The 121,896-nt window shown below is 37.9% G+C and overlaps 24 protein-coding genes, 1 non-coding gene and 1 pseudogene across 37 annotated transcripts in view; 10 read left to right on the plus strand and 16 right to left on the minus strand.

The window, feature by feature from the left end:
• Positions 1-448, minus strand: part of LOC140772643 (uncharacterized) — a 2,757-nt gene extending 2,309 nt beyond the window's left edge. For both annotated transcript variants that reach the window (XM_073114807.1, XM_073114806.1), the window contains exon 1: positions 142-448. The gene's annotated coding sequence lies outside the window, so the exon portion shown is untranslated. The remainder of the gene's footprint in view (positions 1-141) is intronic.
• Positions 449-1,530: 1,082 nt separating this feature from the next.
• LOC140771746 (putative glucose-6-phosphate 1-epimerase) lies at positions 1,531-5,994 on the minus strand. The gene is made up of 9 exons (XM_073113399.1): positions 5,765-5,994; positions 4,471-4,545; positions 4,138-4,194; positions 3,888-4,048; positions 3,584-3,724; positions 3,044-3,146; positions 2,858-2,957; positions 2,452-2,688; positions 1,531-1,998 (listed from the first exon to the last, which is right to left on the minus strand). Exons 1-8 carry the CDS (start codon positions 5,855-5,857, stop codon positions 2,477-2,479), a joined length of 942 nt encoding a protein of 313 aa, XP_072969500.1. The 5' UTR covers positions 5,858-5,994; the 3' UTR covers positions 1,531-1,998; positions 2,452-2,476.
• Positions 5,995-7,896: 1,902 nt separating this feature from the next.
• On the minus strand, positions 7,897-9,770 carry LOC140772355 (uncharacterized). Of its 2 annotated transcripts, none has more exons than XM_073114390.1 (4): positions 8,986-9,770; positions 8,619-8,725; positions 8,260-8,514; positions 7,897-8,093 (listed from the first exon to the last, which is right to left on the minus strand). In XM_073114390.1, exons 1-4 carry the CDS (start codon positions 9,558-9,560, stop codon positions 8,044-8,046), a joined length of 987 nt encoding a protein of 328 aa, XP_072970491.1. In that variant the 5' UTR covers positions 9,561-9,770; the 3' UTR covers positions 7,897-8,043. The 2 variants fall into 2 exon arrangements, with proteins under 2 accessions (XP_072970491.1, XP_072970490.1); XM_073114389.1 differs by having other exon boundaries at positions 7,903-8,093; positions 8,619-8,770.
• An 891-nt stretch (positions 9,771-10,661) lies between these two features.
• LOC140771745 (plasma membrane ATPase-like) lies at positions 10,662-18,498 on the minus strand. Its single transcript, XM_073113397.1, has 16 exons — positions 18,240-18,498; positions 15,424-15,543; positions 15,095-15,331; positions 14,241-15,002; positions 13,937-14,059; positions 13,741-13,845; positions 13,511-13,655; positions 13,260-13,424; positions 12,953-13,191; positions 12,838-12,870; positions 12,673-12,754; positions 12,420-12,580; positions 12,084-12,257; positions 11,450-11,632; positions 11,173-11,354; positions 10,662-11,058 (listed from the first exon to the last, which is right to left on the minus strand). Exons 1-16 carry the CDS (start codon positions 18,294-18,296, stop codon positions 10,962-10,964), a joined length of 2,865 nt encoding a protein of 954 aa, XP_072969498.1. The 5' UTR covers positions 18,297-18,498; the 3' UTR covers positions 10,662-10,961.
• A 3,205-nt stretch (positions 18,499-21,703) lies between these two features.
• LOC140772622 (probable homogentisate phytyltransferase 1, chloroplastic) lies at positions 21,704-27,421 on the minus strand. 2 transcript variants are annotated; one of them, XM_073114781.1, is made up of 13 exons: positions 27,143-27,421; positions 25,937-26,214; positions 25,703-25,786; positions 25,546-25,620; positions 25,307-25,390; positions 25,084-25,173; positions 24,616-24,717; positions 24,331-24,426; positions 23,143-23,214; positions 22,974-23,069; positions 22,428-22,532; positions 22,125-22,193; positions 21,704-21,992 (listed from the first exon to the last, which is right to left on the minus strand). In XM_073114781.1, the coding sequence occupies exons 1-12, from the start codon at positions 27,207-27,209 to the stop codon at positions 22,152-22,154; spliced, it is 1,191 nt and encodes a 396-aa protein (XP_072970882.1). In that variant the 5' UTR covers positions 27,210-27,421; the 3' UTR covers positions 21,704-21,992; positions 22,125-22,151. The 2 variants fall into 2 exon arrangements, with proteins under 2 accessions (XP_072970882.1, XP_072970881.1); XM_073114780.1 differs by having other exon boundaries at positions 21,704-22,193; positions 27,143-27,420.
• A 1,916-nt stretch (positions 27,422-29,337) lies between these two features.
• On the minus strand, positions 29,338-34,424 carry LOC140772659 (uncharacterized). Of its 4 annotated transcripts, none has more exons than XR_012106322.1 (10): positions 34,125-34,424; positions 33,689-33,741; positions 33,438-33,553; positions 32,922-33,273; positions 32,548-32,718; positions 31,089-31,610; positions 30,836-30,929; positions 30,672-30,744; positions 29,668-29,998; positions 29,338-29,540 (listed from the first exon to the last, which is right to left on the minus strand). XR_012106322.1 is itself a non-coding variant. In XM_073114831.1 (9 exons), exons 1-9 carry the CDS (start codon positions 34,336-34,338, stop codon positions 29,740-29,742), a joined length of 1,851 nt encoding a protein of 616 aa, XP_072970932.1. In that variant the 5' UTR covers positions 34,339-34,424; the 3' UTR covers positions 29,547-29,739. The 4 variants fall into 4 exon arrangements, 2 of the variants coding, with proteins under 2 accessions (XP_072970932.1, XP_072970931.1); XR_012106321.1 differs by having other exon boundaries at positions 29,664-29,998; XM_073114831.1 differs by lacking the exon at positions 29,338-29,540 and having other exon boundaries at positions 29,547-29,998; positions 30,672-30,741.
• Positions 34,425-35,344: 920 nt separating this feature from the next.
• On the plus strand, positions 35,345-36,595 carry LOC140772591 (PR5-like receptor kinase; annotated as a pseudogene).
• Positions 36,596-36,981: 386 nt separating this feature from the next.
• On the minus strand, positions 36,982-41,640 carry LOC140772590 (uncharacterized). Its single transcript, XM_073114734.1, has 16 exons — positions 41,417-41,640; positions 41,281-41,309; positions 41,082-41,193; positions 40,912-41,009; positions 40,459-40,555; positions 40,276-40,365; positions 40,098-40,160; positions 39,921-39,995; positions 39,622-39,687; positions 39,464-39,541; positions 39,055-39,165; positions 38,761-38,838; positions 38,553-38,672; positions 37,892-37,935; positions 37,749-37,806; positions 36,982-37,359 (listed from the first exon to the last, which is right to left on the minus strand). Exons 1-16 carry the CDS (start codon positions 41,447-41,449, stop codon positions 37,351-37,353), a joined length of 1,161 nt encoding a protein of 386 aa, XP_072970835.1. The 5' UTR covers positions 41,450-41,640; the 3' UTR covers positions 36,982-37,350.
• A 451-nt stretch (positions 41,641-42,091) lies between these two features.
• On the plus strand, positions 42,092-44,978 carry LOC140772703 (uncharacterized). Of its 3 annotated transcripts, none has more exons than XR_012106325.1 (8): positions 42,092-42,343; positions 42,584-42,759; positions 43,231-43,295; positions 43,418-43,519; positions 43,646-43,801; positions 44,020-44,118; positions 44,203-44,373; positions 44,477-44,978. XR_012106325.1 is itself a non-coding variant. In XM_073114901.1 (8 exons), the coding sequence occupies exons 1-8, from the start codon at positions 42,246-42,248 to the stop codon at positions 44,584-44,586; spliced, it is 936 nt and encodes a 311-aa protein (XP_072971002.1). In that variant the 5' UTR covers positions 42,099-42,245; the 3' UTR covers positions 44,587-44,978. The 3 variants fall into 3 exon arrangements, 2 of the variants coding, with proteins under 2 accessions (XP_072971002.1, XP_072971003.1); XM_073114901.1 differs by having other exon boundaries at positions 42,099-42,343; positions 44,244-44,373; XM_073114902.1 differs by having other exon boundaries at positions 42,128-42,343; positions 43,226-43,295; positions 44,244-44,373.
• A 4,045-nt stretch (positions 44,979-49,023) lies between these two features.
• Positions 49,024-54,147, plus strand: LOC140772581 (NADPH--cytochrome P450 reductase 3-like). Its single transcript, XM_073114723.1, has 18 exons — positions 49,024-49,514; positions 49,616-49,675; positions 49,755-49,831; positions 49,919-49,976; positions 50,072-50,155; positions 50,250-50,286; positions 50,384-50,453; positions 50,552-50,746; positions 50,872-50,964; positions 51,140-51,368; positions 51,466-51,549; positions 51,625-51,776; positions 51,859-51,955; positions 52,499-52,648; positions 52,736-52,813; positions 52,919-53,041; positions 53,154-53,267; positions 53,747-54,147. The coding sequence occupies exons 1-18, from the start codon at positions 49,161-49,163 to the stop codon at positions 53,825-53,827; spliced, it is 2,136 nt and encodes a 711-aa protein (XP_072970824.1). The 5' UTR covers positions 49,024-49,160; the 3' UTR covers positions 53,828-54,147.
• Positions 54,148-54,514: 367 nt separating this feature from the next.
• Positions 54,515-57,142, minus strand: LOC140772583 ((DL)-glycerol-3-phosphatase 2). Its single transcript, XM_073114724.1, has 6 exons — positions 56,902-57,142; positions 56,572-56,796; positions 55,990-56,050; positions 55,653-55,800; positions 55,468-55,544; positions 54,515-55,001 (listed from the first exon to the last, which is right to left on the minus strand). The coding sequence occupies exons 1-6, from the start codon at positions 56,990-56,992 to the stop codon at positions 54,872-54,874; spliced, it is 732 nt and encodes a 243-aa protein (XP_072970825.1). The 5' UTR covers positions 56,993-57,142; the 3' UTR covers positions 54,515-54,871.
• A 317-nt stretch (positions 57,143-57,459) lies between these two features.
• LOC140772584 (histone H4) lies at positions 57,460-58,155 on the plus strand. Its single transcript, XM_073114725.1, has one exon. The coding sequence runs from the start codon at positions 57,664-57,666 to the stop codon at positions 57,973-57,975; it is 312 nt and encodes a 103-aa protein (XP_072970826.1). The 5' UTR covers positions 57,460-57,663; the 3' UTR covers positions 57,976-58,155.
• A 3,587-nt stretch (positions 58,156-61,742) lies between these two features.
• On the minus strand, positions 61,743-64,023 carry LOC140772310 (uncharacterized). The gene has a single exon (XM_073114313.1). It carries the CDS (start codon positions 63,824-63,826, stop codon positions 61,868-61,870), a length of 1,959 nt encoding a protein of 652 aa, XP_072970414.1. The 5' UTR covers positions 63,827-64,023; the 3' UTR covers positions 61,743-61,867.
• A 1,210-nt stretch (positions 64,024-65,233) lies between these two features.
• On the minus strand, positions 65,234-65,757 carry LOC140772237 (histone H4). Its single transcript, XM_073114211.1, has one exon. The coding sequence runs from the start codon at positions 65,705-65,707 to the stop codon at positions 65,396-65,398; it is 312 nt and encodes a 103-aa protein (XP_072970312.1). The 5' UTR covers positions 65,708-65,757; the 3' UTR covers positions 65,234-65,395.
• Positions 65,758-66,322: 565 nt separating this feature from the next.
• Positions 66,323-69,186, minus strand: LOC140772326 (uncharacterized). Its single transcript, XM_073114346.1, has 5 exons — positions 69,051-69,186; positions 68,782-68,896; positions 68,034-68,705; positions 67,463-67,661; positions 66,323-66,674 (listed from the first exon to the last, which is right to left on the minus strand). Exons 1-5 carry the CDS (start codon positions 69,134-69,136, stop codon positions 66,649-66,651), a joined length of 1,098 nt encoding a protein of 365 aa, XP_072970447.1. The 5' UTR covers positions 69,137-69,186; the 3' UTR covers positions 66,323-66,648.
• Positions 69,187-70,579: 1,393 nt separating this feature from the next.
• On the minus strand, positions 70,580-75,300 carry LOC140772325 (uncharacterized). Of its 2 annotated transcripts, XR_012106284.1 has the most exons (13): positions 75,207-75,300; positions 74,995-75,111; positions 74,584-74,706; positions 74,184-74,472; positions 73,285-73,403; positions 72,829-72,961; positions 72,643-72,719; positions 72,357-72,554; positions 72,083-72,272; positions 71,747-71,952; positions 71,492-71,583; positions 70,794-70,958; positions 70,580-70,719 (listed from the first exon to the last, which is right to left on the minus strand). XR_012106284.1 is itself a non-coding variant. In XM_073114344.1 (12 exons), exons 1-12 carry the CDS (start codon positions 75,240-75,242, stop codon positions 70,844-70,846), a joined length of 1,695 nt encoding a protein of 564 aa, XP_072970445.1. In that variant the 5' UTR covers positions 75,243-75,300; the 3' UTR covers positions 70,726-70,843. The 2 variants fall into 2 exon arrangements, 1 of the variants encoding a protein (XP_072970445.1); XM_073114344.1 differs by lacking the exon at positions 70,580-70,719 and having other exon boundaries at positions 70,726-70,958.
• A 4,541-nt stretch (positions 75,301-79,841) lies between these two features.
• On the plus strand, positions 79,842-85,614 carry LOC140772028 (4-coumarate--CoA ligase 3-like). Its single transcript, XM_073113909.1, has 5 exons — positions 79,842-81,030; positions 82,011-82,209; positions 84,680-84,893; positions 85,003-85,105; positions 85,214-85,614. The coding sequence occupies exons 1-5, from the start codon at positions 80,032-80,034 to the stop codon at positions 85,319-85,321; spliced, it is 1,623 nt and encodes a 540-aa protein (XP_072970010.1). The 5' UTR covers positions 79,842-80,031; the 3' UTR covers positions 85,322-85,614.
• Positions 85,615-85,811: 197 nt separating this feature from the next.
• On the plus strand, positions 85,812-85,884 carry TRNAR-UCU (transfer RNA arginine (anticodon UCU)). The gene has a single exon. It is a non-coding gene; the product is annotated as a tRNA-Arg (tRNA).
• A 202-nt stretch (positions 85,885-86,086) lies between these two features.
• Positions 86,087-89,680, minus strand: LOC140772214 (26S proteasome regulatory subunit 4 homolog). The gene is made up of 6 exons (XM_073114164.1): positions 89,117-89,680; positions 87,897-88,142; positions 87,502-87,671; positions 87,123-87,339; positions 86,906-87,046; positions 86,087-86,455 (listed from the first exon to the last, which is right to left on the minus strand). The coding sequence occupies exons 1-6, from the start codon at positions 89,591-89,593 to the stop codon at positions 86,372-86,374; spliced, it is 1,335 nt and encodes a 444-aa protein (XP_072970265.1). The 5' UTR covers positions 89,594-89,680; the 3' UTR covers positions 86,087-86,371.
• Positions 89,681-90,714: 1,034 nt separating this feature from the next.
• LOC140772690 (transcription factor MYB36-like) lies at positions 90,715-94,071 on the plus strand. The gene is made up of 4 exons (XM_073114879.1): positions 90,715-90,797; positions 92,565-92,762; positions 92,875-93,004; positions 93,084-94,071. Exons 2-4 carry the CDS (start codon positions 92,627-92,629, stop codon positions 93,715-93,717), a joined length of 900 nt encoding a protein of 299 aa, XP_072970980.1. The 5' UTR covers positions 90,715-90,797; positions 92,565-92,626; the 3' UTR covers positions 93,718-94,071.
• Positions 94,072-94,135: 64 nt separating this feature from the next.
• Positions 94,136-96,539, minus strand: LOC140772689 (aspartate carbamoyltransferase, chloroplastic). Its single transcript, XM_073114878.1, has 5 exons — positions 96,030-96,539; positions 95,800-95,939; positions 95,069-95,242; positions 94,677-94,913; positions 94,136-94,428 (listed from the first exon to the last, which is right to left on the minus strand). The coding sequence occupies exons 1-5, from the start codon at positions 96,460-96,462 to the stop codon at positions 94,321-94,323; spliced, it is 1,092 nt and encodes a 363-aa protein (XP_072970979.1). The 5' UTR covers positions 96,463-96,539; the 3' UTR covers positions 94,136-94,320.
• Positions 96,540-98,091: 1,552 nt separating this feature from the next.
• On the plus strand, positions 98,092-100,806 carry LOC140772568 (uncharacterized). The gene is made up of 4 exons (XM_073114698.1): positions 98,092-98,858; positions 99,593-99,663; positions 99,757-99,985; positions 100,066-100,806. The coding sequence occupies exons 1-4, from the start codon at positions 98,733-98,735 to the stop codon at positions 100,258-100,260; spliced, it is 621 nt and encodes a 206-aa protein (XP_072970799.1). The 5' UTR covers positions 98,092-98,732; the 3' UTR covers positions 100,261-100,806.
• Positions 100,807-101,065: 259 nt separating this feature from the next.
• Positions 101,066-104,880, minus strand: LOC140772644 (uncharacterized). Its single transcript, XM_073114808.1, has 3 exons — positions 104,149-104,880; positions 103,700-104,067; positions 101,066-101,871 (listed from the first exon to the last, which is right to left on the minus strand). Exons 1-3 carry the CDS (start codon positions 104,249-104,251, stop codon positions 101,206-101,208), a joined length of 1,137 nt encoding a protein of 378 aa, XP_072970909.1. The 5' UTR covers positions 104,252-104,880; the 3' UTR covers positions 101,066-101,205.
• Positions 104,881-105,131: 251 nt separating this feature from the next.
• LOC140772647 (probable protein phosphatase 2C 11) lies at positions 105,132-113,272 on the minus strand. 3 transcript variants are annotated; one of them, XM_073114814.1, is made up of 13 exons: positions 113,024-113,272; positions 110,658-110,725; positions 110,439-110,570; positions 110,288-110,351; positions 109,752-109,860; positions 109,488-109,641; positions 106,960-107,085; positions 106,751-106,874; positions 106,580-106,656; positions 106,389-106,441; positions 105,903-105,957; positions 105,501-105,703; positions 105,132-105,416 (listed from the first exon to the last, which is right to left on the minus strand). In XM_073114814.1, the coding sequence occupies exons 3-12, from the start codon at positions 110,553-110,555 to the stop codon at positions 105,518-105,520; spliced, it is 1,065 nt and encodes a 354-aa protein (XP_072970915.1). In that variant the 5' UTR covers positions 110,556-110,570; positions 110,658-110,725; positions 113,024-113,272; the 3' UTR covers positions 105,132-105,416; positions 105,501-105,517. The 3 variants fall into 3 exon arrangements, with proteins under 3 accessions (XP_072970915.1, XP_072970913.1, XP_072970912.1); XM_073114812.1 differs by having other exon boundaries at positions 105,522-105,703; positions 110,658-110,721; positions 113,024-113,270; XM_073114811.1 differs by having other exon boundaries at positions 105,522-105,703; positions 113,024-113,270.
• Positions 113,273-114,282: 1,010 nt separating this feature from the next.
• LOC140772580 (F-box protein SKIP1) lies at positions 114,283-116,854 on the plus strand. Its single transcript, XM_073114722.1, has 2 exons — positions 114,283-114,762; positions 116,146-116,854. Exons 1-2 carry the CDS (start codon positions 114,362-114,364, stop codon positions 116,717-116,719), a joined length of 975 nt encoding a protein of 324 aa, XP_072970823.1. The 5' UTR covers positions 114,283-114,361; the 3' UTR covers positions 116,720-116,854.
• A 278-nt stretch (positions 116,855-117,132) lies between these two features.
• Positions 117,133-121,544, plus strand: LOC140772646 (protein MULTIPOLAR SPINDLE 1). 2 transcript variants are annotated; one of them, XM_073114809.1, is made up of 10 exons: positions 117,133-117,336; positions 117,415-117,472; positions 117,588-117,719; positions 117,810-117,872; positions 118,871-118,953; positions 119,042-119,099; positions 119,523-119,651; positions 119,929-120,121; positions 120,260-120,333; positions 121,177-121,544. In XM_073114809.1, exons 1-10 carry the CDS (start codon positions 117,205-117,207, stop codon positions 121,359-121,361), a joined length of 1,107 nt encoding a protein of 368 aa, XP_072970910.1. In that variant the 5' UTR covers positions 117,133-117,204; the 3' UTR covers positions 121,362-121,544. The 2 variants fall into 2 exon arrangements, with proteins under 2 accessions (XP_072970910.1, XP_072970911.1); XM_073114810.1 differs by having other exon boundaries at positions 117,136-117,336; positions 120,263-120,333.
• Positions 121,545-121,896: the final 352 nt, after the last annotated feature.

A 121,896-nucleotide genomic window follows, 5' to 3' on the forward strand; every position in this document is an offset into this window, starting at 1 on the left:
TGAAACGAAACGGATCACGTCGGAGTTATAAGTGGGTTGCCAGAGATCGGGTTGGAGATGGCTAAAGCGAGAGAGGAGCAGAAACCAGGAAAATACTTGAACTTTGGGAAGGATAAGAGAAGAAGCAAGGCTGAAGCTAACCTTTGGGAGTTCAAAGTAGGTGGAGAGCTGGATTCGAAGCGCATCACCGAGATAGAGGGAGAGAGAGAGAGAGAGCTCGAATTCTCTCTCTCTATCTCGTCTTCTTTGCTCTTCGCTTCTCGTGGGGTTTTGGCTCTTCGCGTTCTCTCTATCTTCGCTTACTTCCTTCTCCCAATCCCAATCTCGTTCTCCTGGAATTGGATTAGATTGCTCTTTCTTTCTCTCTCTCTGCCGATCGCGGCAGAGCAAGAAAAATAAAATAAAATAAAATACTTTTCGCTCTCTCTCTCCCTCCCTCTTTTGGCTCCACCTCTCTCTCTCTCTCTCTCTCTCTCTCTCTCTCTCTCTCTCTCTCTCTCTCTCTCTCTCTCTCTCTCTTTGTGGAAATTAATTATATTTTTTTAATTACATTTTTTCTTTTTCTTTTTTATTTTTATTTTTTTATCTCTATTAGGATTTATATGATACGCATATATTTTAGATTAACAAGGTTTGAGGATAAGAGAAATTGAGACGTTTGATTCACTATCAAATCAGGAGAGACAATATCAGTTAGGTAAGCTAACTTCTGACTTGAGTCTAACATAAAAGTAATAAATGAAGTTTAAGATGGTAATTACCATAGGATAGTGCATTTATTAATCAAGATTATAGTAAACATGATTAGTATCATTATCATGATTAAATAAATAAATAAATAAAAGTAAATTTCAGTAGATATGGAAGGAATTGGAGGGGATGACGCATTATCTGGACTGGATCAAAGCAAATATTATAGAGGGGGATGTTGACTTACATTAATATTCGCCCCTTGCGGTTGGTTGGTTCTCTTGTGATACAAAAATCTTTTACCTCCTCTCTCTTTTCTCCAAGAAAAACATAACCAAGAAGAATCGCGTGGTTAGGAAAGCACCTATTAGCATTTTGCAAAAGACTTTTTGTCCCAAGTAACGACTGTTGTTAAGTACTCGGGGAAAACCGAAAGGATCTGTTAAAATGTTCCGATACCAGGCAACGGATATGATATTAAGGAATTTATATATGATATTATTATAACAGTACGTAAGTAGCAGAATTCAAGCTACGCTTGGTTTGACTTGCCTACTTCTCTAATTTGTTTCGCCATTGTCCTATGGACTTAGTATTGTAAGCAATAAAGTTCCAACTTTTATGGAGTACGTACTCAATAAATTGCTATTCATTTTAACTTAAAATACCGTTTTAAGTTTTTTTACTTCTCTCACAAAAATATTAAAATAATCAGACCTGCAGGCTGCTGCTTCTTTTTTTTTTTCTTTTTTTTTTGTTGACAAAATCTAAATAACTGAAATGCAAAAATAAAGTGAATGTAGCAGTATTAGTGGTAGCGTAAATTATAACTCGCAAGGATTACAAAGATATCACTGGTATTATTATCAAGCAATTATGCAGACAGCAGAGTGAAACAGAACAAGATCCAGGTATCTCTGTATCATTCCCAACATCAACAAGAGATTGATAGAGGCACTGATAAATTGGAAACACACAACACTTTGAAAGGGTTAACCGAAAAGTCATAAAACCCACAGATGGATTACAAAGGCCAGTAGAGACCTTTATATGCCGCTTTCTCTTCCTCAGGGACTTCAGTCTTATGACAAAATATTGCTACAAAAAAGAAACAAGATAAAAGCAGGAGGTGGCCCCAAGTTCCAGATGACAATTCATATGTACGAACCACATAGGAACATCTATTATTCTACTGACAATCTGCTTCTACATACAAACAGGGTAGGGGTGATGAAAATTGAGAATGACAAGTTGAGAGACCATCGATGTCTGGTCTAACACCAATTCTATACTGCGCACTGGTTGGGCCTGCAAAAAGAGAAGTCACCGGCAAGTTTTGCAAATCAGAAATATAAATTGGACATAAAAATCAGAATGAGAGTATGCGACTCGATAAGCACCTTACTATATAGTATCTCTTAAATTCTATTCTAAAAGGGCATACTACAGTATCATCATCCACACTTGAAATTTGAGAAAAAGGATTTTACAAGATTTCAAACAATCCCTAATTCAGTGACAAACATCGAATACATAAAAAGCCAATTTTCCCTCGATGCGACAATCTCATTACACAAACAACAGATCAGTTAATTGTTTGACAAACTGATGGCTTTCAACTTTGAATACTTCAAACGATAAGCTAAAGTATCTCATCATGAGCACTTAGTTCAAAGCTTTTCAGCCAGAGAATATCATATAACAAAGGTGAGCAGAATCAAAATAAGGAAAGTTATGTCAACAAAGAAATGTCCAGTTTACCTGTACAGGATGCACCAAATAACACTCAACCCTCAAGAACCTTTTGAGGATCCAACTGCCCACTACAGTAACTGGAAGGCACAGCAGATAGCTCCTGCTTTCCTCTCCATTCTTCACCAGGCTTCAGAGTAATGGCCTTCTCGATAGCTGCAGCTTCCACACAGAGCATATGCTTATACTCTTCATCCCCAAAATCTGACATGGCCTTGGCCTTCTTGTCCCATGGATTCCATACAACTACAGGGGACAAATAAGGGGAGCAGAAGATCACAATCATATGCCGGCACAGATGATGAACATAATTATTTAAGCATGACTAAAATCGATGTCTCCCGCATAACAGTCATGACCTTTGGAAAGTTTATTTAACCCTAGTTTTGCTATTATACTAGGTCATCAAGCTCACCAGCGTCAGGGAGTCCATCTTTCCGCAAGACAAATGTTCTTTTCTTTTCATGGTCAATAACTGCAATCTTGGTCGGTGTGCTCAGATATACTTTATCAACCTTTACAGTCAACAAGTTTGTATTAATTGGTAATCAACGAATAATTTTAAATTTTTAATCATATCCCACCGAGTTAATTTCCTTACTTCAGATTCAAATACAATTGCATCTCCTTGCTCAGTAAAGCGCTGCTTCCCCTTCATATTGTCAAGGTAGTCCAATGTCTCCAGTCCTTCAACTCGCACTTCACTGCAATATAACTAGCCACTGAGGTCCAAAAGAGAAGAAAGCTTATTTCATGATTATTGAAATATCAGGTTTGCATAAAATAAGTACTCTAGTGATTCATAAACATTACTTGGTTTTGAATATGCACCTTCATTGCTATGTTATTGAATAAGAAATGGTGTCCAAAGTTTGAAACAAAAGTTACAGAGGGACCAGAACATGTTACTTTCTCTCTACTATTGCATACCCTAGTAATCACCAGCTTAGAAGTACAATTTAGAAGAAAATCTTCCAACTCCGAAAGTACTATGTATCAATCTCAAAGCAAACATATATTAATCTACTTCAATGACGGGAACCTTGTCTACCACGTAGTTCTCCATACTTCTCTTACAGTTTCTTGAAGACAGAATTTATCAAGCCACAAATAACAAATAAGAAGCAGGCTCGTCACTGACCTGATATCTGAGACAGAAAAGTATGTATGATATGCGAAAGTAAATGAGAATGTTCTTCCATCAGTGTTGGTGTTTCTTATGCGGGAAGTGAGCATCAAATCTCCTCCAGGTCCAAGAGCAACTCTTAAGCGAAATTCGAAACTGCAACCAAATCGAATTGATAACAAATTCAGCCCCGAGGAAGGACGTAAGTTATGAAAAGATGACAAAGTGCAGCAAATATTCTCTTAAAAGAATATATTTGAAAGCTTGCTAGAAGCACAAAGAAAAACAGGCCTTAGAATTCATTCACAAGAAAACAGACCTATGAGGCCAAATCTTGAAATCTTCTTCCGTTGGCTTCAGGATCAAGTCAACAAAAGTCTTACTAGAAGCGCTTGATGGAAAAGGTGGCGGATTATCGTCAACACTCCAAAACCGGTTCCTCACAAACCCATGTTGTTCAAGATTACCAAGGGTTCCAAACTGCATTTATTGAGGGACTTTTGCTTTCAAGATAGACAAGATTCATTAAGATAATTGGACATAAATTCATATATTTTAAGATGCCATACTTGAGGAAAGCATATCGGTATACCCCCACGGATTGCCCTTGAGGGTTTAAAAGTAGCCTACAAAGGGAGAAAAGTATAGAAAATTAGACATCGTTTTGATGTGAATGAGACAAAAGCTTAGCACAAATAATGCAAGAAACATCCAACAAGAAAATGCCTAAACATTTTTGAACAAATACACAATCTGTAAGGAACAAAATTGCTTAGGTTAACATAATCTACATGTGAAAAAAAGGTACAATTGGTACCAAAAGTATCTCGAGTTATATCTATAAATGAGATCTGCAGAATACATGTACAAACAATAAGATCACATGGGAAAAAAAAATGTACCTTACTACTGACAAAAAGCAGCTCCTCCCCATGATCATTTTTCCAGGAGGTTACTTGACCGCCATACAGATACACCTGGCAGAAGGAAAAAGACATAACTGGCAATTGCTTTCCCATTTTAAGTTTACAAGAAAGATGACTGCTTTATTTTATAGCAGAAAACAAAGTCAATTCTCACCAACCAGTCCTTTGGACAACAACAGTAAAAAAGAAAATCATAAGTGATACTAGTGCAAAATGAGAGGCTGAAGAACCCAAGCGCTAACGCAAAATTATGAGAAAGAGAGACACATAATACTCTATCTACATCCATTTAACTATCATGTAACAGTTATCCATGAAAATTTACAGTTGACATGCACAGGATTAAGCAAACAACCATCAATTTCAGATACATGAGTTGTGTTCTTTTGATATGAGAGACTTGAGAAACATACAAAAAAGAGAAAAAATAAAGAAGGCAGCACTTGGCAGCAGACAACTCATTAAACCAGATATTATAGTGTATGTTCATACAATCCTGTGTTTATAAGACATAGCAGGTAGAAATTATCACAACATTACAAGATATTCAGCTAAGAAACAAGTGAAATGAGGTTTCTCGCCAGACCATTATTACACTTGTACATTGTTCCTCTGAATGAAATGATTTCATAGGCTTCTTTTCTTTCTCCTTATATTCCTACATATTAAAGCTTAACTCGCATGCCAGAAGGGTAACTACCAAAACCCTATATTTGAATAGAGCTTGCAGATATGGTAAACATTACAAGCTTAAGATCAACTCTATCTTAATAACCTAATATAATGCAAAGATTTTAACTCCGCATACTGCATTTTCCTCTAGGAAATGCATGCCACAAGAAGATAAACAACCAACAAGTGTCTCCTCCTCTAACAATTTCACCGGAGGATCCAAGTAACAGACATTCAAAAGATCACATCCAGACATCATAACACTGAAATAATTACCCTACCAAACAATTACCTGCATAAAATAGGACAAGATCAAAGAATTATCCAAACTTAGAAACCCTAGAGAGGATTATCCAGTCAAAGAACCTTAGCCACTCAAGAATCAAGAAGCTCTTGATCACAGAAATGACAGGAGTTTCTATACCAATTCGACGCATTTAATCAGATCAAGAAACTCACGAGACACCAAATCTAGGAATCTGCGAAAGAATCCGGCTCTACGGAACCGAGACGTGATAAAACTGAAGCAAGATATAGATTACAAGCGGAACGGAGGTCATTACATTAAGAAACAGATCCAGGGGAGAAGGAAGCGGACCTCGACGGAGCTGCCCCTGACCTCCTTCAACACGAACTTGTCGAGGCCGTTGACGCCCTTGCGGAGCTCCACGGACGGCTTCCTCTCCGCCATCGCCGCAATCCCATATAACCCCAGAGAAACCCTAACCCTAACCTTCCTCCCCTCTCGCTCGCTAACAGAGCTTGGAACCAAAGTGGGGAAGACGACGAAAGGAGGAAATGAGGGAAAACAAAGAAAAAAAAAGGAAACAAACTGTGACGCCGAGCTTCTCTCGCGTATTTATAGACCTCCAAGACACGGGCCGTTACAATGCGGTCTCTGGGGTCGGAATTCGGAAGCGGACTCGCCTACCTGTGCGTATTAAGCATAATAATAATAATAATAATAATTTATGGGGTAGTTAGAAAAGTACCCAAAACATTCTTAGACTAGGTATTAAAATAACAAATTAAAATAATTTATAAAAAACACCCTATATTTTCCTTTTATTATATATTCACACACCACCATATTGATATTTTCTTTCAACCTGGCCCTATTCTCTTAAGAATAAAAATATATAAATACTCATATTTGATTCTTAAATTATATTCCCTTTTTAACTAAAGGATATTAAGATTATTTTCAGTTATTTAACTCGTAAGTACAAAAGCAGGGACTTGAATCACAATAAAGACATAATGTAGGGTATTTTATTATAAGTTTTCTAAATAAATAAAAAATATATATATATACTGAAAAATTAAAACCCATTAATTGGTAAAGAGACTGTGACAAGCCTTAGCTTTGGATGCTCGATTTAAAAAGGCCCACCAAATAATACCCATACAAAAAGCGAGCGAGCTTTGGACGGCATCCAAGATGAGAAGCCCTACAACCGTACGGCGGAGATCTTACGCCGTGGGCCTGTGAATAATGACCGTTAATTAAATGGGCCTTATCCATGATTGGTGCGTGGAACTTAAAAGGGAGGCGGGCCCTGCGCCGAAAGGTGTAGTAGATGTTCAACTGTACGAGGAGGGTGATTGATAGGATAAGCTGTTCCATTGTGACAACCATTAGGTTTGGATGCACAACAAACTAGAATATATATATATATATATATATATATATATGATAATTTTCTAAAAGTTTTACCCACTTTATAGTGGGAGTTTTTCTTCTTCTTTTTTTAATTATTAAGTGAAGAGCTCTCCAGTTCTTTCATTCAAACACTATTAAGATAATAATCTTTTAAAATATAACCACGTTTTTCTGCTTCTGAGTAACCACCAAACACCGTAAAGTGATGTTCAAAAAGTATAGATCAAAATTGGTCGGTACTAATAGACGTGTTAGGCATGGTTCCAAGTCAAATTAAAGTGTAATTAACCTTCTGGAAGCAAAACAGAACAAAAATAAAAAAAGTCGAGCAGCATTAATCACGAGGCACTTCTACAATGGACGGCCCAAACTAGCCCGGCCCAAGAATGAGGCCCAACTTATGATGGTCGGTTCGGATTAAGTGCATTATCCAAAAACAACCCCAGCTGTTTCCGTAATTACCGAGACGCACCTTCTGGTCAAACTCGGTTCACAGCTTTGACTACAAGATTTGTTATCTTAACCGCCTCTGACCGTCCTGTCGCCTCCCCCAACCGCAATTTAACTTTTACTATACAATCGAGGTCACACCGCATCCCAACCAATCTGGAGCAAGTCTCGGGAGGAGATCGCGGCGGTCCACGTGGCAATCCGGGCCATCAGCCAGGAGATCGAACGGCTCGGGTGCCGTCGCAAGGACAGTGAAGCAGTAGGATAGGCTGCAAGGCTAACGTGACCCCTAAAAAAGAGGTGGCAGAGCCTGAGAGGCATGTACGTGTGTCAGTGTGGGTCGTACCAAGAGTTGAGACAACCGTCCCTGTGTTCCGTACACCACCATACTATGTGGTAGCAGTAACAATATCTCCACATGCTTCTAAATGGATTTATAGTGGAGTAATTTTTCAGTATGGTCAAAATAATTAATTAACATATTTCTTAGAAATAATGTGAATGTTGGAGTTGATACTTGATGATTGTCTAGCTTATATCAAGAAAAGTGCTGATATATATATATATATATGATTTAAAATGTATATAGGTGTATGTGAACATCCAAGTTGAGATAGCTCATAGCTGACATTTTTGGTTATCAAAATACATACTTTTCAATTTGGCAACAATTCTTTCCTTCCTGCATACATATATCTGTATGTGTATCTAAAATGCATAAAATTGTTTAAAAAAGAATATATTCCAAAGAAGAAAGATGCTAGCTAGAGCCACAAAATTCCAAAATATGATCCTGTATAATGCACTGGTTGTTCTGAAAAAGAAGAAAACATTAGTCCCACTAAATGGGCAAGCAGGAAAGAAAGAGAAAGAGACCACAAAAGAAAAAGGACTGATACATACAAGAGCCATCCCTCATCCAACTAACAGAACAAAGAGTTTCACCTCAAACATACTGGAAGAGAGCTAGTAGTACTGACCCAGATGGAGGAGATTGAGATTGCTGCTGTTGTTGTTGTTGTGGTTGTGGTTGTGTTCTGATCCACCTCCAGTGGAGTACATGGATCCTTCATTGGAGCTGGAGCACAAGAGACCACTGGATAATGAGGAGGAGAAGAAGAATGGTACTCCTTGGTATTCAGAGCTCATACTTGCATTCAGACATAAAGCTGGCAGACTCCTCAAATGGGTTGTCTTCTTCTGGTAATCACTGGCTGTAGAAGTTGCTGCTGCTGCTGCTCATGTACAATAAAATAACGAAGAGAGTAGTATAGATAAGAAGAGTACAAAAAAGAATAGGATAATAGCAAAGAAAGTAATACGCCTTTTAGCTCATTACTAGTGCTTTTGGTGGTGTATATTTTTGGAGCTTGTTTGCTCTTCTCCTTGCAGTTGTCTGAGGATTGAGGCTTCCTTCTTCTCCGGTTGTGATCAGCCAACCGTTTCCTGCAACTCCTCTTGGACTCATCAAACTCTGATAGCAAATGGAACCTACATAAGAAGGAAAAAGAAAAGAGTGGAAAAGATAATGAAGGATCATGGAAAATATATCCCGACTGCGCCAGTAGTAATACTATTAGCGAAGGATCTTTTTTATATTTTATTTTTGGCAAGTAATGTACATTAATATAGTAAGCTCTATGTGGAGGAATGAGGATGAGTGAATTAAAATCTACTGGCGTAGAATTAGGACAAAGTGGTGGTACCTGCTGCATTGCTGGCAAAACCTCTGCTGCAATCCCCCGGCGGCGGCGACGAAGACGACGGCGGCCTTGGAGTGGAACTCGCACACCTTGTGCCGGCGGTGGTAGTGCTTCGCGCCGGAGAGGTCGGCCTTGCACCCCTCCGCCTGGCACCGTGGCGGGCGGTGGTGGTTCATCGGGCAAGCCACGCGGGACTTGGCGAGCAGCCGGTCGATGGCGATGGCGTCGCCCGCCGAGAAGTAAGTCCGGCGGCCTAGGTTGAGGCCGAGGTCCTCGTTCTTGATTGGGCCGGAGGGGTAGTCTTGTTGGAGTAGTTGGGGGGAGTACAAGGGGTAGTAGTTGGTGGCGGTGATGGGGAGAAGAGGAGAAGGGCAATCTTGGAAGTTGGCATCGGGGAAGATTAATGGCATGGTGGTATTGGGGTTATGGGAGGAGGAGGTGGTGGTGGTGGTGGTCTCCCAATCCCAAAGATGATTCCTTTGGATGTCACCTTCTTCTACTAAACCAGAAAGGGACATCATGGAATTAGAAGGGACATAGGAGGACTCATCGCATTCGTTTGATCTATTCATCATCATCTTCCCATCAAAGGAGGAGGACGAAGAAGGACTGAAGGAGAGAGGAGTTTGCTTGCTAGTTATCACTGCTGCTGGTGGCTAGGGGAAAGGAAGTCCAAAAAAGCTTCCTCCTTTGGAGGGAGTGGTGGGAAAGTGAAAGCTAGGCATAGACTTGGAGCTTTCTCACCCTGTGGGGAAATAGTTTCTGTGGTGCTTTTGTTGTAGAGAGAGAGAGAGAGAGAGAGAGAGAGAGAGAGAGATAGTTAATTAATAAATGATGGGGAGAGTTTGGATTAATGGTTGGATAATCTCTCGTTTGTGCAATCTTTTGGCTTTTTGCATGCATTCCAATGTCAGTTGGGTTGATGGTGATGGGTGTACGATGTAGCCTATTTATAAGCTCGGATGGGCCTACCCAATGGTGAGTTTACCCTCAACTCTTCTTCCCATTGCATATTAAAATTAAATGATAGGAAGGAAGTGATCCCGACGCCTAATTCCCCTCAAGTACGTCTTCATTGAATGGAGATGTGGACTTAAAATAGAGATGGAGTTTCTAAATGGAATGCCTCTACCAGCTAATTCTCGACTTTGCGTGACCACCTGCTTGTATTATTACTTTACTATGTGGACTAGACTAGTAGTTGTAGTTGAAGTAGTAGTAAGATAAGTATTTAATTTTTTAAAAAAAGTACTTTGTATAAACGTTTGTTTATGACTGACTTGTGTGTGATACCTTCTTTCTGGAATTATGACTGCTGTTATGGCCATCGATCTCTCTAAATGTGAAGCTCATGCAGTAGTAGTAGTAGTAGTAAAAAGAGTCATCTGGAAGTGGACAGCTTTAGATAGAGTATCTACTTCATTTGCATCAAATAAGCTTGTATAGTTGCTACCGAGCCCATGTAACGTCTGCACTCATATGTAAAGCAATTGTCAATCCAGGATGGAAGCGAAAAGAGAATAATATTCGGATTGAGAAGTGTTCATTTAGCTCGTATAGCCTGACCTGGCCAGATCGGGCTCGAGTTAGGACTCGAACTAACACTCGTAGCTCAACTAGATCATCTGGGCATCATCATATGTAAAGCAATCGTCAATCCAGGGTGACAAAAAGAAAGAAGCTTAAAGGAAATAATAGTTACTAATTAGAGTTTCATAACAGCAACAATCCCCAGAGCTCAATGGAAAAAAAGGAAGGAGCAAAGGGAAGCAGAATTACGAGTATCAAGCATAAGAGATAGGTGTCCATTCCCACAGAGCTCAATGGAAAAAGAAAGAAGCTTAAGGGAAACAGGAGTTACAAGGATTAAGGCATAATGCAGGCCTAAAGGGCTCTAAACTAAATAGAAACCAGCAGAGGGTTATCCTTCTTATCATCCACCAATAATTAACAATATCTCATCCAGAAAATTGTGGATATTATACTGTATAATGCTGCTGGATGGTATCAATGTCCAGCCCTTTCAGCTTTACAACTGATTCCACATGACCCTTCAAAGTGTGCAGCTCACGGAGCCTGCAGATTAGTAAGAAGGTTGAAATTATTCAGTTGAGAAAGTAGTGATATTGTACATTTAATTACCAGTATCTAAATTACTTAAATATGAAGAAAGTTTTCATGATAGATTACCTTGCAACCTCCGCTCGCCTTTTAGCCTGCTCAGCAATCTCTGAAAGTTCTCTGTAACTGCTTTTCTCAGCAAAGAGGTTAGCTGTTTCAGGCGGTTGGAGTCCATGAAGGGTTCTCTGAGCCATAGCCCATTGAGCTTCCCTTTCTTCTCTGCCATAGTCTTTCTTGGTAGTGAAGGCAGTCTGTAATTTTATGAAGCAAGGACGAGAGTGTTCAGAGTTAAGGAATGAGGAATCGTCTAGTATAAGGTCACATTGGATAATGAGAATACTCTTACCTTATTTTCCAGGAGATTATCCCAGGCCTTTCCACTTAACGCATAGCGGATAGCAAATTTGAACAAGTCAAGAGGGAAGAAGAAGACTATACTATAAAGCCAGATAGCCCCAGCCCATCCCCATCCTATACCTTTAATTCGCGCAAAGGCCCAGTCAGCATATACAGCTATAACAGTTGCAACCTGCGAAATAAATGCATCAACCAGTGTAGATGATCTCATCAAAACCAGACCATGACTGCATTCCTAATCAGATGGTAAGACTAGGAATTCCTATTCAATAAGGTATGAAGGAGATGATGATTTGGGATCATGGATTCCTCTGTCAATCTGTCCAACCAAATTTATCCAAGTCCAAGCTCTACCTTTTCAGACCAACTCATGATAATGGGCATGATTTTCGCATTGCAGCACTACCTTAAGCTTCCTAGTCCGACATCTCAAAGTATGTTCAACAAAAGAAATGCTGAGGTGCAATTTTGATAGATTCTCAATCCTGAGTAGTTACTGCCAGCAACTTCACCTGTGGTCTTGATGGTTATCCTTCCATCTTGACGCTCAAAAATTAAACATAGGCACCTAAAAACAGAAAAAACATATTCCGATATATAGAGCTGAGGAAAGAGGATCTTACAAGTTGAGCAATGATAAATGCACTGACTAAGAGAAGCCCAGGGCGTTCGACAAAGCACCAGCTGCGTGATCGAGTGACAAAGATAAGAGCCTGACTGACAATGCTAACTTGCAGGTATAGAGCAGCCATCATTTCATCATTGTTATGCCTCAATGATCTAACATTAAATTTATCCTGCAAAGGCATAAGAAAATATTAAGCTGCAATTAATTCTAGGGAAATATCAAAGACTAAGGATACTGGGAAGTCCATAATCGCCAATAACTGCAAAGAGGATCATCTCTCTGACAACTAATCAGAACTCAATGCACAGAAGGGATAAAGTAAAATGCCTACCGAGAAAAAATCAGTATCTCTCATGGCCCAGAAAAATATGACAGTCATTAGGGCTAAATAACTGCCAAAAACTATTCCAGTTGCAAAAATTTCTTTCAACTTCCAACTGTCAGGCATTGGAGATGGCTTCACTCGATCCTTTGAGATTGTCATTATGGTTCCTGAATTAGAAAATCAGAGAAGAAAGGAAATCAATACGAAAGTAATGGACATGGCAATAACTAAAAATTAGACCGAGATTTTGACAACCCACCGTCATTTAAAATGGCAATGATCAAAACCATGAAGGGTGAGAAGTCGAACTTCCATATAAGTGCAATAAGCATGAACCCAAGCTACAGATACAGAAAAGCATAAATGGACAGTACTATTCATAAATGAAGATTGGAAGATTCATAAGTCATAACTAAGCACTTACAACTATACGGATGGTGATGGAGACTGCATAAATCTAAGAGAGAAATAAAAAAGAAAAGGAATGTCAGGAACAACAGAAGAAAGCCAGACTAATAACGGCTAGATAAAATACTTACTGTGTAGTTCTTCATCCTCTGGAAAATGGCTCTGCTGGTAAGAACAGCACTGATGATGACGCTAAGCCCAGGCTCAGTAAGGACAATGTCAGAAGCACTTCGAGCTGCATCTGTGGCATCAGCAACGGCAATTCCAATATCGGCCTTCTTTAAAGCAGGAGCATCATTCACTCCATCTCCCGTCATTCCACATATGTGTTTCATCTCCTGCAATCTCTTCACAATTTCGTACTTGTGTTCTGCTCCACAGAGAAAAGTATTTCAGAAAAGAGATTGCATTTTTAGAACATGTATTGATCAAATTCACCTGGAAATACTCCAGCAAACCCGTCGGCCTTCTCAATCAACTCGTCCACAGGAAGTGCAGCAATAGATGCATCCTTATGTTGGCCAAGCAATGAGGATGATGGATACATGTTTGTTCCCATTCCAAGCCTTCTGCCAGTCTCCTTAGCAATGGCAAGTTGATCACCTGAATTGGGCAACATTCTTAAATTAACATCCTGTTAGGGTAGTATTTATTCAGTGAAGAGAAAGAGAATACTTGAAATTTTTTACCAGTTATCATTTTCACATTCACACCAAGGTTAAGAGCCCTACGGATGGTTTCTGCACTATCATGCCTTGGGGGATCGAAGAGAGGCAACAAACCTACAAATTGCCATGGGCTCCCTGGACTCTCCTTGGACTTTTCTGGAACTTCCTGTGGCACAAGTTGAAAGAATAGTTGAATGATGCAATGCCATTATTCAGAACAAAAGAAATTGGAAGAACCATGAAAGGCAAACCTGTCTAGCAACAGCCAGGGAACGAAGGCCACGTTCAGCAAACTTATCAATTACAGCATGAACCTTATTCCTCACATCTTCTTTACAGTTACAGAGGTTCAAAATCTAAGACAAGAAAAAAGAAACTAGTTAGGCAGATCTTAGTGATCTAGATTGAGATAGAAAAAGTAATTCAGCAAAGATTTGGTAAAAGAACCTGCTCAGGAGCACCTTTGCTCACACGATGCCACTTTCCTTCAGCATCAATGTAGGTAAGAGCAGTTCTCTTGTCAACTGGGTTGAAAGGAAGAAAATGTACCTCCGTAATGCCAGCTCTTGCCTACATAACACATACAAAATATAATGAAAAAAAGGGAAAACTAAGGCTCCTTACATTAAGTAAAATTCACTTATTTGGCCTATCAAAACGTTTCAAGCCTAAAATATAAAAAGAAATGCATGGTATCAGAACATAGATATATGAGCATGCACAATCTTGGACAAACAGAGATCTCAAATACCTCTTTAGGGTCTGCAAGCATTCCAACCATGGCAGCGTCGATAGCATCCTGATTCTCAATTCTTGATGCTCTAGCTGCCAACAGAATCACATGCTCCTTATCCACACCCTTGGCGAAAACTTCAATCAGGTTTTTGTCGATACTTAGTTTGTTAAGGGTCAGTGTCCCAGTCTTGTCACTGCATAGAACATCCATTCCAGCCATTTCCTCTATGGCAGTCATTCTCTTAGTAATTGCACCTTGCTGGGATAGCCTGTGTGAACCAATAGCCATAGTCACTGAGAGTACAGTAGGCATAGCAATCGGTATTCCTCCAATCAAGAGGACCAGCAGATTGTCAATTCCATCTCTATACTTCCGGTGTTGGATCGGGTACATGACAATGATCTCGACGACAATTCCGACAGCAATGGAGCAGATGCAGAAATTACCGATGGCGGTAAGAACCTTCTGGAAGTGCCCAACTTGGTTTGTGCTATCGACAAGATGAGCTGCCTTGCCGAAGAAAGTGTGAACACCTGTGGCAATGACAACAGCCTCAATCTCACCTTGTTTGCAGGTGGAGCCAGAGAAGACTTCGTCTCCTGGATTCTTTGTTACAGGGAGGGATTCTCCAGTCAAGGCAGATTGGTCTATCTTTAAAGGATCTCCATCAAGAAGTCGGGCATCGGCAGGGACGATGTCTCCTAGTTTGATACTGATGATATCTCCAGGAACCAAAATTGCTGCGTCCTGTTCAGTCCATTGGCCATCTCTCAGCACCTGCGATTATTACCACAGTATGCATAAGCAGAGAGGACGTAGCAGTAAGAACGTTGAACTACGACTAAATTTCCGAACCAATTCAAACCAACCTTTGTTTTAGGTGCGAGACCAGCCATAAGAGCAGCAGCAGCATTACCGGCATTATTCTCTTCTACAAAACTGATGGTAGAATTTATAAAAAGAAGTACAACAATGCCAACAAAGTCTTGCCAGTCTGGGGGCTTCCCATCTCCATTGGCTAATGCAATCGCCATAATGGCAGCCATTTCCATGACCCACGAGAGGGGGTTCCACATAAAGCCCAAGAACTTGAGAATTTTGCTCTCCTATATTTAACACCTCAACAACTCGTTAACGCAAGGATTAACGAAGAGAAGGAAAAGAAGAAGAGATGTAAGAGTTTGGTCTCGAAAAGTACCTTCTTCTCTTCGAGCTTGTTGGGCCCGAAGATTTGAAGCCGATTGGCTCCTTCCTCCGACGAGAGACCTTCGATGGTACATTTCAGCTGCTCGAATACCTCCTCCATTGGAATTCGTTCCTGGGAGCAAAAAGACAAACTCCGATCATGCTCGGCGGTTACCAAAATGATTCTATCAACTTCCCCGATTCAAGAAATGGAAATTTGCATATAACACAACTACAACAGTTTAACTCAGTAGCACTGTTAAATTTCATCGAAAAACCAGAAGGTGTTTCTTTTCACTTTTCAATTTGTAAATAGTGAAAATTCGTGATCGAACTGAACATTAGTTTTTTCTTCCCCTTGTAAAATTTGACGTGAAGAAGAAACGAAAAGCTCTCTCCTTTTTTTCTTCTGGCAAATGATGTGGTAGTCAAAAAATTGTGAAAAGTACTTCTCATATCACTGCTAGTTTTCGTACGTACTAAACTTTTGACTTAATTACACTGACCCTCAATTATAAGTTATTTTCACGTTCACTGACTGTTTTTAAATTATTTTTATCTACATCCTGAAACTCCTTAATTATTCTCATCAAATCTCCTTACGGCGTTACAGAAAAAAATAAATAATTTTTATAACCCCAGAAAATTCACATCTCGCAAAAGTAATATGTTGAAATAGACCTTTCACATACCATAAAAATACTTACTCTAATGACAAATTGTTCAGTGCCATCGAGAACCATTAAGAACACCATGGTTTAGAAGATGATGTGACAGTGGTGCTGTAAATTTAGTATATAAAATTTATGCAAGTAAATATAATTTTTGTGTTTAAGAAAAATAAAAAATAAACAGTACTTAGTACAAATATTATATTAAAGTTAAAAATCTTAGCCTGTGAGACATGAAGAAGTGTAGCTGCTCTAAATAAATAGTGACACTGTGCAAGACTATCTACTTATATTTCCTCTAAAATAAATCTTGTAGCCACTTTCCTTTTCTATATTGCTAATTTGGTCCTTTGAAGGTTCTTTTTTAAAACAACAATCTAAGAGAAGAAAAATAAGCTAATCACTTCAAAAACTATTAAAATTTTATAATGATTGTGTTTCAATTCCTTTTCCTTTTTTGAGTTCTTAAATGAATTTAATATGACACTTGGAAAAAAAATGTTAAGGAAAAAATAAGAAAAAAAAAAGAAGATTAAAAATATTTACTATTATCAATTAAAAAATGTAAAACAATTTAAGATATTTAAATCACAAACGTTATAGAATCTTAATAGCTTTTGAAGCGGTCACAATAATTTTTTTTATTGATGGACTGAATTAATATGTAAGTTATAAGGGTTTAGAGTTTAAAGGCCTCCAAACACAACATCAGAGCATATTTTATATTTCTCTTAGATTTTCCTCTCTTCTTGTATATTTTATTTTTAATTAGATTAAAAGAGTATGGTTCTTGTATAGAAACGTTAACAAAGTATGCTAACTAACAACGCAAAAATAAAATTCTAAGTTACACCTTAAAAGAAAGATAAGTAAGGGGTCACTGTATACAATGTGTTATAAGTCCGGTTAAAAAACATTTTTTAATTTATTTATAAAAAACAATATTTATTTATTTCTATTTTATATTACAAAAATTAGATTTATTCTATTGCCTAATATTATATATTAAATTTTAGAATAAAATCAGAATGGGATACATTTAGTTCTAAATGTTGAGAGGAGAAAAAAACGGAGGATTGAAGAAAAGAGAAAACAACAGCAAGGGTCTATAGTCCATGGCATAACGAAGAGGGGTGACTGTGATGAATGGTCTGGGTAGTGACGACGAGATTTATGTTTAAGATTAAGATTTGAGAAAAATAGGAAGCAGATACGAGATTGAAGAAGAAATTTTCGTCAATAAACTAAGTCATGTGCACATCTTTTTATCAAAAACAAAACAGCAGATTAACAAAAGAATTTATTTGATAATTCTAAATAAGTGAGAGTGTCAAAGTTGTGTAGAAAAATCTTTCTTTCATCTTTTCTCTGTTGTCCGGGAGAGTAAAAGGTCAAAAGCCAGTATCGATTCCATGGACCCCCCGTGGGAAAAGAACGGTTCACGAGACGACAAGGAGAAGAAGCCAACAACATATGACTTCCGTTCTCACTAAAATTTATCCAATCGGAGCCGTCCGAAAAGCCCGCAATTTGACGGCCCACTAGGCAGCTACCATCGGCCCTTTCACCGTCCGATGCTAATCGGACGGATCAGCAAGGGCCATCCTTCAAATATCCTGTCGGCTTGCAGAATAATGAAATTTTTAAAGATTTTTTTTCTCGCAATTGTAAATTGTTTTCTGAATCTCGAGGAAGGAGGTGGGGCAGAGGACGTTTTCCGGACGGATGAGTACAACGGATGTACTCGCAATCTCGAAATGGTAACTTTTTAAATCTAGAAAAAGAAGAATAATAGTAATAATACGAGAGAGAGAGAGAGTGAGAGTGAGTGAGAGAGAGAGAGAGTGAGAGTGAGTGAGAGAGAGAACCTTTCAGATTAATTATTCTACTGAAAGACGGGAATTTCTTTTCTTATAAAAGTAAAGTTTTCTTTTTCTCGTCGCTTCCCTTACTTGTATAGCACACGAATGACCGAGATCCGATTACTCTAAACAAAAGGAAAACTTAGCAAAAATAATGCATGAAAAAGAGGAAGTGATTAAATCCGGCATTTAATGGAACTGGATCCTTCTAGTCTTGTGATTCGAACAAAGAGAAACGAAATCACTAGAAAAAGTCGAAAAAAGGATCGGAAAAAGTTAAGGCTGACTTTTCTCACCAGATCAACAGCCTCATTCTTGATCTCCTCGAGGCTGATCGCCTTCTCGCCGCCCATCTCTTCTCACCGTCGCCGAGATGAGCAAACCGAGCCCTAAAAAAGAAGTAGAGAAAACCCTAGAAGAAGAAGAAGACGAAGAGATCAAGCCTAGTAAAGAGAAGAAGAAGAATCTCCGAGTCCTCTCTCTCTCCTCTCTCTCTCTCTCTCTCTCTCTCTTCTCTCTAGACGGTCTCGAGAGAACAGAATGAGGCGGAGGAGAGCGATGGAGGACGACTACAAGTGGAGAGGCGGTTTTATACCGAAACACCCGTGCGTTAGGCGGCGGGGCCCACTGGGAGTAGCCGGTAGACTGTATGACGTGTCGGTCGCTCCCGCAGGGGCTTCCTTTGAGACGCGCACCCGTGAAGCATGAGAATTGCTTTCCTTTCTTTTCCTTCTCTCATTCATGACTGGTTATTTAAAAGGTCCCCCAAAAAGAAATGTTGATGACTAGGATTATAATTAACTAATTTATTTATTTTTATTATAACACAAAGTGATTCGATTTATGAGACTATACATTAAAGAAACTCACGCTAGTTGTTTACGTCTACTATCCATATTATTCAAGTTGATTTTAATGATCCCCATCATCTTTGAAGGGAAGGACTTCAGAGAATTATATTCAATTTGGTAGGTAGCAGATTGATTCAGCTATTATGCTTCAGAGAAGTAGTACTTCTCTTAACAGTATCAAACTGGTGATGTAGGAATTTAAACTAGAGAGCACTTATACAATATGAGCTCCTTCAATTATTTGAACACTATCAGTTGATGATAGTGTAGATTAAGCTTTAAACATTAGTGTTTCACTTAGCATAGGAGTTTCATTCATGTACAATGTTGGAGTATCATGCACAGTAATCTCGAAAGCACTTTATTCATTCTTTCGTCTCCATATAACACAAACTGAAAGAAAGTGTAGGTAGAACAGAGTCAGATAATAAAAGGAGAATAAAAGTTGGCTAGGGAAGAGAGGGGAGATCTAACCATCTAAGCCATTCTTTTAGGAAATCACCTACCTTACTAAAAGACAAGGATCCCTAACTTGAGAATATAATTTTGATCTTGTAGAAGTACATCTAATATGCTAGCATAACAATTTTTTTAATTGCAATAAATATCTAAGATTGTATGCTAAAAAATGGAGGTTATAAAATGACTGTCAAAAAAAGAATTTATTTCGATAGATAAAAAATTACTTTTTTAGTTTATTTTTTATAACAAAATATAAAAATAAAAAGGTTTCTTAAAGTAATTATTTTCTTCCCTCACTTTCTAACAAACCAAACAATAAACTAATTTTCATTATATTCTAATACAACTCTCTTCCAAGAAAGGGATTCTACCTCCTCATCCATTACCAAAGCAAGGATTTTCTCTTCCCCATCAAAGTTATCCCATATGTATTAGTAGAGTGACAAGTGAGATACTAGAAGAGACCCCTAGAAAACCAAACAGATGAAAAAAAAAAATTGGGGTAATTGGTAGTGGAGAGCTACAGAATTATCAAGAAGGAACTTTAGAAAGTTGTGACTTTAGATACTATAAACTTCAAGGCAAAGCCTCAAAGATCAGGGATGAACAAATAAATACTATAAACTTTAGATACAGGACACCCACTTCCAATCCCTGCTTCATTTCCTATCAACCAAGCTTTGAGAGCTGCAAGTCTACAAAGGCATGATTTGAGGTAGTGACCAGATACACCCACTAGAGAAAAAAGAGAAAAAGGTGGAGATAATGGTAGGATCTGCCATCCCTTTCTCTTTTATTCATATTCCACTAGTGAGGAATCTAGAAATAGACAAGCATTTGGCATACATATCAACAAATGGTATGTGTTCTTTGATGCCAAGATCTATCAGCAGCACAAGGAAGAGGTCATTGAGTTACCTGCATGTGAAGAGAGAGGAGCAAGTTGGGAGGTGGTCTCCATCTCACACAACATGCCACTGTAGTGGGGGCAATGCTAACTCCTTAAAACTGTGGATAGGCCATATGGTAATTCAGCATTAATCATCATCATTATCAATAACTTCAGGGACAAATCTTTTTATTTTACAGAGAACAACCAAAGACCCAACTGGTGTCCTTCATATGCTTCCTATGAATAAATAGCAGTCCTTGAAGCCATTCATCTGGTTTTCAGCCATTGCCAGTTACCCAAACAATCTCCCATTGTACAGCAGGAAAAGTATGGACCAATCTTTATTGCATACATAGTTCAATGGTAGTGCTTTATTTCATACATCTCATAAATGGAACTCAAATAAACAAAACAACGTGAGGATCAATGTGAAACTCAGGATTTCCAGAAACTTAGTATAAGGTCATAAAGAATCAGAAAATCCAGTGTGTTTGCTAAACAAAGATGGAGAAAAATGCTTCAGATGAAAAGAAAATACAGTAAAATCAAGTTACAAATACGGGCAACAGAAGTTACGGCAGAAAAATGGAGAAGTAACTATAATTTATGAAGGTCATTGTCGTGTTAGGAGGTAATTCCAGAATGCTTGAAGCAACTCTCAGCGTCTCTCAAACAATAAAAAAGTAAATACTCTATAAAAAGGAGAAAAGAAGAATTGCCATTTTCTAAGCACAATACTACATTAGTGTGTACTGTATATGATCAAATAAGATGATATTATAGGACTAAAATATATGTGCGAGTTGACACTATCTCCCAATTGGTTCGATCATGTCAAATTATCAACGAAGGGTTTGTTTGATTGAGATTGTTTTACGTGCTGTATTAACAGATACAGTATCTAATCCAAAAATTATTGTTTAGTTTTGTGCACCAAATCCGAAAAATAATATTTTAAAAAACTAATTAAACTCAGATACAGTTTTTTGGCATCTACTTGGTTCAAATTAATACCAAAAGACTACATCTAACCATCCTAACCTGACCTATCTTTCTCCTCTTATTTCATCCCAATCCAATCTCAACCTATCTCTCCTCTCAGTTCATCCCAACCCGACCCCAACTCATCTCGCTCCTCTCCTCTCATTTCCACCATCAACCTTAATCTATCTTCCCTCTTCTCTCTTCTATTATCCTCTAATTAAACATTTATTTATTAAATACGTCATTATGAAATATAACTAACTAAACATGTGCTTAACAAAAACGGTGTTATGAAATACAATCAACTAAATAAGCCATTTATTTATCGAAATACAACATTTAGATAAACATATATTTCTTAATACACACGAATTTCTAAGCACAAGAAACCAAACAACTCCCAAGTGATAATCCTTTTACCAACAGTTAATTGAATTAATATTCAGCAACGAGAACGAAAGTTCAGTATTATACCTTAACATTCTGATTTGTGTATCCTTTTATTAATCAGAAATATTTATTCACCATTAGTTACTAGTTCCTGATCTTCATTTTGACATACTGAAGGAGGTAGTAAAGCAAGCAGCAAAGCATTGCAAGTTTCACTTATTGCAGTTGTAGTTTGCACCATAATTTGCCACCAGGTTCTACATTGTTCTGCCCAATTTTAGTCAGAATATAAAACAGAAATCAAGAAGGCATTTGTCATCTCATCAAGTAGACTTGTTACAATTTATTCACTAGTAGAAGAAGATATTAGATTACATATGCAAGAAGACACATTGAGAGTTGAGACTAGTCTTCTGATGTTAAAACCTCCCCTCTAAATGAACCAGACTGTTGACAGCTTACCTCTTATTCTGCCAAGTGGATAGATAAAGTTGAAGCTAGTGGTCAATATTAGGAGGAAGTTAAGGTTTAAGCAGACTTGAGGAACTTCAGAAGTTAAGAACTGGCAATTCATTTAAAAGAACATCATTCACTGAATAAACCTGCAGCTTTTGTGACACTTGTAGTCCTCATCTCACCAGAGGAATGAGCAAGTATTCAGCATAAAAGAGCTACAAAAAAAAAATGGAAAAGAAAAAAGGGTCATTTAGCTGCAGAAACCCAAATCCTTCTTCATAAAGCATTATCTTAAAAAATATATATATAAAAGTGACAAAGGAATTTCCTTTTCAGATTTCGCCAGATTTCACTCGTCAAACTAAATTCTCCAAAGTAATAGAAAGCCTCTATGAGGGTCTAACTCTACCAAAACTGAATTCTAGTATTTGTTAGCAGTCACTAATTACCTTCCAGATAAACATATAAAAGGATGTTATTGTAGAATTGTTCATCACGTCGAGTGACTTTGCACGATTCCAGAGGATTGAAGCAAGGACAGCATGGCCTAAAACCTACAAAATCAAAGATGACAGAATTATCATAATAATCAACATTTCAATCACATAGAATATTATTCTCCAGAATAAGCATTGAAACTCAAAATTGAATTTGGCTCTTAATATAGCAATATCTCTGTAGGAAACCTAATATGAGGAATTGTGCATAAAAAATTCAAGCCTGGCCCATTGTGACTATTGTCAAAACAATTTTATGGCATAAGTATTTTAAATCCACAGAACATTGTACCACAGTCACTGATTAACATGACTTTAGCCAAAATAAAGGATGCAAATTTATACTGATTTCTATTTTTGCATAACAGATGCACTCAAGGTTGATCAGCAACACAAACAATTTCAGCAAATTCCTCAGAAACAAAGAAAATAAAAGCCACAGGCAAAGATATTCATACAAATTGACTAAACAATATAGATAGAGACTTTGCAGCATACAGTTACGAATTTGCTCCAAAGGCATGGAGAAATAGCTCCAATCACCATGGCAACGGTGTATGCCATCTCAAGAAGAAAAACACAAATCCAAAATACCTGCTCAAAGATATATTAGCAAAATCAATGAGAATTTGTAGCATAATGATGTAAAATCTGCATCTTGACTCACCCGCTTTTGACCCAGCCGAACACTGAAGGACTGAATACCAAATATACGGTCTCCTTCTATATCAGGTATATCCTGCATAGGAGTTGAAGTTATGATTACCCTATTCTGAACCAGGGAATAAGGCTGACGACATTAGAAGGCTAGAAGCTCTAATAGTTGATATCAACAGATGATATAGGACTAGTACAATTATGATATGAGGAAACCAAATAGAAGTCATCATTATGGCAAAGTTTGGCCTAGTATCAGATATTCATCTCATCTTGCCTCACTAGAAGCATTACTGCCAATAGAATACAAATCTAAGGATAAGAAAAGCAAATCAGACAACCTCAGAATCCGCTTAACAACTGAAATAATTTTTGCCCTTCACTTCAGGATCCAAAGATTGCAAGGAAAAGAAAAGGATAAGTAATGAAACAATGTTTTGAAACTCTTGACATCAACAAAGGTCTCCAACAAGAGATCGACAAATCCAAAACTTTCAGTGGACTTGTCCCTATTGCAACACATGAGATGCTAGCAAGCAGTGATTAGATCACATCATAAAATCAGTATACAAGCATGTCATTAGATTCAACTTAGGCACCAAGTGACTCCTTTAATACATACATAATTCTTTCCTTTACTATTAAAAGTTTGATACATGATAAAAACGCAAATGTTGGCTGCTATATGATAAGCACAGCTAGATGTAAGTGCAATACAATTGGTATAGAATTATAGATGTAACATCGTTACTATTTGGAGCTAGATATGCATGTAAAAGTAGATAAAGCTGCTAGCTGTTGATAATAGAGTTATCTGGTTGTATAATGGTTCTTGCTCATCATCTGATGTATGAGGTTGTTAAGGCAAATGGTGACAAGTTAGTATGACCATAAGAACAGCAGCAAAGATAGCTGCTATTACTGTGATAAGCACACGAATTAAACCAACTATTACAACAGAAGTGGAAAACTGTATTGGTAAAAACTTCAAGACAAGGATGACCAAAGTACTTGATTCAGATCCTCAAAATTTGGTAAAAGAAGCTAAACAGAGGAGCCTCTTGTAAGTACTTCATCATCATCAACAGCATAAATTGGCTGCATTTCAATTGCAAACATTCCTCTTTACTCTCAATTGGAGCTGGTAGCACTAATAACTCCTACAAAATAAATATTTTCATGGAATTGACATAGTTACCTTGAATAATGCTATGACGACAGAGAAGAAGCTCATGAATGCAGTCGCAAATATCAGTGGCCTTGAGAAAGTGGTTGGTCTTCTTAAAACAAAGGTCTGAAAAATGTAGTGATGCAAAGTCATCTGGTGCTAATAAAAAGATGACACAACAATTTAAGTACACCAACATATTTTACTCTCACAATACTGAAAAGGACTAAAAAAATTAACAGAACTACAATATTTATGCCTGGATGGATAATGGTAGAATCTGCTTATGGGCATTCTTTAAGTATAAAAAAGTACCTGCATGTGCAGGAAAAATGCCAGTTGAACAATCACTGCACGCACTGCCAATATGCACATTGCTGCAACAACAGCAGACCTCTTCCATCTTAGAAATGGTAGCTGAAACAATAAGATTCATAAACCATCAACCAGCAAATTGAAAATCTACCAGAAGATACTAAAAATCTCTCATAAGCTTAGTTTTTATGGCCTTTTCTGCTAAGTTACACCATGCAACTCCACGCCATCATTCGAGTGAAGATACTAAGAATATACCCAGAAGTAAAAAATATATAAATAAATAACAAACAAGGAATTATCTTCTTTCTACATACTACCTACTTATCTCTCGTCGGACAACTATTAGAAATGTCTAGGCTGTGTGTGCTTCAGGAATTGAAATTATATTGCATTTCTGAGGTACTTTCAACAAATCTAAATTGCAAAGGAAGGAACCGTTCATTTAGCAGAAAAGATCAGACTTACATTGGTTGAATATGCAGTTCCAAGAATAAAGCTAATGAAAAGAGCCCAAAATAATGGCCAAGATCCAACAAGCCAACCACCGGCAAAGCTCTGAAACATAAAACTTGTGATTCAACAGTATTTTGTAACTGATCAAAAGATCTATTCATGTAAACTGGTGAAGAGGATAATAAGAGAATAATGATTTTCCAAGTAATCTTCAAATAGTAAGGATCTTAATTACCAGAACAGCAAAAGTTGATACAATTGCAATGCCAGTTCTGAGAGAATATTCCCCAGAAGCTAGTGGGAGAGTTGGCTTATTGACCTGAAAGAAAGATTGTTAAGCTTCACAAGTTAGATTTTAAAGGATACGAGAACAACAGCATATGCTCTAAATCAAAATTATTAAAAAAAAAAAAAATCAGGTAACACTAAGATTCATGCAATCATTTCACTCCAAGATTGGTTTCAGATGAATACCTTGTCAATTTCTATGTCAAATACTTGATTTAGACCAACAATATAAATATTCATGAAAAGTGCTGGTACAATTGCCTGAGAAAGAGTAAATACTTAGTATCAAGAAAATACAGTAAATTTTTCTAACTTCAAAGCTATTCAGATTTCAGAATAGTACCTGCAATAACCCCGTAAGAAACAATGGAGAGATATCAGACAAGTTTTGAACAGCCAATAAGGAGACAGATACTATGCTCAGAGCCTGCTCAGACATGAACAATTTCTTAGATCTGAGAGATGGATGGGGAAGTAACAGACTATAAATATCTAGTGATTTAACTTTCTGATCCGCAAAGAATACAGTACACTTGCAATGCATTGCCAAATATATCCTAAAGGAATATGACTCAACTGTTCCAATAATTGTGTGAGGCCGTGAAAACCTGTAGAAAGCATTTAGCAAAGACAAAATTGGCTTCCAGAAGCTTGAGGAATCATACTCTTGAGGTTCTCCTAAAGAATGCTCTGAGGCATTCACACGAATTAACTCAAGACCCCTCCCGTGTTTTGCAGACCTTCCACTAACATGTCTAAGATTGGAGTTAATGAGGCTCCGGTGAAATATTCCACTGGTGCAAATACATGAGCCACTGGATGTTTTGCCAAAGTAATTGAGTCGTATAGAAGAACCTGTAAAACATTAATAAAGATTGTGATGATTAGTTATTAAGACCACCAATCAAAGAAGAGTGAGCATCATGTGAAACTAAATAACTGTGATAGCAGCTTCCATAGAGAAGAGATAACAGATCCAGACAAGCAACCTATCCATGTTTAATGAAATCAAAAACTTAAATTTCTGCCAACAACTCCCTTCAAAGTTTCTCATTAGAAGTTGGCCTCCACCTGCTGTTACAATCAATCTGTGACTCAGTTTCTCAAGAGAGCCTTTGCAAGAGTTGAATTGCATTATGCACTTTAACTGATCCCAAGCTTGATGATGCTTTAAGTTGATGTATTATATTATTATCTTTTATAGCATCCATCCCTTTAACTCTCATATCAAACTAAGTCCTCCACTCCAGAAGAAATTTCTGAAACTACAAATACTGCACAGTCTTTTTGTTTCCCCTGATTAATTTTTAGTTTTTTTCTTTTCTTTCCAGGAGCACTACTTTGCACTGTCAAGGCCTGAAATCTCAATCAAACAATTTTGGAACCTAACGAAGGCTACCGTGCATTACTGTTACTTCCTAAATCCAGTCAGTAACTATAGATCAATTTCAGAAATTTTTACTGAAAAATAAGCAACAGCTCAACAAATTCGCACATAAAAATTGCCTCGTACGGTACTACTAACAGCCACTCCCAGAAATGCAAAATAAACTTACTAATCCTTCGCCTGCCGTCATTTACCTTTTATCTAATCCATCTAACCGAACCAAAATAAAGAAATAAATAACCACCGGAAGCCTAGCAAAATCGACGAAATCTCTCTCTCTCTCTCTCTCTCTCAAACTCTTCTTGGAAACAACTATTTTGATCGACAACATGAGAATACTCCAGGGTTTATCAAGTGCCGTTCCTGAGCTGGCTCCGGTCACTTCGGCACGCGTACCTCGCAAGAGAGCTGCCGAGAAGGGTCGCGACGGCAGAGGGCCCGGTCGGAGAAGAAGGGAATCCATGGATCTCGCAATGAATCCGAGGGAAAGGAGAAGGGATCTCGGAGCTTGGAGCTAGGAGTAGAAGGGCTTTGCCATCAATTAATGAGCGAGGAGGGAGGGAGCGAGGGAGCGAAGGGGCGACGGAGGGGGCGAAGAGAAGCGGGCGAATCTTTCCAAGTGCAAGAGAGCGCGATTTAGGAATTGCTACTTGAGTGTATTCTTTTTCTTTTTTATAATTTGGAGCCCGGCAACCTTTTAGATACCGAAAGCTTTTAGCTGTCTAATCTAAACTTTAAATTATATACGTCACTGAATAATTACTTTAAACCAAACACCATCGAAACCTGTTCCAAGCTGTTACATAGATCATATTATTGAGTCATCAATCGAATCGAATCAAACCATCAAACCACCAAATTATTAAATAACCTTTTCACAATATTATTTAAGATCGGACCACCAAATTATTAAATAACCTTTTCACAATATTATTTAAGATCGGAGTTAGATTGCGTACTAACTCTCGATCACGAAAAAAAAGTAACCAATAGCATAGTTAGAAAATGAAAATTCAAAATTTCCTTTTCGGAATAATTTATTTTTTCTGGCAATGAAATACTCACGGATAATTTGTTTTTCTTATTTTTGGAATAATTTGTTTTTCTTATTTTTTTAAAACAATCCCATCAAAATGAAGAGTATTTTTTTATCGCAATTTTAAAAAAAAAATGAAAATATTTCTTTCGTTTTTTATATATAACATTAAAAATAATTTTTAATTATTACACTTTTTTTGTTTTCAAATACGAATGAACATATAAATATTTTATTTGGTTTCTAAAATAATACTCATTTTGATAATAATAAATATAAATTATTATTTTTATTTCAATTATATTTAGCATATAAACTAGGCTTAAGATTCATTTATTATCGGGTTTGAGATTCTTCGGCATAAAGTTTAATAATATTAACACTCTTATTTTTTTAAAAAAAATATAAAAAAGCTTTTCGACAATGAAATACTCACGGACAACTAGAAATTTATTATTATGACAAGATAAAAAAGTAAAAGAGTATGAAAAGGACAGATTAGAAACAGCGCACCATTTCATCAAGTGTGTGTACCAGAGATCACAATTACGTCCGTTTTAGTGTTGCGTCTATTTTAATTTACTAAAGCTCTTTGTATCATATTTCGAACGTAAGAAAATAAAAGAGTATGAAAGGGATAGATTAGAGACAGCATACCACTTCATCAACTACTTGTATCGGAGATTACAATTATGTTCGTTTTTAGTGTTGCGTTTATTTTAATATACTGGAGCTCTTTGTATTTTATTTGAAACATAATTTGTGGCTATAGAGTATGCATAATTAATACGCTTAATGACGTGGTCCGGATGGACAAGGATATGTTTGTCTCCACTTAAAACGGCACTCAATTTGAAAGAATGTAAAGTTTAAAATGAGAAATCATATGCTCAAATCCTAGGACCACTATGAGTCATTCTATCTCATAGTTGAGCTAAACTACAATATTGGTTGGTTGGTTGCTTGCTTTTCTCCTCCAAACCGAGCTTAATGCTAGAGGGTCGGATTCATGTGTGAGATTGCGTACCGTTTGTATCTTTTGTTACTAATACTCTCCCAGTTAGATTTAACTTTTCCCCTCTCAATTTCTCTTAGTAGTATTTAAATTAAATCACTCTTTCGACTCGGTGCATCAGACGTTGACCTGAGGCTCATATAATTGTAGTTTTTGTAAGGAAAACGCCTTACACTTCTTTGAAAGTAACTTCAACATCTACCATTAAATCCTTTTTTTTCTTTAACATTTTGTTCATTTTAATGCAAGGTTGAGTGAGTTTTGGGAGCATTGCAGCCGTGCTGGTATATTCCATCGAGTTGGCGGTGTTAAAGTCCACGTGTGCGGGGCCCAGTTGATACATTAAATGATCGATGTGCAAGGAATGCTGAGGCTGTCGAGGACGGTACAAGCAGTACGACAAAATTATGGAAAGTATCTGTCAGCAACGTGTCGGCTTCCCAGTTTGTACAACGGGATGGTTGGGTGGTCCCCAAACGATCCGTATCGGAACTGAGAACAACTCGATGGATCCACTCTTTATTCTCTTGTAGATTTGGTGAGAATAGTACCTTTATTATATATTATTTGCGCATTGGCTCTTGCTTAACATGCACTGAACTTGAGTTCATGACAGACACCCTTAAGGGCAATAAAGGTGAGAAGAAGTATAACTGATATAAACCTCACTTGATATAAACTGGCATAAGGTAGGTAATGAGAGAATCCTCGATGAGAATTACTGAGAGAAACTTTAGAGCTCACTGCAAAATGGTGTATAAAACAATAGGATTAGTAGCTCCCCTTATACACGAACGAAATACTATGGTGATCATTCACCAAAAATCGCTATACTAAATCAATATAAAGTGTTACACATACAATACCTACTGCTGGCAGCTGCCCCCAGTTTGATTTATCCCACTGGAGTGCAGAATATGCTGCAGCAAATTAAGTTTGATCTCAGCTTGATTTTCCCCGTCCTCTCCCCGTCCTACTTGTTGCTTTTCTCCCCTGTGTACTGCTTGAATTGGCGAGTGTACCATCCTCTAGCTTGTCCTCAGTGCTCTTTGTTCGGCGACGGGGAACTTTAGCAGTAGGCTGACCTAGAGTCCGACGAGCTCGTTTTGAGATTCCCATGTCAGGCTCCTCCTTGCAGGTGGTTGACTGCATGTTTCTCTTGAGACTAGCAGATTTTCGTGAATACAATATCGCTGGAGAACTGGACAAGAGGAATACTTTCATTTTTAGTGCATAATAACTTTGTGAATGCCTATAGATGATTAGCCAAATTGACTCATTAGAAGAAAGAGTTAAAATTTGGCACTCTTTGTTTGTTCTAAAGTAACTATAGCCCATGCAAAACGTGAAACTTGACAAACCTTCAAGACTTTCTGCTGCATGACATGGGCCCAACAGAAGATAAAAATCACATTTGGTAATTCAAGTGGCACACCAATGAACAGCATACAGGACTCCTATAGGGGGGGGGGGCAAGCAATTTTATGGAAAAAAAATACTACTCATTCTCTCTCTTATTTCAATTGGCTCTTCAATGGATCATGGAATTCTTTTATTTACTAGCCTCTAATCATAAAACGAGAAACTTTCATGCCAAAATGTACTCAAGATTAAGCCATTCAAACTCAAGGGGATCCTGACCTTATCCTGAGACAATAACTAAGTAAGCCATTCAAACTCAAGGATATCCAAGATCTGATGATCGTGAGAATATTTCATCCAGATATATACATCATTCAAGAACTTTCAAGTGATGGCACAGTTTACACCAATTAACCAAAGGAAATTTTTCAGTGAATGAAGCATAGTAGATTTTTCTTGTTTCTTTTATGAATTAACAGTAATGCAAGTACTGTATCAAAATGACTTAATACCTTAATGCAATGGTGACACCCTCCTTTATCATTATTTTTGGTGCAGACCTTGAATCTTTCGGTACAGAACCTGCTACAGGAGGAGGACAACATATCATATGTGACCACATGCATATGAGAACAATGAACATATAAATGAAGCAGCTTCAGAAGGGAATAAATACCATCGTGCTCTTCTTTGGTTACCATTGCAAGCGAGTCACTATCAAAGGAAGCATTCTCAACTTGCCCAATCACCGGGGGATGTTGTTTGGTATCCTTAAAAAAAAGAAAAATGAACAGCTCAATAATTTGAAATATAACAAGTGAACAATGACCTCAACCATAATTAGTTGAACCTGAACGAAGAGAAACCACAAGTAATAAGCAGAAGCCAAATAGGGTTCTATAAATTTCATCGGTACAGTAAATAAATACCTGATTGCCGTCTAGCAAGAGAGCAGCAGAATCACAAAATGCAGGGTAATCACCAATTTGAGAAAGTCTAGGTACCAAAGGCAAAGCAGTTAATATTGGCGTTTCATGGTTTGACAGTGCTGCATTTATAACTGCTTCAGAATCTGAAATTATATCAGTAGAAGTGGTTCTGGCTGTTCCAAGTGGAAGAATTTCATCATATGCTCTCTGACAGAACAAGGTAAAGGATCCAAGTGCACCATGATCCTTTGCATGCAAACGTTCAGGCAAGCTTACAGATGTATCTCTTCCTTTTAGAGATGGTAAAAAGTTTGGAGCATCATTCATGCCTATAGCTTCTATTACCCCTTGATCAGCTGTTGACAAAGTACTTGAAGCTTCATGACCAGTAAATTCTCTAGATAAATTGGCTTGCTTTATCTTTGAAATGTTAAGAAAACTTCCAGTTGACTTGGTTTGGATTCTTTGAGAATTATCAAACACATCCCCTGATACAGATCTATGATAATTTCTATTGAGGACCTGTATATATATATATTTTGATAAAATGATCATCACAAGCATAGTCTTAGTTCCATGTTTATTAACAAAACATTATAGCCAAAAAAAAAATCCTTGTACCAAATGATGATGTAAAAAACCAAGGATGAATAATCTAATGAAAGCACATTAGCATGATGAAAATTAAAATTCTCAAATAATAGTGAGTCTGATCTATACTATTAATGTAGGGATGCAAGTGCATAGCCAAGAAAATAAATGGTTCAAATTGGATGTCCCTGATATATACGGGTGTAAATGAGCCGGGCGTGAGTTAGCCAGCTCTAATTCAAGCTCGGCTCATTTAATAAATGAACCATACATTTAGATTAGGCTCAACTTAATTTAAACTGAGCCGAGCTTAAGCCTTAATTGAGCCAATTTTTAAAACGAGCCCAAAAGCCTTAAACGAGCCATTATATCAAAGATCTAATAATTATGAATATACATATACATAATATATATTAATATATAAATTTTGAGCCTATCGAGCCAAGCTTGAGCTAGCCGACTCAGGCTCGCTCATTTAATAAGAAAGCCTTGTCTTTTACTTAGGTTCGGCTTAGCCCAAAACAAGCTTGAGTTGAGCTCGAGCCGCTCGTTTATTTTGACAACCCTACTGACATGGAGGTTCCATTCTTCCTGTGTAGCTTCAGATAGGAATATAAGATGAGTCTAAGAAGAGTAGTATATTGGACCTTTGAAGTTTGAACAACTTGGGGAAGGTTTCTCTTGCCATTTCAAAATTAGTCCAAACCTAGTTTGATCACATATGTGGATATGAATCATAAGTAACAGAGATTATGGTTCTGGACTTTCTGGATTTTAGTACCTTACTTCATGTAAGAAATCAAACAAAAATAATGGAGAACCTTTTTTCATGGTCATTGTTGTATTTCTCACTGGCTACAGTAAGTACCTTGGATGGCGGCACCAAATAACAAGCATTTGCAGCTTCATCCTTTTGAAGAGGCACCCGAGTAGGCGACTTATACCTGGCACTGCTCAAGGATGGAGACTGAACTGGGGGAACAGATTGCATGTATGATTTAGCAATCTCCGCAGGTGAACTTGCTTGACATTCAAAATCCTGGAAGGAACATAAGAATCAGACATTCAGAAATTTTAAAATGGAAAAATGAACCCTCAAGATGGAACTGGAAATTCAGAAACTGATATTTCCAAAGAAACTGAAATTTCCAAAGACATAGTTCAGGTTACAAAAGATTAAAAAAGTCCAGAAGATGGAAAATTAAAGAGAGAAGCAAGAATCGCAAAGAAAGAAGCACTCACAGAATTAAACACATCAGAATTCAGAGAGCAAGGTCCACAATCAAAACAAAATTTTGAACTTGATGTTGGTTTTTTTGTCTCTAACCATTTCTTCGCCTCCATAACAGCTGTATCTTGGACATCAGGTGAAACCGCCAGATAAGAAGGCCCAGGAGATAGAATATTTGGACGACAGGATGGAAGAGAAACCTTTTCCGGTACTTTTCTGTTCTGCCAATCTACAGGCAAAGTAGTATCAATGCCAGTGGCCGTGATGGATAATTCCTTTTCCACTTGATCCTGTCCTAATTCCATTGGTCCAGAGTCCACAACTCGTGACTGAATTAGCTGTACTAATTTATTACATTCATCCCTGTTATAAGTATCAATAAGCATTCTCAACTTCACAGAATACCAATTGAAAGAACACACAAGTAACACACAAAAAGAAATCCTACTGTATCTTCCGCTATCCTGCTGAAAAAAGGAAACCATCCTTTCAATTATATATGCATTAATGACTAATTTACTAAATACCGTGAATAAGTTTCTTGCATAAGCAACTGCTGTATGGCATCTTTAGATTCGATTTCTGAAACAATTGCTAGTGATCCTTCCATCGAGTCCTTGAGTAACTTTGTCTCCTGTGCTCCCTGACCATACAACAAAGAGAAGTTATTTACACGTGTAAGTTTCAACTGTAACGACACCATTAACTCTTGAAATATCAAGCCTATGAAAAGCAATAATGAAGAATTAAGTGATTAATTTAGAGGGGAGAAGGTTACCAGGTTAACTTCATCATGTCTTTCAGAAGACACAGCAGTTTTCTCATCCTTATCTGAAAAAAATTAGAACATATCATCGGTCAACTTCACAATGTATGAACTGTTTCAACTCTGACTAATATAAGAAAATATTAACTCAAATAAAATTTGACTAAATGTTGCGATACAACGAAAAGTAACAGTTCCAAACAGCAAAGTGAAGTTCCATCTATTTCCCTTTAAACAAGATCATAAGTGATTTACCCTAACTACATAACACGACACCGACAACCGCAAAATTCTCGTAGAATGTCAAATTAACCAACCAAAATCACCCAAATGAAGCAAATTTTAACCTATATACCAAAATTCTACCATAAAACGAAAACGACGGAAGCAAAATGGAATATTTGAAAGAGAAAAAAAAAAGACAAGCAAAGAAAGGAAAAGGGGATACAATGATCGATGTCTTCGTCTGAGGAGTAGAAAGAGGAAGTGGAAGAGGAGGAGGTGGAATCGGAGCCGAACACTGAGGAGATGATCCTTCCGGCCCCAGATATGAGTCCTGAGAGCCACCCCGCTTCGCCACCTTCGGACGAAGGCGACGGTGGATACTCCTCCTGCGATAGGCCGGTGGCCGCCGCCGGCGACGCTTCTCCGGCCGATAGCATGCCGCCGTCTTTGCCGGAATCCTGGCGAGAGGCGGCGAGGGAGGACGTTACAACGAGAGAGAGAGAGAGAGAGAGAGAGAGAGAGAGAGAGAGAGGAATGGAGGGAAGCAGTAACCAACCGCGGCTCCTAATAATTTTGAGAAATGGACGGCCACGGAGGAGCGGTTTGCTGGATCACGTGCGTCCCACGTGAGTTGGACATTACGGGCCTCAAGCAGATCGGATCTATTAGTGATCCGGATCTGATATCAAGGTTTTCGGCTCTAATTAACTCAAGTTCTAATTAAGGGTTAATTAATGGTTTAGCTCGATTTTAACGCTTAACTCTCATGTGATCTATATCATATTACAAGTATTAAATTTTTCAATAAAAAATTAACAGTGTTTTATTCATGTCAATAAAATAACCTTTCATCTATAAATCAGATTATATTTCTACGACGATAATTAAATCTTTTTACATTATAATTAATAATTGACTAACAAGTACAACTTGATTTGGATCACAGATTTACAAGAGTATTAAGTACTTAAGTTTAAAGCACATAGGGATATATTACTAAGCCCGTGATGGTAAATTATAATTTCCCCTTTAATAGCTCTTGTGGGCTGACGTGGATCTAAACAATCTTAATTACCAAACACGAGTAGATTCCTACTGCCTTGTTGATTCCTCTTCTTGTTCTATGTTCTCTTTTATAGGTTGTGGTGGAGAGTTCATAATAAGGCTACAATCTACCATGTTTATGAATCTAACCCACCTCTGGTTTTTACCATTTGAATTAATTGGATTCAAGCAATCTAGCGTCTCTCCTGGTGCTCTCCGATGGACAGGGTACACTTCAGATAATGGAAAGTCCCACGCTCTCGTGCTCTTGAGTAATCATCTCATTCTTGAGTTATCACTCCTCATGCTTTGTATATATCTTAAAACCCCTGTTCTGCTACCAAATCTGAAAGAAATCTGCAAGTTATCAACATAAAAGAACAAGATTTTATAGAATTACTCACGCATGTATCATATTTATAGAGAGATATAAACCAAAAAATAAAAAATAAAAGAATTCATCTCCATCTGTTTTGATACATGCAGTAGTTATAGTCATCAAGGTGTTAATTATGCTGCTGCAAAAGGTTCGAAGGTCTCAAGAGCAGCTCAGTGTATCCAGACCCAAGGTTTGGAACACTGGCTATGGACAAATTCGTCAACGGGATAGAACGAGAAAAGCCCATCTGGTTCACTTCTCTGCAGCTCAAGCTCGCAGCTGACAACTACACCCATCTCTTAGGCTCAGGTGGCTTTGGAACAGTGTGCAAATAATCATTCTCCGATGGGGTAGTAGCAGTCGAAGTTCTAAAAGGCAACTCGAATGAAAAAATAGAAGAGCAATTCATGGCTGAAGTGAGCACTATAGGAAGAACCCACCACGTAAATCTCGTCAGGCTCTATGGCTTCTGCTGCGGGAGAGATCTCAGAGCTCTAGTTTATGAATACATGGAGAATGGTTCCTTTAATAAATTGCTCTTCCGTAAAGTTGATGCCATTGAGTGGGATAAAGCTGCATGAGATTGCGATTGGCACAGCCAAAGGCACAGGTTATCTGCATGCAGAATGCCAGCAGAGGATCATACACTATGATATAAAGCCTGGCAATGTTCTCTTGGATGCTAGATTGTGTCCAAAGGTGGCAGACTTTGGTTTAACAAAAGCTATACAACAGGGACAAGAGTCAACTGATGATAACTGAAGTGAGACTAACCTAGGTTACGCAGAACCGGAGTTGTGGATGCCGTCTCGGTGAGCAATAAGTGCGATGTGTATAGTTATGGGATGTTGAGCAATAAGTGCGATGCGTATAGTTATGGGATGTTGAGCAATAAGTGCGATGTGTATAGTTATGGGATGTTGTTTGAGGTGGTAGGGAGGAGGTGGAACCGTGATTCAAATTCCTCCAAGAGGCGAGAGTGGCTTCCTATGTGGTGTGGAGGTGATGGCGAAGTGCGGGGTTGAGGAGAAGGGGACAGAGAAAGCGACGAAATGGTGAAGGTGGCATTGTGGTGCATACAATACCAGCAAGATCAGAGGCCATGGACGAGTGAGGTGGTGAAGATGAAGGAGTGGGTGGAGTTTCCTGCACCACTAAATCCATTCAGTCATTTAATTGGCTCACCTCGCCCTCCTGTTGTGGATTACCGGACATGGGGGACAACATCAAGCTCGTGTGGCCGTGCAAGATCCAGTGCTGCAGCATTGCCGGACCCTGGTTATGGTAGTTCAACTCCGGTCATGAGGAGACACGAGATTGGAATAGATTGTTCATTAATCATGATAATATAAGCAATACGATCTATGTATAAGCTCCACGAGAGCAACTCACCTTTTGATTTCCTTCAGCCATTCTTCTTGCAAGTCGTAACCTTCTCCAGTTATGTCCTTGCATCAAATTGGCACTGCAGGCAAAGCAATCTTTCCACGGAGATATGGTGGAGACTGTCAGGCATTCAACTAAAATTTGGGATCAAAGAACATTTAGTGAGACATCCCTATAAAAGTATGGAATACAAAAGGAGAGCTGCTTCTTCACCTTTTAAAAAGCAGCTGTTAAGATGAAGATCAAAGATAACAGTTCAGATCGCAAAATAGAATATTAATAACTTGTATTTGCTACCGAGACTACAAGATGGACTTCCAAGTGCTCATTACTTAATAAGATGAAAATTAGCATTACAATGGAAAGCCAGTCTAGAGTAATAGAACACTTCTTTCTCAAGAAGGTGAAAAACAAGGATACATGAACTGCCACAGGAGTACTAATAGTAGACCTAATGATTTGTCATGCTAATCACGGGCAAGAATTCCCCCCTTTAGCTATTCCAGAGAATTTAACAAAAAAGTTAGACGCGTGCCAGCTCCAATACTTCCATTTTCTGTGCTTCTGAGAGCAGGGAGAGGGCCAGGCCTGGACTAGGACTATTGACCATCAGTTCAAGGTAGGTGGACACCAATCGCTTCTATACCGCCTATAAAGATAGAGCAACACGATCAGTGACGATAGCAAAAAAAGAAAGATAAATAAATGACTCAATGCACAAAATGGATAAAAGATCAAAATCTTATTGGAAATCATTACTCTCCACAAAAACTGTTCTACAGCTAAGAGCATCTTAAGTAATAGTCATACTCAAACACGTTAGAGCTGCAGATTGACCAGATGCTTCTCCAGTACTGACTATCATATATGTAATATATAAAAATGTCTAACATCATTAGTACACGAACTATTAACCTAATCAACCCAATCAAAATTACATTAGAGCTCTGCAGTCATTTTAAAAAATAAACATAAACCAATAAAAACATAGAAAATGAAAGAGAAAAACAGAGTCAAATAGTGGTCCTATTCACACACCTCAGTCGATGTCGAATGGATCACCTCCCTTTCAGCATCTAAATGGCCACTTAACCTCCTATTAAGGGGAAAAAAGAACATAAGTAAACACTCTTCAATTATGTAGAGATAGAATGCTAACATGAAGAGCTCTCAGATATCACCTTGGCTTATCAGACTTCACAAAATGTTTTGACATTATTGAAGCCTGCATTGAGATTCCATGGAGGTTATTTTTGAAATATCATTGCAGTGGTAAACTCAACAGCAACCAAAAAAGTCTTAAGGTACCAATAGGCATGCATTATATATCCAAAAGCAGGGAATTTTCAACATCTGGTTCTTCAGAAACATAAACAAAAAGGCATGCTCATTATCAAATTGAAAAATGAATCGTAGAGCAGGAGGCTCTCATAATTGTCACATCCAAGGAAGGGAAAATACATGTAGCATTCTCCATATTTCTTTAAAGACTGTCTCCACAACTTGAACCCACACCACTAGAGCACGTGGGGTAGTTTTTATCAGTCAAGATTCAAGAAGCTAATACTTTTACTAGTTAGAAGCTTAGTTGCAGGGTAATCAAAATTCCAGCTACAATTTCAACAATTGTCAAACTATTTCAAATGCTACTGGTGCAAAAAATTTATCATTATGATATATTGCATAACCTATTTCATTAAATTCTGAAAAAAGTACAAAAAAGGAGTCTGTACTGCAAGCAGGAAATAATATAACTTTGCCATGTGAAAAGAACACATTTTGATATGTAATATTTCAACATAAAATTGGCATTGTTTCAGAATACTGAAGATGCATTAAAACCTGCTCCTGTATAATGCTTCTAGCTTCAACAAGTTGAGCTTCAAGTTCAAGCTCCCTCTCAGTCGCTTCAGAGGTCACCTCAGCGCCCTTTTGTGCATCTTGAAGTTGTGTCATTCGAGACTATATCACAATATCACATAACCATTGATGAATAAATATCAAAACAAGAGATGATGGTGGAATGGCAAATGAATCCAGTGACTTCCACCTTAATCGAAGCCATCTTTGTCCGTAAACTCTCCTCTATCTGATCTCTAGCCATGTGAAAAGGTAGGTCAAAGACATCCTGCAAGTGGCAATTCTGTAAACCTAGGATCCCTCTAAACTTTGAAAGAACAATCAGTCAGGAAACCCACTCATTCCTGAGGAAAACATAACAGCAGTAACAAAACCAATGGAAGATAACAATGCCCACCCCTCAACAAAAGATCAAACAAAATATAGACTCCCCAATGCAATCTATCTAAACCCTGTAAATCGCAAAAGACAGTTTTTGTCATACCGTCCTTCCACCTAATGGGGACTGAGGAGACCCAGCATCATGTGTTTCATTGACCGCCAACTTTTGTTGTGATAGACCGTTTGGAGCATTTAGAAAGTCACGCATATCCATCTAAGTGAAAAAAGGTTGGGAAAACCATAAGCACATTTAAAAGACTTGTTAAGAAGTGGAATCATATAAAGAATGACTATGTCACAATAATTGATCCAAAGATGGATCTTTAACTATTTTAATATCCAACCTCACATAATATCTTCGAGGTCTTTCATGACACCTAGTTAGCATACATTCTACATGGTCATTAAGACTTCTTTGCATTCACAAAAGTGAAACACAAAGTTACAAGCTCTATTGGAAAGGAAATACTTAGAAAACCCAACATCTAGTAAACTCAACTTTCTAAGTTTACCTGCATAGAACGCAACAAGGCCCGTAAATCAGAGTTCTCTGCCATTAACTCTTGTTTCTTCACTTCATATGCATCAACCTAACAGCAGCATGTAATGAATTAAGAAGAATGAAAATCAAGACACGTAACTGATTGAACAGAGGCTGCATACTCCTTACAATCATTTTATAGAAATCACTGTCAGCCTTCTTCCCATTCCATGTTCCGCGCTGGCGTCCTTCTTTCTATTGTGTTAAACATAAGGATCATTAGGTGAAAGAAAACTCTTTAGCTATATGAAATAGCTAAAAATTTTAGCCAAGGAAAGTATAACGCAAAATAAGCAAAAGAGTATCTAGAATGTAAATGATATAAGAATAGGACAAATATTCTTCACTATTCGGCACATAATTATGCAGTCCACATGCCTACAAATCTAAATCATTTACAAAATGTATGAAATTTGACATTTAGATACCTGCAATAAGTTCATTATTTCCATACCCGACCGAGATTCCTTCTTCTTCTCCATAAGTACTTGATTTAGCCTCTCCTGCAGATCAAGAAGTTGACAGTCCATGTCACAGATAATGAAGAACTATATATTACATTTGTGCTACATGAAATAAAGAAAGAAAGAAAAAGACAACACTACCTGCAACTTTATATATTCCTTCTCTTTTTTCTTCATTTCATGTATTTGCTGTGTGCGCACTTGCTACAGAAAAAAAGAAGTAATGAATCAGAAGACGTGTTCTTCACAAAGCAAGTTGGAAAATAGTATCGCATAACATCTGAAAGCATACGGGAAAACAATCACAAAAAACTTCCACCTGATTCCCAATGACCATCTTTTGAAATTCATCTCTTTCTTGTTGCAGCTTTTCAATTTGAGCCTTCATAGCTGCTGTACTTTTGGCTTCCTGGTGATGCAGAGGTTTAGAATTCCAACAATAGTATAGCTACAAGATTTATTAGAATGCACCAGAAGACAATTCCAAAAAAGAAGAACAAACCGTTCTGGTCAAAGTGGCTAGCTCTCGATCTTTGGCAGCTAACTGTGCTTCAAGCCTTTCAATCTTGGCCTCTAATCTTGAGGTATCGGACTGCAACCTATACCATTGACAGGTGATCACAGGATGAGATATCATTTGAAAGCAAGGGACTGGAAAAGGAAGCCTTTTGTGCATCTATGCTACCGTTGATCCCATTGGCTTAATTTCTACTTCTCTAATAAAATGTGCATTAGGATGTTATAAGATCATGCACCTGGGAATGCTTGGGCGTGGAAATGGAAATGGCTAGAAAATTACGCTCTAGAAAGAACTACAGTTTCCTGTTTGTACAAGAAGTAACTCTCATTTGTATATATGATGCAGAATAAGGAGACAGAGTAGTCAAAATCATCACTGTACTTTACCATCCCAAAGAGCTAAGAGAACCTAAATTTTAGGAACATATGAACGCACCTCTGTCTCTGCTCATTCCATGACTCCCTGAACTCGATATCCCGCTGCCTCTGTTGGAGCAGCGAATATATGCAGTTACACGTCCTCGCCACCGAAACCTACACCGAAAACTCGTCACATCCATATCTAAGACCAAGAAAATAAAATGAATTGCATAACTATACACTCACAGGATCAGTAGCGAAGAGATCGAGAGAAGCGGGGAATCCGAAGGTGACGAGCGTCTGGTTAAGGTACTTGGCGCAATGTTCCAGGTTTCCAGCGTCAGCAAACGCGTAATCCCTGCAAGAAGTCGATTAGAACCCTAGAAATCGTAAAATCGAGTAGAGAAAAAATAGATCGAAGTGGAAAGCGGAGAGATCGGCTCACCCTATACCGATAGGCGGCGCTCCAGATGCCTGCATTGGAGTATAAACCGGATCAGATCCCGATCGAAGAAAAGAAGGAAGCGGAGAAGGAGAGATTGGAGCACTTAGAAGGAGATCTGAGGACTAGGGTTTCTTACACTGAGATCGAACTCGGACTTCGTCGACGCCATCTCGGGGGAGGGAGGAGAGAGAGGAGAGAGACAGAGATAGAAACCGCGAAGGGTTTCGAATTCGAGCACAAACCGATCTTTTTCGAGCTTCGGACGGGAATTTGAAATGGACGCGAGGCAGGGAAGAATGGAGGTCGTTAAGAAGCGTGTCGCTGCTAATCTGCGCCTGAGTGTCAGAGTAGACCGGAAGTGTCGGATTAAGTGATAACCAAACTTTACCTCGGCTAAGAGACAAAAAGAAAAGATATGACTCCTAACTATTACATATTTTCATATATACCCCTCGTTTATTCTTCTCATTTAAAGAAAACTTTAGGCCATCCATCATTAGTTTAGTGATTAGTTTCTACTAACCATTACATAGATAAGAGATTATATTCACCATCAACATTTATAATCAAACCTCTAATCTATCAAAAATATAATATATATATATATATATATATATATATATATATATATTAAATTTCTGAAATATCTGTTCCATTAGTTATCTTTTTCTTTAAAAAATATTATTTAGGTCACGTAATTAATTTTAGATATTTTAGAAATTATTCGTTCAGGTCCAGATAGAACTAACCCCAAAATGAAATCGTGACGTTTTGAAGTAACCACGATGTTGGATGGATCTAATCCTGGCGGAGTTCTAGCTCGATCCAAACTCGAGTGGGCCCGGATCCGATGAGCGAGTTCTCTCGAGTCTCGAAATCTTCTCTCGTCCGTCCTGCCATCGGAAGTCCAAAGAGGGCTAGAAGCACAACGAAGAAGACGAGGGCGAGAACGAGTGTGGCAGTGCATGCGTCGGTTGCTCTGCAGGGATATGTCACCGATCGTCTCTCGCCGTCTCTTCTCGTCGCTTCCTCCTCTGCCTCCATCGCCGCTTCCATCTCGGAGGTCTTCCCTTTTCCCCTTTCCACTTTACTTCAAAATGACGTCTTTTTTAGTTCTTATTGCTGATTTGAATCTATTGGATTTCATGTACTTACTGATCTACCCACTTGAATAGCTTTGCAAAGATTGAATCTTTCCCACTAATTTATGAAGCTTTGATTTGGATTGGAAAGAATTTCCCAACGCCTACTCTTTACGTGATGTATGGAAATTTGATTATTGATTTCCCTTTTTGTTCTGCAGAGAGACACATCTTTGGTATATTGTACCAGATGAATTAAAGGATACTTCCCTGTTGAACCAGTATATGGAACTCTTATCTCCATGCGAAAGACAAAGGGTTTTGTCCATGGATGGAGAAAGGCTTCAGAAAGGTGCTTTATTGGCACGTGCCTTAGTGCGCACAACTCTTGCAAGATGTATGTCTTCACTTGCCGTTCCTTATGTTTAAAGTTCGAGTATGCTTGTTAAATTTGCGACACCTCTTAGCTTATGATTATTACAACCTATAAGAGCAATTTCAGCTAGTAGGTCAACAATTATCTGCAAACTATACACTAACGGAGTATGTCAATCTTCTCATGAATCTACTCTGTATTACTAGTCTAAATAGACAGTACTAGTCTCTAACCCTAAATCAGATACCAGTTGTAGGAAGTACAACTGATCAGAGCAGGAAGTGGATGGATTTGCCTTGCCTTGTTTGAAGATCTCCAAGCATACTAGAATTTTTAAGTTCTGTCAGAATGTGTATCAGCTAATGCCACTTGTCCTTGTAAATTGTTTCTGGAGTTAACTATGTAACAGAGGTTATATATATATAGTGAAATCACACTAAACTTACTTGCATGGGGTTCCACTGATAGTTGATTTTGTTTGAATTAGACTAGATTCAGATAGTAGAGTTGATCCAAGGTCAATCAAGTTTGAGAGGAACAAATTTGGGAAGCCTGAGGTAATGAAATAGAGGTGCAGTAACCAACTGACAGTGTATTCCTTTATGCACTTGAACTTCGATTTTCATAATTAACCTCTTTTTTCTTGTACCATTAATGCACAAAGTATGTGTTTGATCAGATGGTGTGGCAACATGATGATAGTTGGACCCAGCCATCTTTGCAGTTTAATGTCTCGCATACATCTTCCTTGATTGCCTGCGGCATTACTTTGGATGTTCGTGTAATGTTCCTTTTCCTTTTTATTGACCACTATAAAGCTCTTGGTCTTATGCAATTCCATCTATTCTGGAAGTCATTGAATTACCCTGGGTGATGTGCCTTACTATGTTTATCTTTATTGTTTCAGATTGGCATTGATGTTGAAGAGAAGCAACGCAAGACAATTAATAGTACCTTGTCTCTTGCTCGCCGTTATTTCTCACATTCTGAAGTTGAATATTTAGGTTCTTTTTCAGATTCTGATACTCAACAAAGGGAATTTATAAAACTATGGACACTTAAAGTGAGTATGAAGTTTAAGGACTTTTTCTGTCTGATTTCAGTTTTTTTCCCTATCTTACTAACAAATGTCTCATTTTTTTGCATATGTCAAGTGTGTATTAATTAAGACAGATTATGAATATACATCATACTTGATCCATGCATGCACTCATTCATCAATATCGACATGCATGAATACTTGAGCAGATAGATAACTTGCCGTATTCTTATTGTCTCTAGGAGGCATATGTAAAAGCTCTTGGGAGGGGGTTTTCAGGTGCTCCATTTAAATATTTTACAGTTCAGTTGGAAGCAAGCAAAGGAATGCAATTTTCCAGGGTAATAAATATGTTTTGTATGTTCTACACAACCTCCTGGTTTTCTACTTTCAACTTATATTATAACTCAGTTTATTGCGGACAGGAGCACAATGACAATTTTGATGCATCTGATTTCTATAACAGGCACTCGAAGTGCATGTAGAAGCTGATTCTGATTGTCAGTACCTCACAAACAATTGGCAATTCATTCTCTTTGAACTTAATAGTTCTCATTATGTGTCAATTTGCATGGAGAAGGACCTGAACCTTTCAGGTAGATATTTAAATTCTCATCTCTTTCCCAATCAAGATTAAGAGCTTACAATTTTTTATATATATTATAATCAATCTCCTTTTCTTTCTTTTGCATATTACAGGTGATGAGAATGACCCACTAAGACTAAAGGTATGGAAAACAATTCCATTTGTAGGAGATGAACTTGTTTCAGGTACTGATGCAGTAAAATACATTAGTGGGCTATCTTGATATTTTGTGTCACCTGCTGCAAGATTGTGCTAAATCAGTTTGCCTCAAGGATCACAGCACTCTTCAAAGTTTATTGCAAAAAATTACCCAGTGAATCTGAAGTTGATTCTCTTGGCAAGAAAGAAATTAGCTGTTGCCTTAGAATATTTAGTATTTTATCACTGATTCTGTTCAATAGAACAGCCAATTTTTGTTGTTGCATATGACAACGAGATCTGCATATAATTGTCTTTATGTTTTCGTAGATAGGTAGTCAGAAAATTGTTGATGCTTGGCCATAGGTGCTTTCAAGAGCATCTTGGTTGATTTTAAGATTAGTGACCTTAATATTTCTCAAAGAACTTTATTGTACATGGCAGTCTTTAAGTAATTATTGTTTTGCCACAAGTCTATGCAAACATGTAACGTGTGATGCATTTTGTTCTCTGAATTTAAAAGCATCTATAAACCTGTTACTTCCTAATTCTGGTTTTGCTTATGCTCGTCACACCATATCCATGACTTCACTTATGGTTCGTCGTCTAGTTGGTGTAAGGTAAGGAGGCAGTAAGCGAAAGAAGATGTTCTTATATGCCTTTTTTTCCTTCATCTTTACTTAAGATAGATTCATACTATTCTCATAAAAGCCTCTCTGTTTGAAGTCTGAGGAGATATTCTTGCCAGTTACTGTGACTGATCTATATTATTCTCATAACCTCCAAGAAATAACTTCTTCTGTTATCTATTCCGGCATTAGCTACTATTTGTAGATGTGCATGAATATGATGTATTTGTTAAGCAACTCTACTAAGCTTTTTCTTTACATTGGCCTCAAACTTCCAACAGACGCTAAATCTCAGCTCAATTTATATATATATATATACATCTGAGTATCTTGTGTATACGTTTTGGTGATTCTCCTTTTCGTGTAGATATAAATAGGAGGAAATTATAATTTAACTTGTTTCACCCAATTTTAACTTACAATTTAATACTTTAAGCTTAAACATTTAACCCTAAAACATACTTAAATATTCTCACAAAAATATAGTATAATTTAAAGATGGTAAGGATGGTTTAATTATTTTTGATAATATTATAGTGAGAAATATTTGTATAAATAAAATACTGTTACTGTTGGATAAAAAATATCTAAAAATTAAAGAGGTGTATTAAAATTGAACTAAATTAAGGGTAAACTGTAATTTGCTCCATAAATTATATATAGATACTATAATATTATAATGTAGTAGTAGTTAGACTTGGTCTTCGTTGCAAAAATTCTATGGTGGCGATTCCTGTAGGCTTGTGATAAATACTCTCCTTAGATGTCCGTATTAAATGAAATTTGGGTAGTTGATGGTTGGCCTCCCGGTTAAGCAATCTAATTATATATTTACAAAAAAAGGGCTAATTACGACTATACTCCACCAGCTATACTCGATTTTTACGGAAACTCTTTATAAATTTTTAATTATAATGTCCCCTAAACTTTGAGGCAAAATAAAATAGCAAATAATTAATAACATAAATTACTCAATGATAATTATATTCTTAATAAGTTAACGAGCTTATTAATTAGCTAGTAAAATAAAATAAAATTATGAGATTAATTAAATAGCCTCGTCAATTCTCCCCTCACCGTCACCTCACGTCTAATTTTCTTTTTGTCATCTCAATGCTCTCTTTCTTAGCCTCATCCTCGCTCTCACCCTTATCGCCCTCACCCCCTCTCTTGCCTTTGTCTTTATCGCCCCTAACCTCGCCCCTCAACCCTCATCCTTACCATAAGTGGGAGCTCCTTCCCAAGGCCAACGAATAGATTTGTTAATGCTACCTCTTGAGATGAGAAAAATAGGAAAAAGAAAATGTAGATATCGACAATCCTGACTGACTAGTGTGAGACTATCACAAGCTAGCGATAGGGTGTCGACGGTGAAATGAAGGGGAAGAAGATAAGTTTTAATCATAAGAAAAATTATATTATATTAATATATATCTTTTAGCCTAATTTAATCCTAAGAAAAATGTAGATATCCATTTTTTTTATGGTAGACTAACCAAAGAAAGAGTGATATTAAAATTTCTTAAAATTTAAAGGATCCGTGGAAACAGAGTATATATAATTCTGACCATGTAGACGTAGCTAATCCAAACGAAAAGACATTTGAGTGCACGTGGCGCTGTTTTAGTAGGGCTTCACCTAACTTTTCCTCCTTACCAAAAGACCACGCAATCGGCACGTCATAGAAGAGATAATCCTTTCTTTCATGTTTACTCTTCTTTATCTTAAAATAATTAAATAAATAAATAACTACGTACGTACTGCGCGGTTGACCCTTCCGCTCATGTTTGTCCCAAAATTACACTAAGCAATCAATAAAGTACAGGCTAACTAAGATTATAAGAACATTCAGGGGCCTATTTGCTTTTTAAAATATAGTATTAGTTTGCATAAAACTATACAAGCATATCAACCAAATAACTAATTCTTTGCCACATTTTTCCCCCATCTAGGAGAAATTTTGCAACAATAAGGACCAAAATAAAATAGTTTTTTTTTCCAATTCAAAATTATAGTCTACTTGTAAAATTAGGCAGTTTGTTATATGGAATCCGTACCAAGAAGGTTTGCTAGGCCAACATTTAGTAATTTGTGGTGTTATTGATAGCTATTTAATAAAGTCGTAATCCGTAACAGCTAGCTTTTAAGTACAAAAGTTAAGGTCCCAATCATAAAATTGAGAGTTTGAGGGAATAGCTCAGTTTTTTTATTATAGGATATTCCTACTATTTAATGCTAAAGTTAATGATTAAATTAATTGAGCTCAACCGAGACGGGAGCTACCTGCAGGAGTGCGCCTTCTACTGACCTACTGACCTGAGCACGGCTATCCAGCTCCCGTTTGATAGTTGCAGGGCAGTAGGCGTCGTTCACCTTAATCCAACTAGGGGTTAGGGACAACTATCTATATTCTTTCGTTGGCCTAGTCGGTTTGATTTTCGATTGGGTTGGCTTGGTGTAGTCCCGAGCGAGTTGAACTGCTTTGTGCACCACCGTTCTTGTCTGTTAATTTTCTCCCAGGAATGGTATATTTTAATAGATAAATAAAATTTAAAATCTATGTAGTTTGGTAAAATACTCGACTATAAATTACCTTTAGAATTTTTCTCTGTGTTTTGTGAGCTCAACCAAGGCGGTGAGGACACGTCATCTCATAGGGACCACACAAATTTCTGGCTGCCAGGGACTCGGTTGTCCATTTGGAGCAATCACTAGTTTGGTTGAATCCAAAGCCACGCAGAGAATTAGGGGTCTCGCCGACGCGGCCGCGTGGCAGTCTCTAGTCTCTACTACCTGGCTCCAGACCCAGGCCCCGGTGGTCCCGTTACGCGGTCTCCTTCTTCGTGACGTTAATTTCCTTCTCCGTGACGTCGCCGAGGATTTTAGATCTATAATTCCCCTCCCCCCCCCCCCCCCCCCCCCCAAAAAAAATAATTGAAAGAAAAGGACTCTGGACGAAATGATTGACTTTCACTACCAGTGGTTTAGGTTTGCAACGTTTGCATCCGTCGACCACGGATTTGGATTAAAATTTTTTCAAATTCACGTGTATCACCATATATATCTTTATTAGGGGATCTAAATAGAATTATTTTTAAAATTATTTTTGAATCCAAATAGCTATGAAACAATTAAGTGAATTCAATACCTAAAACTCTCATTTGCACATCAAATGAGATAATTAAGCAACTTGTGGATGAGGTTCTTCTGTACATCATCTCATGTAATGCAATAAAATGAGATAGTTGATCGAGAATATTTTTTACCGTTTAGTTTTTATTCTTTGGATTGAGATTCACACAGACAATAATAAGATCCATTCAAATTGTTGCCAAATTTATATCAACACATCAATTTTTTAGACTTGAAATACACCTCCTGAAATCCTATCCTGTTGTATAATTTTTTGAGTGGGATTAACATTGCGGTCAAATCTACCTTCTATAATAGAGTGTCAACAATGTCAATGTCAACCATGTCGGATTCTTTTGGGCAACAAAATATTTTTAGTTGATTATATATATTATATTGTTACTAAGAAATAGTCGAACGTCAAAATGAAAGAAGTCTTTACATTATATGGCTTAAAAAATAAATAATTTAAGCACCTATTTGGTACATAATATCTTCTGCCTACTATATATATTATTATTTACTGTTGAGTTATCTTAGGTATATATATAAGTAGGCAAACGAATATTATTATGGTTAATATTGTTTTGATTCTGACAAGTAGATTGGGATTTAGGATGGGTGGGAATAGGAGGTTTCGGTTTCAAATGGGTGGTTGACCAACCGCCACTCCCAAGAGGCGCGTAAAGGGGGGTATTTTGGTCAATGGACATTATCTCCCCGTGCTTTTACTAGTAGTCCGTGGTAGGTGGGTTGACCACCGGTGTTTGGTGAGCGTAGCCGGCGATAAATAATTCTACTCTTCCTCCTTCTTCCTCAGCTTTCTCTCTCACACCAAACCCCAGGCGTAACTTGAGAGAGAGAGAAAGGCTAAGAGAGAGAGAGAGAGAGAGGGACGATGGATTCTGGATTGATGAAGCTATCACCGATCGACCTCCTCACGGCAATCCTGACGGGGAAGAGCATCGCCGGCACCGGAGATGGGGTTCCGCCGGAGACCGGAGCAGCGCAGATGGTTCTCGGGAACCAGGAGCTCCTTGCGATACTGGCGACCTCGATCGCGGTGCTCGTCGGCTGTGCCGTCCTGATCCTGTGGCGGCGGTCGTCCGGGAAGAGATCGAGCAAGGTGGCTGAGCCGCCGCGACAGCTCACGGTGAAGACGACGGCGCCGGAGCCAGACTTGGACGATGGGAAGAAGAAGGTCGTTATCTTCTTTGGTACGCAGACGGGGACGGCGGAAGGGTTTGCCAAGGTTTGCTTCTGTGTTCTTAGATTTCTTTTTCTTTTTTCGACAAATTAGTTTATCTCCTTTTCCAGTTCCTTTTTCTCAATGGTATGTTGGATTATAATTAGGCGCTCTCTGAGGAGGCTAAGGCGCGATACGATAGAGCCGTCTTTAAAGTTGTTGATTTGGTATGGCCCTTCCCTTTTATTTTGATTCAATAAGTCTGAGGACCCGATTGATTATTAAAATGCATGGTTGCAATTATAGGATGATTACGCTGCCGATGATGATGAATATGAGGAGAAGATAAAGAAAGAGACCATAGGTTTATTTTTCTTGGCGACGTAAGAACGTTTTTCCCTCCCTAAAAAATTATTCCTTTCTGATACCTGAGAAGATGTTTGTTTTACTATTTTATTTGGAAATTGCAGGTACGGAGATGGTGAGCCCACTGATAATGCAGCTAGATTCTATAAATGGTTCACAGAGGTTAGAGAAAATGCCACTTTTACTGGAAATTTCTTGTTTTTGTTTTAATTTGCAATCAATTTGTTGTTGGAGAGCTTGATTGGGTTCAATTACAGGGGAATGAGAGAGGGGATTGGTTAAAGAAACTTCAGTATGCAGTTTTTGGTCTGGGCAACAGGCAGTATGAGCATTTCAATAAGGTCTGTTTGTGGTTTAATATGAAATTCGAGTTAAATTATTGTGCAAGTTCACATTCTGATGTTCGGTTCATGTGATATGTGCATGAAAATGAAGGTTGCTATGGTGGTTGATGAGCTCCTCGCTGAACAGGGTATATACTCAAAATACATTTGTTCACGATCATTTGTGTATAATCTTCTCTTCTATTAACCCTCCCTGATTCAGCTTCTTTGTTTTATGAATTATAGGTGCGAAACGCCTTGTTCCTGTTGGTCTTGGTGATGATGATCAATGTATTGAGGATGACTTCACTGCATGGTATGAACTCAACCTCTGAAAATTCATAACTACAGAGAGGAAAGTTTTTTGGGGCTGAGTTTTTGTGTGTGCTATACTAACTTCAATTTTTTTTTCAGGAAGGAGCTCCTATGGCCAGAGCTAGATCAGTTGCTCCGGGATGAAGATGATGTTTCAGGTGCATCTACTCCTTATACTGCTGTTATTCCTGAATATCGGGTTGTATTTGTCAACCCTGAAGATGCTGCCCATTTGGAAAAGAGTTGGAGCCTTGCAAATGGCCATGCTGTTCATGACATCCAACATCCATGCAGGTGAGAACAGTGTTTACTTTCTTCTTTATTTTTAAATCTTGATAAAAAAATCACTCTAAAAAATGTCTACTTTCCTTCAGTGTTGTTTCACATGTAATAATGAAATAGTAATTTGAACCTTTCAGAGCTAATGTGGCTGTGCGGCGGGAGCTTCATACCCCAGCTTCTGATCGGTCCTGCACTCATTTGGAGTTTGATATTGCTAGCACTGGTCTTACGTAAGTCTATTTGCATATACTTCAAGACTTCAAGCATCATTCAAGTTATTATTGCCTAAGGCAAATTTTGTGCCTGCTCAAACTTTAACAAGGATTCATCTATATTCCTCTAGCTTTCTTTCACAAATCTTATGTATCCAGTGTTGCTCATTTTTCTTTTGTATTGTTTAATCAGGTATGAAACAGGAGATCATGTTGGTGTATATACAGAAAACTGTCTCGAGAATGTAGAGGAGGCAGAAAGGCTCTTAGGTTACTCATCAGACACCTATTTCTCTATCCACTCCGACAAAGAGGATGGTACACCACTTGGTGGTGGTTCACTGGCCCCTCCTTTCCCATCTCCGTGCACTTTGAGAACTGCACTTGCCCGATATGCTGATCTTTTGAATTCACCAAAAAAGGTGAGAGTTTTGTTAATCCTTGATACCCTATATTTTATATATAAGCTATTTGCAATTGTATTAACTTCAAGAATGGATATTGGCTAATTATGAACAGAGTGTCTTAGTTGCGTTGGCTGCTCATGCATCTGATCCCAGTGAGGCCGAGAGATTAAGATATTTGGCTTCTCCTGCTGGAAAGGTTAGTTTGTCTTTTGGGAATCCTTATTAGCATAGGTCAAAATCTAACTTCTATGGTTGCATTTTTGTTGTACAGGATGAATATTCTCAGTGGGTAGTTGCAAGCCAGAGGAGCCTCCTGGAAGTAATGGCTGACTTCCCATCCGCCAGGCCTCCTCTAGGAGTTTTCTTTGCAGCTGTTGCTCCTCGCTTACAGCCTAGATACTACTCAATATCCTCTTCACCAAGGTAGTCATCAATTTCACATTACATTTACTTCAGCTAACTTGATCATTTGCTCAACAAGGACTTCAATATGTTTTTCCCCCAGAATGGCACAAACAAGAATTCATGTGACATGTGCATTAGTATATGGACCAACACCAACCGGAAGGATTCACAAAGGAGTCTGCTCAAATTGGATGAAGGTACTTATGTCCCAAGACATCCATACTCCAACTTTAACTTCTTACATTTTCTTTATGTCCTTTTCTTTTTTGGCCTACGCACTGGATTTCATGTTGGAGAATGTCAATTTTTGTCTCTAGAACATTTCTGACTTTTCTCTTGTATGAAAGTGATATGAATTGTACTTATAAGTCAAAGCCTGTTACAGCCTGTTGGCTTGACAGTTACAAGAGAAAAATAGGGACCCTGAAGCCTGGGCAAAATTTGCAGAAACACAGTTTTCCCATGATCTTTTAGTTAAAGGTTTATACAATAATGGCTATTTTCACCTTGTCTGATTCCTATGCTTGAATTACAGCTCTTCTGATTGTCTTGTATCATGGTTTCAATCTGTCTACAATACATAATGTGTTTTTTTCAGTAGACTACTGATGTTATGGAGAGCTGAAATCAGCAAGATATTAATTTGTGTCTTCTGGTGATAATTTTCTTTTATTAGTTGGTGTTGAATCTTTAGATGTCAACTTTTATCTGACATCACTTGCTTATTTTTTATTTTACAGCAATCTATTCCACTCGAAGAGAGTAAAGATTGTAGCTGGGCTCCCATATTTGTCAGACAGTCAAATTTTAAACTTCCTGCAGACCCTTCAGTGCCTATTATAATGATTGGGCCTGGAACAGGTCTGGCACCTTTCAGGGGCTTCTTACAGGTACATTCCAACCTGAGAGATTATCTGAAAATTTTAATTTCTTTAATGATTTTCATAAACTTAGCTCTATACACTTGGCATTTTCAGGAAAGATTGTCTCTAAAAGAGTCTGGGATGGAACTTGGTCATGCTACGCTCTTCTTTGGATGCAGAAATCGCGAGATGGTACTGAAAATATATCCACCATACCTAATAAAGAAGATGAATGTCAGCACCGATGACTTGTACTGTAATTTATTGCTATAACTGATAGCGTTGCTTCTTGTGCAGGACTTCATCTATGAGGATGAGCTGAATAATTTTGTTGAGGCAGGGGCACTATCCGAGCTAATAGTTGCCTTCTCCCGTCAGGGTCCAACCAAGGAGTATGTTCAGCATAAAATGGCAGAGAAGGTCAGTCTCCTCACCATTTTTTTTGGCTTTATTTCATTATCTTATTTAAATTTCAATTTGATTTATTTATTTGTTTTAGTCAATAAAAATCATATGCTATTCTTGTTGGCAGGCCCCTGAAATCTGGAAGGTCGTCTCTCAGGGTGGTTATATTTACGTATGTGGTGATGCTAAGGGCATGGCTAGAGATGTACACAGAGTCCTTCACACCATTGTTCAGGAGCAGGTACAAAAACTTGATAATTTTCTAGTTGAATGTAATGTCCTGTCTCATACATGTTAATTATCTGTTGGCTTAAGTTGGTAGCTCAGCTTTGTTATCATGCAGACATGTAGGTCTATTTGTAACTACAATTGTTTGCATCAAACCTAATTATCTGGAAGTATAATTAGCGTTACGGACTTTCATAATTAGCGTCATGGACTTTCTCATCAGTGTACCTTTTGGTGATGATATTTTTTTCCTTGTATGCGAGGTTGTTTATATTATTCATGAGTGCACAAACCATAATTTCATGATTGCTTTGAACCTTTCTACTCTGAAATGTTTGAAAGGCATAACAGTCTATTCACAAGTTGTCTTACCGATGCAAAACTTGTAATTCTTACATTGAACAAAGTGGTCAGAACTATTTTATCTTCAATTACTTCTCTGGTTCAGCAACTTTTACTTTTCTAAGCATATTCCTCTATTTACTATTGCAGGGATCTCTGGATAGCTCGAAGGCTGAGAGCATGGTGAAGAGCCTGCAGATGGAAGGAAGATATCTAAGGGATGTGTGGTGACATCTAATTTCCGGAGATTCCCCTTCAAGTTCTGAGATGCAGCAGCACAAGTTCTTTCAATAGATCAATATAAAAACTCCAGTAATCTGAGCTGGAATATTTCGTCTTTGGTGGCATTGTAATATTGCCCCCATTTTTCCTTTTCTTTTCTTCTACAGAGACTTCTTTAGTGTCATCACCTGATTCTTTTGACTTGTAACAGTAACTTTCATACAGTATATTTATCACCAGCATGATGTCTTTTGAGAGAATATCATCAGCATGATGTTGATGGAAGAAGGAATGCACGATTAGGTTTGAGCTGTCTATTAGAATGCCAATCCATTTGAATATGAAACTCTAGCTTATGTAATTTTATCTGGTTGTTGATATTAGCCTGCGTGTTTAGGAATATGATCATTTCCTGGTTGGCATATTATTTCTTTGATGAGTAAAGCTACAGATACCTAATTATATGTGAATAATGTTGTTCACGTGTAAAATTTACTGAAAAAATGTAGTGTATTAAAAAGGCTGTGCATTTAGATTAGACTATTTGTACTCACAACCTCGGCACAGAATTCTACACAGCAACAGCAAAGATTGCTTGATCTCAGCAGGATTTCGCAAAGACAGCGAATCATACTCATAACATTGACAATTGTTAAGCAATTAATTTTTAACTGCAAGAGGATTTCTCCAGAGAAGTTGACAGAAACACAGGAATAGACACCATCTCTTTCAGGTTATTATAAAAAAGTTTACATCTCTTTTGGGTTTTTCACCTCTATCTCTTCCTTCCTTTGCAGATTTGCTTTTGTCAAATTATTTGTCAATGAAGGAGGGAAAAGTAAACATCAAAATGAACAGAGGAATTAACATGTGAAAATTCCTATATAGTAAGAAGTTATTAAGATGCTTCCTACAATCTTAAACCCCAAACTCAGAAGATTTAAACCAGGCTCAAAATAGCCTTCTTGAAATGAATTCAGATTAGGTTTTCATCTCAACCTTGGAAGCAACAAGAATGCCCAAGCAGGCTCCTTTTTATGGCCAATGGATTCTTCAAATTTCATTTGGAAATGGCGGCAGGCCCCAGTCACTTGGTCTGAAATCTAGTAGTGAACTAAGAACTTGGTCAGCTCCTTTATGATAAGAAACATCTAACCTTGGATCTGGGACCATAACTGCAGACCTGCAATTTGGATGCAATCAGAAAATTTGTCCTTGAAAATATATTGATGTAGTTGATCTAAAAGTTTTGAAGACAAGCAAAAATTGCACATCCAAACAATGGGGACAGAGGATGTAGTACTTACCTCTGGTCCTCTCCTTATATTCTCCAAGTAATGGTAATATGATTATATTACACATTAAAAATATATTACTCCTTTAATCATTACAATTACATAAATTCAAGGCATTGAGATTATAAGTTTGTCAAAAAAATAAGTTGAATGATTGTGTTACTGATGTCATTAAGAGTAAACTGGCATTCCTTACAGAAGAAATTGGTTTCTAAGCACTACCCTAGACCTTATCCATTCGTGGTGGTACACATGACTGAAGATAATTAACAAAGTAATATATGTAAAAACCTAAACAATTATGAAAGCGACGCTTCACAGATGTTATAAATTTTTTCCAGAAAAGCTACTTACATCCCCGCATTTTTAGCTGCAGCTACTCCTGAAGGTGCATCCTCGAAAACCAAGACATTACATGGATCCACATTGTCCTTTGCAACAAGAAAATGGATTAAACACATGTGCAATATCCTCTAAGCAAACAAATACTCGTCTCACAACAAAAAGTAGAGTTTAAAAAAAATATAGAAATCTAGTACCTCAAATCTCCTTAAAGCAGCAAGAAATATATCAGGAGATGGCTTGCCTTTCTTCACTTCTGGATCATCTCCCATAACCACATGATGCATCATAGCAAAAATTTTACCATGATTTTGTGTTTTCAGTTCAAAATGTCGTTTGTAGGATCTGCAAGACTACAGCCATAAGTGAATTGAATTGCTTCCTGTATAAGACTAAGCGAGGCACTTAACTTGCAGATAAACTATAAGTCATGATATTACTGTTGATAAATTGTATAAATAGGAAACGAACATAACCAATGAGCATATAATTTGATTAATTGCATAAAGTTAAAGACAAAGAATTAGGAATTACCCAGTCGCAACACACATTGGTATCCCATTTGCACAAAGATGACTGACCAATCGTTCTACTCCTGTAAGAGCAAGAATTCTACTTATGTAACTTTCAACAGCAAGCAATACAGATGCCAATCTCATAAAAATAAGAGCCGAATCAAATGCCTATTATGGTGTCTTCTACATGAATACTATATCATATGGACAGTATGAGAAACAAGTAGCATTGATCAAGCTGTTTGATTTCTTTCACAAAGTCTTACAACATAATAAGAACATCAAACACATTGCTTTTAAGACCATTTCTTTTTTCCGATGTACTCATCAACAAAGAAGACATGCAAAATAAATCTCTCTCAACCACTGACAAATGCAAACTAAAGTATCATGATTATCATAATTTCCCATAGAGGAGTAGCGGCCAAAAACACATACTGTTCTGCAAATTAGGAGATGGGTATTACTTAATTCCCTCCTCTCACCCCAAATTTCAAACTTTACTACAATCCCGTCCATCCAAAACCAAATAAGAAAAAAAGAAAAGAAAAAAAAAACAAGAATACAAACCCAATTGGATATCCTTAATGAAAGAACTCACCAGGCAGGGGCAAGCAAGTAGGGAAGAGCTCCTGCAGCATCCCCTCCCTCTCCGCAAGGAATCCTTCGGGTGTAAGGAGACCATCGAGGCCGGACTCCTCGACAAAAATGTGGGCCGACTCGATCGCCTTCTTCCCCATCATCTTGGCCTTGAGGGACCAATCAAACTTCTTCCCAAACCGCGCAAGGATCCTCTCCTGCACTACTGTGTAGAATGGCTCTGTGTCTGGATCAGCGCCACAAAAGCAAATGAGTTTTTAGAGATCTTTACTTGTACTCTTTATCGAATAGAGAGAGAGAGAGAGAGAGAGAGGGGGGGAAAGATGAATACCGAGGAGGAGGCCATCCATGTCGAAGATAACGTGGGTGATGAGGGGTTTAGAAGGCGAGGTTTCCGTCGCGGAGGAGAGGGGATTCGCCATGGCTAGATCTAAGCGGAAAGGAGAGATCTTTTTGGCGCAGCTTTCCCTTCCAAGTCTTCTTCTTGTAATTTATAATTATATATGCGCATGGTTTAATGGTAACGGGTCGGATCCAATAATATTTGGGTCGGGTCGGGTCAAATTTGAGATCCAAACTACAGATTTTTTGGCACGCACCCAACTCAAATTCGTTTAAACCAAGCATGTATACCCATCGAAAGTTTTTATTTTTTAATTTATGCCATTTAAAAAAATAATAATAATAATAATGCAAAGGTTTTAGAGGGCATCTATGTGAAAACGAAACATTTTAACTTTAAACGTGCATTTATTTATATATAAATATATATATATAAGATTTTGTAGAAGGATATATATGCCAATATGGGATTGTAGAAGGGTATAACACGCAAAAAGAACACCCCAAATTTTAAATAAAAACGATTTCCCTCCTTCCACTCGAATCCGCGGTCTCCTCTTTCACCAATCAAATGCAAGACCTCGTAAATCAACGGCCAAAAACAAAAATTATAACCTCTCGCGGATCGCTCCTCAATCCAACGGCTAAGAGTAGTCGCAGACATCTATAAACATAGGAATCGAGCTCCAATTTCTCAAATCGAATTCCAAAATCCCCAAATCGAGCAGGAGAGCGCGCGAGAGATTGAGAAATGTCTGGGCGAGGTAAGGGAGGGAAGGGATTGGGGAAGGGCGGCGCGAAGCGCCACCGGAAGGTTCTCCGCGACAACATCCAGGGCATCACGAAGCCGGCGATCCGCCGCCTCGCCCGTCGCGGCGGCGTGAAGCGCATCAGCGGTCTCATCTACGAGGAGACGCGCGGCGTTCTCAAGATCTTCCTCGAGAACGTCATCCGCGACGCCGTCACCTACACGGAGCACGCCCGCCGCAAGACCGTCACCGCCATGGACGTCGTCTACGCCCTCAAGCGCCAGGGCCGCACCCTCTACGGATTCGGGGGTTAGTGGAGGACAACCAAATGGAGATGGCACTTTAGGGCTCTTGTATTCCTTGTTCTTTTTACCCTCTCTTTATGGCTGATGAAATCGAATGATGGAGATATGCTTATCTTCGTACATAACCCATTTGACAAAATGCCTCTGTGAACAGTCCTAATGCAATCTTAAATGGAGATTTGCAGTGAATGGATGCGTACTTTGCTTTATACCACAAAAATCTCTTTGCTTTACACCAAGCTGTGTGGCAATCTACGATTCTTTATCGTTGTTGTAACTTCAAGTTGCCTTGCCACCAGGGTGCTATAAGTCTCGCTTTTAATATCTTAAAGATAATGTATTTGGGTTCTAATCGATCAAGGAAAACAAATCTCTTTGCTTCCACAGCCACTCAGGAGAGGATGGGTAGTAAATTGCGTAATGAATAGGTAGTTTGGATTAAAAACTTCAGAATGGTTATAATTTAATCCAATTTTGATGTCGAAATTAGTAGGTATATTTTTTTTGGGGCTAATATATATTAAAAAATAGTTAATGCATGGCTTTTGTTATGGTTAAATGGTTTTTAAATTTTTATTTATTTTACCGCGTTATTTTTGGATTAAAGTCTGTCGGTAAGTTTTTTCCGCGTCCGTACTTCCGAAATCTGACATAGAAAGCGGACTATTCCGTTACCTTCGAGATGACAAAGCTACCTTCCCCTTTCCCTCTAGAAGCGAAGTGAAAAAGAAGCAATTTTTTTCCCTATTCCAGAAATACCCCTTACGCAGCTCCATATAAACGACCTATACCTTGCCCTTTACGATGTACATCCAGGAGCCTGTTGCTCATGACCTCCCATTCCACTTCCGACGCCGTGCCGCCTCGTGATTCGGACTCGTTCTTCCACGTCCCCTGGTACCCGTCGGAGATGTGCACGGCCGATGACGTCTTCTTCGGCGGGAAGGTCCTCCCTTGCCGAGCTCCTTCGCCTCCTCCGCGCACAAGGGGTAATACCCACATGCCCAAATCGCACGTCCGCCGCCGCCGCCGGAGTACGGCGGCGGAGTACCGGAGGCTAGGGAAGGTCTCGGAAGTAGAGCCCGGGATATCGTCACCGGAGGCGGCTCATCCTGCTCCACGCCCGAGGTGGTACGTCCTCGCTTTCGGCTCGGTGAGGGTACCGGCGGAGATGGAGATGAGGGATATAAGAAGTCGACAGAGGCGACGGAACTCGGTGACGGCTCTGCCGCCGGCGTCGGGAGGACTACGCGGGCCGTGGAAGTTGATCCGTTCTCTCAGCTGCAAGGGAGTGGAGACCGTCGCCGTTGTAACGGCGCCGTTAAACTTCAACTAGCTCCGTCACGCTTCGAGGCGTATTCACGGGGAAATGGAGATTACTTCGGGGACGGGCCTTTATTTTTATTTGGAATTTGCGTACCCGAATAGGAAGTATCCAAGGCGTAATTTTCTCTAGTTGGTATACTCCATAGGGCTTTATTCGAAGGAAGGAGAATAGTTCCTAATTCTGTACAGTGGATGCAATTTAGGAATGCACAATTATAGGTATAGATTGAAATAGTAGGAGACTTCTTAACAAGGTATTTGTGTTACTATGTACAGAGCTAGATTCAAATGAAAGAATATTTCAATGAGCTATATATATATTTTTTTTTTTTTTTGTGGTGTGGAATAACATAACATTGAGGATGCTCAATTTTATATATTTTTTCATGAAGAGAAATTAAGTTTTATTTTATGCCATTTAATTTAATTTCATTTTCTGTTGTTATAGTGGCATCCTGTTCATGTGTCACTAGCTAAAGTAAGCTGATGCTTGATTGTCAAAGATCCTTTTCCCCTTCAGGAAGGATTTTATTTGATTCATATTAGTCCAGGTGAGTTGACAAGGTTCTACACCAAGCCAGTGCAATGCAAGACCAATGAGCCTATAAGAAATCCCTGGGAATGCCCACTTCACAAGTTATGGAATATAAATGCCTAAATTATGTCAACTATTTGTCTTACAAATACTCAAATGATCTCATTAATGTAAGATTAGATATCACATAAGATTCAACAAATAATATTCACATTAGTTATTATGTTCATTAAAACCTGCGTAGTAGAAGAGGCAAGAGCCCAATGAATGGTATGAGCAAAAAAAGTTGAGACAAGATGGAGGATGAAAAGGACTGAAGTATCACATCTGAAGTCTAAACATTTCTCCAATCTAATTTAAGACTAGAGATATAACCATGTCAAACTTACAACATAATTGATGAGAAAAGGGAAAGCACCTCACCTTCGGGATCCTTGTTCCAGCAAATTGACCTGCATAAATAAATTACATATGCACCAAGAATGTGCCTAATATCATGATGAAGGGCATACACTGCTGACTCAAAAGGAAAAAGAGGAAGAAAAAATTAACCCATTTAAGTTTTGTGGAACTGTAGAATGAGAGATCTGCAGGTTATCTGCAAATCCCTAGCACATTGTAGATTTACCAAGCTGCATATGTTCACGGAATAAAACCTTCATATAATAACTACCAGAGTTCAGCAATAAGTGGAAGGCAAATAACATCAACTCTCACAACTCTTAATCCTTTTAATGTTTAAAAGTCCAATTCCCAGGGCATAATTAACCCAAGTATGTGCCTACTATAAGCAAATTTTAATACCAGAAAAAAAAAAAAAATCTCAGGCTATGGACATTGACAATGGCAATGATGTTATCGCAATATCAATCTGAAACCTCTAATTCTCCTCATACCCCACAGGTATTACATATTTGAATTTAGGATATAAGAAGCAATAATCACCTTTTCCAGATCTTTTGCTGCCTAGAAGTGATCTACCTAGTAACTTTAATTCTCAAAAGTTCATAATATATATTCTGCCCTTTCTTCTAGTCTGTGCTGCTGACTGGTAAGTTAATTACCCAAAATATTCTTACAAAGTTGTGTCTAAATTCAAGCATTAATTGCATACTAACCTAACCTTCTAAGCTCTTAAGACACCAATCCATCAATCCTCATCTAGTCTCCTGCCAACCATAGCTTAAAGAAGCAGCAGAAACCTGCCTTGGAACCTTCTCTATCTCCCAAATAACAAATACCAAAGGCCCTTTAACACTTGGGTACAATCTTGAATCTACCTTTCCCATATGTCTCACTTGCACATGATCCAAATATATTGGAGGCAATATCAAACATAAAGTAGTCAAAATTAATCTCGGACATCCAGAAATGAACAAGTTTCAAACAACATAAGCTTATAGATGCCAAAAGACATTAATACTGACCTTAAGAGAGATATAAACTAAAGATTCAAAATTATAATAGGAGGAATGAGTAAGATGATGACAGTCAATTTGATTGAGAATGAACAGAAGCAGAAATTGGCATAACCCTGAGAATATGGCCAACATTTCACAGATATATCTCTGATTAAACATTAAAATTCAACGACAGCAGATAGACGTCAAGCTGTGTTAAGACAACCTAAGTAAAGCCAAGTCCTTCTAACTACAAACTACAATAATCCTGCAACTACCGTATACATAATATAACAGCAAATCATATTTACTAAATCATTTGAGCGTTATGCTAATGGCATTTGCATGCACAATGTAATTAGTAATCATATTAGCCGAATCATTTCATAGTTGACGTGGATTCCTTGACTCCCAAAAATTAAAACATATATTGAAGAAAGGACGGATCTTCTGATCAACCAATCTGTTCATTGAAGGACGTAAACCACACCACGACAAAGAAAAGCGAACCAGAGGAAAAAAGAATTATAGGCCATCCAGACAGGAACCAATATCACTACATACACCACTCCAAGAGAATAAGAAACAAGTGTGCAAAGATTGATAGTGCAGGTTAACATAAAACAAAACAAGAGCCTGATCAAGTACACAAGTAACTCCCACTAGCGTATGTATGGCTAACCTCGTTAAAGTGCACAATACCATCAGAAACCGGCCGAAGAGAGACACCAGACAAGGTGGTTGCCGTCTGAGCAGAAAATTTCACCATACCAACAACTTCAAGTCCACCTTCTTTTGAGTCCTTGTCAACTGGCATCCGTGCCCTCAGCCTGCCTGCCTGACCTTTCAGAGGAATGTCAGGGATGTGCCACATGAGCTCCCTCTCCCCTCGATTCAGAACAGCCTTAGGCGACACGTTGAGGAGCGTGGGGTCAACGGGTAGCTTCATAATGAAAGTCACATTAGTCAACGGAGCAGGCAACTCAGGATTAGAAGCGTACTGTATCATCACTGAAAGCAAAGTCCCAGTATGTCGCTTCACAAGACGAAGCCTTAGAGGCAGCGGCGTGAACCTCGGCTGCAGGCTATACTTCATAATTGGGATGGGTTCTTCCTTAGGTGGAGTCCTTACATGGAAGAGCCCATTCTCTAGGCTGCTGACACAAGAGCTCTGCAAGACGGCTCTCTTAATGCCAGAGGTGCCCTCAAGGCGAAAGGAGAACTCCGTCTCCTTCCCCTCAGTCTTCTTTGGCGGCAGCGTCTTCAAAAAGATGGTGCCTTTCAACCCCACGCGGGCCAGCAGTGATTCCCTGAACTCTGCATTGAGCTCCTCCGAGATGTACATTTCCGGATCTGTCATCTCTGGAGTCTTGGATACTAAGAGGTTCTCTAGCGGTGTACCTGCTCCAGCAGCGGCAGTAGACGCAGGAGCGGGGCTCTGGCTCGTGGCGAGAAGCTCAAGACCGATCAATTCCGGCGTCTTAGCATCCTTCTTGGTTGTTGTGACGAATTCAGAGGCATCGAGGCCACCGCCGAACGCTGTGTTGAAGCCTTCAAAAGCCTCGGAGAGAGAGGTCTCCTCTTTCCCGAACTCGATCCCGCCGTACTCCCCTTCAAAACCTTCCACCCCGATGAAGGTAGGCTTTGTAGCCTCCGCCGGAGGTAGTGACGTGACCTCGAGCCCAGCAAGGGCAGCCGTGGGGTCCGCGATGGCAGAAGCGGGATCCTTGGTCTTCTTGAAACCTCCAACCAAGGCTTCCTCCGGCTTGTTGATCTTCTCGCTAGCAGCAAACGGATCCTTCTCCTCGGGAGTCTCTTCAGCTTGGTTATCCTTCTGCAATTGCTGTTCTTCCGCAATCGCAGGCGCGATGGCGGAGGCGACCTCATCTCCGGCGGCTAGGGTCTCAGAGGGGAGCTCGAAGACGGCGCCAGAGAAGGCGTCGAGGGTGGCGTGGCGCTCGATTGCGAGGGACTCGTGTGCCCCGGCCCAGGAGTCAGCGCCGCGGACGCGGGACTCGGCGTCGGGGGCGGAGGAGACCATCTTGGCGATGCTCTCGCCGTGGATGGTGGAGAGGATGGCGGCGAGGCGGACGGCGCCGACGCCGCGGAGGACGATGTCAAGGGCCATGTAGACCTCCGGGTACTTGCGGTTGAGCTTCTCAGGGGTGACGTCGACGCCGCGGCAGGCGGCGACGACGACGCTGACGGCCTGGTTGACGGTGTTGATGCAGTCGAACACGTTGGTGGCGGCGCGGGCGTGGTCATCGGCGGTCGTGACACCGAGGACGTAGATAGAATTGACGAGGCGGTAGACCACGCGGTACTTGGACTCCACGCCGACGACGAGCTGGCCGCTGGAGGCGGCGAGGGGGTCATCCCCAAGCGAGGAGTCGAGATCGTCGGAGGCGGCGGCCGTGGCCGGAGACGAGGAAGCCGCCAGTGACTTGACGGCGGCAGCGGAGGAGGAGGCGAGGGCAAGGCGGGTATGGCGGAAGGCGGAGAGGGCGGCGAGGGCTCGGGCAGGAGGGAACCAGTCTCGTGTCTGGAGGAGGATGTCTTGGCCGTTGCTCGGCTGGAGGGCGAGGGCGAGGCACGCCATCAGAGAGAGGACCTACTTAGGGCTTCGATCGATCCAGGGAAGAAGAGAGATCTCTAGGGGTTTCGTATGGCGACTCTCTCTCGCGATCAATGGCGGATCTGAGAGGTGAAAACTCTTCCAGATCTGAAATGGGAACCGATACGAGAAGAAGGTAAAAGCTATCGGGGGAAGTTGAAGTTAGATCTAGGCCTGGGCCTGGGCCTTTAGTTTCTATCACAAGTCGGTTGGCTAGTTTTCGGATCCAGTTTAAATCTCACCGGCTTCAGTTTTCCTTCGGGAATAAAGTGATTAAACGCAAAATAAAGGTGTATATTAGTTAAATATATTATAGCATTCCAAATAAAAGCATTTCTATAAATTTATATTAAATAAATAAAACTTAAAAAGATTCAAATGCTAACGATGTCAATCAACCGGAGCTGGGCTTTGAAAATAAATTTGAACACAAATCAAACTTAAATCCTAGCTCATATACGACTTGAAAATAAACTGGAGTAAGTTCGGTTCATTTAGCTTAATGAGCTAAGTTAACTCGTTTAAAACTAAGCTTAGTTAGCTAGATTTAAACTTATAAATTTATAGGACAAAAGATCTAGTTCTCGTTTTATTCGTGTATAATAACTTTTCCATATCTTTTAAATATAAAGTAAGTATATTTATAATCTATTATTTAATATAAAATATAATAATTAATTTGAAGAAATTAATATGAATTTACATTAAATACTAGATACTGAATAATACTAAGATTTTATATATAATTTATCATGTACCTTATAATTTACCAATCAGTTTTAGCCATTATATATGTATATAAATCATATCTAGTCCAACACTTGCTCACTGCTCAATGCTCTAAGCCCCTGTTTATTTTCGCAATAATTTTTTTATTTTAAAATAACAGTTAAATATTATAATAACTATATTGTAAAAAATAAATATTATTAATTAAAATTATATTTTATAATATACATTAACACTTAAAAAATTATTTTAAAATTAATAAAAAAGAATTATCTATTTTTACGTTAATCTTATTCTTAAAGTAGTAAACGAAGCGTAAGCCTTTGTTCACCTTCAACTTCATTATCTAGATTATATTTTTATTTCAAATTATGGCTCATGTTTAGCTCATTTATTCATTAAGCAAGTCAAATCCCAAACACAAAAATTGATAAGATATAATTCAATTACTTCCCTAAAAGAATTATTTTATTTTCATCTTTTAAGAAGAAAAGATTTTAGAACATATTTATATTGCAAATTATTATTAAAAAAATCGTTAAATCACACTGCTCAATAAAAGTTCAATGTTTGGGAACAGAAGCTGTGTGCACTAGAATGCCCATGGAAATTATTAAAGATCACAAAGTCCGATTCAGAAGAAAAAATAAATTTAAAGAGAACTTCATGAAAAAAAATTCATTAATATCTCTTACCGAGAAGATTACATCGTCTAAAACTAACATTAGGACAAAAAGAAAACCAAGGAGCCCTCTTCCTAATCTCCCCCTTTCTTCGTACATACAACTTTAGATCCAGAAACCCAACAATCTAAACAAGGGCGGACTAACCACCGAAACCATAGAGAGTACGACCCTGGCGCTTGAGAGCGTAGACGACGTCCATGGCGGTGACGGTCTTGCGGCGGGCGTGCTCGGTGTAGGTGACGGCGTCGCGGATGACGTTCTCGAGGAAGATCTTGAGGACGCCGCGCGTCTCCTCGTAGATGAGGCCGCTGATCCGCTTCACGCCACCACGGCGGGCGAGACGGCGGATCGCCGGCTTCGTGATGCCCTGGATGTTGTCGCGGAGTACCTTCCGGTGGCGCTTCGCGCCGCCCTTCCCCAAACCCTTCCCTCCCTTACCACGCCCCGACATCTCCCCTTTCTCTGTAGCCTAGCTCGGTTTGGGGAATTTGGATGATGATTTTGGAAATTGGAGCCCGATTCGTTTCTTACTTATAGACATTTAGGTCTACTCTCAGCCGTTCGATCGGTAAGCGATCCGCGAGACGTGATCATATTTATTTGATTGGTTGGAATGATAGTACGCGGATTGAGGTTTTCGAGTGGTGTGTTTTTCTTGAATGTGTACCCTTCTACAATCACTTATTTACCGTTATACTCTTATGGAGTTAATATTTGCAAATTCATACCTCTCAAACCTTAAATTTTGTGCATAAATAAACCTCCAAGCTAGCAAACCATTAAAAATATGACAAAAAATACCACTGTTTCCTTTGCATACTTGTTTTAGAGATTTTTACATAATTACCATAAAAGAACATTCAAAATATCATAATAACTACCGCATTTTTTAACAAAAAATTTATCTTGTCGCTATAAATTGCTTACAATGGTTTTCTTTTATTCAGTAAGAAAAAAAAACCCAACAATTTCATCTTATACCATATGAGAAATTGTATTTTTATTACCTACCAATGTATAGTTCTCTATCCATGATATAAGCTTTTGGCAGTAGTAAATAGATCAATTGAGAATAGTCTTGCTTTATTTGCATATATGAGTATTAACCAATTGCATATTTCTACAGGCTCTTTTGATCTGATTCACCTGATTTCGCATCCAACAACCAGCTTAAATTTTTACAATTGCTGGGTTTTAGTTTTCAAGAACGACGAAAATGAATGTCATGCTCAATTTGACACGATCTAGCATCGTCGGATACAGGTACAAATTTGACAAGTCTGCGTAATTTGGTTGAAGAATCAATCGTCGCCGTCATCATCATTCCAGCAAGAATTTCTCAGGCTTTCAGATCAATTACCTCCTCTGCTAGAAGTGCCCTGGAAAGCTCCATCATGCTGAGCAGAGAACAAATGGCACTGCAAACACATCAGGAGCTTCTCAATTAGCATAAAGAAAGCTCATGTAGTAAACCATTCAACTGCTCTCAGTATTAACTTATTTCTCAGTTCATGCAAAAACTTGCATCGCTCCACTTTTTACGATAAAGAGCTAATTGATGATAAGTTCCAAATCATCGTATGACATAGTTTAATAAAACCAAGTCTAGAAATATCAGGTCTAAAATGCCAACAGCTGAAGGAGAACTTCATGTTCTAATTGATGGATCAACTACTGTAAGTCCTTCCCATATTTCAGCTAAGTTCAAGAAGAAATCAGGGTGCACCTTGATCTACTGGTTAGACAGGATTTGGTATCAATGTTACTACCTGAAATGAGAAACTGTATCCAAATTCTAGATATGGAGTAATAGCTAAAGGCAGAGTTACTCTTTACTTTCCTAATGAGAAGTATAGAAGGCAGCCAATTGTATGTTGTAATGATTAATAACTTGTATTACCAAGTATTGCCGCTTATCTAATGAATGCATAGGATTATGGGAACCAGATCAACAAATGAAATTCCCAAGTGTGTTTGTTATATCCTGCATATTCAACATGAAGTTGTACTCTGCCACTCTGGCAAATTAGAATGCTCCATGGAACATAAGGAACTACTTATAAGAGGGGCCTATTGTGTATCACCATTCTGAGACCAGATACAGAACATGACTTGTCACTTTGGAAAACCTTCTCATTTTGACAAGTAAATATTCTGAGTTACCCCCCTTGCTGAACAAATTAGTAGAGAAGGTTATGAAACTCACCGAGCAGAATAATGCTCGAGATAAGCAGCAAAGTGATCTGAAAAGAACGACCAAACTGCATGTGACGTTGAAAGCCCAGTATATGCTGCCATTCAAGCGCATTAACTCTTCGTGGAAGATTTTGAGCACCAGAAAAATTAGATCCATCCTTCCAACTAGTAAAGCAACTCCTGCTTCTTCCAGTTAGCCCGTTGAACCCCTTGAAAAGCACAAAAGAAGCAACATACTGAGAAGTGTTTGGAGTAACAAAGGAGTGCCATAGATAATCAGAAAAAAATATAATGAAGAATATAGAGATCATTCCGGATCCTCCATTAACAAAAAACAATATGACATAAAGCTGCAAAAAATATATTTTAGCGATGGATCAGTCAAAATTAACAAATTGCACTGTAGGACAGAAATTTTTGAAGTTAACTTGAATCAACTGACACAAACTTGAAGCACCATAAGATCTGTATGTAAAGAAGATAAACAGCATCGATGGACATAAAAAAAGCCAACTAGAGTAATAAAACTCACAAACTTCTAGAATTGAGTACGATGGTGTTGCTGGTTAAAAAAGTTTTACCTGTGTAAGTAGAGCAACTCCTTTAAATCTAAGATATTTTGATAGCTTATATCTCAATTGACGGTGTTCGTCACTGTTGAACTTCCCAAACCATTTTGATTTAGTCACAAATTCAGTCCTTCTTAGAACACCAAATGAATTAGATGCACAACTTGACATCTCTGACCTTTTCTCATTTGATTTTCCATCTGCATCACCCTCATCAGCAATTGCTATCTTCCAATCACAGACATATCCATGACTCAAAGTTCTTTTCTGGTCATATAACTGCTCCACCTGAGTGCAGATTTCATCATTTTCCTGAACTTCTCTCGGTGCTACTTCATATCTCACATCTTTATTAACAGCAAGTGCATCCTTATAACCATCCATGGCATGCGACAAAATTACTGGTTTTGATGTATTCTTACTAGAACTAGCATCTGTATTCTTTAACTTTGGCGAAGATTGTGGAGCTGCAGAGAGGAAAGCTGCAAGCTCATCTCGCTCTACCTCTTCTAATTTTACCCAGTGGAACATTGCTTCCTTCCCTTCCTCAATGAGAGAATCATCCAACACCTTCTCTATATGGGAAATTTGGTCTCTTATTGCAGCTACAAATTGTGTGCGCCTAATGACTGTAACTTTATTCTCCTTATGACTCAACTTGACAGCCCTCTCAAACTCCTCCAACTGTATAGAGAAATGTAAGCATCAGTACTACGATGCAACGGGAGATAGTATAAAGTAAAAATACATACATACATACCTGCCACTTGGCAGTGCCGAAAGCAATGTGAAGGTCTCTACACAATTCATCGAAAACTTCTGAACCAACACCGTTGCTTCGATCACGCATCCACATTCTATACACAGACACCATTCTGAAACATATCGGATGAAGGAATGAGGATGCAATTAGAAAGAATCAAAACCCCCCCAAAATTTGATCTAAGGAAGCTACAAATTTCTTATCAAAATCACAAATTTAACGACCCACATCATAAAATCCAATTAAAAAGACAATCAAATACTTACTTATCCGCAGATTCCTGGACTTCCTCCGCCGCGGAAAAGAACGCATCTCTCTGCCATTGATCGAAGGAGGTACCAATCACTGCCATCAAAACCCACAAAATCCTCAGCAGACTCGCTTCTCCAAGAGCGCTTTCAGAACCCAATTCCACCGAGAGAGACTTCCGTATGCTTGCCTTCCAAATGAGCTAAAGAAACCCAAAGAGAGCAATGAGAGAGCCGTACAAGGAACTACCACCCTTTCCTTTACCTTGCTAACTATCTATCTTCTTCTCGAACTCTCGTCGTCGTGACTCCAGGGAACTACGCCGACAAGGAACGGCGACGGTTGAGAGAAGTGCGGCGCCCACTCACCTCGTTGTGGGGACCCAGTGATAATTGGAAAGTCGGCAACGAAAAAGCTTTGCTAACATTGAAGTGCCCGAAAACTTCCCCGCTCGTAGATATCCTCCTCTTACTCTTACCATCCTTAAATTATCATCAGATTCTTCTTCCTCCTCCTCTTCTTCACCATTAATTCATTAAATTAAGGTGCTTAGTTGCATATACGAGCCCCGCACGAATCCTAGTTCATTTCCTAACAGTACTATTGTTTTATGGCAATTTAGTTTATATACGCAAACATAACCAATTATTCTTGCATATTATATAATATACTTTGGGGTATAAACAAATCTAATGTTTGAATTACTCGACCCAGAATAAAATAGAGTTTTTTTTTATTACGTATCTAATTTATTTTAAAACTTAAGTGAATTACAAAATCGCTGACATGAATGATGCCTTAATAATAACAAAATATATCAGGTTTGTATTTAAATTTTAAAATGTACTCTATGCCTAAAAAATTGAAAAGACTAATTTGATCAAAAACACTAAAATAGAAACGTTAAATTATGAATGAAAAAAATACAAAATAGTTTAATTGGCTTACCACTCTTAATGAGCTGCCAAATACACTGGTTGGAAAAACTTAGCTACAGATGATCTGCTGTTCCTCATTGGACCAGTTGAAGGAAAATGAGGAAAAGATGAGCATCAGTTACCAGATGAAGTCATTCCTGCAAAATTAGTTCAAAGGTTGCTTTTCTTTGCATCAAAAGGTAGGTTTTGAAAATAACGAGAAAAGAAATTTGCCATATGACACTTCTATTCCCCAGAGTCATATCAAATCTTAATACTACAAAGAGGGATTTTTCTGACAAACAAACAGAGGTTTATACCATTAGAACATGACCCTCTCTGTGTTTGTTACACTCTGGAAATACAAACATTAAGAAGGGCCACATGTCGCAAATTAAGAGAATGAAAACACACATTATAACTTACAAATGACAATTCCTGCAAACTTAGTTCAAACATTGCTTTCCTGCACCGCGATGTAGATTCTGAGAACAATGAGAAGCAATTTAAATGAAAAAACTTGCAATGTGAGACAGAACTTTCTTCGCAGTTACATCTGCTCTTGATTGATCCTAGAGCAGAGAGTTGTACAATTAGAACATGATCCTATCCTGTTTCTAGCAGTGATAGAAGAGGCTGTTGGAGAAGAGATATCACACTTTTCATAGTCGTGATAGGTGATATAATGAGACAATTGGGCTACCAAGTTTCATGTGGTGCTCCACTTTATCATTAATTGCAATACTTGAATACTCAGATTACATCCTTTCTGTTCATGAAAAGGAAGGATCAGAACTCAAGCAATTGATGCGATATACAAACTTCGAAATGATCAAGTCTGACCTCGAAGAAAAGGTTTGTTGGCAGAAATAAATAAGCTTCATGCACTCTAACTAGCCTTCCAGCGTCTTCAAACCAGAAGTACAAGATTCTATGATAGAAGAAATTATCCTTCTCTGCAGATCTTTGTAGTCCATAGCCATGTTTAAATCCCAACTGGAGTTTGCCCTTTAACAATAAAACAAATTATTCAATAATAACCATAAATTTCTCTTCTAATCCAGCGGTTCGGATTAAATAATATAAAATTAAATTAACCGAAAGTATCGGTCACTCTTTTAATTTGTATGGGTAAATTAGTCGTGTTCGATTTCTCCCTCTTAGATGATCTCTTTTTAAGAAAGATAAAATGTAATAACAAATCACAAGTCAATAAAAATTTCATTAACACCCCCACTTTTGTCATGTTTTTTAGTTTACATCCTAAATTTTTACTAGTTATAATTTGAACCCTATCTTCTCATGAAATATTTACAAAATAATATCCTACTGTTTCATCTGATTTACACCCTCTATTTTCAAGTCATGTATGTAAATTGTCTTATATACCCCTTTAATTTACCAATAGATGAATTTGAATTTTTTTTAATATAATTGGTTTGTATCAAATCATTGCTCTAAATTTAAATATAGGCCCTATCGCCTGGCCTAGTATGCATTTAAGCAACGACACATGTTACAGGTTAAGTATGTGATGTTACCGATCAGCATCATCTGATTCACCTAATCCTTCCAGCATGGGAATGAAAATGGACAAAATCGTTTCAAGCACCATTCTTTCATTCTCCTGAAACTGATGAGAGATAAAAATTGAATTAGTTGGGGCCTTTAAGCCAAAAGAACTAGAAAAAAAAAAATCAAGCCAAACATTGTTTCAGACCACAAGAATCTCAAGCAGATCAGAGTATATAATTCTTGGATGTTTTTTATGCAGAAAGATAAAAAAGGAACCTTACATCATTTCCAGAAATCTCTGCAGGGGATTCAGTATGATCACAATTCAAAACAGTACGCAGATGGGCCAGCATCCGAGAAGGCAGGCCATAAGTATTAGGCCTATCACTTTTGCACAGCCATGTTCCTCGCACCATATGAGAAACGCTACTAGCTTCTGCCGACGATGAGGGGTTATTACCATCCTCGGAATTTGGGTCATCAAAATCTGCACAGAACTAGTAAGATACTATCAAAGGAAGAAAAATAGCAAACACCTTCATTTCCAGTGTCAAGACCACAGCAGCACGCACATCATTGAGTAAACAAGTCCCCTACAATTAGTAACAGAAGATTACCTAGAGGTATAATATCATAAAGGTTGTCTCCTTTTGGAAGAAAACCATAAAAGGTAATCAGATGGGATCCAGGAAGGCTTCCATAGCTAAGGTAGCATTGTTTCCCTGCTTCACATGGTCTTGATAAGGGGAACTTCAAAGATCTTGTTGCTGGGTCAACTCGACCATAGTGAAGAATGTGTGGGAACAACTGCAACAAAAGATAAATAAAAGCTGAAATTAAGAGAAAAACCTCAACATATCCCCAAAGAATCTAGAAGTTGAGTAAGCAAACCGAGTGGTTTAGAAACCCAGCAATAGGAACCAAGCAAGTCTTCAATTTTCCATCAGTGAAAACAATTTTCATGCTGTTAGAATACCATAGTTCACAAGCCCATAGGAAATGATCCCATGTGTACAGCTCTTGTTTGAATATATCAGGATGGTCTGTATATAACATGGGGAATAATGCACTGTACTGCTGGCGCAGATGCTGAAAGAAAACATAAGAAAACTTCTCAAGCTAAAACTCTGATTGATTCCTCATGGTATATAGAAAAAAGAATGTAAGGCCATATCACCTCTTTAGCTTGCATTATTTCTTCAAGCAGCAGTGTTCCCTCTAATGCAGCAAGTGCAGCAATTCCAAAACTCAATCCTGAAAATGCCAATAAAGTAGAATTTGTTAAATGTGTTTACTAGTGCTTTTTTGTACAAGGCTAACATTGTAACCTGGCAAAAATTTATTCTGAATCTAGATAAAATACCTGTATTAAATTCTTCAGGAAGCGTTTCAAAGTAAACCTTGAATTTTGAACAGGAATTATACCTCTCTCTCATGCTCCACAACAGTAACATTGTCTCTGGGGTAATACCATCCAAGTTCTTCAATACATTAAACTGTAAACATGGTATAGAGAGTAATAAGTATCAGTTTCTCAGCAGGTGTGGAAGCTAAAAGTTAAGTGGTTCCCACTACTTCCCAGAATAATTTATTATCAGAAATTAGCATTTCCTTCAATAATACCATGAACATAAACATAAAAACAGTTTACTTAAATAAGTCCACAAACTGGTAAACCACTAAACACTTGACCGATGTGAAATATGTTATCAGTACTTAACTCAAAAGGCCATACTATATAGCCTGGAATCTAATCCAATGCATTTTTTTGATGAACTTTGAAGAAGTATTAGATGACAGCTATATGTTAAGAGCATACCATGTCACTTTCATTGACAAGGTCCTCAGATATGATAAGAGATTCCGGGATTTCCAGAGCAACATCACCAATTCTCATATCTTCTGAAGCTACTGCCCCTCTCCCAGCTCCTTCAAAAACTAAACTAAGCAGTATCAATTTTTTGATAGCAGGAGCATGACATAAGTATCAATAATTTCTGTATTTATATTCATATTCACGTAAGAAAGCTGGAGAGAAATATTAATTTGCCCTTATTTAGTTTCATCCTTATGAGTTCATAAACATGGGGCATCTTAGTTTATGAAATTTATTGCCTGGTGGTTTATGTAAAAATCACATGTTGTACGGCGCATGCCTCCATGGACTTCATACTAATAGGCTGTTAAGCTTACAATACTTGTCCTTTCTAGCAATTACTTAATGTTATTGCATGATCTAACATGCTCTCTTTTTCCATATTGACAGAATAACGTGGTTTATGACCTATCAGGAGTTGTTGACTTTGCAGTATCCTTGTTTCCATCCTTTTGCTTGACACTGCTTGCTAAGTTAATGCCATTTCAAAATGATTGCAGCATCTCTCCTCACATTCAACCTGGTCATTGTGAGGTGCAAAATACTGAAGTGACCCCCTGAGCAGATGCTTATATCAATAGTGATGAATGTAATGCTTGTATTGAGCCAACCTAATATTGATGCACAGAAGAACTTTGTTCACTAAAGCAAACTGCTGTAAGCATGACTATTAATCATAAGATATCCCAAGGAACCACTTTAACCAAATAAATGTATTGAAACTGAAGACTACAAAGATGAATTTCTTGGTTTAAAACCGCAACCCCAATGTGCCCATTTCTTGAGAAACCATATGTTGCAATTTTCTATGACGAATTGTGGGCATAAAAATGTAGACTCACATGCTATCTTCAATTTTGTTCTGACGCCGTGACGTTCTCCCCATTTCAGAAGCGTATCTTCAGCATCAGTGTTGGACTTTTGAGCAATCATGTCATCAAGGTTCTGCTCTCCCACAGATTTTACCATAGCAACCATAGCATCCTGTAACTTTTGCAGAACTTCTGTTGCATCTCCATTACCAGTAGAGAGCATGGAGTTTACAATCTTAAGTACTAAATTAAGGGATTCAAGTTCATTCCTGGGGCTGAATGGACCAAAATCATCATCTCCTGCGAAATACAGTTCCAGCTGCCAAATAATTAATTAGATTTATGACATCTATGAAAACAAATTTAAATCTATGTATGTTGATTAAAAACTTGTAGAAAAAAATAGAGTCAAAAAAAAAATGTTTACTACCTCATCCATGTACAGTATCCGAGCAGCTTGGACTGTCTGATTCAATATTTTCAGTACCTCACTTGTAGAGGACGAAACTGGCACTTGAAATATGTGATTAAGTTTCCTAACTTCTAATAGCCTCTGCAGTTTAACAAAATTTTAGTAACTGAAACAAAAAATTAACACTTCACACTGTCAATAGAGAAGTAGCATAATTGCCACATCAAAAGTGTCCTCAATCACACTTCTACTTATAAACTATAATTATCATTATTTCTACCTCTCCACCTTCTTGTGATTCAAATGATGCATCCTTTCCTCTCTCTCTCTAAATAGCAAAACGCAAGAATAAAGGAAAAATAAAAAAGATTTTTTTTTACAGAACAAGAAGTTGGGTTTCTTCGCAGTAAGCAAACAACTAGTTCGTACTCTCTTTTCTGGGTACAAAGAGTCGTCCTCGGAGAGAGATGGAAGGCATAGAGTGACCGTGCCACTTCTCTCCTCCTGCTTCTCCATCGCCACTGCTACCTTATGCTGTTCGACAACCTACGCAACCAGGGAAAACTACATCAAATCGAACACCGCAAAGCTAAACTAAGCAATGGAAGGAACCCGAGGAATGATGGGGTTTAGGCTTTTACCTGGTCGGAACGGAAGAGAGGTTGGGTAGCCTCCATCGCCGAGATAGAACTAACTCAGAATTTAGCGTCTTGAAGGTGTTTGCGAAAGTAACACAATAGGCTTTGTGGGCCAAGTAAAGCTCGGCTCATACAAAGGCCCAATAATAGATCTCGAACTTTAGCCTATTTTTAAGGTAGATCCTCTTATTTAATTCTTGTAATATTTTTTATTTTTTTTAATTATATAATATCAAATAACCATCCTACCCTCAATTTTTCTCTTTCTTTTCTCTAAAATAAGAGTAAATTAGTTCATCAAAATCCTAAAATTGATCGCATGATATATTTTTAATGAATAATTAATAGAATCGGCACTTTAAAAGTGCTACATAATTAAGGGGTTAGTATGTCATGAAAATATTATTATTTTAACAAATAATCTGAAAGAGTCTGGAAAAGGAAAATAATTAAAAATTGCATTAAGCAAACCTAAATAAGTACATAATTCAAGATGTAAAAATGAAAATAAAAAAAAAATCCCAATTTGGAATTTTTCAGTAGAGCTTAGACTTGGATCAGGATGAAATAAGATCTAATCCTAATTTAAGATGACACTCAATCAACATAGAAAAATAATAATAATTTAAATTTGTTCATAGATTAGTTTGACTGGTACTATAGTGAATGCATCATTGCAGTTGTTTAATGGAGCTTCACTTATCTTGATCACCATTGGAGTTTATCCTCAGGATAATAACAATTTATAATGCACTTATCCAATCAAAATTAAGTCAAATAGGCTTAGCCTATTAGTTTGTTATAACTCCTTTAGACTTAGCTGGAGCTCTAATTTCCCTCCTTTTTTTTCCTTAATGTCTTTATCACATGATGCAGACTAGATAAGCTTTCTCTTAGAGAGTTTGTTAGGCTTTCCCTAAATAATTTGCTAGATAAATAAATTGTTTAAGAGTTAAATTATTAAGACATCAACTACTCCAATATATTTTTAGAAATTTTTATAAATCACACCTTATATTTTACTTATATGTTATTCACACCCGTTTTTGAAGACGGTATTAGAAAAAAAAATATTATATTATAGTTTATAAAATAAATTATAAATACTTAAATTACTTCTGTCTTTTTTATCCTAATTTTCTCTTCTTAAATAAGAAGAAGAAAATGAGGAAGAGGGGAAAGGGAAAAGATGAAGAAAGGTGACGGCGATAGCGGTGGTGACGATGATGATGATAATGAAAAGGTAGGTGGAGAAGACGGGTGAAGGAAGGGATATAGAAAATGAGAGAAAATTATAAAAAAATATTTTAATAATTTTATCGATATTAATTAGTTAAAATAAAGTCAGCATGTTTAAATACTGAAAGCCATAATGCAAATTATAAAAATAAGTAAATATAAGATATGATTCATAACAATCCTATGTTTATAAAGTCAATTATTCATGTGGTTGGAGAGTTGCGATCATGTGGGTGCGCAAAGTTTGAACATGGGTGAGAAGAAGTCAACTCAAGTGTTGGAAATTTAACAAAGTATAATCAATTTGGGGACTTTATTGTCATTTTATAGGATTATTTATTTTTTTGGCAAATATATTATTTAAATATATCTAGTCAAATAATCCATCGACTTGACCTCTTCTTGAATTTCAAGAGCTCAAATGAGTGGATGATATTGGCCGAGTTATGGAAGTGGGAATATTGGATGGTTAGCACTTGAAATAAAGTAAGATGGTTTAAGTCATCCACCACCGTCGGTCAAGTCGACTCTAATAAATGAGCTGTTCTCGCAAACTTCGCGGCACGAGATAATGAATTAATTAGATTGATTAGTTTTATAATTAATGAAAATAACGAGTTATTTGGTGGTAATTAAAGGTAAACCTTTTATGCCCAAGTGGCCCTAAGATGCAATCAAACATTGGTATAGTCCCATGCTACCTAAGACTAAATTATAATTGTTATATTTTTCAACATTCTTAACTAAATTATAAACGAAGATCCACTTTAGAGATAAAGCTGTAGAGTATTGAATAAGCTTTATAATAAATATGTAAAATTATTTAATTTCTATAATTTTGTTTCTAAATAATATTTTTAAATTGAGGATGGTCAAACATATTAAAAAGACATCAATATTTAGTTTGGATATAATCATAAAGGGAGTAAATTGACATAAAGAAAAGTATAAAGGGCAAAGCGAATTTAGGCTTAATAATAATAGCGAAAACAAGGTCCTTGTCATACTTTTTTTTGGACAGAAAGTCAGCGACTAGATTCTCATTAAGAAAAATGTAAATTGTTACAAGTTGAAAAATAATAGAACTAGATAAAAGTATCTAGAATATAAGCTCTCATGGTAAAAGAAAATGAGGATGAGGAGTGACAACCCTAAAAATAAGCCTTTCACTCATTCATGAAGGTTGCATTATAAGTAAAAAACGACATAAAGCAAGTATGAAAGCGTATGGCTAATTGAGACAGTGCACCGCAATTCAACCTATCATAATCTAAAATAGATTAACTAAAAACCACAAAGAAATAGGCTACAACTAACAATAACCAACGCTGCACAATTCATACAGCAAGTAACAGAGACCATAAGACTGTAACGAAATTGACATAAATAAAATTATAAAGGGCTAAGCGAATTTAGGCTTAACAACAATAGCAAAAACAAGGTCCTTGTTGTACTTTTTTTTGGATAGAAAACCAACGATTAGATTCTCATTAAGAAAAATGCAAATTGTTACAAGTTGATACTTCAAATATAAAAGAAATAATAGAACTAAAGAAAAGTATCTAGAATATAATCTCTCGTGATAAAAGAAAATGGAGGATGAGGTTATCCACGAAGGTTGCATCAGAAGTAAGAAGCGACATAAAGCAAGTATGAAAGCGTATGGCTAATTGGGACAGTGTACCGCAGTTCAACCTATCATAATCTAAAACAGACTAACTAAAAACCATAAAGTAATAAGCTACAACTAACAACAACCAACACTGCACAATTCACACAGCAAGTAATATAGACCCCAAGGTTGTAACGACGATAAACCCGAGCTAGACCTAACCCTCCCACCCTTAAGCCAAACCAGCTAGACCCAACCCTCCCTCAAGTAGGCAGTCATGGTCTCGATCGAAGCCTAAGTGTGAGCCACTATACACCCAATATTAGATCTCCCGTCGGCAACAGTTCAACTTTAACCAAAGAGGGGCGCAACAATCATCAACTTGAGGGGATCAAGAGCAGCGATAGAAAATGAGCAGAGGTTGTCAAAGTTTGACTCTCTGACAAGAAGACATATTTGCTAGGGACATAAGTGTGTGAAGAGGTAGTTGACAGAGAGAAAGAACTAAGAAAATGATAGTATATCTCTAAGAAAAGAAGAAGATAAAAGAAAATTGAAAAAAAGGGAGGAGAGGGGGAAGCACCCACCCCTGAGCCAAGAACGTCCTTGTCATACTTTTCGACATGGTTAGCTCAACTAAGTCTCTGTTAATTCAACGGGTAATAGGATATTTTCTTTCCTTTCTCCTAATCCTCAAAGCTTGGGTGAGGACTTGCTCCATTGAATACTTTTTTCCAGTCCACATGTACATGAAAAATATGGAGCAGGTTCTCCTGGATCCTGCTATTAATCAAATAAAAAAATAAAAAAAAAAATCAAACCATGGGCAACCAAAAAGTATTTCAGTACCGCCTATCCGGAGTGGACACGCGGCAGCATCCACGTTCGTGGTTTAGGTGAGACTGAAACTTTCAATTCGATCCGAAGTCCCCATCAACTCTGCTGGAGTCCAGATATATAACCAAAATGTATTAGATCTTGGTTTTATTTACTTAAAATTGTGTGTATGTGTGTTCATTTTCTTTTCTTTTTTTAATTTATACCTATAATGAGTATAGGATTGATTATATTTAAATCTTTTTTTTTTAATTTACCGTGTAGATCTATGACCTAAAAATTCTTAATTTAAAAAGTCCATACAATTTTATTTTATTTTTAGTTGAGAGTCTACAGGAATAATTTCTGAGTACAAAAGAACTATATGAATATAATATAAAAAATAAAAAAAAGTTTTATTATTTTATAGTAAAATTGATAAAGTTTAACGGTTAGTCAGTTGGTTTGGATGAAAGGATATTATGTAAAGAAAATAATTGTAAAACTATTCATATAAAAATTAACTGGTTTAAATGATTCAGCCCGCGCAAAGAAGAGATTTTAGAAGATTATACACGTAAAAGCCGGTTCTTATGGTTTACCTGTCCAACCAACGTAGTCCACTTCAGGAAACACCATCAGTAGCCGTACGATCGTTATCGGAATTAATCCTACGTACCCTAGATACCCACCTTCCACGTGGGCCCCGATCCGAAAGCCGAGTTTCTAACGAAGCAAATTCTCCCCTTCGACGTCACTAGATCCGGTCCGGACCAGGTAGGAGCAGGTATCGGTCCGAACCGGCCCGCCCTCGAGTGCGCGCGTGTATTGGGTTAGGTAAGGATCCCAACGTGGCATCAATTTACCGGGCTTCTCCCTTCTCGGTCAAACTACCTTCCATCCCCCTCCCCTCGTCAGCTCCCCATCAAAAGACAACTATCCTGCTACCCACTCCGTCTCTTCTAGCTCACCAACCATAAGAACCTTCTTCTCCCATTCCTCTCCCCCAACAATTCACCAAATCCCCAAATCGCCATTTTATAATTCCCCCCTTTCCTTCCCCAATCGATTGCTTGAATCTTTATTCGTCCTTCGTCTTCCTCTTCCTCTTCCGCTTCCTCTTCCTCTTCCTCTTCCTCCACCTCCACCGGAACGTTAACAATGGGGTCGGTTAATTCGCCATTGGAAGAGACAATCTTCCGATCGAAGCTTCCGGATATTTCGATTTGCAACAGCCTCCCACTCCACACCTACTGCTTCGAACGCCTCGCCGAGTTCGCCGACCGCCCCTGCCTCATCGACGGCGCCACCAACAAGATCCACAGCTACGCCGACGTCGACCTCGCCTCCCGCCGCGTCGCTGCCGGCCTCCGCCGGATCGGTGTCGGCCAGGGCGGCGTCATCATGAACCTCCTCCGCAACTGCCCGGAGTTCGTCTTCGCCTTCCTCGGCGCCTCCCGCCTCGGCGCCGTCGCCACCACCGCCAACCCGTTCTGCACCCCCGGCGAGATCCACAAGCAATTGGCTGCCTCCGGCGCCAAGGTCATCGTCACCGAGTCGTGCGCGGTCGACAAAGTCCGCGAATACTCGAAAGAGAAGGGCATCACGATCGTCACCGTCGATAACCCAATCGACGGATGCTGCCATTTCTCAGATCTACTCCAATCCGACGGCGCCGATCTCCTCCCCGAGGTCACCATCCAACCCGACGAGGTCGTCGCGTTGCCCTACTCCTCCGGCACAACCGGGCTCCCAAAAGGGGTCATGCTCACCCACCGCAGCCTCGTCACCAGCGTGGCGCAACAAGTGGACGGCGAGAACCCGAACCTCTACTTCCACGAGAACGACGTGATCCTCTGCGTGCTCCCGCTGTTCCACATCTACTCGCTCAACTCGGTGCTCCTCTGCGCGCTCAGAGTCGGAGCGGCGATCTTGCTCATGAAGAAGTTCGACATCGCGGCGATGATGGAGCTGGTGCAGCGACACAAGGTGACGATCGCGCCGATCGTGCCGCCGATCGTGGTGGAGATCGCTAAGAGCCCGGTGGTGGCGAAGTACGACCTCTCGTCGATAAGGATGGTGATGTCAGGGGCGGCGCCGATGGGGAAGGACATACAGGACGCCTTCATGGCCAAGATCCCAAACGCCATGCTCGGCCAGGTAATCGCGTTTCCCCTCCCACCGATTGACTCTATGATGACTCCGTTTCACGCTCTTCTTGCACATTGGATGCTCGGTCGTTAAAAAGTTAAAAAAAAAGTCCTCTCTCGCCGTTAGTCTTTTATTTTGTCTGGTTTTGGAATCGTCAGCACGGTCGAAGTCGTAGGGGAAACGCTTGTGTGAAATGTGGAACTCGTAGTTTCGAAGAATAATTCTTGGCGTAGTTAGTATCCCCTTAAGCAATAGCTTTAGCAAATGAGTTTTTCTAAATAAAAAGTGAAAAAAGAGAAATTTTTATTCTTCATCCTTTTCGTTTCCAAACAGAGCTTAAAGGGCGTTTCTAGGGAAACTAGTCTTACTCATTTGGGGAATCGGGAATGCTTCACAAATCCCGAGGCAAATTAGCTGATACTACGGTGTCTAATTCTGTAGGGTAAAGTGGTAATTTTGGCGTCTATTGCTATCAGTAGAGATGTACTAAATTCTTGGGATTGTTCAAAATTTCGATGTTTTCTAATGACAATAACTTTTCTTTATTACGTGAAAACTAAAAGTACGGGGTTAAATGATATCGACCTATCTTTCTGACGTTTTTCTGATTAAAATCTCTCTGACGTTACTCATATGTGATTGGGATACATACATACGTATGATTACTCACAAAAGGATAGCGATCCTTTTTATGCCTATTCTTTTTTCCTTTGGGAATTTGCTGCCACTTGCAAGCAAAGGAGAAGAATCGGACGAGCTCCGAATCTTCTAAACCCTTCTAATTTGAGCACTTTCCAGTGGAAAAGATGGGTGCTTCTGCCCCACCTCTTTCTCACAAATGATTGTCCCCTATAACCACCTATAAATAGTCTCTAATGAAGTTGGACGACTAATCTTTAGTTACTAGATTTAATTTCATAAATTTTTTCACCGCTAGAATATATTAGATTAGTAAAATATATTGGAGGCTAATTACGATTTGTTGACAGGGATACGGGATGACGGAAGCTGGGCCGGTGCTTTCCATGTGCCTGGCCTTTGCGAAAGAGCCATTTGAGGTGAAATCCGGGTCATGCGGGACGGTGGTCAGGAACGCGGAATTGAAAATTGTGGATCCCGACACAGGTGCGTCTTTGGGTCGGAACAAGCCCGGTGAGATTTGCATCAGGGGTGAACAAATCATGAAAGGTATGAGATCTATCCCATTCTTTGATCCATTCTGTTCAGGCTATTTGTACCGATAAAAAATAGTTTTTAAGTTTTAATTATGATAAGATTAAGCTCTTAAAATCTAAGGAGTCAGTTTGGTTTCTTCTATTTAGAAATATATGTGTATTGAGAAATATCTATTTATTTAGATATTATATTTAAAGAAATATATAGCTTGTTTGGTTAAATTTTTTTATAACACTGTATTTATTAAATACATATTTAGTTAGTTATATTTTATAATAACATATTTAGTAAATAATTATTTAATTAGAGGAGAATATGAGAGAGAAGAGTAAAATTGAGTTAGGACCAATGATAAAAATAAGAAGAGAGGAGAGAGATGATTGAGGTTCGAGAGACCTTACATTGGGTTGAGATTAAAATGAAAGTAGAACTATAGATCACATTGGTCAAATTAGAATTGCTAGATTTTATAGATGTCAAAAGACTACAACTAAATTTAATTAGTCTTTTAACATACTATTTTTTAAATTTAGTGTACCAAATTAAATAATAATTTTTAGATTAGATACTATCAGCATCTAGAAAATCTTTTAATCAAACAAGTGTTTTTATTTTTTAATATTAGATGCATAGAATTTATATTTATAATTTCAACTTCTATCACCTACAAAGTCTTAGGTATTAATAACTTCGTGAGTGGTACCCAATTATTATTGAACTCAGAATTTTAGCATATTGACACATGGGATAGTGATGGCTAACATAAAATAAATTTATATAAGATAGATGGTTTTTGCTTGCCAATCCAAGGGTTTTTATTTTATTCATTTTGCTGCTCGCCGAATCTTTCAAATATAGGTATCAATTGATGGTTATTATGAAGGTGGACTGGCTCTATAATTAAGCCTCACTTTCGATACTCCATTTGAATTATAATGTTAGGTAAAAGCATGGATAGTTGATGACCAACCACACTAGTCTGATATTAATTGTTTTGACGGTTAAAACCTTATCTACCTTATAGACGAAGAATCATTCTTTATTACCTATGGGGACTGGTTCTTAAAAGTATATCTTCCTAAGAATATTTATTACTAACAATGGCTGTATTTCGCAAATCTTAAAGCTATCCTATAATATCTATATAAATTTTATAGCACACTTACCTACTACGAAGAACTTTTGCTTTGCCACTGAGTAATACCTTGTGCTGATATTAACATAGTTTATAACAATATGATATTTTTAAAATTTAAGAGCATAATAAGATGTTTTATTCATATATTTTTTTTTTATCGTGATAGGTGCACCAAAAAAATATTATTCTTGTTGGGTAGTTGCACCAGCAAAGTTTTCTTCTAAGGAACTCTCTGTCCTAGCGAATACATTACTAACATGTTGCAGGAAAAGACACCCAAGCACATAGACTCTTTTAAGATTCCACAAAATCTATCGGCTAGTATTGGACCACAGAATTGGTCTTACTAGCTAATTAATCACATTTAGTATCCAAATCAATACCAATCACCTTTTCTCCCTGAACTCAATTACATTTTGGTAGTACGATCTCAAATTATGGAACTCTAGGTGGAGTTGGGAATGTGTGAACTCACATCAAACACAATATTTTCATTGCATGCATTGTACGTTTGTACATGCTTGTTGATGTGAACGAATCTTGGGTGTAGGAATAATTTCTGCACCTTGATAACATTCTAGTCTTCATAAATCTAACCAAAAGAGACCAAAATCTTGGAAATCTCAGCGTGTCTGAATTTTTCTGGTCTGATTTCCTGCGTTAGCATTCAATACTTTCAAAATCTAGAATAATGAATGGTTTTAAAGTTGTCTACTTGTTCATCAAGTGGTAGATTTATTGCTTTCCTTTCAGGTGGTCCAACCTAATGCCAGAAGTCATGAACATGCCTTTCATTTCTTGTTAATATATAGGATGGTCCACATGGTCTATGTCCTCCCATATCACTATTGTTTGATTCTTTATCCTAATCGAGCTGGTAGTAACGCAATCAAAAGTAATTAACAATTACTCATATCTTGCATGTAGCCGAGTTCAATTCACCTTGTTAGATTCATGTAGCAGAAGAGCCTCAACTTCTAAAGAACTTTTATTTTATTTTATTTTTGATCAAAAAAACTGAAGTCAGCTTATATTAGGACCACCAGACTCAGAGATTCAGACGAGCAATCAAAATTGAGGAGAGTACCAAGATCTCCTCAGAACATTAACTTCTAAAGAACTTTTACTTCAGAACATTAACTTCTCTCAAAACAAAAGCAGCAGATCGTCTCTAACCCCGGGTGCAGGAATTTTTTTCAATATATTTTTCTTTCGTTCTGAACTGCACTCCAATAAACACAAGACCATGTCTAGTAAAAACTTTGCCTCATTAACAAATTGTTTATTTATTAACCTTATTATTTGTTTACCATGAATCTGACAAGGTTACTATTTGATCGTTAGGCTATCTCAATGACCCAGAGGCCACAAAAAACACCATAGACAAGGATGGTTGGTTGCACACCGGCGACATTGGTTACGTGGACGACGACGATGAGATCTTCATCGTTGATAGGCTTAAGGAGATCATCAAGTATAAAGGGTTCCAAGTACCGCCGGCCGAGCTTGAGGCCCTGCTCATTACTCATCCAAGCATCAAGGATGCCGCTGTCGTACCGTAAGTATTGTTTTGCTTGTATTTCATCTAATATTTACTGTTGTGCTAAGAAGTATGTTGTAGATGATTAGTTGATATACTAATGTTCTGGTTGACATCATTATTGCAGTATGAAAGATGAAGCTGCTGGAGAAGTTCCTGTTGCTTTTATTGTTCAGACAAAGGATTCTGAAATCACCGAGGATGAGATCAAACGATTCGTCTCACAGCAGGTATATATAACTTCAATCTTTTTATTCATATGAAATCAATTTTGTTTTGTTTTTCATTGAAGAAGTTGGCGTTTCAAATCTCTTTACTTACATCTGGATCTCTCTCAGGTGGTCTTCTACAAAAGAATCTATAAAGTTTTCTTTATCGACGCCATTCCAAAGGCTCCGTCTGGCAAGATCTTGAGGAAGGATCTGAGAGCAAAACTAGCAGCATAGTCTACTGTTATTGGTGAACATCCAGCCTCCCATACACATAGTACACCATTAAAGGTTTCCACAGTTTCCTCTTCTCTCCTCCCCTTTAGGATATAGTGGAGAATTGTGTAATATTTCTCGTAAATTTGTGGGAATTAATTCTTTCAGGACATCGACTTTAGAGTGGCTAAATTACTTAGGGGCGATTTGCTCTAGCTACAGATGATGTTTTAAGTTCATTGTTGGTTGAGTATGTAATGTTCATATGGTGATATCATTATGGAAATTAATGACAGTGCTGTTACACTTCACAATCATCGTATTTCTCTAATTTATTCTTTCTGCTCATTATATCTGTTTACAAGTTGACCACTTTTATCACATCATAGAAGTTGATATAGGTTTTATATCAGGAATTATTTTTGAAGCGCTCATGGCCTAACGGATAAGGCGTCTGGTTATACACTCTATTATAGAAGTTCCTAAAACCTTAAGCCCTTGTTGTATTGAGGCGCCCATGGCCTAATGGATAAGGCGTCTGACTTCTAATCAGGCGATTGTGGGTTCGAGTCCCACTGGGCGTGAACATATATTTTGATGTAGTCTTCTACTAAATTTAGTATAATTCTTTCGAATAAACATACGTTTATTTTCTTCTTTTAACTATATATTTATTGCACCGTACTGTGCTATAGACGGTGGGCCTTTGACAATTTGCCCAAGAGTTTTCACTGTCGAAACCAAATTCAGCATACAAGATGAAAACAATCCAGAGGACTATCGATATTATGCAAGTGCTAAAAGGACCATCCGTGTGTAAGAATATTAAAAGTAATAGCATACACAACACTTCCTCAATCGTTTTGGATTATCATAATTCATATAATAGGTGGTCATACTACACCACCATGCTGTTTGCTTTCCTAAAAGTAGGAAAAGAAAAGCAAAAGCACTAATCAAGCACAAAGTTTAGTTTCTGAGCAAAGGAAAGAAAGGAAAGCAGAGGCACCGAAGCATGAGCTTGAGGAGGTTATTGTCTCCGGACAGTAGCGCACCACCTCCTCGAGGGTTTTACATGTAGAGGCCTTCAGGCACACCTTCCTTCTTCTTGAACATGACCTTCTCTTTGGCCTTCTTGAAGTCTGAATGTGTAACCTAAAAATACCACAAAGCAATAATCAGTCTCTTTAAATACTTTTATTTGATGATTTAAACTGTCAAATACAATGTGTAAAAAGGCCATATTATTGAAAGTATGGGGTGATCTGGATGCTAGAATGCGTAGGTCAAGCAAACTGTGAATATCAAGAGGAGTGTGTCACAGTTTGAGAAGATTGCATGTGGTACAAGGTGGAACACGAAACTATGAGATGCCCATTACATCATGCCATATCTAGGTTAAGGGTCCCTATTTGATTTACCATTTAATACCAAACTCAACTGGTTGATTATTTAAATCAGTTTGGTCCTCAAATCAACTGCCTATTATAGTATACAATCATGCCCTCATTTTTCTACGAAAATTGTGGCATACAAATGTATGATGCTCGTGTGTATGCTTGATCAACAGTCACAAACTAGGAACCAGAAGTAGGAGCACTCTACCTTCATTCTTCGTTCTCTTAAGGCAAGTAATCCAGCTTCAGTGCAAATTGCCTTGATATCGGCTCCAGAAAACTCATCCTTTGTCATCACAAACTCTTCTAGGTTCACATCATCTGCCAGCGTCATCTTGGCTGTATGGATCTGTACAGAGATCACCATTAGGAAGTGTTAGAAGCACCGCTAAGTTTAATATTCATTCATTCCATTAAATCCTCACCTGAAAAATGCGTCGTCGTGTTTTAATATCAGGAAGTGGAAACTCAATCTTTCTGTCAATTCGGCCTGGTCGAAGCAAAGCTGGATCAAGGCTTTCAATGCGGTTTGTTGCAAGAATAACTTTCACATCCCCTCTTGAGTCAAAACCATCTAGTTGGTTCAGCAATTCTAACATGGTTCTCTGAATTTCACGTTCTCCTCCTGAATGAGCATCATACCTAAGGTAAAAGGGGGAAAAAGACAATGACCATCTCCAGCATGACAAATATATATTCAGTATAGAGATACTCTTCCATACATTCTTTAAGGATTCAAATTGTTTATATGCATCTTCACAAAAAATTTACAGCCTTCTTTACCAAGGATTCACATGCAAGTACCTCTTAGTACCAACTGCATCGATTTCATCAATGAAGACAATTGAAGGAGAAAGATCATCTGCCACCCTGAAGAGTTCTCTTACTAGCTTGGGACCATCGCCCAAGTACTTCTGAATCAACTCACTTCCAACAACACGCAAGAATGTTGCTGATGTTGAATTAGCCACAGCCTATAATAGTCAGGTTCAAATATAAGCACTAGCAACACTACGTTGTATGCAAGTTCGACACTGCGATCTGATTTCACAAAAGATCTCCAATGGAAATAACAGCTAACAACTATCTATGGCACTTAAAATGATGGGGGAAATATTAAAATAGACGCCTTTAGCCAGTGAAGCATCTGTAAGAGATATTGAATGTGCTTGAGCTATGATGGACAAAAATATACCAACCTTTGCAAGCAAAGTTTTTCCTGTTCCAGGCTCCCCATATAGGATAACTCCCTTAGGAGGCCTTATTCCAATATCCTCATACAACTCAGGATGGGTCAACGGAAGTTCGACTGCTTCTTTTATTTCCTGAATTTGGGCATCTAAGCCACCAATATCAGCATAAGATTCCAAAGGAGCCTTTTCGACTTTCATCACAGAAACCATAGGATCAACTTCATCTTGCAAAAGTCCAACGACAGAGAGAACCTGACAAAATATTAAAAATAACACTTGGTAACCCATAACTAGGCTGCCGAGAAGCAAAAGAATCCTAAATAAATCCTCATGTTAAAAGGTAGACAATACTATCGGTCATGATGATGCTAATAAACAATTATAAACAAAATGGCAAAGTAAAAATAGGATATAGTTAACTGACAACTTGCAAGAGATCATAATTTAGCAAAAAAATTAAGTACCAAATAATGCATTAACTTTCAGGATTATCCTTTCTCAAACTCAAACTTAGACAATTAATTGTTGAATAATCTAAAGGGCGAATCAAGCATTCTGGAGGAACTTTCATTTATGAAATCACCAAATATAACAAATGAAAATATCAAATCTGTAAAGAAGATTGAGACATCCTTGCAGTGATACAAGACTCGTGCCTAGGTGAAATCAAGTATATGTTTCATTATTATGTCTGTGATTAGTAAGCATATAAATAAATCTTGACGGTTAAGAACAACGCAATCAGGTTGAACTATAGAAATAACAAATGAAGGCAATCAAATCTGATAAGTATTAGAAAATTTGGATTAGACATGCAACTGTTTCAAGCCCAATTTTAACTAGAATATAAGAATAACGTATTGTATCACTAACCAGATTCCACTAGTTAAAGCAAAATTCCATTAACCATATAAATAATTTATCCTAGTGCAGAAAGGTTCCCATCCCTCACCAGTAACCATCAACTTGCACATCTTCGCCATGAGAGATAGTAGAAGGCCCTAGTTTCCTAACCCAAAAGATTCAGAAGTCTAAATCCCAATAGTAGCAAATCCTTAAATCGGAATTCCAAGTCTCATCCTCCAAAACTCCCAAAATAGCAAAGTCAATACTACATCCACCAAAAATATCAATGGATCAAACCAATAATTACCTTTAAACAACCTACATACCAACACTAGAGCACAAATCGAAAACCGGAAGCATCAATAGATCAGGAAACTCACCTTATTATGCATGAGAATGGCGCAACCGGGCTCGAGCTGATCCTTATCAACAAAGGATAAGATACTGACATAGTACTCGGGCCCGACGGACGACGACACGATCGCATGGTTCTCATCGATAAGCTCCTCGAGATTCCCGACGCTCATCGGCGATCCACGAAGATCATCGACCTTAGATCTATCCTCCTCGCTCTTGTCCTCATGAGGGCGGAGCCTCTCCTGGTTCGCGACGAACTCCTCCTCCATGAGGAGGTAATCCTTGATCCGCTCAAGCTTGAGGAGGCGAAGCCGGCACTTAGAGAGCGGGGTAACGACGGGGAGGCGAGCCGCCGCCTCCGGTCCCTTCTGCTTCCTCTGTTTCCGGCCGACACGAGAAGGCGGCGCCGCTGGCTCGAACTTCTTGTCCTTCTTGTCGCCGTCGTGCTTCCGGTGGTCGCCGGACTGCTTGCCCATTCCACCGGGGGTTCCCTGACCCATGGCTACCTTCAACGGTTTCTAGGGTTAGGGTTGGGTTTGAGAGGGGAGAGGAGAGAGGAGGAGAAGCAGAATGTGGAGAAGGATCAAATGCTTGGATCACACGAAATGGTAATTAAAAGATGGAAGCGTTAACGGGTCCGTAGAAAATGGATCCTATAATTCTCTTGCAAATACATCCATATTGTGATCCAATAACCCGATAAATTGGGTGGCAATTAAGCCCGGCCTGCCCAACTAAATTAATTGGGCCATCCTGCCTCAACTTCTGTAATCTATTTACGATATAATAAATATATAAAAAAAAAGAGTATATTTCAAAATTTTAGAAAAGGAACATTTTGTTAATCTGATGAGAAGTGTTATAAATCTTTTTTGTGAAAAAAAAAATGGTAACTTGGGCTAAAAGGCTGACATGGTGGCTAGAAAAGCATGAGATAATTCTAAGCTACCTTACTTGTTGTACAAAATGATCAATGGATAATAACTAGTATATACTTATAGTAGCATGGAGACATAAGAATATTGCAATGCCAATAAGTTTGCAGATAGTTCACAAACTCAGTTTAGATCCGTCGGACGAGAAACTCAATGTTGCATGCTTGAGCAGCATGTACGAGTCCTCGTTTGCAAAGTAGACAAGCATAAGATAAAAGATGCAGTCTTTGTTGAAAATTAGCTCGAATCAAGAAAGTCGTTCAAACAAGTTAACAACATTCGATTCGAACGGTGTTTATTGCATATTGTTGGCATTTTAGATTTATGTGTCATTTAAACGACATCTATTTGTTCGTTCGAACGAGATGGAGATGTTTGAATGATGTCTGGATGTTTGAATAATTGAGAGTTTGGAAGTAATCAGCGTTTGAAAGAAATTCGAAAAAGATTATTCTCGGTGCACCGGTGTTTGAATATCATCCACCTATTTGAACAGTTTAAGGTATGTGTTTGTAGCGGTGTATAGGCGTCCAAACGTTGTCCACCCATTCGACCAGTCTATGCTTTTTTTTCTCCTCTAAATCATCCCTATAAATATTTAATTTGGGTTTTAAGGTTCGACGTGGGGACAAGTTGTAAGAGAGAAAATGTGAGATGATAGGGCTTTATGAGAGAGCAATCCTCTATTATATTCGACAAAGATTGGAGAGGGAAAACCCTTTGTATTTGCATTGAATTAGTGGATTGAAGCTTTGTACCACTCATGAAAGTAAGCACATTGTCGAACCACGTAAATCTCATCTCTTATTCTCTTTTCTTTCTGATTTATAATTATTTTGGAATCCTCATTTGTGCTTTGATTGGGTATCAGGATATCTCCATATTTAGCATCGGATTTTTCTTTGGTATTAATATTAGATTTACTAATATTTTGTTTACCCAAATCTTCTGTTATGCTATTGGATGTTTGTAGATGTTTGAAAATCACTTCCGCTGCCCTCTACCTTTTCAGAGAGCTACTAACACAACAAATTAGTATAAGAGTACAATAGTTTTCTCAACAAGTCAAGATCTACTCAAACTAAAGAGAGGTGAAAGAATTAAGCGGGTGACAATTCAACCACTCTCACCTACTAGGAAGAAGGATGGAGCACTTGACTCGCTTGAATTGTCTCTCGCTTTGATGGAGTTGTACTAGTTTTGGCACATACAAAAGTACTGGTGAAAGCTACCAAAGCCCACTTTGTTCTCTTGCTCTGCTTGCTGCAACTCCTTGCTCATGGAGTAGCAATAGTCTTATAAATTTTGGTTAAACTTAGGCGAAACCTACTCTGAACAAACCTTGTACAAAATTTTGGCCCCAGAAGTTAATGGAACATTAATTGTGTAACTGTGGTAATTGACTGATCAAATCATTTCTCTTTCTTTACTAAAACTCTACTTTCCAAGTGTTAGGAATTCAACAAATGGGATACATATATTGTCATTTGGAACTAGCAAGACCACTAAGCCTGTCATAGAATTCATGAGATTCTTAGACAACCTAGGCAATCCATTTTTTTATACAAGAAGATGGGCCAAAGAGTTAGATTTGTTGATTAATCTGTGAAGATCTAACACTTCTATATAGCTATCTTGTGGAAGTTGTTTAGGTAAATCTACTCCATTGGTGCAAAATCCAGAAACTTTCTCCTTGGAAGCCACTATGATAGTCTGATGCTTCTTGTACCTCATGATATCTTGTCATATTTTAAACTAATAGCATTATATACAAAGAAGAAATAGAAGGAATTTTGTTGAAGGTAATGGCTTCTTTAATCCTACTTCAAGTCATGAAGCACTGCAAGTTCTAAGAGGATAGATAGATCTAAGGATCCAAAGTTGTGTATTAGAAATAGGTACTCCAACAACTCTGTTGACTTAAGTAGAAGAAAAGTACAAGGTCAAATGGCTGACATAGGCTTCACTCTCATTCTAACCGCCCTTGTGACTTTTTTTTTTCAAGTCAACCAAAGTTACCTACTGTAGATCTTTGATCAGATGCAAGGGTTCTTCCAGCTCTTAGAGTTCCTTGCCAATTGCAACTCAGCACGTATCATTAGAATATACTTCATTACTATACTAATAGACAAACAATAAGATCAGGCTATCGAGATTTGAACTTATAACAAAAATCTAACTTCAACCATTAGAAAAGGCTATTAAAGAGTCATAAAAGAATTCTGAATTAATCTTGTATTTGGAGAAGACTCAGCAACTAATTAATCTTGTATTTAAGGCCAAATGACCATTTCTCCCGTATCTTTGTAATCTTCACAATTTTAATAGTCAGCCCCTAGCTGAACTCAGCAACTCCTTTTCTTTAAAAAAATGTTAAAGTAATTGATCCATAATATATGTTATGTTTTTAATAAGAACGACATCAACAACAGATAAGGTAAAAAAGAAAGACCATAAATTAGGTTGACAAAGCTCATAAGGATCACATCAGGTCACGTCAAGCCAACTAATCTCTCTCTCCTTTTATCCTATAAAGCATGATGGCATCTACAGTTTGCATCACCAGCACGAGAGAGAGAGAGAGAGAGAGAGAGAGAGATGGGTAGAGCTCCATGCTGTGACAAAGCTAGTGTAAAGAGGGGGTCATGGTCTCCTGAAGAGGATGCAAAGCTCAAGGCTTACATGGAAGAGAATGGAACTGTTGGCAATTGGATTGCTCTTCCTCATAAGATTGGTAAGTACTACTACTCACCATAGAAACACCCTTGAGAAACTAATCTGAATGCCATTGAATTAGTTTATCCAATTAATTTAGCTATTCTTTATGTCATGATGGAAAACTGCAGGGCTTAGGAGATGTGGGAAAAGCTGCAGACTGAGATGGCTAAACTACCTAAGGCCTCACATTAAGCATGGAGACTTCTCACCGGAGGAAGACAATATAATTTGCAGCCTCTACATCAGTATTGGGACCAGGTATTAGAATCTCTTCTTACACATCTCCACATTCATAAACAAACTAAACTGTTAATTCTAACAGTCTTATATGTATTAGGTGGTCAATAATAGCTGCCCAGTTACCAGGAAGAACAGATAATGACATCAAGAACTACTGGAACACCAAACTGAAGAAGAAGCTACTTGGAAGGCGAAGAGATTGTCGAGAGCAAAGCGAAGGGTCTGATGAGAACACCGAGCGCAAAAACAGTTCGCGAAATCTTAGCATATCAGCCCTTGAAAGGATTCAGCTCCACAACCAACTCCGAGGACTCAACCACTCCATTTACCACCATCACAACCCTTTCCTATGGCCAAATAGTATGTTGCAAAGCCAAGGTAACAGTACCACCAATGGAACAGTGGCAGACTCTTCTTCATCTCAAGTTGAACATAGCAGCCAACTTAGTTCCCTGAATGCAGATACTGTGGAAAATTTTGAGGGATCTAGCTTCGATGGTCTCTCTTTGAATTCTACCTCGACGAATTCGAGCATTAATAATACAGTTGAAGCCGAGCTCCAAGACTTGCTCTATAGGGAGGAACAGAAGCCAAGTGAATTAGACTCTAGTAAAGAGAAGGATTGGTGGGTTAATTGGGAGGAAAAAGTACAATTCGGCTCTTGGCCTTACTTTGATGATACCAGTTCAGACCTGATGATTCAAGAGTATGTTTCTCCGTATGATCTATAGACACATAAATCAAGATCAACGACTTGAATCAGATGAAGGATCGGTTTGTGATTTGTTCTGCGGTTCTAGTTTTGTGCATATTAGTAAATAAAGATGGCTAGATTTATTCCTATGTAACTTCTCTTCTCCATGGTATCACCCACCTACAAGTGAAGATCGACTCGTTGATTGCAAGCTCATTATTGGTGGTAAAAAATATGAGTTATAATTGTCCCTGGAAGGCTCTTTCCCTGACCCTTTTGTATATTTTTTTGGTTGCTGATGTTAGCTAATTAATCTATTTTTTCTTTTAAGAAAGGAAAAATGGAAGAAGTATGGTATATGTATTAATTATAACAAATGATTTAGTGGCAAATCAAATGGGTGATGGCTATAAAAAGTTCCACATAGCACCAGCATTCACTCGTTAAACCAGATATACCCAACAGCCAAACATGTGGACACTTAAAAAGGAACAAGATGATATGTTTAACAAGAAGTTACCAACTACAGCTCAGTAATACATCTCGTTAATTTCTTCAGTCGCGCCAAAGATTTAGAAAACAAAAATTTATCTGATGAAAAAGAAAAAGCATCTCGCGAAATTCCTCAACTATCAGAGTGTCACCAGCCCAGAAGCAAAAGCTTCAACAAAGCCATCCGAATGTAGAGACCGTTCTTCGCTTGTCTAAAGTAAGCAGCTCTAGGATCACTATCAACATCCACTGTAATCTGCAAAACAGTAAGGTAACTCCATGAGATCAATTTAGAGATAAAGCTGCTTCCCAGCCTATTCACATTAATCAGATCCCACTTCATCAAAATTGTATTAAGTAGTAAAACCTCAAGACTCGAATTATGAAAATTTGCAATGAACTGAAATAACTTGCATTTGTCCTCTTGTACATCAGGTCCAAATTTTTAAAGAACAATGAAAATAAAAAGGAGATCAATAATGTAATATTTTTTTTCTAGCAGACCTCATCAAGCCTGGGAAGAGGATGCATGACAACAGCATGTTTCGGCAACACATCTAGCACTTTCTTATCCACAATGTACTTCCCGCGAGCTGCTTCGTAGAGATCTATCCTCTCGCCAAATCTTTCTTTCTGGATGCGTGTTTGATAAACAACATCACATTTTGAAGCCACCTCCAATAAATCTGAGCTTTCTTGCCATTCTACTCCCATTGATGTTAAGTAGTCCTTGATGTCATCCTATAAGAAGCAACACACACGAGTCATCTCTCAAGTCAATGCAGAAATTATCTTCATATCCGAAAAAAGATAGATGGGAAGAGCATCATGATGAGATTTGGTCTATATTGTAGTAGCTAAAATATCAAAAAATGGACTAACGGTAAAAATAATACCTTCATCTTTACAACATCTGGGGAGACAAGGTATATCTTGACATTCTTGTATTTGGCAATTAAATAGGCCAAAGAACGAACAGTCCTTCCATTATTAAGATCTCCAACCAGGCCAAGTGTAATGCCGTCCAGTCTACCTATTTCTCTTTTTATGGTGTACACATCCAACAGAGCCTGCATAAACAAGAGAGCAGAAAAGGGTCACAAAATGATAGCACAAGACTCGCACACAAAGAAAAGGAGATCAACTTCTTAATGCAAGGTACGAACTATAGCACTATAAGTGTGAATTAACTAGATACCTGAGGATGTGTTAGGCACCTGATAAGCTACTGCTAAATTGAAAAATGATCTCCAGTATATCCTCCTTGTTAAAACTCAGACACATTATCGCATGGAGAAAGTTATATTCATATATCCAAGTGGATAATGACAATTTTCCAACAGCTCACATTCTCCACAAGTTATCTCGTGCAAACAATTAAATGTCTTGATTTCTGATGAAGTTATATGATTTCTCAGAGTTAAAAACAATGAACAGAATGTTGTTGAGAATTGGAAATGCCCTAAATACGCTCACATTATTCTGGACTTTATCTACACAATCTTCTTATCGGGCGACGGGATTCGATATGAACCTAACAAAAGTCTAAAGAAATTTTAATGAGCATTATAAATTAAACTATTAAATGCAAGAATTTGTTTCACTTGCAAAATCTCAATCGCCATACCTGCGTAGGGTGCTGCCCTGGCCCATCCCCGGCATTAATAACCGGAATGCTCGCGGTGGCCGACGCTCTTCTCGCCGCACCGCTTTCAAAATGCCTCAAAACAATCACATCCGCATAACCCTCAACAGTCCTAATAGTATCTACAACCAAAATTTCCACTCCTCAATCAAATTAACTTCTTTTTGTTTCTTTGTTGAAAGAAAAGAACTAAATCGGCGAAAAGGTACCACCTTCGAGGGTTTCCCCCTTGGCAGCCGACGAGAACTCCCTCGCGTTCTCCGTCGTCAACACCTCCCCGCCCAGCCGCTTCATCGCCGACTCGAACGACAGCCGGGTCCTCGTCGACGGCTCGTAGAAGAGAGTAGCCATCAGATACCCCCTCAAGATTTGGCTCCGGGGGGAATTCTTCTCCACCTCCTCCATCTCGTGGGCCACTTCGAAGATATCATTCAGGATGTCCCGATCGAACTGCTGGGAATCAATCACGTCGTCAAGATGAAATCTTTTTGTCCCAGGAATCTGGAGGCCGGAAGAGTGGCATCGATTTGGCGAGGGTTTCGGAGAGGAGAGCGGATTGAAGTTGGTGGGGGGGAGAGTGAGCGGATTGAAGTTGGTTCGAGGGTTAGCGGTTAGAAAAGTTGAAGGCGGTGGAGATAAAGCCATTGGGTTTGCGCACGAAGTTTTGAACGGTTTTTGGCTGCCGGCGGCGGAGGGTATGGTAGGAGAACAGGGCACTTTTATAAGCACAAAAGAAGTGGGATAAATGACATTTAGATCCTTTTTAATATAAGATGTTCCTATAATCGGAATATTTACAAAAAACCTCCTCACCTATGGGTTATTTTGATTCAATCCTATCGCCTTTTCTAAACAGCCCCTGCGTTTTTTTTTTCAAAAAAATATATTTATTTAATAACTTATGTTAATATATAAAAATTTAGAAAATAATATTTGATCCTGAGTTGACTTGAGGTGATCTTCGTTCAATTCTCCTTTTATAAGTTCTATATTTGTAATTTTAAATTATTTATATATTAATAGCCATTCATTCAAACTGTTATCCTATAAGACTATTTTAATAACTCTACGAGTATGATTATTTAATTTGAAAAGCATTAGCTTTTTTCGAAGGCTATAAATTTCGAATCCAAAGGTATGTATACAATATTGGGGAAAAAATTGTCTCAAAAATTTTCCAATTATTTTATACTCTAGATTAGAAGAAAATATAATAAATTTAATTATGATTTATTTTTTGTAAAAAAAGAAGAAGAGAAAGTGTGTAAAAATGAGCAGATAGAGTTTATATGTAACTATTCTCTAATTAGTTGACTCAAAGTCTCAATTAAATTTAGAGAGTATTTAGTCGTCGTTGTTAAATTTGTATCTACTTTTGATGATTGAAGAAACTGATTTGATTAAAGTCTAAGTCATTTATTTGAACACACGCTTAGTATAATTATCTGCTGGAGAGTTCATACTGTAAGTTGTGGATGAGATAGATAGATCACATCGCCTTCTCATAGAGGTAATCGATTGTGTAGATGAGGTCGTGGTCGATGGCATTGTTGAATGGAAGTAGGCCACCTAAAAGGGAAAGAGAGGCAACTTTTCTTTGCCCATAAAATTAATGATGATCATGACCTCCCCCAGCTTTCCAACCTCCTTCCTTGAGAGGTCCCCCGAGAGCAAAAGAGGACCTTCTTCTATCTCCAACCATTGAGGTAGACATCTTCTAGTAGCCATGTATGATGTACATATATATATATATATATGTTGTTACCCATATGTACAATATTCCCTACTATTTTTTTTTTTAATATAGATGAACCAAGATATGTATATATATATATATATATATATATATATGTTAAAAAATTTATGCCTCTGGTTAATAGAGAGAGAGAAGAATCAGTTGTCCTATGATCATTATGCGCCTCATGCATGCTCACCATTCTCCTAATGTGACAGCACAAGTTGCCTTCGCTTGTCTCCCTCTTCCTTGCTTACAGCTTCATCTGTTCTGGTCCCTCCCCTGATATGTCATTGTGAGCAATGTGAGATGGGAATGCAAGTGTTTGATTCCAATTTCCTGAGAATAATATAACCTATGTACATCAAGGAATTTACCTATTGCCCATGGGAAGCAAGAAAAGGACTGGACTAATGGAGGTGAGGGGGACAAACTAGGGGTATTTTAGGAAACTCAAGCTAACACCATCTCCACCATAGGGTCTCTCTCTCTCTCTCTCTCCTCCATGGTACAAAGGCAACTACTGCAACATCACAGCACCCAGCAGCCATTTATCTCTTTCTTTTCAGCAACCGAGAGGGTAGTAACAGGAGAGGGATAATAATAATAATCATCATCATAAAGAAGAGAGGAATCCCCACCCTTCAAGGAGAGGGAGAGCAAGTCCACACCTCTCTCACACCTCAATCTTTCTTTCCTAATGGCCCATCTGGACCTGGACCTAGAGTTTACTTGGGTGTGGGAAAAGAATGAAAGGAAACAAGGAAAGAGAAGGCAAGGAAAGCTAGGTGTCTTCAGATATGCATCATCCATCCAACCAAACTCTCTCTCTCTCTCTCAACAGAACTACTGCCCAACTTCCCAGAAATGCCCCCTGCAGCCAAGAAAACTCTCCACCTCCCTCTACCAAGGAGGAAAACTCTAACCCAGTGCTACCCACTTCCTGTTCCAGATTAACATGGGCCTTTTGGGGTTTTCTTGCTCAGGGTCAGACCTCTCCTAGAGAGAGAGAGAAAACTCCCCCCCCCCTTCACCTTTATTTTCCTCCATTATCTCATCTACCCCCCCATTGCCAAGGTTGCCTTTTTCTTTCTTCCTTTTCCTCTCTTTCTATATATCTTCTTCTTCTTGTTCTCTTCCTCCTCAACTTCTCCTTCCTGTTGAGGTCTAGGCAGTGGGGATGAAGAAGGTGAGGGGGGTGCCCATGGAGCCATCACCATCTTCCTCTTCATACCCAGGTGGGGAGGAGGCCAGGGCGAGGTTCAAGCACATGAGCCTGTTGCAGGATTATGTGGAATTGATGAAGGTGAGACCTTGGGTGTTTATCCCCCCTTTTTTGTGTTTTTTTTTTCTCAACTGATCTAGTTCAAGATATGTGTTGCTTTGCATCATGGGTTTATTTGACTGGTTGGTGTTGGAAATTTTTGATGGGGTTTTCGTTCGATTGGCTTGGTTATTAGCTGTTTTATGTTGGAAAGTTCTTTTATTGTGATGTTATTATTATTATTTGTAGGGTTGTAAACTGGTTCATGATTCTCCAAGATGTCTAGGGTTTCAATTCTATTTCTAGTGTATATGTAGTAATTTTCTAGGTGATATTTTATGATGGGTTTTCCTTGGTTTTTTCTTTTTTTGGGATTTTTTTTTACTGCTAGATCTTACATTCAAAGATGAGATCTATTTTGGCAGATTTTTATTAAGTTTTCTCTAATATTGGTATTTCCTACAGGAGGTAGAGAGTTCAGTATTTTCTGCAAATTTTGTAGAAGCTTGATGCGTTTTCCTCTGTAAAATATCTCCTTTTAATTTCAGTTTAAATTAGTCGATCACTTCTTTTTTTTATGTTGCCCTTATCAAGAAATTTCCTTAAAATTAGCTTCATTAGATTAACTCTTTTTGAGTTTCCAACTCAATGTATTCCTGTGAATTTTGGACTGGATTTGCTTCTCTTTTCCTAAGAAGTGGTATTTGTAATCCATGCCATTGCTATTCCATGAAAGAATCTTTGCTATAAATTATAACTATTCTATCTTTTCTCAGGAAACAGAAGCGAAAAGGAAGCGATCGCTGAAGGCAAAGCAGAACAAGCTTAAGCTTCTCGCTGAAGTCAAGTACTGTCAAGTTCTTCTTACTTTCAAAATTTACTGCTTTCGATCTTCAAGTTTGCAATATCTAATGATTATTGATAATTCATGATGACCTAGGTTCTTGCGAAGAAAATTCAAATGCTTATCGCAAAACCCCTCTCAGACAACCCAGTACAAACTGAAGAAACAAACACAAGAAGTACCACACTCCTGGCTTAACGGCGGCCATCTGCCAAATCAAATTATTCATGATGAAGTCCGAATCAGTGACACGCCTTCAAATGGAAAAGAAGTTGCTACTCCAAGAACATCTGCAGTAATAGACTTGAATCAGGTCTTGCTACCGGTAATAATTTGAAAACCTTATTTGCAAATTACATTCGTGTATCATTCTAGATTACATGGACAAATGGTTTTCTCTAGCAGAATGGTGAGGAAATGGAGGAGTTCCATGTCAACTGGGAGCCAGTGAAAGCCAATGACACAAAGAAATGTTTGATGGAAGGTGAAACTGTGGCTAATGATCTAAAGTTGTCAGTCTGTCGGGATGTGGGGAACGGAGCAAACCGGGTCAGGAAGAGAAAAATTACATGGCAAGATCAAGTAGCCTTGAAAGTGTAGATTATTCTTGTATGAGATAAAATGTTCAGTACTTCACTGTTAGCTGCAAATACTTGTCTTGTAACAGGAATTCTCAAGGAATAGATATGCCCCTCTACATAGTAGAATTGTATCATCCAAATGTTACATACTTTCATATGATCTAACAATCCATTCTTTCTTGCATCAATGAGGATGGCTTGCCTTTCTTAAGCAGGTGATCTTAGAAAGGATCATGATCATGGACTTGGCTTCTATGAGGATTCATTTCAGTGAGTATAGATTGACAGTGTTAACCTCCTTGTTATTTTGGCAAAGAGAACAACCTGAAGCTCTTCGATTGTGACCAGTCAGATTTGTTATAGGGAAGACTAGTAGGAGTTTTCATCTTGCAGTTCGTATTAATGAATGATTCTTTCTTTTTCTTTTTTCAAATTCAGTTGTGGCTTAGGTCGGTCTGATGTACTTTTGAAATAGAATAATTTTCTGGATTATGAAGGATGTAATTAATGTCCAAGGTCCATCATGTGGACTGCAAGGTAATGGTGAACTTACTGTTAATTTGAATCTTTGTTGTCATCAAGTTTTCTAGAGCTTTTGTTATAAAACAATCGGATTCAAATACTGATGTAGAATTTGATTTCCAAGTATATTATGCAGGATTCTTTGGTTGTGGCACATAAGGCTGTGAGATTCAATTTAAAGAAAGGCGAGCATAGATGCAGACTATGCTAAACAATCATAAAATTATGTTGCAAGCCATGGATAACCTATGCAGCAAAAGTGGAGGGAAAAATGATTGACCAACATAGAGCAACACTAGATAGGAGGAAATAAACGATGATCAAAAAGAAAAACCTTAGGAAGAACCCAAGTGATTTACATATTTATCATCCATAGAGATAGCAACCATCCTAATCAGGCTAATCTAAGAAATTAAGCATTGCCTTGTGCAGAAATAGTGCATCAATTTACATCTTGTACCAATTTCTCCACTACTCCACCACTACAGTCTAGTGGCTCATCACTAGGAGCACCTTCTGCTTCTTCAGCTGCCACCTGCTTATTCAGCTCATCTGGTTGTTCTTCTTGACCGATGGCCATCCCTTTCTCTGCCTCTGGTTTTGGCTCCTCTACCTTCTCTAGAGAGCTACCTTTAATGGCATTTCTTGACTTGCATGTTTTATTTCCATCCCCTGATAGGTTATTATGTTTCTTCCCACTGAGATGAAGAACCATATTGACAGTGCTAGGGCTCTTGACTTGGCATTTCTCACACCACAGAAATTTCTTGCTCTGCAACACTTCGTGCATCTTCCCATCGACTTGCAGAGTTATCTTCTTTGCTTCTTCACCAGAAGGCATGTCTTTTGCCTCGGTTTCTTTTGCTGCCTTCTTCTTAGAGGAGAAGGCAGCATTATTCTTTGTTGTTCCATTGGCCTCAGATTGTGCTAGCTTTGCCTTGTGCCTTTTCCCTTGGAGGTGCTCGTTTAGACCACTCTCATTGGTTGCAGAGACCTGGCAGAGAGCACAACACCACTCCATCTTAACTTGCTTCTGTTGCATTCTTGTCCCTAGGTCTATATTTGATTTCCTCTTGCTTCCAGAAACTTTCTGCTTGACGGGCTGAACCTGCAAGATGTACATGCAAGCACAACTTTCTGCTTCACAAATGAAATATAATATGGTTGTAAACATAACTAAGAAAGAAAAAATAATCATAAAATTTCTCATAAATAAGCAGAGATGTTAATTCCATTTACATGTACGGAGAATATTCCAGCCACACGCTTGGACCAAGATTATGCAAGGACCATACAAGTCTCTTACGCATAAAATAAACCATATAGTCATGAAAAGAAAACCTATTACAAACAAAAATAAAGTGATCCACCATGACCTTTTTAGCATTTACTTACAGGGTCAAGCCACAACTTTGAGTATATATAGAATTCCTAAGATTAATAGAATTAATTTTGATAGGCTTCAAATGTTTAAAAGTAAAACTGTGGGTCAATTTCATATCCTTTGGTCCATCCTCTATAATATTTCCATGCAAAAAAATAACATTAAACAAAAAAAAAATATAAAGAAGTCTTGACGGATTATCCTAGGTTGAAGAAGAGTTTCGCCACTCGATCGCTGTAGCAGGTTTCACTTCCAACCAACTATAAATATGACATCTTCCTCCTTGGTCATTACAAGGTCCAAAATATTACCTCTGCTTTGTGGGCTGTCTAGCAACTGCAGAATATGTTGACTATTCTTTTGGTGGACGAGGACAACATAATTTTCCATTATAAAAGGGCAGAATGTTCTTACTTCTTCATGAAACTACTTTTCTTTCAAGCACCACCGTTTTCTAACAATCAAAACATTATTTACACAATAATAAATCAATATTTTCCATATTCCCAACATCACATTGGACTGTCACAAAATAAGCATGCAATAGAAAAGATAATATGCATTAATTGTCATAATTTTTTCTCTAGGAAGATCATAGAAAACTGGATGCAGCTCCACTGCTATTTTTTGTTCTTTACCTTCACCATGTTCAGCACATTTAAATTCCCAAACATCTAAAATCAATTTGCAGGTGGCAAATGCTCATTTACAATTTTACTTATTTCTGGGAGGCCTGTCTTATTTTCCTTTATGCATATCCTAATCTATACTCTCTCTCTTTTCTTTATAATTTTTATAGTTTTGCTCATTTCAGTCATTTGTTTATCTTCATTTGGCAATAGGTTAATTTCCAGCAGAGAATTCTTATTCCAACTGTTAATCAATCAATAGGAGATCTTAACCTCCATCCAGCCAAGAGACCTTAACCCTCGAATACCCAAATTTAGGTCAAATCATACATGAGAAGCAGACCATCTAGCTATCATGTAAATTTGACGAATCTAGATTTTCAAACAATGTTCAGCCTGAAAGGTCACACAACTGAGACGTAAAATTAGATATGTTACAAAACCTGGTGGAGAAATTGATGCTAGAAATAGAACCACATCTACGTTCAAATCAAACTATGTTTCTTAGAAGAAAAAAAAAACATAAACTTTGGTAACAGATGTATGCACAATCCCTTTTCTTTTATATGACTCCTATCTAGAGAGAAATCAATATAATATCACGAATATCAAAAAAGTGAATTTTATGTTTGAGTTACAATGCTTATTGAAAAGAAAACTAAAATTTTATGAAGGCATGAGTTACTTAATATTTCCTTTACATGGAAAAAGTAATTTTGTTCCCAGTCTATAAGAACTGCAATCACCAGAGAGAACCACAGTAAAATATCAACAGAGGTATAAGATCCACTAAAAGTACAAGATGTAAAAAAATAATCACTTGCAACAAAAATAATTAACCGGGGGGCAAAAGTAAAGAGAAGAATGGATAAAGTAATTGTAATTGCACTAAGGAGACAAAGGAAACAAAATTAGGCTATCACCTGAGCAGATGGAGGGGACTCATTGCTTTGCAACTCAGCCTTATTGGGAGCCAAATAAAAAGCCTTTTCTTCACTCATCCTTCGGGATGCGTCAAGAGATCCACGGCTTACTTGCCCGAAACCCAACCCATCCATAACCCTAACATTGGGAGCAATCGGCATCATCAAGGGTTCCACGAACGGCTCCGGCATGCGTCTCATGCCCATCAAACGCTCCATCTCCAACTCCCTCCTCACCTCCTCCTCAAGAATCCTCCTCTCCGCCTCCTCTCTTAATATCTCTTCTCGTATCCTCTCCTTTCGTATCTCCCGTTCCACTGCTTCCAACGCTGTCATCGGCTGCATCATATTGCCTCCGACGAGACCCGCTGCAACCCCCAAATCGACATCAAACAACCCGATTTCGGTACAAAGGAAAACACTTTTCAACAAAAAATCCGACTTTTTACCTCGCATTGCTTGCGCAGCGAAGTACCCATCGGCCGCCGAGTGCTGAGAAGGAAAGGGGGGAAACCTCTGCTCACCAGCTCGGAATCGGAACTCCATAGGCATCGCACGACGAGGAATCGGGCCAAGGTTTAGGGTTTTGAGAGAGATTCTAGGGATCAATTTGGGAAAGTCGGGAAAAAGAAAAGAAAAGAAACAAATCTACAGAGAGATTTACAAGAGGCGCGAGAATTTAATTGTGATAGATTTTCTTGAAAAATAAAATAAATTTAATGCAGATAATTGAACCGGATAAATCCCGCGATCCGTTTCGGTCGTACGGTTCAGTTCGTCGAACGAGTCTGGACGAGGAAATCGTCCCATGTTCTGTTTCAAATTTGCATATATAGAGTTGGTCAAATTTTAATTCTGAAAAATTTATATTTGACACCCTATGTTTTTAGCAATTTACGGTTCAAACCCTACTTTGTGAGTATTTACATCCCAAACCTTACATATTACCAAAATTATCTAACTTGATTTTCTACAAATGCTCTAATATTTTTATACACATATATATATATGTGTGAGTTAATCTTCATTTCCTCCATAGGAATGGCAGGATAATAGGATGTTCACTTGTGTCCATTGATCAATTTTGACGCAACGAGCAATAATAATATGAGATTAAAGAGCAGATAAAGATGAAATATTATTAATTCGTGAATTATAAAATTTATTGAAAAACTGCATCATTGTCTTCTAATTTCTGTTGATAGAATATGAACCATTATGCTAATAATAAGACAAAGCATATATAGTTTAACAAGTGGACTTAACTCTCTAAGATAGGCTAAACTCTTTCACATATAATAGTAAAAAGTTTATTTAATATCAATCCTAATATCTTTTTTTGGGTGTGTGCTTGTTAGAGAGAAAGTGTAATAAAAGACCACTAGAATGGATAACAACAGCACTTAATTTCCAGCAAAGAGAGCTTAAAAGATGCTAAAAAGGACGTATAGATGCATTAAAATGGTCCAAGCAATTATTCAACACACTAAAACAATTTTATACAAGAATAAGAATTCAGGCAGTGTGGTTAGATGTTGCAGCTTAAACGAGGTTGCTAAGAGGGATGAGAATTAACAACAAAGACAAGCCCAGCAAAAAATCCCATAGACACCTTGATGAATTCATGCAGGCAAACTTCTTTCAATCTTACTCCTCAACTTCTGCAGCTTCAACCTTTGGGTGATACACACAAGAGCCATCTTACTCATTCTGTTCACTGATCAATGAGGAAGTGATTAAAGTATATAAGTTGAGTTTTGGTTATCATGGAGGATTAGTACTAAAAAAGAAAGAAATTTACTCTGGATGGTGCCGAGCTTACTTTCCTTTGTCTGGCGCAGATGGTGCTGATTGCTCTGAAGCAGATGCTGCCCCGTTCACGTTAATTGGCTTCTTGAACTGCACCAAGATCATTGTCATATTGTCGCATCCTTCTCCGCCAATTGTTGAAGGTGCCAAACACCTGTCAAGTACTCTCTCGCACATCCCAGAGAGAGACTTCTCCTGCAATTTGGTTTTATGTCAAAAGAGAAATACCTTCTGAATCTTCTCTAAACATCTTTAGTGTGCATTGGAAGTTAAATATAAGAAAGCCGTGATCATCCCTAATTCATGGTAGTAAACCTGTAAAGAATGTATGTCGAACAGTAATATTGTTCGACCTTGAAATATTGATATTGCTCAAAGTTGCATTTTTACTCACAGTGTTTATATGTTCGTGGACAAAATCCACCAACTGCTGGCTCGACATGCAATCCCTGAGTTGCGGAATAGAGGCCATTACTTACCAAACAAATTATAAGAATAACAAAGATCTACTTAAAGATAAAAATAGAAAAGGAGTACAGGAAATAGCTTTCTGTAACGTCTAAGAGTTTTTCTCCATGAAACAAGATATTAGGATCGATTAATGTATTATGAATAACTTTCAAGGGTGCTGCAAAGCAGTGATCTTTCATTTCTTAGGCTAACACAGTATTCTATGAATGGATTGAAAAAATGTCAGCAGTTCCATTATCTAGATCTAAAATTATGAGCAGCATGCATGTTAGGTTTTCTTTCAACTTTGTCATCCTTTATAGGACAACTGAGACTTCTACATACAGATAAACTGCCAATCAAGAAGGCTTGCAGGAAAAATATGAGTATCTACTTGACAAAATCAGATAGATTGCATAGAGAACCATACCAAATGCCATCACATGCTAGAACTATAAAATCATCATCATCACATAGTTCAACCTAATACGCAAACAAACTCAAGTTAGAGGACATTTTCATTTAACAAAGGAACAATAGTTACAAAATTAATAACTAAACAAATTGAACTACTAGATTTTTTATAGTGCAATGAACAAGAAACACAAGAAAAGCACTTACAATGTTTATATCAGGATTGGCAGTCACAATTTGCTTTTCAGCAGGCAAGAACTTGTTCTGCTTGAATTCCATATCTCCTATAACAAGCACAGCTCATAAGGTAGGCAAACAACATGGAAGTATGAAACATGTCTGCATAATCATTTCTTTTTTCAGCTATAGTCCGAGTACCGATTGCTCTTGCTAGATTTAAACTTCCATTGACTCGTCCTGCATGGATGAAACCCCCTGCTTTCAAGATCCTTTCTCTCTCTGCCTCGAGCTCTGGCTTGTGATCTCTTGATAAGTTGTATGCCTATTGTATGAAAAAACAACTAATTTATTTTCACATGAACATTTGGTGACTAGTAGAAAACATTTTGCACGACATAAGAGCATACCTGACCCTTCCTTGAGATAACACAGCGAGAATCACCAGCATTTGCAACAACAAGTTGGTTGTTTCTTATAAGTGCCACACAAGCGGTGCATCCAGATGTTGGTCCAGAAAAATCAGAGTGAGGACCCTAGTAAGAGAGAATCGTGGTAATAAGACCTGCTGGTATTACCCTGGAAAATATTGCAATGCAAATAAACTAGGAAAAGAAGAAAAGGAAAAGAAAAAGAAAAACACCATCACTGTGTCAACATGGAGATTTTAAAATGTTATACTTCACATTTTGTAAGAATGCTATTTGTGGTTCTCTAGAACCTCTTAATAAAGAAGGAATTATAGATTATTGCTGCTGCATATTTTAGTTTATGACACTTCAAAAGAGCAGAAGGATTCCCACAGATAACTAAGTTGATATCATGAGTGATCCTTACAAGAAAGTTTTGCAAATCTGCACAAGAAGACAGCATTCCCTGGAGAAAAATTTAAAATTCCATTACCTCTGGATCTCTATCCAACAATCCATTTTGCCTCCTTTCTGGAGTTCCGCTTATGAAAAATCATTGTTAATTCATTTACCTTTTCTCTTGCAGGATTGTATTTTGTACGTCCTCTTTGCAGAGATGCCACAATCATCTCAAAATAATATTATTGCATGATCATGAAAAAGTCATCACAATATAAATTTATATTAAGCGGTCAAATCGATGAACAAGTCGAAAGATGTTTATAAAGAAGCTAATTTTTACATGGTTCAAAGTTCTGGTTCCGGTTTCAGTTTCAGTCCCACAAAAAAATGAATGTTTCAAAGTTTCAGATTGGTGTTTCACTTTTTCCGTTTCAGTCATTTTATAATAAATAAGAAATTAATATAATGTAGAAAATTCTACAAAATAAGAAAATATCATATATATATATATATAGGAAACTCAAAAAATTATTAATAGTCTATCCTATTGAAAATCAAATAGCACAAAAAAAAAAAAAACAAAAGCTATGAAAATTCTAAAAATGAAATTCTTATTTGCATTTCAGTGGGTTGGTGTGGTATGAGAAGTTCTATGAAACACGGACACTTCAAATAGCATGCCGTGTCCGACACTCGTCGGGCACTTATTGGACACGTGTCGGATACTTCTACGACATATTCGATATTTAAAAAATTATAGAATAAATTCGGACACTCCTTAGACATTTTTAAACACTCTTGAAAAACTTTTGGACATAAGATTTATTATATACTATAAAAGTTGATAACATAAATTATCAATTTTAGACAATTCCTGCATATGCTATAGAAATATAATGCAACAATCACAAGTTAGTACATACAAGAAAATTAATATTAATGCAAATTATTGTAAAATCACAGATTCGCCTATGCCATCCACTGTAGTTAAGTAATGGTAGTTAGTTATTTATTCTCAGGTAGTTAGATATTTATTCTTATAATATAGAATTATATTATCACGTATTAGCATTATCATTTTTGGCTTTGTAGTATTGTATACGTTTTGTTTTTCTCTCATGAATAATTTATGCATGCTTGTGTATTTATACTATAAGTTTAGAAAAATATTTCTTTAAACGTATCGATAATATATATAATGCTTTTATTTATTTATTTTGCCGTGTCCTAAACGTATCGTGTCCTGTTTTTTTAAGATTTGTCGTATCCCCATGTCCGTATCGTGTCGTATCCGTGTCTGTGCTTCTTAGAAGAAGTTGTGAGATATTAAAATTATAGAAAATCCAAAAAAGTTAAATAACAGTAGCTGTAGGAAATCCAATAACAGAAGTGAAACTGTAGGAAATTCAATAACAGAAAGAAGATAAAAAAACACTGGAGAATTTTTAAGCAGAAAAATATTAAGAAATGTTTGAAACCTAAAAAATTCAATGACATTAGGTGTAGGAAATCAAGAGAATAAGAAGAGATGAACTTTTTCTCGCCGAAGGAGGTCGATCCAAGTCAGAGAAGAGATGAGATTGCTTGAGGAGTTTTGACTAGAGTCTCCTACTACATGCACATGGAAGAAAGCCCGAGGATGAGATAGCCGGAGATTGTCATCAATCCGAACCGAAGAGGTAGATCGGAGGCTCCAAATTCACTCGCAAGAGAGAAGAACCGAGACGAGTAGTCAAAGGAGGTGGTCATTGATCGGAGCAGGAGAAGGCGGATTGGAGCCTCGAGCGCGTGCAATGGAAAGAGGAGTCGTCTCGCCCTCAAGCGAAACGGATGAACCCAAGGCATCTCGAGTGAAACCAAAGAGTTTCGCCCGAGAATTACTGTTCACAAGCAATTTTTACTGTCGGGGTTCTTTTAGGATCGATCCTAACCAAAATGGATCTGTCCCAGCCGAGTTTTTAAACCATGAATTTTTATTCCATAAGTAATAGAGTAAGCTAAGAACTTTGTGAGACACTTTGATGCTACATGACATGACTTCAATTGCAAGTCATATGCTGAAAGATCTAGTCAAATAACTAAAAGATCAATGACAAAACTTCCAAAGTACTAATATTCATTACTACCTCCTCAAAAGCCCAGGAATCCTCGTCGTTATTTGAGTCACTACCCCTTGGAGACCAGATCAGGCCTTCGATCATGCCAGTGAACTTGTTTATTTTATCTCCTAGTATAGCTAGTTCTCTCCACCCTCTTTGCCCTCGCATCATTTCATCCATTCTGAAAAAAGTGAAACTATAAGATATGTCTACCAGCTTCACGCTAATGTTAAAGCTCATCTAAATAAAACCAATATAGAGTTTTTCACACAGCAGATAGACAAATTGTACCTGAAGTAAGCTTTGTGAACAGAAGTGCCTAAATCACCAGCTGAATAGGCGTCATTCTTGAGAACCTGGGTGTGCAAGTACTTTGCGCAGAACTTTGCAACCACTTTTCCTGAATTTATTTTACTTCATTAAGTCAATATAGACTTACTAAATTCAAAGCATCACAAACATGATTAAAAAAACCAACATATCCCAAATTTCCAATCAGCATAGAAATTAATGGAATCACCTCTCCAAGGGGATTAATATTTAGGCCTTGTTTGTTTTGAGTTTATGGATCCTCTCTGAACTGGTTTAGAAACTCTTAAACTGATTTAGTAACTGAAATATCTTTTTATCTTTTTTATATTTAATCAAGTTTATTCTTAAAAAAATTAAGACTAAAAAATAAAACTAACTAAGCGAGTTTGGGGTTTAACCTTAAATCAAACAAGGCCTTAGATCCTAACATAAAGCTACAATTAAGAATGAGATTTCAATAAAGATAGAAAAAAAAGGTTTACAAACAAACAAAAAGAGTTTTGGATATGAATTACCTCCATGGCCATCATAAACGCCGAAGAAAGATGTGCAATCATCAAGATTTGTCAGTGCGGCATGCTGCAGAGCAATACATACAAGATATGATTTGAGAAAAAGTGCATAAGCTCCCAATAAAGAAAATAAGCTCCCAATAAAGAAACTCACAGCATCCTCCATAGATGCACGCCATCCTTGCATAGATGAAAGACCAAACCTTAGTCTTTCATTCTCACCATCATCAGAGAATTTCTCTGTTTTCGGAGTGCTAAGATAGACTCCCATTTGTGTCAGATCCACCTGCAAATATAAAGCTTCATACAGCAAGGAAAAATATTTTTCTCTAACAAATAGTAGAAAAAAGCAGATACGACGAAAGTGACATACCAGCAAGTTTTGAGGAAGTGAGTACCAATGCGGTGCTGAATCAAACAGCTAAATCCAGAGATACCTGCCTAAATGCAGTTTATATAAATAACAAGGTTAACTAGATTGCATCAAAACAAACTATGAATAGCAAGAACATTAATATAGAATTATCAGATTGAAGAGAAAATGTACATATAGGTAGAAAAGATAAAGAGAGGAGTGTTATACAAATGCTTGCTTTAATCACATCAAGTAATCTCAAGGTAAGAAACTCAATTTTGAAGTAGTCAGAAAGTCAATAGTTTTCATGTCTGAATCTTAGATGTCAGAAAAGTGACCACCAGAGGTCAGGCACATAAACTGCACCCTATTTTAGCCTGCATAAAGATATAACATTACCAGCTACAGGATAGTCAATAACCATCTTCTGGTCAAGCTCATGCATAAAACTATAGAGAACAATGCAGTAAGTAATACTTTTCATAAAGAACCTGCAATCTTGTCCAATTAGCACATTTCAGATGCCAGATATACATGAGATCTGACGATTAAACTTCTGACTATATTTTCCTAGCATGTGCCATTATATCTAATTAAATAAAGTTAAAAGAATGATGAAGATCCTAGAGAACAATCGGAACTTAAGTGTCAATATCCAAAGTAATTCTCAAGGTGTGACCGCCACCAAAATGTCTATCAACTACACCATATTCAACTGGAACAAATGATACATTCAGGAAAGGACATTGCACTTGAAAACTTATAACATAAAGAATAAAACTTGTTAGACATGAAGGGAGTAATAATATTTTGATATACCGCTTCCTAGTTAGCTGAGAGTAGCCATGAGTGCATAGATCTACAACTATGAATCAAGTTTACTACTTTGATGTTTTTTTTTTTTCATTGAAAGATTACTACTCTGATGTTAGTTGTAATGTCAAATGGCCCCAGTACTGAAGGTGTAAATGCCCAGCAGAACTGAAATTAGCGTATTACGGATGAAAAGCATCAGTTGGATAGTCCAAATTGCCTCTTATAGGGTAAATATTACATTCTCCATGCAACATATCTGAACTTCTGAAGGGATTAATTTCACAGTAGTTAATCGAAAATTGAAGCTAAATGTGAAGCTTCACCTGGTTACTGCCAAATAGGCCCAGAATCTCAAGGTTCAGATAAGGCCTCTTGGGGACTAAGAAGTCCTAATTACACAAATTCTTGAAAAGAAATTAAAATGCTGCAAATTATTATGCACAAATTACCTATTAACACAGTGCATCTCCAATTCACCATCGGTCTTAAAACAAGCAAATTATCTTCCCCAAAGTGAGAAGGATCAAACTTCTTTAAGAATTGTCACAAAATATAGAAAGAAAATTGCAAAACCTACTATCTATGTAACTTTGCAGTCTGATAGGACAGAACAACTACCAGATTACAATAGGACCATTATATTGATTCTCCTCTGCATTATTCCTGATAAGCATCCGAATCTAATTGGCAGACAGTTATTTAATGAACCTCCAGATAAGCAGTGTATAATATTCCACCAACCTCCAGCAATTAGCAAATTTCAACAATTACCCATGTGATATATTAACGTAGTGAACACAAGATGACCTCAAACTTTCATTCTCAATATATTGAGATCAAATATTTCATTATTGATAGGCCTCCAAAATGATGTCTGTCAAATCACAACTGATAGAGGCAGTCTAAGTGGATCACTGCTCACGAGAAGCATCTTCCCTCAGTAGAATCCACATTCTTATTTTAAAATTCCAAATTGTTGGTACAATTATTTGCATTAATAAATCAATGTCATACGATATCTAATCATTTCGTGGGAGACAAGATTACCTTAAATTTTTGTTTCTGGTATTAAGAGATGAGATCAGCCACTTGATAGAAGCCCACAGTTTTGTCCGCCAAATCACAAGTCAATCTAAGCAAAAAGTAGGAAAGATAGCCGCCAAGTGGGTCGCAAAAGACATCCTCCCTGAATAGAATCCATGATCTTTTCTTCTAGTTTTTTAATCCCAAATAGAACTACACTTGATTTGCACTAACTAAACAACTGAAGCAAACATTGCTCTTCACAGACACCAAGCCAAGAACTCACTAATGAACTCAAAGAGAACTCTCTAATCAAGACTACAGCAAAACAAAGCTGCTTTAAATTACAACAAAGATGTCTAACTACGCGAAACTCTTACCCAGGACAGCGCAAATTTGGGAAAAGAGGAGGGAAAGACAATCCTAGGGCACCCAAGAAGTAATTAGCCAAAAGAACAACGACCCAAATCACAAAATCCAATTTTGAGCAGAAATTGTTCAGATCAAACCAGAAAAATAAGGAGAAATGCGGGAGGATAATTTACCAGGTGAGTGGAAGCGGATTTGTTCCCCGGAGACGACAGCAGATGGATCCAGACGGCGAAGAAGAAGGCAGAATCGGGAGAGGATAGAGCTCGGAATCTGAGTGGCGGCGGTCTATGCGATTCCGAAAGATCGAATTCGCGATTCGACTTTATACGTTGTTGTTGTTCATCTCTGAGAGCTGAATAGTTTTCTTATTCTGCAGCTTACTCTTCTCCTCCGGGGTATACTTTTCGTTTGGTGTGGACGCCTATGTGATTCGTCCTCTTTTGGCGTGGGATGATGGCTACAGGGAAGATACTCCGGTCTGAATACGAAATATATGTAGGGACAATAGAGGTAACGACACGTGTCATGATAATTCGTTTGAAAGTTGCATCTAAAACACCGATAGATAGCACGCAATTTGTCGCTGACGACGATAAGAATAGTCTAAGGCTCGGATCGTAGATTCTCTTAAATGAAGGGTGTTATAGGTAAACCTCCTAACTTTTGGGAATATTTTACATATAGCACCTTCAAGGTTTGAGCCGTGAATTCACATAATTAAAGGTGTTTCATGTAAAATTTTCTATTTTCTATTTTAATGGATATTTGCATAAAGGACCTTTTAAGGTTTGGGTCCTGAATTCTCATAATAAAAGGTGTTTCCTGTAAATTATCCCAATTGGGTATTTTGTATATAAGACCTTAAAGATTAGTCTAATGAATTCTCACAAGTAAAGGGTTTTTATGTAAATTATCCTAATTTTAAGGATATTTTGCATATAGGACCCTTATTTTGAGTTGTGAATTCTCATAATTAAAGGGTTCATGTTAATTTTTCTTATTTCACGGATACGTGGCGCAGGACCATATTTAGTTTTGGGCAGTGAATTCTCAAAATTAAAGGATGTTCCATGTAAATTTTTATTATTTCATGGATATTTTGCACATATGACCTCAAAGTTTTGCGTCGTGAATTCTCATAACAAAAGGGTCTTTCAAATAAATTGTCCTAAATGAGGGATATTTTGCATATAGGACCTTAAAGATTCAGCTAATGAATTCCCACAATTGAAGGGTCTCCGCTATAAATTATCCTATCTTTTGGCTTTTTTGCAAATAGAACCTTAAAAGATTCGGGTCCTAAATTCCGTTAAACTAAAAGATGTTATACGTAAATTTGTCACATATTATGGTTATTTGTCATATTGGACCTTAAAGGTTTGTGATTTTATGATTGAGACCTTAACCAGCTCCAAAATATCTCCCATTCCCAAAGGCGTTTGAGCTTGGTACAGGAACGAGCAAAGAGCTCAGGAACCACCGTATCCGTAACTGGTCCCAATCCCCAATTTATGGAGGAAGACGACACCGTCAGCCCCCAAGGCGGCGGGGTGGCAGATAAGATGACGGCGGCCGACGTAGAAGCCCGCGATTGGTCGGAGATGACGGCGGTGTGCCTCGTGAACGTGTTCCGCCGGCTCACGTTGGAAGATCGGTGGCGCGGCGCGATGCTCTCATGTCGCTCGTGGCTGGACGCCGCATGCGACCCCTCCCTCTTCTCTGCCCTCGACCTCGAGCCCGCCTTCGACGCCGCTGGCGTCGGCCGTCCCGACGCCGCAGCGTGGTGGACACCCGCTTTCCAAAGCCGCGTTGATGGGATGCTCCAATTGGCTACCGAGAGGTCTTCCGGTGGGCTTAGAGAAGTCAGGATCCGACACTGCTCCGACGACGCCCTCTGCTTCGCCGCCGAGAGGTAGAACTAGATACATTAGGGTTATGATTTTTGTGTAAAGAAAGAATTATTGTTCATATCTTGGAATTCGGGCTGGATTAGGTCGGTTTCTGGTTTTGGATAGGAAATACTTGATCGTTTTGTGTTACCGAACCGCCCTCTAGCAGGGGCCGTCGGTGAGCTCCAAGAGATCCGGCTCCGCCAGTTCTCCGATGATCCCTTCTCTGGTTCGCGGCTGCGAGAGGTCGCGATATGTATGGTTAGGGCTACGATTTTATTTAGATCTTCGTATTTATGCTGGATTGGGTTGAATTGTACGTGGGTTTGCGCAAAAAGACTGTTTTCGGTTTCAATTTGCTTTTCGATAAAACTGGGACCTTTTTCCCCAGATATTGATCTATGGCTGGGTTTCTCCATTTGGATGTTGTGTTATGTTTTGTTAAGAAAGATATGATCATTTTGGGTTATTTGAGGTTGGAATTTGGAATAAAGAAGTTAAATTCTGGCTAGCATTGTTACAAAGATTTCTTTAAAGTCTTACTTATGGAAGTTTATTTGTGTTAAGTTCAGAAGGTATCTACTTTGATTAAATTTAATTTGATGACACTAAGTCTTGTAGGAATTGGTTGAAATATATACTTGTTGATTTTGTAGCATTTGCTGTTCTTTTTTGACAAAAGGCAGTATTGCCCTGTTTCATTGAAACAAATAAAAACAGCTCCCATATTATATCAACCTGGATTTACCAGTCCAAGGCCAAAACAACAACAAGCAGCATGACCCATATTGTAGCATTTGCTGTTGGTAAAAACTTTATGTAACATTACATAGAAAGAACTTAAAAGAGTAAGTTTCACCACAAGAATACTCATTTGTCTACTTTTTAGTTTTTACTTGATTATTTTGGATCATCTATTTAACCGTCTTAGACTAATTGGTCACTTAACGGCATAGTATAACTTGATGGTAAAGATCAAGATGTATTCACAGGGTGAGGAAGGAAAAAGACATCTACTTGATATTAAGCTCCAGTCTAGTCTTCATAGATCTATCTAGTGTTACTACTTACTAGTGAGGAATGAATATGTAGGTAGTGAACTATTGATGAGAAAATGAATGACAAATTATTTTTACCTGAAGAAGATATTACCACATTGGTTGTAGAATCCTGTTATTTTAATACAAATTATGATTTCAGATAGTCTGGAGCTCTTCCTTAATAATCATGCATTGATGGCAGATCGAATAATTGTTCATGTTGAAGCTTCCTCCTACACTTAGCACGCTTATGTATTCTGCTATTCTTCTCTTCTTTAGTCTTGATATATTGATTTGTCATCACTTTGCTCTCGTTAGTTAGTTTAGCTTTCACAATCTCACAGAGATGCTACACTGCACATGCAGGTCACCAGATCTCAGGACCATTTCAGTCAGGAGCAGCCAGAGCATAAGCGATAGATCCATATTCAAGATTGCAATTTGCTGCCCTATGCTTATGGAGTTAGATATCAGCAATTGCTACGAGGTTTCCTACAAATCACTTGAGTTGATTGGTCAGAACTGTCCTAACCTAACTATTCTCAGACGAAACCTATTGAATTGGCTTGACCCTTCACAACACGCCGGAATAGTTCCCGATGATTATCTTAGAGCTTGCCCTCAAGATGGCGACAGGGAAGCTTCCACCATTGCTAAGTTCATGCCCAAGCTGAAGCATCTTGAGCTACGGTTCTCAAAACTGTCCATCAACGGCCTTCTGTTAATTTCAGAAGGATGTCAAGATCTGGAGTTACTAGACCTGTTTGGTTGTGCAAATTTGACAAGCAGGGGAATAGAGCAAGCATCTGCCAATCTGAAGAAGTTACAGACGCTAGTGAGGCCCAACTTCTACATTCCCAGATCCGTCTTCCACACAGAGAGATATGGGCACTGGAGGTTATACGATGAAAGGTTTCAAACAAATGTTTTTCAAATCTAATCACCAGGAAGAGATTAATACTCCCTGGGTTACCTTTTGATCTCCATTACAGTGGAGTGTTTCTATGTACTTCTATAATGTTCTTGGTGTCTGTATGTCGAATAAAGACCATTATTTTGGAATTTGGAATTTTAATATGTACTTGTCAACATTTCTTTTTTTGTTTGATTGGCTCGTCATTATATATGAGAATATGTTTATTGATTGATTTAATTTAAATTTTATAAAAATATTGGAATAGATAGAGCTTTTTATACGATAAACCCAACATGGGTTTTAAATTTTAATATATATATATATATATATATATATATGTTTCTCTCCGTTTCATATTATTATAATAAAATCACTCGATATCACCGTTTTATATTTCAATAGGAGTTTTATCGTAGATCGCAAATAACATCGAACGTAAAATGTTGATAAATTTCCCTACTACTGAGAGTGGTATCACATAACTCAAAATCCTCCGAGGGTATCTTGCCATGGCTCCCTCGAAGCCGAGCTCGCCTTCCCTAAAGATCGCCCTCGCCATGGCCCTTCTCCGCTTCAATCGCCTCCACCGCCCTCCTCCTTCCACCTCCGACTCCGCCACACTCCTACGCTGGAAGCAGAAGGTACTCCTCCTCCTCTCCCCTTCGAAGCACCCAACCACCAACACTAAAACTAGTCCTCCGTCGATTCCTCTCTTCCAGGCGAAGGATAGAAAGCGAGAGCTGTTGCGTCTCCGGGAGGAGCTCAAGCTTCTCCAAGGTCCTTTCCCCCTTCTCTCTCTCTCTCTCTCTCTCTCTCTCTCTCTCTCTCTCTCTCTCTCTCTAAGATTTGGAGTTATGTTTTCCTAGAGGATTGTGATTTTTGGATGGTTTAGATGGTGCGCAATCCGAGGACGAGCCACCGATTGCTTCATGTAGGTGCCATTTCTTTGATGGGTGCGGCGAGTTGGGAGGAGATGGTGATCATTGGATCGATGAAGTGCTGAGGAGGAGATTTTTAAGACTGGGTATGATCTTTAACCCTGTTGTTGTATTCTTTCTGATGTTCTGTTTGAAGTCTTGTTGATTAAAAAGGGTTATTATTTGGTTGGTTTCAGTTCGATGGAAGGAGAGGAGGAAGAAGGCAGCGGAGGGGTCTATTCAGAGGCGACAATTTTTTGGTAAGTGGTTTCCCAGATAAGTGCTGCTTAGATGGAGATGAAAATTATTGGCAGGAATGCAGTTCTGTCTTGCTACAATGTTAATAGAGTCTGTTATACCTATACAACTGGTGCAGCATCAACATTTATTAAATGCTCCTAAAATCTGTATGCGCATAGTAGGCAAAGTATGAGCAGCAGATTATCGTTGACACACTCCTAAGCAGTTCAGGTTGGGTCATTGCCTCATTGGATCATAGTTCCCAATAATTCACATTAAGAGTTAAATTCGATGTGTTCTTTACTTTTTTGTGAATAAAATGTCCTTATTTGCAATCTTCATTGATCTTGTTCAATTTAGACTTCAGTATTATTTTGTCTTTAGCATTTTGATGTTTTGTGTTGGCTTTTTCCTCTGTTAGTTGTTTCTTATGATGTTCTCTATATAAAAAGTAAGGGTTAATTGCACTTTACCACTTGTGGCTTGGCTCAATTTTATAAAACCTTTTGTAATTTCAACTTAAAACACTTAACCCTCTATAGCCTAGACTAAAGTGTAACTGCTACTTTTACACTATATCTGATCAAATCTGAGGTCGAATTTAAAAATATTTATTAAAGACAATGTTTTTAAGGATTTGATATGTTTTTAAACACATCTATAATAATACCAATCATTTTCAAATGATAAAGATGTACATTTGTTTAATATATTTGTCATATCTTTGTTATTTAAAATTCTGTCAGAATTATTTTAGATGCATTGAAAAGGTTATCAAATTTTTATCAACTGTCTCTAGTAAGGATCTTTTAAATTTGGTTGATCAAATATAATTAAAAAAAATAACTATTGCACTTTAGTCTAAGCAACAAGGAAGTTAAGTACTTAAATTGAAAGTACATAGGAGATTCATGTAATTAAGTCAAATCACAGGTGGTGAAGTACAATATCGCCAAAAAATAAACATTGTAAGATCTTTACAATAAGAACTTATATGTTCTGTTTTTTATTAATGTAGAGTTCAGCAATGAAAATGAAATAGAGAGGCTTGGTACATCAATCGATTTCTTGGTGGAATTATCAGATAAATTTTTTACTAAAGTACGTGTCTCAATTACATAGAATTCATTTCTAGTGTTCATGCTTAATAGCATCTGTTTGTTTTTTTTTTTTTTTTTTTTTTGTGCAGGGAGAAGTGGAATCCTCTTTCTCCATATTTTCTCATCAAGCTATAGATTTTATTTTGGGTAAGGCTGATAATGCTTTGTTACTATGGTTTATTCATTGTATTTTTCAATCTGCATGTTTTAGCTCAGAAGGATTCTAGTGTGTATCTCAATAGTATATGTAAGGTTTTATCAAGATGGTATGAGGGGTTACTGGTCTAGCATGTATGTTCAAGGTTTCCTATTCTCTTCTTTTTTATGATTGAATGCAACTTCTTCAATGTAAACATATGCACGATAAAGATAGGATGACTTGATATTGTTCTGTCATACATATTTGTGCTCAACAGTTAATAATATCTCCATCTCCTGAGGAAACTTTCATTGTTTTGGCAGTGTGTTACTGAAATTCTATATTTTCCCACTCATGCTGGTTATATTTAGTTTGGCTTTCCAATTAAATGTGCAATTAGATGTTTAAACTCTAAATTGTTTCTCTTAAAGCCTCCTTGAAAAATATACTATCATCACAAAAGGAAAGCGAGCTTCTTGAAGAGATTATCAGTGGATTGATCATGCGCTTAATGAGAAGAATGTGCTTTGTCCCTGAAAATGATGACAAATTGGATTCAGGTAATATATGATTTCCATCTATCTCTGCCAGATTTGGTTGTCTCCATCAGGATGCCCTGCATTTCCTATCCCTTTTTAAATGAAAGAATGCGGCATAGAAATCAGATGCAGTGAATACTGTTGACTGACAAAACATTTTCTCATGGTAACTTGTTCACAGCCAGAGAAGTTAATTGGAAGAATTCTCGTGCTCTAAAAAAGTGATGTGATAAATAAAGACAGGCACAATAAATAGGCTACTAATCATAGTGATAGTTTACTTTCTATTATATCTCAGGATCAGTACATTCTGGTTCAGATCCCCAATTCTGTGTTCAGCATATACTCTGCAAGCTGGGAAATGAGCCATTTGTTGGCCAACGAATGATGCTTTCAGTTTCTCAAAAAATTTCAATTGTTGCCGAAAGCTTACTTTTCATGGATCCTTTTGATGTTATCTTCCCTGGGACTCATGGCAGCATGTTTTTGATGTATGTCTCTCCTGTGAGATTCAGTCTTTTTTTACTATTGATGCTAATCCTAATTGTTTCATTTTTAATCACCATATTAAGGCAATGCTTCCGACTCAGTGAGCTGTAATATTTCTCATATGTTTATTTCTCATGAAGCAGGATTCAACTCGTTGAGCTCTTGATAACAGACTATCTGAATATCTGGATGAGCCATGAAAATTTTGATAAGAGTGAGTACCTTCATAATAGCATTGATGGTCCCTCTATCTTGGTTTTCTTCTTTGCGACATTTTATGGACTAATTATAGTAGTTACTTCCCTAGATTCTGTTCAAGCATGCAGATTTATTCTTCCTGCATGCCTATAAGCCGATGCGAAGTGTTTTGAACTTCTGTAGCTATCCTGCTTAAAACATTACAAGCACTAATTTATGTTAATTTATACAACTTATGTTCTCACAAGGCATGATGACAGCATGGTATCTCATACTAGTATGTCACAATGCCATAGGTCATGATTATTTTGATTTGAGGCATAACCGTAGTCTCATTAATTACTTTATTGTTAGATTGCCCAGTGCTAAAAATATTACAAATACAGCCTCCTAGCCAACTGCAAGGATAAGATTTAATATGTTCAAGCTGATTTGGAGATTCACACGAATGGACAATTGTTACCTAACTCTATATAACACTTATTCTTTTAAATCTCTCTTCTTTTTTGTTTTGTTTGAGGATCTCTTGTATTGGTTAGATATTCTTTTGTGAACAAATTTGTAATTGGTAGTCAAACCATAATCTGCTCACCTGTTGCTAGTAAGCTCAATAATAGACTAGGCAACTCTGCTGTTTGATATTTCAGGTATAAACACGGATCAATTTATACTTTGTTTGTCAGTAAAAGCTTCTGGTAAAATAAAATTCTTAAGATCGTGCAATGTCCTCTTTCCTTGATTAAGAACTTCCTTTCACATCTATCCCTGACGAATATGAATTTCTACCCAGTCCTGAGGTAGAATCTTTTGAGTGGCAGGGATTCTTAAGGCTGACCAATATGCTAATTTTTGCTTGCAGAGCTTTTTGAAGAGTGGGTGAGATCAATTCTTAAAGCACGGAAGGATTTGGAAATCCTTGAGGACATGAATGGTCTGTATGTGCTCTACATGGAACGAGTTGTTGGTGAATTGACAAAGGAGGTGGTCCCAGCTGCACACCAAGGAAAGCTTGATTTAGAAGTCTTCTCCAAGCTCCTATATTGACAACCTTTCTTCATGCTTTGTTCATTCTAAATTGCCCCACAAATTCTTAATATGCCAATTCAATTAAAAAACTTCGTCAGGCCATACAATATTGGTTGATACTGCAGCTTCTTTTCTTCTAATCACCTTGATGACATGTTCTCTTGTTAGTATTTCTGGAAACTTGGTATATGCATCTTTTCACTCATCATCGCAAACCATTTCTAAATAAATTTACAGACTATAGAATGTAAAATTTATATAGTAGAAAATAGTGTTGAATACTATTTCTTTAAGACTAATTTGTTCTTTATCAATTGCTTCTGAAACAGTATATGTTGATTTTCATAATACAACTATTGTATCATATACTCTCTCTCAAATGCATATTAAAAACTTGAACAAAATTTGAAAGGAATAAACCAAATTTTTATAAAAATAATATAGACCGGCAGTTTATTTATAGGATTAAAGGTTCCATAAAGGGATGTCAAAAATTAAATTTGGACTTAACCTACACGTGTAAACCGTATTAGACCTACCGGTGTGCATATAT

The sequence above is a fragment of the Typha angustifolia genome, chromosome 12 (assembly GCF_048772165.1).
Source record: "Typha angustifolia cultivar Huaian chromosome 12, ASM4877216v1, whole genome shotgun sequence".
In the NCBI taxonomy this organism is placed as follows: Eukaryota; Viridiplantae; Streptophyta; class Magnoliopsida; order Poales; family Typhaceae; genus Typha; species Typha angustifolia.

Bases quoted from the DNA above. Each gene is read 5' to 3' on its own strand.
- LOC140772644 (XM_073114808.1), bottom strand. From the start codon at position 104,251: ATGCCTATGGAGTTCCGATTCCGAGCTGGTGAGCAGAGGTTTCCCCCC. The intron at 104,068-104,148 runs GTAAAAAGTCGG...TGGGGGTTGCAG, and splicing joins CGCTGCGCAAGCAATGCGAG to CGGGTCTCGTCGGAGGCAAT. The intron at 101,872-103,699 runs GTGATAGCCTAA...TACATCTTGCAG, and splicing joins AGTCCCCTCCATCTGCTCAG to GTTCAGCCCGTCAAGCAGAA.
- LOC140772028 (XM_073113909.1), top strand. From the start codon at position 80,032: ATGGGGTCGGTTAATTCGCCATTGGAAGAGACAATCTTCCGATCGAAG. The intron at 84,894-85,002 runs GTAAGTATTGTT...TCATTATTGCAG, and splicing joins AAGGATGCCGCTGTCGTACC to TATGAAAGATGAAGCTGCTG. The intron at 85,106-85,213 runs GTATATATAACT...GATCTCTCTCAG, and splicing joins AACGATTCGTCTCACAGCAG to GTGGTCTTCTACAAAAGAAT.
- LOC140772325 (XM_073114344.1), bottom strand. From the start codon at position 75,242: ATGGAGGCTACCCAACCTCTCTTCCGTTCCGACCAG. The intron at 72,273-72,356 runs GTTTGCTTACTC...CTTTTGTTGCAG, and splicing joins CTGGGTTTCTAAACCACTCG to TTGTTCCCACACATTCTTCA. The intron at 71,953-72,082 runs GTAATCTTCTGT...AGTTCTGTGCAG, and splicing joins TTATGATATTATACCTCTAG to ATTTTGATGACCCAAATTCC.
- LOC140772326 (XM_073114346.1), bottom strand. From the start codon at position 69,136: ATGGCAGTGATTGGTACCTCCTTCGATCAATGGCAGAGAGATGCGTTC. The intron at 67,662-68,033 runs GTAAAACTTTTT...GTGCTTTTCAAG, and splicing joins GAGTTGCTCTACTTACACAG to GGGTTCAACGGGCTAACTGG. The intron at 66,675-67,462 runs GTGAGTTTCATA...ATGTGTTTGCAG, and splicing joins CTCGAGCATTATTCTGCTCG to TGCCATTTGTTCTCTGCTCA.
- LOC140772237 (XM_073114211.1), bottom strand. From the start codon at position 65,707: ATGTCGGGGCGTGGTAAGGGAGGGAAGGGTTTGGGGAAGGGCGGCGCG.
- LOC140771746 (XM_073113399.1), bottom strand. From the start codon at position 5,857: ATGGCGGAGAGGAAGCCGTCCGTGGAGCTCCGCAAGGGCGTCAACGGC. The intron at 4,546-5,764 runs GTCCGCTTCCTT...TCCTTCTGCCAG, and splicing joins TCAGGGGCAGCTCCGTCGAG to GTGTATCTGTATGGCGGTCA. The intron at 2,958-3,043 runs GTAAGGAAATTA...TTGACTGTAAAG, and splicing joins CAATTGTATTTGAATCTGAA to GTTGATAAAGTATATCTGAG.
- LOC140772590 (XM_073114734.1), bottom strand. From the start codon at position 41,449: ATGGCGTCGACGAAGTCCGAGTTCGATCTCAGT. The intron at 39,542-39,621 runs GTAAGGAGTATG...TGCTGCTGTTAG, and splicing joins GTGATTTCTATAAAATGATT to GTTGATGCATATGAAGTGAA. The intron at 37,807-37,891 runs GTGATATCTGAG...TCCCCTTAATAG, and splicing joins GTGAAGTCTGATAAGCCAAG to GAGGTTAAGTGGCCATTTAG.
- LOC140772647 (XM_073114812.1), bottom strand. From the start codon at position 110,555: ATGGGAGTCTATCTTAGCACTCCGAAAACAGAGAAATTCTCTGATGAT. The intron at 109,861-110,287 runs GTAATTCATATC...AAATAAATTCAG, and splicing joins CGTTTATGATGGCCATGGAG to GAAAAGTGGTTGCAAAGTTC. The intron at 107,086-109,487 runs GTAGTAATGAAT...CTCTCTTACTAG, and splicing joins ATTCCTGGGCTTTTGAGGAG to GGTCCTCACTCTGATTTTTC.
- LOC140772646 (XM_073114809.1), top strand. From the start codon at position 117,205: ATGGCTCCCTCGAAGCCGAGCTCGCCTTCCCTAAAGATCGCCCTCGCC. The intron at 119,100-119,522 runs GTAAGGCTGATA...TTTCTCTTAAAG, and splicing joins AGCTATAGATTTTATTTTGG to CCTCCTTGAAAAATATACTA. The intron at 120,122-120,259 runs GTATGTCTCTCC...TTTCTCATGAAG, and splicing joins CATGGCAGCATGTTTTTGAT to CAGGATTCAACTCGTTGAGC.
- LOC140772622 (XM_073114781.1), bottom strand. From the start codon at position 27,209: ATGGATTCCCTTCTTCTCCGACCGGGCCCTCTGCCGTCGCGACCCTTC. The intron at 26,215-27,142 runs GTACGCGTGCCG...AATGTTTTACAG, and splicing joins CTCGGCAGCTCTCTTGCGAG to GTTCTTCTATACGACTCAAT. The intron at 22,194-22,427 runs GTAATTAGTGAC...TTTTTTTTGTAG, and splicing joins TTTATATGTTTATCTGGAAG to CTCTTTTATGCTGAATACTT.
- LOC140772703 (XM_073114901.1), top strand. From the start codon at position 42,246: ATGCGTCGGTTGCTCTGCAGGGATATGTCACCGATCGTCTCTCGCCGT. The intron at 42,344-42,583 runs GTCTTCCCTTTT...TTTGTTCTGCAG, and splicing joins TCGCCGCTTCCATCTCGGAG to AGAGACACATCTTTGGTATA. The intron at 43,296-43,417 runs GTAATGAAATAG...GTGTTTGATCAG, and splicing joins ACAAATTTGGGAAGCCTGAG to ATGGTGTGGCAACATGATGA.
- LOC140772659 (XM_073114830.1), bottom strand. From the start codon at position 34,338: ATGCTATCGGCCGGAGAAGCGTCGCCGGCGGCGGCCACCGGCCTATCG. The intron at 33,742-34,124 runs GTATCCCCTTTT...AATTTTTTTCAG, and splicing joins AGACGAAGACATCGATCATT to ATAAGGATGAGAAAACTGCT. The intron at 33,554-33,688 runs GTAACCTTCTCC...TTGTATGGTCAG, and splicing joins GACATGATGAAGTTAACCTG to GGAGCACAGGAGACAAAGTT.
- LOC140772581 (XM_073114723.1), top strand. From the start codon at position 49,161: ATGGATTCTGGATTGATGAAGCTATCACCGATCGACCTCCTCACGGCA. The intron at 50,287-50,383 runs GTATATACTCAA...TATGAATTATAG, and splicing joins TGAGCTCCTCGCTGAACAGG to GTGCGAAACGCCTTGTTCCT. The intron at 50,747-50,871 runs GTGAGAACAGTG...TGAACCTTTCAG, and splicing joins GACATCCAACATCCATGCAG to AGCTAATGTGGCTGTGCGGC.
- LOC140772690 (XM_073114879.1), top strand. From the start codon at position 92,627: ATGGGTAGAGCTCCATGCTGTGACAAAGCTAGTGTAAAGAGGGGGTCA. The intron at 92,763-92,874 runs GTAAGTACTACT...GGAAAACTGCAG, and splicing joins TGCTCTTCCTCATAAGATTG to GGCTTAGGAGATGTGGGAAA. The intron at 93,005-93,083 runs GTATTAGAATCT...TATATGTATTAG, and splicing joins TACATCAGTATTGGGACCAG to GTGGTCAATAATAGCTGCCC.
- LOC140772584 (XM_073114725.1), top strand. From the start codon at position 57,664: ATGTCTGGGCGAGGTAAGGGAGGGAAGGGATTGGGGAAGGGCGGCGCG.
- LOC140772689 (XM_073114878.1), bottom strand. From the start codon at position 96,462: ATGGCTTTATCTCCACCGCCTTCAACTTTTCTAACCGCTAACCCTCGA. The intron at 94,914-95,068 runs GTATTATTTTTA...TGCTTCTTATAG, and splicing joins CAGATGTTGTAAAGATGAAG to GATGACATCAAGGACTACTT. The intron at 94,429-94,676 runs GTCTGCTAGAAA...ACTGTTTTGCAG, and splicing joins CTCTTCCCAGGCTTGATGAG to ATTACAGTGGATGTTGATAG.
- LOC140772568 (XM_073114698.1), top strand. From the start codon at position 98,733: ATGAAGAAGGTGAGGGGGGTGCCCATGGAGCCATCACCATCTTCCTCT. The intron at 98,859-99,592 runs GTGAGACCTTGG...ATCTTTTCTCAG, and splicing joins ATTATGTGGAATTGATGAAG to GAAACAGAAGCGAAAAGGAA. The intron at 99,986-100,065 runs GTAATAATTTGA...TTTCTCTAGCAG, and splicing joins TGAATCAGGTCTTGCTACCG to AATGGTGAGGAAATGGAGGA.
- LOC140772583 (XM_073114724.1), bottom strand. From the start codon at position 56,992: ATGGCGAATCCCCTCTCCTCCGCGACGGAAACCTCGCCTTCTAAACCC. The intron at 55,801-55,989 runs GTAATTCCTAAT...GTAGTCTTGCAG, and splicing joins CCAATGTGTGTTGCGACTGG to ATCCTACAAACGACATTTTG. The intron at 55,002-55,467 runs GTAAGTAGCTTT...TCCAAATTGCAG, and splicing joins GCAGCTAAAAATGCGGGGAT to GTCTGCAGTTATGGTCCCAG.
- LOC140772355 (XM_073114389.1), bottom strand. From the start codon at position 9,560: ATGATGATGAATAGATCAAACGAATGCGATGAGTCCTCCTATGTCCCT. The intron at 8,771-8,985 runs GTACCACCACTT...CTTCTTATGTAG, and splicing joins TTTTGCCAGCAATGCAGCAG to GTTCCATTTGCTATCAGAGT. The intron at 8,094-8,259 runs GTCAGTACTACT...CTTCTTTTTCAG, and splicing joins TCTCAATCTCCTCCATCTGG to AACAACCAGTGCATTATACA.
- LOC140772310 (XM_073114313.1), bottom strand. From the start codon at position 63,826: ATGGCGTGCCTCGCCCTCGCCCTCCAGCCGAGCAACGGCCAAGACATC.
- LOC140771745 (XM_073113397.1), bottom strand. From the start codon at position 18,296: ATGGGCGGCGAGAAGGCGATCAGCCTCGAGGAGATCAAGAATGAGGCT. The intron at 12,258-12,419 runs GTAGGCATTTTA...ATGCCTTTGCAG, and splicing joins GAGATACTGATTTTTTCTCG to GATAAATTTAATGTTAGATC. The intron at 11,059-11,172 runs GTAATCTATCAT...ACTAATCTGCAG, and splicing joins AGGCGAGCGGAGGTTGCAAG to GCTCCGTGAGCTGCACACTT.
- LOC140772214 (XM_073114164.1), bottom strand. From the start codon at position 89,593: ATGGGTCAGGGAACCCCCGGTGGAATGGGCAAGCAGTCCGGCGACCAC. The intron at 88,143-89,116 runs GTGAGTTTCCTG...ATATTTTGTCAG, and splicing joins CCATTCTCATGCATAATAAG to GTTCTCTCTGTCGTTGGACT. The intron at 87,672-87,896 runs GTTGGTATATTT...TGACTATTATAG, and splicing joins GAAAAACTTTGCTTGCAAAG to GCTGTGGCTAATTCAACATC.
- LOC140772580 (XM_073114722.1), top strand. From the start codon at position 114,362: ATGGAGGAAGACGACACCGTCAGCCCCCAAGGCGGCGGGGTGGCAGAT. The intron at 114,763-116,145 runs GTAGAACTAGAT...CTGCACATGCAG, and splicing joins CTCTGCTTCGCCGCCGAGAG to GTCACCAGATCTCAGGACCA.